Source organism: Acartia tonsa, chromosome 9 (genome assembly GCF_053477335.1).
Source record: "Acartia tonsa isolate MP-2025a chromosome 9, ASM5347733v1, whole genome shotgun sequence".
Taxonomy (NCBI): Eukaryota; Metazoa; Arthropoda; class Copepoda; order Calanoida; family Acartiidae; genus Acartia; species Acartia tonsa.
This window is the reverse complement of record NC_137268.1, coordinates 40,918,163-41,022,277: the sequence shown is the minus strand read 5'-3', so window position 1 is coordinate 41,022,277 and position 104,115 is coordinate 40,918,163. Positions and strand designations below refer to the sequence as shown.

General features: G+C 32.3%; 4 protein-coding genes and 1 long non-coding RNA gene across 8 annotated transcripts; 2 read left to right on the top strand and 3 right to left on the bottom strand.

Moving 5' to 3' along the window:
• Positions 1-2,154: 2,154 nt before the first annotated feature.
• LOC145327878 (uncharacterized) lies at positions 2,155-3,851 on the bottom strand. Its single transcript, XR_013882269.1, has 3 exons — positions 3,800-3,851; positions 2,727-2,782; positions 2,155-2,341 (listed from the first exon to the last, which is right to left on the bottom strand). It is a non-coding gene; the product is annotated as an uncharacterized LOC145327878 (long non-coding RNA).
• A 4,905-nt stretch (positions 3,852-8,756) lies between these two features.
• Positions 8,757-39,843, top strand: LOC145328948 (arrestin domain-containing protein 5-like). The gene is made up of 18 exons (XM_080172917.1): positions 8,757-8,860; positions 9,769-9,813; positions 10,209-10,272; positions 10,646-10,726; positions 11,439-11,505; positions 12,549-12,654; positions 13,091-13,135; positions 34,487-34,531; positions 34,799-34,849; positions 35,438-35,479; positions 36,188-36,259; positions 37,108-37,155; positions 37,451-37,512; positions 38,693-38,773; positions 38,961-39,030; positions 39,176-39,278; positions 39,460-39,506; positions 39,691-39,843. Exons 1-18 carry the CDS (start codon positions 8,759-8,761, stop codon positions 39,841-39,843), a joined length of 1,284 nt encoding a protein of 427 aa, XP_080029043.1. The 5' UTR covers positions 8,757-8,758.
• Positions 39,691-62,993, bottom strand: LOC145327541 (uncharacterized). The gene is made up of 6 exons (XM_080171086.1): positions 62,989-62,993; positions 62,835-62,839; positions 62,527-62,736; positions 61,491-61,656; positions 60,470-60,591; positions 39,691-40,657 (listed from the first exon to the last, which is right to left on the bottom strand). The coding sequence occupies exons 1-6, from the start codon at positions 62,991-62,993 to the stop codon at positions 40,533-40,535; spliced, it is 633 nt and encodes a 210-aa protein (XP_080027212.1). The 3' UTR covers positions 39,691-40,532.
• On the bottom strand, positions 62,699-100,984 carry LOC145328947 (uncharacterized). Of its 3 annotated transcripts, none has more exons than XM_080172913.1 (18): positions 100,900-100,984; positions 100,069-100,124; positions 93,778-93,902; positions 93,227-93,305; positions 92,742-92,799; positions 88,744-88,838; positions 87,374-87,523; positions 86,903-86,974; positions 74,652-74,751; positions 74,328-74,392; positions 68,160-68,254; positions 67,112-67,208; positions 66,358-66,590; positions 65,799-65,871; positions 64,746-64,839; positions 64,100-64,161; positions 63,410-63,682; positions 62,699-63,148 (listed from the first exon to the last, which is right to left on the bottom strand). In XM_080172913.1, the coding sequence occupies exons 1-18, from the start codon at positions 100,956-100,958 to the stop codon at positions 63,063-63,065; spliced, it is 1,872 nt and encodes a 623-aa protein (XP_080029039.1). In that variant the 5' UTR covers positions 100,959-100,984; the 3' UTR covers positions 62,699-63,062. The 3 variants fall into 3 exon arrangements, with proteins under 3 accessions (XP_080029039.1, XP_080029040.1, XP_080029042.1); XM_080172914.1 differs by having other exon boundaries at positions 62,699-63,145; XM_080172916.1 differs by having other exon boundaries at positions 63,410-63,667.
• On the top strand, positions 78,120-84,158 carry LOC145328945 (lysosomal proton-coupled steroid conjugate and bile acid symporter SLC46A3-like). 2 transcript variants are annotated; one of them, XM_080172908.1, is made up of 17 exons: positions 78,120-78,429; positions 78,822-79,052; positions 79,768-79,872; positions 80,337-80,391; positions 80,668-80,765; positions 80,848-81,005; positions 81,152-81,226; positions 81,350-81,451; positions 81,939-81,990; positions 82,170-82,220; positions 82,345-82,462; positions 82,548-82,615; positions 82,788-82,901; positions 83,027-83,123; positions 83,237-83,367; positions 83,725-83,772; positions 83,858-84,158. In XM_080172908.1, the coding sequence occupies exons 1-17, from the start codon at positions 78,308-78,310 to the stop codon at positions 83,925-83,927; spliced, it is 1,695 nt and encodes a 564-aa protein (XP_080029034.1). In that variant the 5' UTR covers positions 78,120-78,307; the 3' UTR covers positions 83,928-84,158. The 2 variants fall into 2 exon arrangements, with proteins under 2 accessions (XP_080029034.1, XP_080029035.1); XM_080172909.1 differs by having other exon boundaries at positions 78,174-78,429; positions 78,825-79,052.
• Positions 100,985-104,115: the final 3,131 nt, after the last annotated feature.

Sequence of the window (104,115 nt, the reverse complement as noted above, 5' to 3'; positions counted from 1 at the left end):
ATATCCATTCTTCCTTGTTTTTGTTACATTACCACAAAAACTTAGGAACGTATCATTCTTGTCTTTAAGCAACGTATAAATGTTTGAAATGGCCAAGTGTACACTGCACAGAGAAAGCACTGATAAGATATCACAATTTTCAATATTATGTAAACTTTTACGGTCAATTTATGGTGCGCCATAAATACCGCAGCCATTTTCACAAATTAAACAAGAAAACATTTGATTATAACAGGCAAGCAGTAAAATATATACTTACTAGCGGCTTCGCCCCTAGCCTCTAGGGGCTTGGGCCCCAAGAGGTTTGATCAAACCAAATTTTCGTATTTTAGATTTAAAATAAGAATGTAAAAAATAAATTTTTCTTTGGGGGGGGGGGGGATTTTTTTTTTGGGGGGGGTAGTCCACCCCACTATTTTAACTTAAGTTTGAAAAAGAAAAAATTTGTTTGGGGGGGTATTTTCATTTTTTAGGGGGGTTGGGAGTGTCCCATCCACAAGAAAATAGTTAAAAACCTTCCCGGGACCTGTGAGAAGCTACCCTGAAAAGGAGAACCCGATCGGTTCAGCGGTTAGCGAGATCCTTCGCTACAAACAAACAGACAGACAAACAAACACACAGACAAACATCGTTTTACTTTGTATTATAGATAATTCAGAGATCTAAAGGTATGAGACAATTGCCGTTAAATTGAGGTGTATTTCCAATGGCGATGCACAAAATTATCCCCTCTGTAGATTACACTTAAAGGTTGAAACGTGATGACACTCAACTGAATGAAACAACCAATGAAATTTCAATAAAAGTCCCAAAGTTGTTAAGCCAGGAAAGGTTAATAGGAAAACGTTGTTATGAACTTTGTGAACTACTAAACAGCTGATTGTAATAAACAGTCCATTGTCCTCTTCCTTTCTGCTTACAAATGCTTCAGAAAATTACATAGAAACACACATATACATTAATGCCTTAAAAAATCATCGTCAAATTAGATACTCTTCTGTATATAATCAAACTTGAATCTTACTGTTAAATTAATGATGGGCATGCAAAAAATCTTTGAAATCTCCTTTACAATGAAGCTTTTATAGGTCCAGGAAAGGATTATAATTATTTTTTACAAGGATATCACCACTTCAAGATAAATCACCCTTGAATGAAATACCCCCACCCCCCTATAAAAAAAATACTTTTTTCTTTTTAAAACCTAATTGAAAATTGATCATTGCTTATCTATTATTTTATCGACATTCAGCAACTTTGTTGTGATCTTTTAAAACAAAAGTTCGCCGCGAAAGGTGTAACGTCTCATAATTACGTTCCTAATCATCTAATTTAAACCGCCATCATCTATTCTCAAAGTACAAGAACAAAAATATGTATCTTGTCTTATCTTTCACAAGCGGCAATGTAAAGTAAATTTTTGGTATTTTTTTTTCTCATAAAGAAAGGGTGGAGATACCCTCTCTAAAAGTAGGTATAATCCTTCCCCAGACCTATAGGAAGATTCACGTACTAAGGAGAGGAGAACTATATCAGTTTAGATCATTTGCAATCCACTGACAAATTGATATACTGATACTTTTATAAAAGGATTAATTTAATTTCTTCGCTAATTTAAGATTTTAGATAATTTTCATTTTATCTGAAATGTAATTATCTGTTTAATAAACTGTATCTGCGACCCGAAATGGTTGTACTATTTGGTTTTGGGCTCTTTTTTCTTACCTTACCCAACCTTATCCAGAGGTCATTGGTGGGCAAAGCAAATAGTATTGTATATTGAATACTAGGCCGGAAAAAAGTCTGAAATCTGATCGGCCTGAAGCAAGAATCAGCCAGTCTAAGCCTTTTGAACCAATCCGCTCTTAGGCGCAATCAGCCTGACTTAAATACTGCCGCAATTTTTAAAAAGCTTAGGCGCGGTTATCTACTCGAAGTTGAAATCGCAGGAATAAGGTATAGCCAACAAGCGATATAAATCTAAAATAATATTTGGGTGACAGATAAAAAGGTCGTCAATTTTACGATGTGTTGCCCCATCGACAGCTGAAAATCACTTTGCGTGTATTTTTTTGTATTAATTTCGTTGTTGGTATAAGCTGTTGAACGCCGTTTCTGCTTTGAAGTAAAAACCAATCAATTTTTAAACACACATAAATTAAAATTGTTTATTTCACATAACAAATACTTGACAATTTATTAATTATTAAATCATCTAATTCTATATTTTTATCATAAGAAATTAAATCAAATGTCGTCTTCAACGTGGAAAGTATTTGCTTGTTATCATTATTGAAAATTTCCATTGCTTCGGTTAGTTTTCTCTTCCCCTCAATATTCACTAAAAATACATAATATTCCTGTGATAGTTAGGTACGATTTAGAAAGCGCAGCAACTCCATAATCATGCATATGTACGTCCGTCCGTGCGTCCATTTCTAAAAACTTTTTGAACATTTTTTTGTATGTAATTATTATCCTATTTATCTGATACGTGGAGTAGTGATTCAAGATGAAATCATATAAGCATAGCAATATTCTGTATTTAAGCAATTTTGCAACAATTTTACATTATAGTTATATACAATATTGTTTAGACTTATAAATGGATATTTAGCTTATAAATATCTGACACTCTACAAGTGTGAGTTCGTTTGTCCTTCCTTCTAATTTCAGGCTTCGCTTTTATGGATGTTGTCATCCTTGTTCATATATGATTAAATTACCTATATCATAGAAGATTATTATAAAACCACCCACTGAAAATGATGTTATTTGATGCCTGACAAAATAAAACCATAAAAAAATAATATTTGACAAGGACAATTAAGTACCATAATAAACGTCCAATTGGTTTTAGAGACATACAATCAGATTCAGAAGGAAAGGCAAATGAACAATAATTTTCAACACATAATGGGTAGGGATATCAATAAGCAGAACATTAATTTATATGTCTAATAAAAATTGTAGGAATCATCATGCAAAGATTGAAATCGCTAGAACAATTCTTACGTTTTTAAATTAATGAAAAGAGCAAACCATTACGGACGAACGGATCTCCCTTAATTATAGAAAAGCTACAATTCATGTACGTTCAACCGTTTTGCCGCTAACAGCACTTAATTGAAATTCAAGCAACAATTTACCGTGAACTGATCTAGATCCAATTATTATTACATGGTTTTCCTTTTAGTTTGAATATAATCTATTTGTTCTTTACAAATTTCATCTTCTATTGGTAGATTTTTCTCTTTTTCTTCGTTGATTTTCTTTTTCTGTTGTAGTGATTTTTGAAAATTTGTTAATGTAGATACAATACTACTGATTCTTAAAACCTTGAAAATAGTAATTAAGTCTTTATACAAAAGTAATATGATGTCTCTGTGTCTGTCTTTAAGTGTGGCAAAGAATCTTGCAACTTACAATCAAAATCTCGAATCAAATTTTACATGAAAATAGTTATTTATCGCCTCGTATTATAGACATCTTTCTATGCATATTAATAGAAATTTATTAGATTAACACCAATTTTGTTAGCCCAGAGGGGCAGAATGCATGGGATAACAAAACTGGTATTGATTTTATGTTTTTTTAATATTCGTGGAAATTTGTCTGTAATTTTATGCTGTATGGCTTAAAACCGGTTTTAATTCACTACATAATAATCGGTTTCGAATCCATGCATAAATCATATTTTTTTATGAATTAAATTTTGTAAAATTTCTCTAAAATTAAAGTTATAAAGCTCTTTTATGGAGATTTTCATCCTAATTTTTTTTAGTTCAGTTAAAATTACCAATTCCAAGTTTTCGTTTTGTTTTGGGAATATTATGCGTGTTGCAGGATCCATAAAAAACATTTTAAAATTAATACACTAACAAGGATGTTAATATCCCAAAGTAGCAAGCACAAATTATGGATGTATACACGGACAAAGTGGTTAAAGGCAGATATTCAGTTTTTCTAAATCCCATAGTGTTACGGAGAAATGACTGACGAACATACAAAATTAATTATAAAATAGCTTCGCTACTAACGAACTAAAGTAGCTGGATGTCTGTCTGTATATATGCGTGTATATAGGTTAAGTAAGATCTTAGAAAATCAGAGGACAAATATTAGTTTAATAAACTATAAGTTTTCGGCCTCTTGGGGCACCTATAAGAAGAAGGACGCTCCATTTTTAATTGTAGATTTTAAAAAATTCGGTTGTATTTTTCTAGGGCTATTTCTCCTCTTGTGAAGGAGGTGCCCTCACCTAAAATCACCCTTCCCTGGACCTACAATGCTTCATTGTAAAGAAAAGAAAAATATCGTATCTTTTACCACGGAAAGAAACACATACATAGGAGGCATCCTGTTACTTTTAGAAAAGGATTATTAATTTGGTCTGTTTTTTAATATGGAAAGTGTCATGTGTGACGTCATACAAATACGTCTAAATTCGTCTCTTTTTTAGAGGTTTCCTTTCCCACTTCTCCTATCTTTATTCCCTTTTATACATATTTTTATGACGTCACACATGACACTTTCCGAATCTCCTTTATTCGCTTACCTTTTATCATCTATAAGATTGCCGTTGTCGAAAACAAACACTTTAGGTCCCTTTGGCGTACACATTCTTTCAATATGAAGAAAACAAGAATGGCAACATCTATAAAAGCTAAGCTATAGAACCAAAATGTAAGAAAAACAAAAATGTATGTAAATGTATTGCAGATTCCGTATATACAGGATACTGTTAAGGACATAGTTACATTTCTATATCTTGAGTACAGAGATGCTTCGCTTACCATATTTTTCTTTGTTTTGAATAGAATATGTAAATGTTAAAAAAGGAAGTAAAAAATCTGCATGTTTTAAATGGACGTAAGGACATTCTTGAAATAATTAATAAAAGGAATCGTACCTAACTGGAATAATCATGCAAAGTTAAAATTTGATCAGGCAATTCTAACATGCCTAAATTTTCGTTCAGAGCAATTTGTACAGATTGACGGCTTGTCAGACAAAACTGTCAATGTAGTAAAACAGACAGACCGACAGACTGACAGACAGTGTAACATAAAAACAGATAAAGTTATATATTTAAAAATTAAAACAAAATATTAAAAGAAGATAACTAACGTATGGTAAATTAAACAAAAAAAATAGATAAGTTTTGAATTTACTTAAAATATGAATAAATAACTAAAACTGTTATTTTTTTAACTAATCGATGTAGCTTTTATTATTCATTTAAGACAAACAAATATTTGTATTCCTTATCTTTCAGTAGTTAAGAACAGTTTTAATAGTCGTCTTTCATAGAATTTTTTTTGTAACTATATATAGCACTATTAATATTTTAGGCCTGTTGGAATCGTCCATTTCATTCCTTACTTTGTATGTAATATTATGTAACAATGATTATTCCTCAGACGATTACACATATTGTCAAAACTTTTTCTATCTACACTTGACTATTTAGTAATTTGTAACAAAAAAGACCATAATATAAATGTGTGTTTTAGGTTAAAATTGTAAAAGAATACACATGCAGTTTGGTTTACATATATTCTAAATTTCAAACCTGTTCAAAAAGGTATACAATTGAATAGAATAGTTTAACTAAAGTTATTTTTATTTAGTTTTGTTTATGTCCTTATGACTTTAATATGACATTTGATAGTATACTTTGCAGTTATCTACTTAAAAAAATTTAATTATTATTCCAAAAAAAACTTTCTTTTTATTTATGAAGCATTTCTAAGTCGAACATATGTGGTAGGGTGAAGCGTTTCAACCCTACAATCGTGAGTTCGATTCAAACGAGCCCCTAGCCTTAAAGATTCTATCAATGAATAACTAACAGTAGTTACTGCTAAAGAGATATATTTTAAACTGAATACATTTACAATAGGATTACTACTTTATATACACAAATAGATGTATATACGTATGCCGCCTACCACACATACACCTTTTTGGCGAATCAAGCTTACAAATAATGATTACTGACATCCTTGTTGAAGCTACTCTATAACTATAAACTATAACTTATAAATTATTGATAGTTTTAATGAAAACAAATTAAGTAATTTTTTCATAAATAAAGAGACAAATTTTTATTGCTGTGCTTTCTATCGATACAATTATTGATACTTGTGTTTTCTATGAATGAATTTTTCCTTGGTTTTTATTAAACCCAAAAACAAATTAAATATTAATGAATCAATGGTCATTTTAGCTTTATATAGAAAGCAGTGTCTATTTAAAACTGTAAATTGATTTATAGTTTTTGTATAGACAAGATATTGATGTTTACCAATGCAAGTGTTTTACAATATTCTTTAGACCAATAAAATTTAAGATAATTGATTCTATAATTAAAGGTTGTTGCAAGATTAAGAAAGCTATTTTTTATAATAGAACTAAATTTACTGTTAGTAATTTAACGTACCTCTATATGGAGCCCTATCAAAATGGGGATAGATGACATTGATTTTTGCCTACCTATTTTATTGACGTCATCTATTTTCTAGGGGGTTTCTTTCCCCCTTCCCTTTTTCTCTATTATGGCTTTAATAGAATAGGAAAGCCAAAAGCGGTGACAACTATCCCTAAACTAATTTAACACATAGCGACAGGTTCCTGGAGCCCTGGAGGATAAGGACCTGAAGAATCATACCTGGAACATAAAACTGACCTTTATACTAATATTTACTGATAATTGATATTTCTTAAGGTATTTATCAACTTTTAATACTTTGTAGAAAACTGGCATCTAAAATATTAAAGATCATAGCCTATCATTGCAGAAATATCTTAAATACCAGCTATAATCGAAAGAGCGGAGAAATATTCGACTCTGTTTTGTTAAATAGGCGGACAGGGATATAAAGGGATAAGACTATAGCCGAAAAATTCATGGACATCCCCAGTGATGATACACAAAATTACCCCATCTGTAAATTAAAATGAGTTGTTGAAACGTTTGAACACTCAACTTGATGAACCAACAATTTACTAAAGTCCCCAAAGTTGTTGAGTCTACGAATAATTATAAAACTTATGTAATAAACAACCCATTGTCCCTTCTCACTCTGTTTTAAAGTAGTTTTAAAACAACTATACAATAAAATATTGCTATTTGATGGAAATACTAATTAAATATTAATGAAAATACCCTTGACCACCAAACACAAAGCTAGAGACTAATGCATTCAAACATTTCTTATTTAATATAATTAAAACATCAAAGTGTTCATATATTTAATTTTTTACATTGAAAATATAATATTTAGCCTCTCATTTTGCGTAAAAGGTATTGGTAGAGTGACAATGGCAAAATCTATGCAATAAATGTATAAGTATAGATGTATCTAGACAACTACCTGCCCCAAGTGGCAAAGACCCTTTTCAATGCTTTTTGTTCTAAGCTACTAGCTGATTTCAAAGACCTGATACAGATGTGGTATGCGGCAGCTCTGGACCATGCAGAAACCAAGACATTATAGTGATGCTACGCACCTAGTTAAATCCTGTTATTCTACAATTATGAAGCCACCTGAAAAGATGTCAGATAACGGTACTGATTTTATCTCTCAGTTGTCCTGCAAATGGAGGGAGGGGATAAAGGATCTAAACCTGCCCCCACACAGACTGTTGTTGTCACAAGTAATCATCAAACCTTCCCTCTTTAGTACCCAGACCTACCACTCAACCCCTCTATGCTTATCTACCTATTGTGCTGCTCCATGGGCTATCCTGCCTGCCCCAGACAGGGATAGCCATCTACCTAACCATTGCAATTATCTATGTTTTACTGTATGATTTATCTTTAACCATCTTTATTCCTAATCCATATGTATTTATATTATGGTTAACTGTATTCTTAATCCCCCCCACCCTTTCCAGGGATGGGGAATCATGATTGCCCAAACTGACTATTGTATATGTATTATAATGCTTTTATGTTATGATCATTTATTCCTATCCATGTAGTTATTGTTTGTTGTATATAGCTTTAGTATCCTTTACCCCTTCAATAAAGTGACAACTGAAATAGATGTTGATTCTTGTCTAGTGAATGCTAGAGAAGCGTAGCTTCTCTATAGTAAGGTGTCCACGTCTGTTCACACTGCCGTAGTCTTTATTCGAACTCTGGTGTCTGCCATTTACCCTAGGCGGATACCACACAGAATCAAAACAGGATTTCTAAACTTAGAAAAAGGTTATATAGCCATTTCTTTTATTTTAATCTGTATGCCTTTTTTTAGGCTCCAAACACAAAGAAACTAAAATCACTTTTTGACCTCAAAGCGGCTGTTGACAAGTATATCTTGCACCTTGCACATCTTGCTAATGAGGTAATATTTCAACAAGTAGTTAGTGCTTTTTTCAATGTTTTTTTTTCTCAGTGTTTTCCTAGATTTTTCTAAATGTTAATGCTTAAAAACATTGCATTGTAGGAAAAAAAATCGTCGAACTGAAAAAAATCCTCCGCCGAAAACATTCAATAATTTTAACTATAATATTTTTAGTGCTCCGAGTAAAATAGACAATGCACACAGATTCATTGAAGATGATTAAAGTCCCTCCACAGATTATGACTTCATACGATAGAATAACCAACAAGAGGCCAGCATAAATTTTACCATTGGTCAATTACAGTGTATACTGGCCTCTCATTGGCTACTTTATCGGATGACGTCATAAACGGTGGAGGAACTTTAATCATCTTCAGATTACTCTATTCAACTTTCAGAAAAAAATGGCAGTTTCCTACAAGGATGGGATTGATAATGTTATTATATATTGGGATGATGATGATGGTATATATACAGTTGGACAGCTCCTTACTGGCAGGATTGAGGTAGAAATCAGGGAGCTAAAGGGATAAGACAATGGCGATAAATTAAAGTACTTCCCTTATACAAAATAACCCCCTCTGTAGATTCATATTACTGGTTAAAACGTTTAAACACTCAACTTAAAGAATTAATCATAATTCAATAAAAAGTTTCCAAAGTTCTTAAGCCAACGAATAAGAAAACATTATAACAAAACTTTGGGGACCAGTTTAAAAAGAGCCCAATATTATCCTCTGCCTCCTTTTATAGAAATTGATTGCTAGTTAAGTACACACATAGGATATATAAGTTGGAAGGAATTTTAATGTCAGAGGGAGATTTGAAATCTGCATCAAATTTTAAGGATTTTTTTTTATAAAATTAGTTTTTTTGTATAATTATTTATCTAAAAGCGGAAATACAAATTATGTTCATTAATTTTGACCAATTGGACAGGTGGATTGGAAACTACCTGCGCTCTAATTGGTTGAATGATGTACGACACTTAAGCTTCTCCTATTAGAGCGAAGATAATTTTCAATCCACCAATCACAGATGTCAAAATTAATTAACTTAAATTGTATTTCCGCTTTTAGATAAAGAATTATACAAAAAAAAAAGAATTTTATAAAAAATCCTTAAAATTTGATGCAGATTTCAAATCTCCCTCTAACAATACAATTTTTTCCAAATTATATATCTTAATACACATAGACAATTAGTAAGTTCCTTATTAAAAAGTAATAGGATGTTTTCTGGTTGTCTTTGTGTGTGTAGCGAATGGTCTCGCTAACCGCTGAACTGATATAGTTCTCTTTACAACATAGCATTCCATAGGTACAGCGAATATTTCTATTTAAGTTACTCTAGGGGCTTAGCCGCTAGTATAAATACGAAGATTATATACTATACATTATTTTATTATATCTAGGTTACTGTCAATGAAACCACAGCATTTAAAGGAGTGAGGCTGAAGGTATTATTACAAAAAGAAACGCTATTTTACAGTTAGAAAGCATGTGCAAGGCAATGTCAGAATGTTTTTTTGTTTTTTATTTATTGACAAAATAATCTAGGAAATGATTTCTTTTTGTATTCTATTATTTAAATCACATTATCAAAAATTGCCTACTGAAATGTTGGGTTTTAAGTTCATAAGACCTCTACTATTTAACTCGCTTTGTCTGTTGGTCTCTATGCTATTTTTGAGATTTATTTTATGAAAATATGATGCTTCTAAATAGCTATAATGTGGCTGTTTCTACTTTTGTTTAGATATTTATTTGCACAATGTTGGAATTTTACACTTTTTCTGCTTATATTTATAAACTTTCGCTACTTTTAAATATTGTTATCCTTTTTTTTTTGTAGATTGTTGGAGTAATGAGGGTAAAATGGAGTGAAACAGAGGCTGGTAATCTTATCACTTATGAAGGTAAATTAAAGGATAGATAGATAATTGATGACTGATTAATTGGTTGATATATAAACAAACACAAAGATAGTATATATGATGAATTATAATATAAAAGTAACATGATCTCTGTGTGTCTGTCTGTTCCGAAGGATCTCGCTAACTGCTGAACCGCTGAACTGCTGAAAAACCAGTTTTTTAGCCCCGAAGTGCCGAAGGCACGGGCTAAAAAACTGGTTTTAATCTTATGATTGTACATTTTTATATTCGTAGAAAGCGGTTTATGATACGAGACATATTTTTTTTCGTATGGATGAGAACCGGTTCCTATCCACCGGATTCGAATGAATACGAGAAAATTTATCATTCTATTTTAAAACAATATCTATTATAGAATTTGAAAGAACATTGGATGAGGATCTTGAAATATTTGCTCCTGATCTTAGAGATAGAAGCAAGCGCTGGATTTTTCCAGGTGAATGATCTGTATTTGAAGCGGTAGAGAGAGGGGTTAGAAATATAGCATAAAACCTTCCCAAGACTTGAATCTGTAAATAAAATAGCCTAAAATCATAACAGGGTCTTAGTGAAACTTCTCTAGAATAGGTAACCCATTCGAACCAGTAGTAATTGAGATTTTAAATGTCAGACAAGAAAACTTACCACTTTGTATAGTAGGATTTAACAAGGATGATAACATTCATAAATAGCAAAGCACAAAAAATCACGGAATGGACAAACGGAAAAAAATGAGTTATAGGGCAGATGTTCAGCTTTTAACAAAGAAAGAAAGGAGAGAATATGCAAAAACTCCAATAAAATCACGAAACCTAAGTAATTTATAAAGTATATTCGCCCCCCCCCCCCCCCCCCGACAGCGAACAACTATTTTAGGTTAGGTTAGGTTATACGCTAGGGAGCCGAGCGCTGCGGCTAGGCAGGCAAGGGGGCAGAGCGCTGCGGCTAGGCAGGCATGGGGGCCGAGCGCTGCGGCTAGGCAGTTCTTAGTTGTTCTGGAATGAGGTGGAAGTACTCAAATTTTCAAAATTGAAAAAAAAAATTCTGAAAGGATATTACCCAATTTAATTTTTAAAAAATGCTTTCTTCTATAAGAAAATTCAGTGATGTTTTACAAGAATGAGCTTAGGTTTATTACACATTAAGTGTAAGATTTTTTTTCTTCTCAGGAGTCCACAATTACAAGTTTGAATTTAAATTGCCAGAAGACTTGCCATCTAGTCTGGATGAAAGCAAGTAAGTTAATTTTGCTTACCTTATTCCGGGGGTTTGAGGGGGGATGAGGGTTAATAACCCCCCTCTAAGGTGTTTTGACTCTAATTTTAATTGTGTGAAAATTGTAGGGCAGTTATAAAACTGTATGACTTTTCAAATTTTTCCACCACGGTAAAATTTACAGCTAGCCTGTTAAAGGCAAGTAAGATGGGCATTGAATTATCTCTTTAAAATTCATAGCAACCTATCATATAGCATCATAGCATGCAGCCTTTATAAAACTTACCGAATATTTTTGTTTCATATTGATAGCGCTCAGGGCTGAAACATTTAAAAATTAAATTATTTTTGGACATGGGACATATATTAATCATAAAGTATATTTGCTAATAAAATATGACTATAAATGCATTCTTTTGTGTGTCTTGCTGTCTGTAGCTTAAAATCTTGCTAACCGTTGAACTGATAAAAATTCTTCTTTAAATTGAAGATTTTTATAGGTCCAGTTAAACCATAATTAAAAGTGATAGTTCTGAAAGATAAATTGATATAATTACTTTAAAAGTAAATGAATAAAGTAAAAAAAAAAATATTTTATATTTTCCTAAAAGTTTGCAATATCCTAGATAAACTTGAATCCATCAAACAACATCCTCAAAACTTTTTAATGAAATTTTCTGAACTTTTCGATACAAGCCCAGAATATTAAATAGGGATAAAACTAAACTTGTTGATTGATAAATATATTTTCAATAGATATATATTTATTTATTTGACGAACCCCAAACTGTCCCACTTTGAGAAAGACGATTCCAGTGACGTCATATACGTTTCGGGAAAGAAAAAGAGAAGGGGGGGGGGGGGAAATCTCTTCAAAAGAGATGGGAGAAAAGGAAAGAGATTTTCTTCCCCCCTTTCCTAAACGTATATGACGTCACTGGAATCGTCTTTCTCAAAGTGGGACAGTTTGGGGTTCGTCTATTTATTTGGTGTATTGGGGAAATTTTTGGTTTATACTTTTGAAAAATAATAAACTGTAATGCATAATAAAATAATGTACCTAGGTATGGCAGTATAGAGTACCGAAGCAAAGCTGTAGTCCTAGTTCCAGGACGAACACCAATTGAAAGCCTAGAAGAATCTTTTATTTTGGTCTCAAAAAATCCACCAGTAAGCATTGTTTGGAAAACTTTTTTCGGGAAAATGTGATAATTTATATAACCATTATTATTCGGGAGGAAAGGGAGTGATGGATATTCTACTAATGTTTCATATCTCATATAATAAATATACATATAAGTATAGATCTTTAATCCAGATAACTACTTGGATACATTATTAGGGACCTTTTTCGTCTGCTAGCAAATTGCTTTTTACTCTTTTGTGGCAACTTGGCTTTGTTTATATATGCGACGCTATTGACTAATATTCAAAGTCTCGATTGAAAGTATGCACAGGGTCCACGGGTTGGGGACATACAGTTAATATTTGAACTGTTCCTCTATTGTTTTACTCTTACATGAATCCTTTTTAACATTTTTTTTCTGTAGAATTAAACATATAGAATATTGACTGATCTTTGAATTAATTGTTCTTGTTATTCTAGGAGGATGAAGCAAAGCTGGCAGCCATGGAAGGAAAATATGATTTGGTAAAATTATTTGTAGTATGGCTTGAAACCGATTCATATCCGTATGTATTAGAACCGGTTCTCAGCCATACTGAAAAATCATGTTTAGCATCGAGTTAAAGACAATCTTCTACGAATATTAGAAAAAAAAATCATAAACTTAATATCAGTTTTGTTAGCCCAGGCTTTCGGCCATTCGGGGCTAAAAAAAACTTGTTTTTATCTTATAATTTTCTCATTTTGATATCCGCAGAAATCTGTCTATAATAAGATGCGCTAAAATAATATTATAATCAAGTGAAATATGATCGAAAAAATAACTGTCCTTTCGTGTACAGACACAACCAATAGAAAGTATGAAAAGTTCTTTTTATTAGTAGATTATATTTGAAATTAATTATAATATTATGCGGTAATTAAATTTTATGTTACTTCTATAAAATTTAAAAGATATATTATATTCAGGTATCTAAAGTGGTAAGACAATAGCTGATAAATTGATGTACTTTCCCAATAATGTGTGTGCGAATGGGGCGTTTGTCCATATTTAGGTATGGAGACCGCTCTTCTATGAGTACTACTAAAACCTAATTTTAATGCAATACACATAGACATTCTCATCGTCGGTTCGCTTGTTTAGAATGCTTAACCCTCTATTCCCACAAGTATAATACGAATTTGGTTGAGCTGGTGGAAGCTCAACAAAAGACCCACGCGAAGTATTATGTTGCTTTAACCTAAGAATAAATGGTTGGTTTTGATATTCGATCAGAATTATATAAGTATATTAAGTATTAAGGAAGGAAAATGTTTTTATAAAGTGTATTTATATTACAAGTGCATAAGTTAAGTATGAAAATATTTACAGGATAAGTGTTAAAATTATAAGTAGAGTAGGACAGAAATGTGCCCTAAGTCCCAAGCAGTGAATTGTGCTAAGTGTCAGAGTTCTAACACAAGGCCTAAGCTCAATTCATGCTAAGTACTAAGGGGCCTAAATTTAAACTACAATGCATGCCAAACAACTAAGTCATTACCTTTTAAAGCCAGAAAGAGAAGTTGATGGTAGGGGAGTTAATAAATAACTGAATAAATTCAAGAGGTACATGCTATAACATTAGCTCTGGACCAGGATTTTAGTGTTTGTCTGTGCAATTAAATGTCTGTGTGTTAATATGTGACGTAAATCAGGCATGGTTGTAGGCATACATATTTGTACTGATTGTTTATATGATTACATTAACAATAAACATAATATCTTTAATAAACATATACTATTAGCAAATCACATACAGATTACCATGAATAGGCTAGCGTTACCCATATATGGTGTCATATAGGTAAAGATAGGCCTATGAATGCATAAATTGATACAAATAATGCCTTGGGCCTAGCTAAAGTAATTGTGTCTTGCCCCTGAGTGCTACTAGATAATTGCAGGGCACGCGTCAATCAAATATTCATAATATGCTCTATAAAGTGTTGACTTTATATCAAGCATAGATAGATAGTTGTGGATGCGAAGCATTTCTGTAAAAGTCTCATATGTACGTTCAAAGAATTTGAAAATTGAGGATCGCATCTCCAATGGGGGTAAGTTGTTAAAAAAGAAAAAAGAGAAAAAGAAAAAGTTTAGTAGTCCCAGTATATAGGCATATATAATAAACTATAAATGTATTCCAAGCTAAGTTAAATACGCTTTCCATTAAGAAAGTAAGCTTTGCGTATTTTCATAGCTGGGTATACAAGATGATAAACCTCCCAAATAGAATACATTCTTTTCTTGAGGGGTTTAGTTTTATCTAACATTGTCACATCAATAAATGTTTTTGCGTTGGTTGTTCTGGATAGTTCAGCTTCTTCTGATGATGAACTAGGTGGTGAAATGCTCTCTTTCGAAGTGTAGACTGAGGTTGGGGGTGAAGTAGATATGTAGCCAAAGGCATCCACTTGTGCTACCTCGTTGCCATTCTCGTCCAAGATGATTGAGTGATTTTCCAGGTCATAGTAGAGTTGGTTGAGGTCATTGGTAGAGAGGGATAGTGTGCTGCTGGAGCTAATGTCACTATCGGTCTCCACTCTACTATCTTCTCTGGTATTCAGGGCTGTATTTAACAAGAAATTCCTGATGGTGATGGACAGGTTCTCTGAGAATCCATCGTACTCTGGTGTGGTGATAATGTTGTTGTTCTCGTCTATAGCATCAAGGTGTTGACAAGAACACAACCGCAATCCGTCCAAGGTAGGGTGGTGGTAGGGCTCCAATACTCCATGATCATCTAGGTTATCTCCAGGCTGGTCCATGGTAGATCCTAAAAAGAGTTAGTGCGCGTGCTCCAACCGGTTCCTTGGGGTATCCTGGCTATGGTAATCTAAACAAAAGAACGTTTAACAATCTTTTATTAATCATTTTATCCCTGGGATATTATAGAAATTCTTTTCGTTACAGATAGACCTATAATGGATTGATTAGTTATCTCTATTTCTGTTAAATATAACTGTTTCCTGAATTTAAACAATATTTTATATAAAAATTTATAAGTACAATTAGTATTTACATATCGTATTAATTTCTTTGGTTACATTACTCGTATATATGTATAAGTATAAGGTTTTACTAACAATAGTTGGTAACCCTTGTTTGTATATTTTGTATATGTACATATGGTTTATACCATTGTTGGCATTAGCTGTATTTATTTTATTTTTAACACGAATAAATTTTTAAACGTTTTAAAGACTAATGTCTTACATTACATCGATTGTCAAGTATACCTTTTAGATTTAATATCTACAAAATATATCGTTCGACGTCCGTAATTAAATTTTACGTAACAATAAGTTGTCAACCCTTTGTTTATGTTTGGGCGGTCAAAAGTGATAGGGGTTGGATTTGAGCGAGGTTATAAAAAGCTGGCGGCCCAGTAATTATGCTCATTTTATCAACAATTGTCTTTGCGAGCGGAGCTTGCGTTCGAGAGTTTAATTTTACCGCTAATTCCAAGAGAATTTATATAAAAGTGATAAAATATAGTAACCTGTTTGTTTTATATAAATGTTTTTATGTTATAGATTGTTGATATGCCCATTATTGCATTCGTTAGCCTTTCGTATTCCTATTTTCGTCGTCGATAAGGCCTTTATCACTATATTTTTGATCGAAAGTGGGTTAGAAACAATATGGGTGTATCTTCAATCTATGACAATTTTGTTTTATATAATATTTGTAGTTTTGATAGGACATATCTGAATCATCAGGTAAATTGACGTACCTTGTTTTGTTTACGTTTTCTGTCTGCAAAAGTTAAGTTTGTTTATTGTAAGCAAAACTTATATTAACACAGATATGTTCCATCACTTTATTCGTTTTAACATTTGATTACAGCATCCCTTTTTGTAATCAAAATTTATTGAATCTTGACTTAAATCTTTAAAACAATCGTGCTATAGGTTTTAAAAATAAGATTTTCGTTTTACTTAATTCAGTTATAATGACGCTAATTGATAGGTTATTTACGTTACAAGTAACTCAACCATATTTATTTTAAAATAGTTGCTTACAAAAATTATATTTAGCTAGCTTTATCGTAGGTACTTTTAAAAAGTCATTTAAAATATTCAGATTTAGCTAGTACATAAGTTTTAGTTGCTTGATACATCATAATGAAAATGTTTTGATAGCTCAGCGATAGCTATTTTTAAACGTTGAATCATGTAAAATTAATTACACATTCTTTAACTTAATTGAATCTACCTTTAAATAATAAAACAAAGTTTTAATGTTTGAATGGCTTAACGATAGCTATTTTTAAGCGTTGAATCATGTAAGATTAATTACATATTCTTTAACTAAAATAAATTTTACTTTTAAATGATAAATCAAAGTTTTAATGGTTAGGTAGCTCAACCATAGTTGCTTAAAATACTGGAAAAAAAAATATTCGTGTGTACAGTCTTTTTCATAAAATTAATTTTACTATATTGCCTTTCAGAATCACTAGTCCTCTATTTTAAATTTACATCCGCTCATTATGTATATTCCGGACAGCCTGGACGCGCATCAGAATATTAAGGAAAGATTCGAGGAATCGATGAGAGCGGCTGCGGCCACTCTCGCCAATTCCTCGCATCTCGAAACCTCCTTAGACGACTCGAGTTCAGTGTACAGCGACACGTCTGGGATGCCAAGCCTTGCTGACGTTGATGACTATGGGAGTACTTTTGATACTGTAGAGTCCAAAAGGGATCAAGGGGAGATGTTTGGCAACGAGCATCTCTCACTGATGCTTAGTAGAACGATACAAATCATCTGGTCTCTCCTCAATTCGGTGATGCAGAACTCCTGCGGTGACATTGGTGACGATGTTGCCGGAGGTGATTCTGGGTCTGCCGAGTCGAGGAGAGACCAGAAGACGAGTCTGGACGCACTCAACATGGATGGCTTGTTCAACATGTTGTTGGGTTTAGGCTTGTTTTCTTGTGCTCTCTTAGTGGTCTTCTTCGGTGCTGTAGGGCTTGAGACTCTAACTCGTTTAGATAACATCTCAGACAGGTCGCTGGCTCGCTGGATAAGAGATGTATGTACGCGCCTCCGTGATATAGGCGTCCGGACCATTGAGCTTTTTGTATAGCCACCCGTTTTGTCTAATAAAGCATCATGATGTTGCAGGGTTGTTCTGTCCTATTCTCACTTCCTCAACGTTGACTTTCCGCTCTTCCATATATATCGCTCACCGTTTGTCGTCGTTTTATGTCACCAGAGAAATCCGCTCGGTTACCGCAATTAAATTGAGATACCAGTTAACATTTACTAAAATCTTAATTAGCAAACTAATATTATTTCCCTCTGGGAAGGTTGAGAGTCTGCTCGTGCCGCACGTTTCTCATTGGGGTTTTAAATGTTAGATCAAGACTTTAATGTTTTCTTTTTGTTTTAGGCTCCCTCTGCTAGTCCATCAACTCCAGCTGAAGTGAGATCCAGAGTTGGGCTGTTTGCTGTACACTGCCTGTCTGCCACTGAGGATCGAGTTACTGGAAGTAATGTGCCTGCGGGATTGGACACCCCGTCGGGAAGTCCTGGCTTCCGTCCGTTGATCTTTGATCAATCAGAGCGTCTTCATGTAAGTATCCATGCTTTAAGTTTTCTATATTAATTTTCAGAAAGAGGCTGTATATTTGTACACGTATCTAGAGGTATTTGCAACTAAAATTCTTTTATTGGTAGAATATTAATCTTAAAATGTATGGTTGCATAAGCATTTTTGAACCGTTTTAAGATTTTAATTCTATTATAAAGTGGGTCGAATCGCTACCTAATCATATAGCTTTACAGGATTTTAGGCATTCTCATTTCCTGATTTTCCTAGATTCTTTGTTGGTGTTGCGATTAAACTAATAAAATCTATTATATTTTAGGCGACCAATTCAATCCCCCTGACGCGGTTCTACACAACTATGGGGAGGTGTAATCGGGCCAGTACTGAGAGGACAGCTGAGGGGTCCAGCGACAGCTCTTCATTGAGCTCTATTATGTGCCTTAGTCGCATTGAGTCTCCATCTGCAGCTGATTTGTCGGAGGTAAGTTTGATAAGCTCTTATAATATTCTTATTTTCTTTGTTGCAAAAATTACGTAACTTAGACTAGGCTGTTTAGCTCAGTTAGCTATGCTTTTAGACAATAATTTTACTTTAACTATGGTGTAGTTCCTTCCTAATGGTCAACATTAAGAGTATGGATAAGTTATTTAATAATCTAGAAAAGATTGACTTGCAAGCATGTATGGATAAGCGTTGATACATTTCTTGTGAACGTTTATTAAGATGATTGTCTAATAATGTCCCTTTTCTTATTTTAGGATGTGGCTAGTATAGTCCCACTGGTCGACGATATCGAGGACGTTGATCTCCCGCCCATTAGATTTAATGCGGTGAGTGATGAGATCGAGTACCCTACACCACTGAGAGTTCTCAGTTTGGAACGTCTGCGCCGCTCCATGCGTACTCCAACTCCTGCCATTTTGGAAGAGATAACGTCGGCGGAGAATAGCTTCGATTCAGCAACGCGTTCCTCAGATAATAACAGGACAGAGGATTCCGGCGTTGAGGGAGTCCCTTGGCGTCGGGGTCCTACGTTCCCTAAACGTACGCCGTAAAGTGGCCCTGTTAGCTTGGTTGAATATGACATACAAATTTTAAGACAATGACCAGTTTAGACAACATGTGACTAAATTTACAGATTTTCTAATTCTTATGTAACTAGTCAAAATAGTAATCACTATGAAGTAAAGACTTTTGTTATTAGACGTTATGACTTTTTATACTGTACAAAACTAAATATTAACAACTGTAATTACAGCCTTATGTCACAGTTTATTCATTCTTGTTAGCTTTTAAGGGTTATGTATATATAGATATTTAATCGAACTCGCACCTCAGTACCTTTTCTCTAAATTTCATTTATATCCATCCCTGTGCATTAATCGTGAATTTTAATTGTGCTGTGATATAGAGAGGACTTGTAAATAGCATATATTTTTTTTTTGTAACCAATATCTAAGTAGACTGAAAGACTGACGTTAGACAAAGTTATTTAAGTACGCTTATTCAAGTATTTTTAAGAAAATTCGTGTAAAACGGTTTGTAATACGGGTAATTAGAGTAATACCATTGATTGGATGATCTCATTAAGGAAAATTTATTTAATTAATAAAGCTTAGATTAAGTAACGTTTCCTTTTAAAATTATAGAACTTAACATCCCTTTTAAATTTCAATACAATAGTCATAAAGTTTAATGTTTCGAGGTAAAATGTTCTTATGTCCCTTTAAATTTAAACCTAAGTCTTATTTCCAACAAGTAGAGTTAATGTTTTGGCTCACATTGGCTTGTTGTTAGGCTATGTGCCTTTTATATATATACAAATTCAACATTTAACGTTCAATTAATAGTATTAACGATCTCGAAGTTTTATTATGTGCCAATATACCGCTTATGTCCAAATTATATTAACTAAGATGTTAAATTGTCAGAAATCTTCTTACTATCATAATGTTTTTCAAATACTGTAAAATAAAAATTTATGTTCTGTTTTCAAAATTGATTTAATTTTATATTTTCACCAAAGAAAAATATTTGTCAAAAATTTTATACCTTTTCTAAAGATTATTTACTTTTTGTTAAAATAAATATAGAGATTTTAAGTAGCATATACACTGTTATTTACTGATTTAGTATTTGTTGTGTACAACTCCCGTTTACGTAGCTACTCTATAAGTATTACTGTCTGTTCCTTAATTTAGTTAGATACATAATTAAAGTGTTATTTTTACAAGGTGCTTAAACTAGCTTACATTCACTTGATTTATGATAACTTTTATAAATAACAAAATTTCTTGCTATGTTCTTTTTGATATCTCAGCTATGATTTATGCGATTAATTTCCTACCGTTTTTATCGCTCTTATTTAAGATAAATTTTTCAATAATTACATAGAGATATATGAGAATATAAGTATTTTACATCAATACACATATGTACAAGAGGTTTTATCATATGCAAAACTTCTATATCGTTAGGATATGTCCGTACGTCATTGTTAGAAGTCAGATCATAAGAATCAGTTTTAATCTAGTTTACTCTTCGTGGATAGTGGGGAGAGTACAATGTCCAGAAATGAGGAGGACTGTGTCTCTCAGATTCTCTATTTGGCGTGCTACTGCCCGTAATTCGTCTGTTATAGTCTGTCGGCTTCTATACTCTTGCTGTCTATACCGTATAACCAAACAGTTGTATGCGTCTCTATAAGTGTTTCTAAGTATACAACAATGCAAGTATCGTACAATACGACTAGGTTGGCTGATTCCACAACTAATTTTAAACGATAACATTTCTTTAATCATCGTAAGCAAGTTATAACAATATTCTACTAGGTTCGCGAAGGTCTCATGTAGAATTCGTTGTGATCTAGGCATAGGCTTTCGGAATCTAGTTTGCATTTTATAGATTTTGTAAAATATTCTGTTAAGACTTACGTGTTATGTGATAACTGTAGTACTTCACAAGGTTGGTGATTTCCTCACTTGTGGATATGTTATAGTAAACTGACTCAATTTCAGGATAAAATTTAAGTTATCGTTATTGTTCACTACTACTAAAATTCTGAGTGGGCGTTTCCTGTCCGAAGTTATAATTAAAGTTTTGACATATTTTTTGTATGTAGAGTGGTTATAGTTTCTAATAACTAATCAACTCATCACAATTCAAGGCATATATATATATAGGTTGCCTAATAGTACTGCTATGTTTGTATACTTTATACAATTTGTATTAAATGTTTTAAATAGTTTTTGTGTATATATCAGGGTGCGTATTTAACATTCGTAACATTCGTATGTTTGTACAATTTGTATCAATCGTTTGACTCTGTTTGACTATACAGAATCAAAACTTTCTATATGCAATTTTATGTAAGTGTTTTTGAAGGGATCGACTTTCTAGTCGACGTATATTGCATATAGTTGGTCTCCCCTGCTGAAGAGAAAAGATGTATATTTTACCACTGGATATATAACCTTGAGTGGGAAAATTTTTTATGAATATGATAACTTAGTTATCAGATTAGAATAACATATTATCATATTGTTCACAAGTTTACAGGGTAAATGGAAATGTAAATTATGGTTGTGAACTTGTGCCATTCCGAAATCTGACATGTCTATCATTTATTTTCCTAAGTCGTCGACCTCCGGTAATAAATACGGAATCTAGTGTCATGTCCTCATCGGCACTTGAGTCCTCTATGTCCGAATCAGAGTCTAATGGTTTCTTATTTTGTGACGCTTGTTTTCGTGTTTCTAAGGGTGAGTGTGCGCGTATTCCTGGTTGCGGATCCTTTGAATTAACCGGGAATATAAGCGGAAGTGTGTCATTTTTAACTAATGTGGCTATCTCTTGATTTGTGAGTTTATTATAAGGCTTTGTAATAATTCCCCTTATTTCCTCTGGGAGGGTGTCAAAATGTTCGTCAATTGGCTTGAACCTTTTGATTTCGTTGAAAGAGTATTTAAATATTTCAGTCTTCTTGTCAGAAATTCTTTCAAGCGTGCAACTGTTAGGGCTTACATCCAAAACTCTATAGGGTGAAATATGATAGATAGGAGTAAGATTTGGGTTAACACCAGGTGTAATAGTGTTATTTCTAACCAAGACAAGATCTCCTATATCAAATTGTTTGTGTATGCGGGTTTTGTTAATATACTTTAGTCTTGCCTCCCTTCCCTTTTCAATAGCTTTTGCTGAAATGTCCAAGTTTTCTTGTATACCGTCCGAGAGGTCTTGCACATAGGCTTCTGTGCGAGCTATTTCAGGGTGATATTCATCCGGTTTTATTGCTCCAAAGAACAATTTAGACAGGGAGCTGCGTGTCCCGAATAATAATTCCATGGGTGAAAATCCAGTCTTTGGTATTTTAGTGCAATTATATTGTCGGACTATTAACGGTAGTAGATATAACCATGAGGTTGTTGAGTCTTGCGCCAAAATTTTAATGATTGGCCATTTTATTACTTTGTTGCTAGCTTCCACCAGTCCTTTAGAAGGTGAAAAGTATGCAGTAGAATACAAAACTCGGATGCCAATAGAAGCAAAGAATATCAAATTTTGCTTTTCTAAAAATGATTTTGCATTGTCACACAATATTTGTCTGGGGGAGAAATTAGGATAGAAATAAAACATGAATTTGTCTATAAATTCACGGGATGTGAGTGATTTCATGGGATATGCAAGAATCATTCCTGTTAGTTGGCAGACTATAGTGAGGATATGATTATAACTACGATAGGGGGGTAAGGATTGTATATAGTCAATACTTACACATTCAAAAGGTCTTGAAATTGTACTATAGGTTCCTACTTGTTCTAGTTTTGTAGATGAATTTTGAAGTTGACAATTTAAACAAGATCTAGTGTAATTTCTAACATATTTCTTAAGGTTAGGGTGGAAGAAATTTTGCATATTCAAAAGCATTTTAATTTCTCCACTATGTACTAACAAAAGATGAGTATAGCATACTAATACTGGTAATAATATGGTTGGGAGATAAACTTTTAAATCTCCTTTAATCTTTGTAAACAGAATCGTATCTTTAAGTTCGTAGTTCTGTCTTTTATAAGTGTAGGTGTTTGATTTAGAGGTTAGACAGCGTGTGTAAATATCAGAGTATTCCTCTTTTTGGTTTGCAATTATATTTTCTATGCTAATCCTTTCTTTTAGGATTTCCAAAGGTCTTAGTACTTTGCCTATAACTCTATGTTCTGCGGCAAGAGAATTTATGGTGATTTTGGGCTTTTGTTGCTTTGGTTGTGGGGGTTGTTCATCATAACCCAAATAGTCGGGGTTATCTATAATGAATTGTGTCCATTCTTCAATAGTCCAAATTTTATATTGGGGTAAGTTATCCTCAAACCCAGATTTAACAAATTTAGGTAGGGCCACCTTTTTGATGCTTGGTAAAGTAGCCTTATATGCCCTTGTTAAGAAATCTGCCAAATTGTCTTCTCCTCTCAAGAAAGACATTGTTAGCTTCGGTATTAGAGTTAACAGAGTGGTATTCCACCTCTTCAATTTATTAACAGCTGTTAATGCTTTTAGATTGAAGAGATAGTATGCACATTTTGCGTCTGTTAACAAAGTGCATTCACAGCTTGGACCTATTAGAGTTCTAAACGAGTTTGCTGCGTAAATAATCCCTAGGATTTCAATGTCTATGATATGTAATCTTGACTCAGCAACGGTAATTTTCTTTGAGGTATATGCAATAATTTCAAACATAGACGCTAAAGATTTTAAATTAAAGCTATTGGTTGATGAAACCATTGCGGGTCTTACTATGTGTTGCTCCTTGTGTCCATATAGTAAAAATACAAAAGGGGGTTTTGTTTTGTCTGAACAGTGTTGAGTGACAGGTTTGACACCCTCTATAGTTGTGATAACTATCACAGGGCGGTACATAGCTACACTAAGCGCTTCAAATATGAGTTGTTGCGGATCTAGGTATACATATCCATGCTCTAGTTTGCGAATAAATTCTAAGAATTTATCCCTATCATTATTAAATACAAATTGAATATACTTTTGTCTCAACATCGTAGAACGTATGATTTTTGATGCTCTTTGCAGGATGGTGGTCAAAGGTGTTTGAACTTTATTTAGTTCCAAAAGCAATTGTAAAGATATCCCAAGACTATTGTGTACAGTGTCTTCAGGATAGCCCAAAGTTTTACTAGCCAAATATTCAAATTCAGGCGGTCCATCTTCAGACATACGTTTAGCATAATCCTTAATGTTTTCACCTTCAATCTGCAAAGGTAGGGGTAAAATTGGTAATCTGTTATCATAAATAACATGGTGCACAGGATCATCGAAGTTTAGCCCAGGGGGTAGGGTTTTAGCCTGTAATTCTGGTGTCACTATTTGCGCTAAGACTGCTGAATATGAGCCAGTTGAGGTGCCGGCTGCATCTGACAAAATAATCTTAGGTGCCGCTAAGTTAACTAATTTGCTAAAAATTGGTCCTGAAGCTAAAGCTTTCTTAATATCTTCGAATGCTTGTCTTTGTTCTGGAGTTGGGACAAAAGTTTTACCTAATCTAGTAGATGTAAGTGAAGTTAGAATATGTGTAGGAGCCATAATATCAAATCTTAAATGTTTATGCATACTTTGTAGTACTCCCATAAAAGATCTCATTATAGTAATATCAGTAGGCATGGGAATATTTAGAAGTTTTTGTACTCGCCTTTGATCTACACAGCAATAGTTATGCGAAATGAAGAATCCAAAGAAATTTACCCTACTTTTAAAAAGTTGTGATTTCTTTAAACTAATCTTTCCTTTATGCGTGTGTATTCTCCCCATAACTTTCTTCAAAATCTTAAAATGTATATTCAATGATTCTGATCTAGTTTTAGCTAGTTCAGTTGAGACAATGAAATCATCATAAATGTGCTGGACTTCTGGGATAGGTGAGTATACCATTTTGGCTAAATCACCGTCCATTACAACATTACCATTATCATCATAAACCAATTCCCAGTGTAATATCTTTTCCATAAAGCGTGATAGACTTTCAGGTGAAGTCTTAATGCCAGTTGGTAAGGATGCGTGTCTAAAAGCTCCTAATGGGGTTGCAAACAATGTTAGGTCTCTGCAAGAAGGTTCTAGCGTTATACTATGAAAAGCGTTAGCCATGTCACTACTACTATGCACAAATTTATCCCTTAGTGACTGAATCAAATTTTCTGCTGTGGGTAGCAGTGCAGGTTCAGACTGCAGACAAGGATTCAATTGTTGAAAATTTACAATTAAACGAGGACAGCTCCCCTGATCTGACTTTGGAATCAGATAAGCTGGGCTTGCATAGTTGTTATAGGAATCCCCATCCAAATTAGCTCTTTCAATGGTGCCGTTCTTTAACAAAAACTCTAAGATAGATTGCATTTGCATTTTCTCTACGGGTGATAAATAATATAATTTCTTATGCTGGGGTAAAGTTTGACCAGGTTTTAGTCTAATTGTATAATTGCCCAGATATTTACTCATGTTACCTCTATCAGTAGAATGTGTAGATATGATATCGGGGTAAGATTTTAGGAATATGTCTTCTATATAATGTCTTACCTCTGGTGGATAGTCTGACAGCACCACAAGATCCTCTGGTTTAACAAACTGGTCCTTAGGCACACTGTAGCCAGTAGGTTCCGTTACATAGTCCATGAGGTTATCAGATTCAGCTATATGTTTTAAGCCAAGTTCAATAACGTCATCACTATTTTCAAAAAGTTTATTCTTTTCAGGATCTGGTGTAGTTAGAATTTCATCAATATTAGAACGGTAGTCAGATAAGGCTACTCCTGGTATTGGAGTGTCATTGTTTATAGCTGTAGGATTCGGTATATATCCATCAGCTAAAGGAAAAGATCGTTCTACCAGATTGATGGCGCTGTATTTTGGTAGCTATAAGAGTTGAACTGAGTTGTTTCTGGTGTCTAGTGAGATCTGATTGACGGCTGGAGTATTAGCTTTCTCCGCGTGTTGCTCCAGGGCTTGTACAATCTCGTCTAGCTCAGTTGTCACAGATACATTGTGTAGGAATGATTGCGTAAAATCAAAGTCTGTGGTGATCTCCTTGACTACAAATTGGTTGCTTGGTTCCAAGTATCCGGTGATAACAGTGTTAGTGATTGCATGTTCAGTGACATTTGTTATCATTGCTCTTCCACTGAGTTGTCCTCGGTTGTTGACAGTCAGTTGCGTTTGTCCAGGCTGAATTTTGATTCCTCCATTTCTATCATTGGCAATGTGGTCATCGCTGAGAATGACTTTTGTTCCAGGAGCCAAGTTGAAGAAATGGTTGATGTTCATCTCTATAGTCTGAGTTTCATTAGAGTCAATTTTGTCAATTGTCCCTGTGCAGAGTTGTAATTCATAATCAGAACAGAACAGGCTATCTAGTACTCTCCCAGGATGGAACATAGAGTATAGATATGATGCTGGCGGGTGGTTGTCCGCAACGAAAGTCAACCCTAATTGGAGATCTCTAATGCCATTCATTCCGATGATCATAGGTGTGACATTCTTGTGTTCCTCAGGTACAATCATAAACGGTACTGGTCTATAGATGCCTGAGAACTGTGTGAGGCGAATCATGAGAGTTATTTCTCCAGCTACTGGGATTTTGTGTCCAGAGTAGCTGACAAGAACCATGTCACTCTTTTCCAGATGGTTCTTAACCTCAGTTTGTTGTACTCCAAATAACATACCAAAATAGCTGGTTGACATGATATTTCTGTCTGCTGCTGAGTCAAACAAAGCTGTCATGTATACATCGTAGTTTCCATTTGACATACAGCCGGAGCAGTTCAGGTACATTTTCCTGTTTTCATCCATGATAGCTGCCGAACTATCTACCGCTAAAATCTTGGGGTCATTAGGATCCATTCGAACGGTGATAGCGTTAACCCTACTTGTTCTGCCGCGCTCTTTGGATTGTCCATTGGCTTTGGCCTCAACCCATTCTTCATATGCCTGTCTAAACACACCACCAGGTCTTACTTTACCACTATGGTACAGTTCCATCATTGCTGGTCGTCCAGGGCATAGGTGTTGAGCGTGGTATAGGTCTTTGCCATACTTCTTGTGACAGCTTGGGCAATATCCGGATGTTAGTGCTGTTTGATATTGTCGTCCTTGGTCATCGCACAATAGTCTGCATCCATCTGATATTTTGTGGGAATTTTGACCACATGCACCGCAGTAGCGCTTATTGGATGTACCATAGGAGATATGATAATCTTGTTTGGTGTTCTTTTGTGGTTGTCTATCTCTATTATCCCTGTTTTCTCTGTTGTAGGTTTTAGGATAGGCTGGTTTAGCAGTAACTTCTCTAACTGTTGGCCTTTTATAATAGCTTGACGTAGCGGCAACTTTAGCAGGCTGTTTGTCTCTATTTATTCTTGTATCCCTGTCATGTGAGTAGTTGGTGTTATTTGTCTTTTTATGAAGCGACAAATCTCCATTGTAACTGGCTGATACACCATTCTGCTGTAGGTCCATATCTAGGTCTTCAGTTCTAGGATACATGGAAGCGGTCAACTCATGATATGTAGGGGATCTTCCAAGATCATGTCTGAGATTGTGATGGTTTTCAGATGCTATATTGCGGCTATTTGTTGGTAAGCTACGTTTGAGTGCCTCCACTGCAGTTATGTTGAATACATTCTGTCGTTCCTTCTTGTCTGTATAATGAACAGCGGCTCTGCTGGCAAGATTCTGAATGGTACTGACAAGCTTAGGGAATGACATGGCTTTGGTTCCCTTAAAAGCTATCAGCTTAGCTTGAGCTTCCTGTTGGCTGATGAGTATATCGTACTGTAGCAGTAAGCTATTGTAGACACTTTCAATAGATAGTCCAAGATTGAAACTCTGCTGGATAGTAGTATATGCTTCGCCAGTTGTGGTTCTAAGCATAAAGGTTTCGAATTGTGATCTTGAGAGGTTACATAATTCCTGAGCAGTGTTCATCTCTGATAGATAATCAGTAATGTAAGGTGGTTTGCCGTCTCCTTTGAAGCAATGCTTGAGAGGGAAGGTTCCATTGGCTAACTTAAGCTTTTGATCGTTGCTTAGGGTGCTCGTGCTTGCATAGCTGCTTGGTGGTTTAATTCCAGTTTGGTTGGTGAAGTTACTGAAGTGTCGTTGAGTGCGTTTGTCATTCTCCTCGTGTACAATACGCTGGGCTTCTAACTCAACTTCACGTCTTTGTTCCTCTTTGTATTCCCTCATACTCTGTGTGTAGTTGGTACAGAAGTTCCTCATCATTTCTGAGTCCACACGTATGTTGGGGTTACAAAGTCTTATTGTATCCAGGAATTGTGGGAACAGGAAATTTCCCAGAGGATCTGATAGTGTTGCTCTAACATATCGATCTCTGATCAATGCGTCTGGTGAGTCCTCGCGCATAGGTATGGATCTTACAGATTCCGTGTCTGGTTCTGGCGTCTTGGTTCTCTCACCATTCTGTTCTGGTTCCTCCTGGTTGGGCATCGGTTCCTCCCTTCGTGTATCATCTCCTGCAGAAGCTGCATCAGCTGACGGAGTTCTTCTTCCAGGCGTCGTCGAGCGTCCTCGACGTGGAGTGTTCGCCTTTTCAGCGTTGTCATCTTTCTTACTTTTATTAAATAATGGCATTACAGCTAGCTTAAAGCTTTTAAACTTTCTATGAGTTCTTTAAAGAAGCTTATGAGATGTTGTACTATTTTAGGATTTAAATAGCAAAGGTACAAGAAGAAACTAAATAATGTGCCTAAAGTTAAAACAATCAAAAATTGTTTACAATAACAAATTTTTCTTTTAAAATTGTTAAATATAGATGAGTATGTATTGTCTACTTCACCTACAGTTGTTTCTACGTCGTGAATGCTTGCGAGTGAGCTTTAAATCTTATTCTGGAGTGTGCGCTAATGCACTCTTATCCTTAATTAAGCTCAACTGTAGAAACACTTCTACTTAGATTTATTCTATATTTGCCTATAAAGCTAATGTGGGTTGTTTGGCTATACAAATTAGTTATAAAGTTAAATAGAATGTTAAGGTTTGCAGCGAAGTTAATGTGGGTATGCTAATATACTATCACAAATTAACTGTTATTTGCTTAGGCGTCGACCTTTCCTAGCAAATGTTATTGTTGAGAAAAACAGCAATTTATAATCCTTGTTGAATTCTTACTCCACTCTAAGGATATGTAGCTTACAATCAGCTTATTCCTGTAAGGCTTTATGAATATAACTTACTAAGGTTCACTCCCAAAGGATCGTCTATATTCTAATAGTATTGCAACAGTTTTGCCTGAATATCAAAGATCTCGCACCCAATACTTATAGTTGTATTAGGGTATGCCTACCAATCCTACTAAGTATTATTCGCGAATTATTATGGGGCTTCACTTGTGATTTCAATCCTTATAACTATATTATTGAGACTCAATTTAGATTGTCCTATATATATGAATATAATCAGTTTGTTTTCAAGGTTATTATGGACCGGATGTGCTCCACTTAATTAGTGAGAACACAATATTCTATGTGTCTTACTGAAGTGTGATATCCTACGCAAGGTGATCAATCTATACGCTGGAAGTTGTCAATCAAACTCTTTAAAGTAGACTACAAGGTTGGTGTTATTATTTGGTCAAATATTATTGAAAATCAAATTAGCTGAATTAGTGCACTTTTTTTTCTAAATGGTAACAATTTTAGATTATAAAGATTATGAACTATATGTACACACTTTATTTTACTTGGTTATAGTCTTTATGCTAATAATCCTAAGTAAAATTAAATTTTCTCAATGGTATAAAAAGAAAATTTTTTCTTTCTTTGTTTTAATCCGGATTTTTATAAAGACAGTAGAGTACTTCCAATATTACTTGCTACTTCTTTTAGAGACGTCCCAAGACTCCCAATATAGGCTGCTGCAACCTTTTGCTGCGTTTGGTTACTAGAACTTTGTCTCTTATAAGTGTGCTTTTTAATTACATATAGGGCTTAGGTTGTTGACTATACTTTTAAATCACTAATATTCACTATCACTAATGATTGATGGTTTATAACTCTTCTCAAGTTGTCTGTTGAATTCTGGCGGCACATGAAATAGAAATTTTAGCATTAGCAAAGCAAGTAAAAATTTAGTTTTCATGTCCTACTTATTGTTGAGTGAACCGTTTATTGTACTTATGTATATGTTTATAAGGAATATACAAACAAACAAAAAATTTTTTTTTTGTTAAGATTGAATTAAAACTTTCTAAGTCAAAATAAAATAGAATCACTCTAAGTCCAAAGTTGGAAAATTTTGACTAAGTCCAAAAAGTTTCTAATGAAATTATTCTAAGTACAAAATCAATAAATTTTGGCTTAGGAAAAAAAAATTATGAAAATATCTTAAGTGCCAAATTAATAAATTTCGACTAAGTCAAAAAAATTTTTATTGAAATTATCCCAAGTACACAGTTAGTGAATTTTGACTAAGTCCAAAGAAAATTTCCTTTCAATGAAATTATACTAAGTACAAAATTAGTGAATTTTGACTAAGTCCAAAGAAAATTTCCTTTCAATGAAATTATACTAAGTACAAAATTAATGAATTTTGACTAAGTCCAAAAAAAATTTCCTTTCAATGAAATTATACTAAGTACAAAATTAGTGAAATTATCCTGAGACAAAAGAAATAGAATCACTCTAAGTCCAGACGTGGAATATTTTGTCCGAGATGAAATTTCCTAACAGTCCATTCACAAAGCTACTTTTAGAGCTTGCCCTTAAGTCAAAAGAAATAGAATCACTCTAAGTCCACTATTGGAGTATTTTGACTTAGTGCAAATCTCGCTAAGTTAAGGATTTTAAAATCATAAAGTATTAGAGTGTTAGAATTATCCTTCACCAAAAGAAATAGAATCTCTCTAAGTCCATAATTGGAATATTTTGGCTAAGACAGAAATACTCTAAAACAAAATTTTCTCTTAAGTGTGGAAAATGAAATTTGTTAATCTAGTTGGAAAAATTGCAATTATTACAAGTCCGAATTTTGGTAAATTTCCAACCAAGTTTCCAATTTCATAAAAATTACTATAAGTCCAGAGATTCAAGATTCTCTCTGTAACAAAAGAAATAGAACGGTGCTAAGTCCAAAAGTGGAATATTTTGCTCAGAGTCTCAGGAAATCTTTGGAATTATTGCTGATTGCGTACAGTAATTTGTTTACACTTATATCATTCCAACCGATCGATGTTGAGAATATCTTTGAGACTTTGAAATATTTTGTTTAACTCAAAATTTTGGAGGCAATAGTTATTTTGATACATCCGCATATAAATCAGAATTACATTAGGAATATAAGTCCTAGGCATGTATAAGTAAGTGCAAATCTCAGAAAATCGGTTCTAACGGCACCAAAGTATTAGTACAGTTTAACTTGAGTATAAATGCTACAAGTTTGTAATAATCTTTTGGCCCTTTACTACGACTCAAGAGTACTAACTGCTTTCGGCATATTGTTTCAGAAACATGGCTCCAAAGACAATATGTATCCCAACTAACAGCGTTTCCCGTGTTCTATAAGATTTGCTCCTAAGTTTTCATTTAATAAGACAGTTCAAAATGGCCCTTTACAAATAGTATTTTGATAGCTTATAAATGAAAAGTTACTCCATGCTTGATTCTTAATAAGTTCTGGTTTAAGTATCAAAGATTCAAGTATTTCAACACTTAGAGAACTTTCGAATAAGTAAAAATCATACTAAGTCCGAAGATTTATATATATACTCCGCCACCTAGCACAACTCCTAAATTTCAAAATTCTGACTAAGTCCAAAAATCAAAATTTTGCACATAGCTCAATCATAGATTATTCCAACCCAAGTGTTTTACTAAAGAGAGGCGGACATGGAGGTGCCGGTGTGCTGGTATTCTCTAGGGCCTCTAGAGTGTCAACCAGTGCGAGTGTCCTTATAGGGCGGCGACCAATGGCCACAAATATGCTAGCATTCTCTAGGGCCTCTAGAGTGTCAGCTAGTGCAACTGCTCGTACACGAGGCTCTCAATTGCATTTGTGTCGTGCCTTTCAGTCCCTATCTCTTCAAACGCCTCATAGTCCTAACCTTGCTCTCAAATAGTTTCACAGGTTTTGGAAAATCCGATTTTGCCATAACTACAATTATTCGATTTTGGTAAAAATACCTGCCTTAGGCGGTTCGGGTACGGTAAGGAAAAAGAAAAAAAATTTATGAAGTAAAATTTTTCCAAGATACAACCGGTAAGTTGCACCATTGTGTGTGCGAATGGGGCGTTTGTCCATATTTAGGTATGGAGACCGCTCTTCTATGAGTACTACTAAAACCTAATTTTAATGCAATACACATAGACATTCTCATCGTCGGTTCGCTTGTTTAGAATGCTTAACCCTCTATTCCCACAAGTATAATACAAATTTGGTTGAGCTGGTGGAAGCTCAACAAAAGACCCACGCGAAGTATTATGTTGCTTTAACCTAAGAATAAATGGTTGGTTTTGATATTCGATCAGAATTATATAAGTATATTAAGTATTAAGGAAGGAAAATGTTTTTATAAAGTGTATTTATATTACAAGTGCATAAGTTAAGTATGAAAATATTTACAGGATAAGTGTTAAAATTATAAGTAGAGTAGGACAGAAATGTGCCCTAAGTCCCAAGCAGTGAATTGTGCTAAGTGTCAGAGTTCTAACACAAGGCCTAAGCTCAATTCATGCTAAGTACTAAGGGGCCTAAATTTAAACTACAATGCATGCCAAACAACTAAGTCATTACCTTTTAAAGCCAGAAAGAGAAGTTGATGGTAGGGGAGTTAATAAATAACTGAATAAATTCAAGAGGTACATGCTATAACATTAGCTCTGGACCAGGATTTTAGTGTTTGTCTGTGCAATTAAATGTCTGTGTGTTAATATGTGACGTAAATCAGGCATGGTTGTAGGCATACATATTTGTACTGATTGTTTATATGATTACATTAACAATAAACATAATATCTTTAATAAACATATACTATTAGCAAATCACATACAGATTACCATGAATAGGCTAGCGTTACCCATATATGGTGTCATATAGGTAAAGATAGGCCTATGAATGCATAAATTGATACAAATAATGCCTTGGGCCTAGCTAAAGTAATTGTGTCTTGCCCCTGAGTGCTACTAGATAATTGCAGGGCACGCGTCAATCAAATATTCATAATATGCTCTATAAAGTGTTGACTTTATATCAAGCATAGATAGATAGTTGTGGATGCGAAGCATTTCTGTAAAAGTCTCATATGTACGTTCAAAGAATTTGAAAATTGAGGATCGCATCTCCAATAATGATACACAAAATTACCCCTTCTGTTAATTAAAATTGGTGGTTGAAACGTTTGAACACTCCACTTAATGAACGAACCAATCAAGTCCCCCAAAGTTGGTTAAGGCAACGAATAATAAAACGGTGTTATTAAACTTTGGGGGCTAGTACTAGTACTAGTAGTACACTTTTATAAAGATATTTTAACTTTTCCTGTTTATGAAACTTTCAATTTAGCCAACACAATATATCAAAATATATAATTCAAAATAGGATTAAACTTTTCATCAAGTTGATGGATTTTGCAGTATGGATAAAGATATATAACTGTAAAATATATTTTTAAAATTTAAATTTCAAACTTTTGATTTGACCTCTTGAGTGTGAATGGTATTTATACTCACTGAATTGACTAAAACCTGCCCAGCCCAGGAAATGCACAAAGCTTTATTTTGTGGTTTGAACCTAGTCGAGCACTGCCCCTTCCCCCCCCCACTGATTTGTAAAAAGATATTCAGGGGGCTTGCAAATTTGCAAAACCGCTTAGATGCATGATACTGTTTAGGGACATACTTACATTTTTAGTACTTTATTATAGAGATGATTCACTTAAAACATTGTAGCTTTGTAGCATTTGTAGCATTGTATTAGGAATCAGTATTCCAAAAATCAGAAGAATAGGATAGATATAACATGGAAAAATTTATTGTTAAAAAAGTAAAAATCCACATGTTTTAAATAGACGTACGGACGTTCTGGTAACGAGTTGCTAAGCTACCTAAATCATACCTTAATGTTATAGGAATCTTCATGCATATTTTAAAATCCATAGGACAATTCTAACCTGTTTAAATTATCAAAAATATATAACTGTCCCGGACAGACAGTCGGTCAGACCCTAATTATAGAAAAGCTTCGCTTTTAAAAATATAATAATTCAATTAGGAAAATGTTGAGTATGGAACCCTTGGTGGAGGATTCTTTAGTAAGGTAAAGTGAAAATAACAGATTAATTCATACATGGATAAAAATCAGGGCTCGTTAGCCGTGCGTCACCCGCCTGTAAGCTTCAGACAAATTTACCTTTTACATTTCTAAAAATTAGCTAGTAGTCTAAACCTGTCCCAAATATGACAACCCCTCATTTCAAAAAAATGTTTTAAAAGCATCCAAACGGGTATACATTTGAGGCTGCCGAGCCCTGACAAAAATTGAAAGATCTTGCAATCATATCAAATTTTAACCTATCCTATTTAGAAAACAAAGATTGAAATAATTCTAAAGCTCGAGAGAAGTGTTTACAAACAGGTATTAGACAATTTTAAGAAACTTTTATTTGTTCCCCAAAGTTTTATAATAACGTTTTATTGTTCGTTGGCTAAATAACTTTGGGGACTTTAGTGAATTGTGATTGGTTGGTTCATTAAGTCCTTCCATTCAACACAACAATTTCCGTTCTTTCAATTATAGCTTGTATATAAGATAGTACTGCAACGATAGGGTATCATCTTTAAATGCCATTCAATAAAGTATTAAAAGTGCATAATCTCCTTTTTAAATATCAATTGACAGTATATAATAATAAATATAAAGTGTTTAGGTCAGTTTAAGGTTCCAAGTATGGTCCTGCAGGTCCTTATCCTTCAGGGCTTCAGGAACCTGTTTGACATGAAATGTTTGACATAAAATCTACAATTCTTAGAAGTTTTTTATATTGCCTATAAGAATGACGTCATACTTGCCTACCATTGATCAATTAAAATGTATACTGGCCTACCAGTGCTAATTTAGTCTGTGTATCGGCCTTACATTTGTCATATGTATTGTATGACGTCATTTTTTAAAATGCACTATAAAATTTTAATAATGAACTGCTATCTTTATATTTTATTTTAGGGACAAGTAATCAAAGGAAATGTTGAAATAAATTGCGAAAATGTAAGTAATAATAGGCCAAACTATTAAACTAGCCCAGGAGGTAGAGTTTCTTAAGTCTTGCATAATCCACTATATCTACTCAAGACTAAAGGAAAACTTAATTCCTAGGCTAGTTTTGGCAATTTTTTTTTCAGGTATTTAAAATGTCTATCTCAACTTACTTTATCTATTGCTAGCGGCTATGCCTCTAAAGGCATCAAGGCACGTGAAATTGGGAGGGGGGGGGGGGAGATGAAGTCGACCCACATTCTCACTTTTCAGTTTTCAAAAAAAAAGTAAAAGAATGAGGGGGAGGGGTCTATTTTTCTTAGTAGGGTTGTGGTAATGTTCCCCCCAAAACAGTCTCAGGCCCTATCAGAACCTACCCAGTAAAAGAGAACCATATTGGTTCAGCATCTAGCAATATTGGTACACACATAAAGATATCCTGTTACTTTTATAAAAAGGACCCTTTTGGACCATTTGACTTGAGCAATGTGTGTCTATTATTTAAATTTATCAACTACCTTCACATCCACATATCCAATATGATTTTCTATTTTTCTCAACTAATTTGTATTTCAACGCATGTTCATGTTACTTAATTATTTTTGACTATCTAATTTTCTTTTGCAATCTATGTTTGCGTTGGATCCTGCCTCTAGCAACATATGCTTGTGTTAATTATTTAGTATCAATGCTTTAAATAAAACTTTGCAATATGTGAAGGGTAAGCATGGAACAACTGGTTGTGCCCTACTGTTGGTTCAAGAAACTGTATTTGTCTGCAATCCTGGAGAAGTAAGTTTTTTCAAATAATCAACATTACCCCTTACTAGATTACAATTATTGGTTGAAACGTTTACATACTTAATTTAATGAACCAACCAATCATTCAATAGAAGGGACAAGGGACCAGGATTCTGACAAACAATTCGAAGGGAAAATTACTCCAGAACCCACTTCCTTTCTTTTCCCCAATTCTTATCCACTTCCCTTTAGTTACGCCATAAAACAAGTAATTAAGACAACAAAAAATATCTCAATTTTCAGCAATTGCAAATGGAATAAAATTGCTGAATCACAGCCCCTGTCTTAAATTATTGTCTTGTTTATTTATCTTCATGTTAAATGATTTATAAAACTACAGTTAACAATACCATTTTTGCTCCTAGTTTAATATTTGTTTAATATAGTTTTTTTTATTTTATAGTTGGTAAGTAAAGAGACAAGAAACATCCTCATTCAAATCTGACTGAGGTTTTCTTCAAAACAATACACAAATACAAGAATACACGTATACTTACTAATACTTACTACTAATGCGTATACTAGATACGTCTGTTGTCTACATTTTACATTTATAGAAAAATTATTAAAAATTAATGACAAAGCTTCTAATTTGAAAATTTGCATTTGCCTATTTATTTGGTTCTAATAGTACATATTAGGGTGGGTCGATTTTGAACCAAAGCAGGAACTTGCACATGATTTTTCTAGTACATATGGTGCTAAACTTATTTGCATCAACATTTTCTATTTCACAAATAAAACTTGATGGTCAAACAAGGGTGCAGTTTAGCAGAAAAGCAAACATTTTTTTTATACTTTTCTTTCAAATATTAAAAGATAAACATTTTTTCTTTTAGGGAAGTGAAATGAAGAAGAAGGAAATTTTGGTTATGGATGCAGCACAGGTTTAATTATCGTCTTTAAAAATTAACCAATATTCCAGTATGGCTTTGATACCAATTTATATCCACTGGATCAGAACCAGTTCTCAGCCATACAGAAAAAGCATGTATAGCATCAATTTTACATACAATTTTCATAAACTGGTTTTGGTTTCCAGGTCCTTCAACCCCTTAGGGCTAACAAAACTGGTTTAAATCTTATAATTTTTTTTTCAATATCCATGGAAAGCTGTCTTCTATACGATGCTTTAAATAACTATCCTGTATATTTATCCTAATTTTATGAATTTATTGCTAGGATGATACAGCTGTTAAACCTGGTGGATCAGGAACTTTTAACCTTCAAGTCAAGATTGACAAGTAAGAAGTTTTTAGATGTGTGTTTTTTTCTTGCATGAATATTTAATGCATTGCTTTACAACAATCTCAGTATTTTTAGTAGCGAAGCTACTCTATAATTTGAAATGTCCGTCTGTCTGTCTGTCCGTATATCCGTCTGTCCATCATAGTTTAGGGGAAACGTGATTTTCTCGGCTCCTATAAAAGATAAAAGGCTGAAATTTTTTGACAGCATTCCCATTATTAAGGATCACAATTAACTATAAAACATCGATGGCGGTAGGACCGCTATTTAGCAGGTTTTAGGCTATTTTTGTATTTTTCACATTTTTCTCCATATCTTTAGTGTTTATGGTCCGATTTCCAAAATTTTTTCAGTTATAGTATCAAAATTAAATTTCCTGTCGTTTCAAGAAAACAACTATGACGGTCAGACTGCCTTTAATCAGGTTTTAGGCTAATTTTGTATTTTTCACATTTTTCTCCATACCTTTGTTGTTTATGGTCCGATTTCCAAAGTTTTTCAGTTGTAGATATCAAAATTTAATTCCTGTCGTTTCAAGAAAACACCAATGGTGGTCAGACTGCCTTTTTGCAGGTTTTTGGCTATTTTTCACATTTTTCCTCGTATCTTTAGTGTTTATGTTCCGATTTTTAAAATTTTTGTAGTTAAAAATATCAAAAAAGTAAATTTTCCGTTGTTTTGAGCATCCAGTATGTAATTTACTTTGACTGTCAGTCTATTAGTCATAGTACTGAAATATAAATATTAAGAAATTAAAAACAAAAGTTGAAAAGGTTTGGCAATTTTTTTCCTAATATACATGCTTTTGACAACTAATATCTAAATTTTTATACATATTTTTTGTGCTTTGCTACTTATGGATGTTGTCATCCTTGTTTCATTTATTTATGCTTTTATTATGGATGTAGAACATATGTGGATATCAGAACAGTGAGGATATTGTTGTCAATTTACATTGCCATCTTCTCTGGCATTCATTAGTCAGATGTTTAACGAGTAGGAGGAGAGGGAATGCGATAAAGGGGGTTGAGGAAGGGGATAATTATTTAGTCCACTACAAGTTTCACTTTATTAGAGAACATTGTAATCTGGTGTAATAAGTAATAAACTACCTATTCACAGTTCTATCTATCTTTCTTACTTTTAACCTATCTCCTGATCTATTCATTTATCTAGAACCCTACCAACAACCTGGTTCCCTAACTGTGAATACATTGATTGTGGATATTTTATTCATGCCATTGCTAAAACATCAAAGTAAGCGTATTGAATAAAATTATTGTTTTCTTTATCACTTATTTTTATGTTTTTTTTAATCTTCTCACATGCTATGATACATCTTTCATACATCAGGTATGGCTATGCATATGAAAACAATTATTATGACACTTACTTTTATTCTAAATTCTTGGAATATCAAATTATGAATATTTTTGATTATTAGACTGTATGATGACATAGTAGTAAAACTGCCAATTGTTGTCATGTATGGTGATCAAGAAGAATTTGTGGAGGTACATACTAACATACAGAAAATCTAAGAGTATAACAGAGTATAATCTATATTTATTATTAGTAATATTAATATTATACTTTCTTTTTTTTGAAGAGTACAAGTAAAACTTATTCTAAAAAAAAATTGTATTTTGGGTATTGTAGGATACCCAAGTGACTGCAGTTGATGAAGATACTGCAGATGCTGAAAATGGTGGAGGAGATGTGAATGCAGTCGTTGCTGTCACTGATCTTGATGGAGAAGAAGGTTACTAGAATTATAATTCTTATAACACAAAATTGGATATTTTTAAGGAATTCATAGGATTTAAGCAATTTTAAGTCTTTAACTTCAAAATTATTTTGAATATCATAAAGAATTATCAGAAAATTTTCCTTGAACTTTTAACAAAAAAACATTTTTGATATAAACTGATATATATTTGAAGGAGAAATGCCAGAAGAAGGAACAGATGACCAAAATCTGCCAGGACAGGTTCAGTTTAATACTTACAAGACTTTGTTTTTATCACTTTTGTCTGTAAATGTGCTTTTCATGACTAACTATCCATACCTATTACAAACCTTTTCTTTTACAACACCATGTTCTTACTATTATGAATATTTCAGCATTTGAGTAAATTTTTATATGAACATTTGATATGATATTTACATTTAAGGTTGAGGACCAAGGGGGAGAAGAAGAAAATGAGGGCGAAGAGGCTGACAATGAAGAAGAGGAGAAAGAGGAGGAAGGGGAAGAAAAAGAAGAGGAGGGGGATGGAGAGGATGGTGATGGAAAGGAGGATGAAGGTGAGGAGGGTAATGAATAAGAAGAACTTGAGTGAGGGAGAAAAACATGTATAGAACAACTATGCATTTTAAAAATATATATAAATATTGACTAAAAACATTATGTTTTGTAAATTGTAATTATTTATTTATCAATTTATTCAAATATAAAATAAATATTATAAATACAAAATTATAACTTTTTTTTATTGTAATACAATAATGGCAAATAAATAAATTAAGTTATATACAATAAATCATTTTAGTTCAAATGTTTGTAAACATGAAACAATTTGCTTTTAAAACATTTTAAAATTTCAAAATGTAAACAAAAAAATTTTATTTTTTCAATTAAATACTTATTTTTTTAATAATGCCCTTTTAACTTTCTTTATAATTGTACATATGAATTTTATAACCCTATACATTTAAAAAGAAAATTAGAATCTGCTAATGCTTATTACATCTAAAAGTATAAATATTAAGACAAAAAAATATGAAAAACCTATTATTTAGTAGAAATGGAATCCATTGGAGATTGTATTGATGTGATAAAAAAAAGGAGAAAGATCATCATATAGGAGTGTTTGAAATGATTGTGATATAACTAGGCTATAGGAATATTAAAAGACTATAAGTAGCTTCTAAAAACAAAACAAAATGCATTAATGCCTTTTAAATAATTTATGACTAGAAAATATTTCAATTTATTTGTTACATAACCTAACTTCTAACCAATCATCTGAGCTAATCTTGTGAGAATATTTGACCTCCTAGGTCTCTGTGGCCTCCCCTGGAAGTTTGGGGGTGGCTGCTGGGGGCGTCGCACGCTTACTGAAGCTGGGTCAAAAAATCCTGAAATAGATTGCCATTTAGATAAATATATTTCTGATAAGTTTGAAAAAAGTTCTTTAATTTTAAACATTTGATTGTTAGCAATTCTTTATCATAGTTACAAAATCACAAAACCTTTTTTCTAAATTCAATGTTTTTTTAACCTTCACATATAAAAGTGTTTTAAACCTTATTATTTTATAAAAGTAACAGAATGTCGGTCTGTGTGTTTGTGTTGTCTGAACATATATGGTTCTACTTTACAGTGAAGCTCATAATACATCCAGGAAAGTTTCAAAACTCATTTGAGGGAGGGTATATCCACCATCCGCCCATAAAAAAATCACCCGGCCCTGGAAGACTAGTATTTTAATTTTTAATCCTATTACTTATACCCAACAACCATGGCATATTCATGATTATTGAGATCCTTGTTTGTGTTTTCAACCGAAAAATGTTATGTTTAGTTCCAAACCAATTTAAATTTACATTGTACATGGTAGTACCTCAAAAAAATAAAAACTTAAGTTTGGTTTTAAACTATTTTAAACTTACAAGGGAGTGCTACATTATTCATAGAAAATGTAATGTTTAGTTCAAACACAGTGCGTATGAAGGTGCTTTGACTTTTGTGTCAGAACCTAAATTAGAACATAGTGCATTTCATAACCCTAGGAAAATAAATGCAAAGGTTATTTATTTAAATTTTTGAACAACTTTGCTTTTATAAAGTCTGTCATAAAACTTTCTGTATATGATTTATTTAAGGCTGAATTTCCGTGACCTTAGCAAAGCAACTGATATAAAAAACATTAATTAACTCACTTCAGGAGTGGTTTTATGAAGAACTTTATGAAAGCAAACTTGTTCAAAATTTTAAATAAAATGCTACATTACATATAGAAAATGTTATGATTAGTTCCAAAGGAATTTAAAGGTAGTGCTACACTATACGTTATGTTAAATTACATAAAATTAAAATTTGAATGGTGTGCTGCAATCTATATAAAAAATAATAAGAAATAGTTTAGAACAAAAAACCTGATAAAATTCTACAAAAAATTCTTCCTTGTATGTCATGCTTGAAATAACATTTATTTTGTATTAATTATGCGGGTCAATAGTATAAATTTATGCTAATTTGACCATAATTATAATATAATTCAACCTTTATAAGCACTGTCACATTTTTATTTATAGCACAATGTAGCTTAAGATCTAAAGAACCTGGACAGGTAACAAACCTGCTGTTTATATCAAGGTTTTATTTTATTTTATTTTTACTACAAAACGAAAATCAATTAAGAGGGAATCCTAAGAAGCTATGGGCGAATCTATACTTGTTTCAATTTAAATAAGGTGATTAAATCCTGAAAATTAATACTACCTTTATTTGTAAATCGTTCCTAGACAACTAGCCATCTATCAAAGTTGATTTGATAATAGATAAAAGGTAGAGAGCGCAAAGTAAAATTCTGAATTAATGAATATTCATGCCTAAGTATATCATCATAATATTATTAAATAAATTACTTAATAAAAGATCAAATTATTATTTTAAGGTCATTTTGATAATATTTTTCCAGTACTACTCCTAATTCGATTAATTTCTACTGGATGAAAACCTGTTCTGAGCCTGATTAGCGACAGTTTTTTACGAAAAAAATCATACACTTATTTCCTATTGCAAAAATTATATTATCTAAGAAAAATTAGAAAATGTTGATGAAAATGTTTTATTGCAAACTGTCAGATTTTTGAAATATTTAACTAGTTTTGAGATAAATATAAATAATTTATTGCGGGATTTTAAAATTATTTTTAGGATCTAATTAATTTTAAATACACTTGCATAATTTTAAGTCATAAAATTGTATATTGTGAACGGGATATGACATTAATCTGTAAATTATACTATAACCCAAAGTTAAAAACCTTCTATCATTCATTGGCTCAAAACTTTGGGTACTTTTTAATAAATATTATTAATCAAACCTTTCAACATATTATCTTAAAAAGGGTACTTTTGTTTCTAATAATTTGATATAGGCATTAATTCATCTTTCATTGTCTTATTCCTTGAGATCCCTGGTCGTGCCAACCTTACTGGAATTCAACCAAAAGAGAGAATTCCAACTAAACCAAAATACAATTTTATTTTAATTATATCAAAAATATGGGGAATAGTCCCTTTCGTGACATCGCGCCTTGAGGGGCGATTTGTTGTATTTTTAAAATGGCTTTTTATAGGTTATTTTAGGTTAGGTAAGGTTATATTGGGTTAGGTGACTGCCCCACAGGGTTAGGTAATTGGCCCCGCAGGGTTAGAGCCCCCCCGCAGGGGCTAGAAATAGGAGAAAACATACTGTGAAAAATACGAAGAATCGCCCCTTAAGGCGCGATGTCACGAAAGGGACTATACCCAAAATATGTATAATAATTCTCTATTTAAATCAATACATAGTTAAATTTTTTTGGCAAAAAATTCTAAAATGAGGCTATAAATATCTTAGACATTTGTGTTTTTAAAACACGGATATGTAAAAAGAGCATTAACAAATTAACTTTATACCCACTTTATTCAAACTCTGTTTGAATATTAAGAAACTTTTACTTTTACCATAACCCTATAAATTCTATAATCCAAAGTAGTAAGGATTTTTGTCTGCAGCTTAATATCTCAATAACTATTGGAGAGATTGCGTTCTCTACTTTACATAGGTACTGTGATGGTTTTATGCTTTAGATTCGATTCTTGGGATAGTTTTAAGCTACTTTTTTCAGCTGCTTTCTGGCCTTTGATTAAAGATCTTCTGGATGCTAGGGGCGTATCCACTAGCGATTAAGTAAAATATTAAAATAAGAATTTCCCTAATTTCTAGAAATTTTATAAATGAAACGTGTACCTTAAATGACATATAATATTTAGGATTGCATAATTTAATCAGTTATATTTCTTGTTTATATTTATATCTTTGACATTTTATTTATGTATTAACTTTTCCTAAAGTGTGATGGCTTTGCTTTTAGCCTAAATAGACAACTTTTTAACCCCCTCAAAAATATTTTATATTTTAATCAATCCTAATATATAAAATAGTAAGTGTTTTTTGTATTAAGATCTCAATAACTGCTGGATCGATTGTGTTCTCTATTTAATAAAACCCTCACACAGGTCGTGTGATGTTTTTAGACTTTTTGCTTTAAGATTTAAGTCATTGGGTGGTTTTAAGCTATTCTTATAGCCCAGCTTTGTCCCTTTGAATACAAAGCCCATAGATGCTATGGGCATATCCCTTTTGCTAATGTATTTTGGCATAATGTCATTAGAATTGAGATATGTTGATAAAATATCAGCTATGACCATTTTTTTACAGAAGCTGGTCAACACAAAAATAGTGATTCAAGTGAATTGAAAAGCGGTATGTGAATGCTATTCAGACTCAGGTATAAGATATATCCAACAAGTTAAATAAACCTTAAATAATATTTGGGTGGCAAATGGAGAGGTCGTCAATTTTATTCTATGTTGCCCCCCAACGACAGCTGAAAACCACGGATAGGTTTCGTGATTTTTTACGAATTAATTTCGCTATTGGTATAGGCTTTGGAACCAATTTTAATAAAATGCATTGAAATAGTTGTTGTTTAACTAATGCTCTGTGTTCCAAAAGAATAGGCACTCTTGTTTTAGTGAAGTTATAAACATTTTTGCACGTTGAAACAAACTATTTCCTTTAAGTATTTTATTATTTGCAGACCCTTACTAATTATGTAACCTTAAGTAAAACGTCTTTGATTCATGTTTTGAATATGTCAATGTGTGGGTGTTCATTAATTTCCGCATATTAATCCATTTATTAAACCACCATTTAACCTCAGGGTTCTAAAGGGATAAGACAATTGCCGATAAATTGATGTACATCTCCAAATTAGTTGTTGAAACGTTTGGACACTGAACTTAATAAACCACTGAATAAAAAATTCAATAAAGTTCCTAACGTTTTTAGGAAAATGAATAAGAAAACGTTAATATAAAACTTTGGGGACTAGTGTAATAAACAGCCCTATGTCCCTTTTTTCCTGATTAAAACTATATAATATATTATTACAACAGCGCACGTTTTCATTTCATCTTTCCTTAGATCTTTCATTGCAGTAAAGCTTTTTTATTTGCTATCATTTTTTTCCAAATTAATTGATCATATGCAGCAGTGTATAAACACCTAATCTTTGCACTTTTGAAACCTTGTGGCACGAAATTAAAATTATTAAGGTCCTTTTTCCGCAAAATTAATTACATTAAAGTTGCTACGCTTTCTATAATTATAATTAGAAAGAAAACATAAATTCTGTTTGGATATCTATTGCTGTACTTCTTGACAAATATATCTTTTTAATTTTTAGATAAAATAAAATTATAAAATGCATAACTTTATAAAATCATTTAATTTGATAAATTTTAGCGTTTTTAATAACTATTTCAGTATGTGTGCTCTAATGGATATAAAATAAACGTGGATATTATGACAGGGGAAAATTTCATCAATTTTAGTTGCTAACATGAACAAGTGCATTGGCCAGTTCATTCATCCAGTAGGAGTGAAGGGGATGAGGTCAATTTGGTGGATGTAGGGATCGTTTTTTTTAGCCCACTACAAGTTTCGGTTCATTAGAGTACATGTTAATCTGGTGTAAGATCCAAGTAACAATAAATCCATTTGTGCTCTATATTATTTTTACGGTCTAGGATTCCTAATAATTATGTAAAAAAGCTGATTATATGCTCTTACAATGAAGGGTAAAACTTGAATAAATAAGGTTACATAAATACTAAGATATAATAGTTCAGAAAAAAACAATGGCATTAGCGTAATTGGTAACGTGTCGACTTGCTGACGGGTAGGTGTCGGGTTCTAATCTTGACTACACAGTGTCATACTAGAGACGTTACAAATGCAACCTACTGCTGTTATGTCAAGCGAGTGAAAAAATTGTATGAGTAGGGAGAATGCCTTGGCCCATAGGCGCAATGCATTACCATGCAAAGTTAGGACAAAGGTCGTGCAATCAAAGGGTTTGTTGTCTATCGGGCGAATCTTTACAAGCCTCCCAGAGGTCATTAATATTTCAGAAAACTATCAAAGAATTGTTAAACTATATATTGCGTAAATGTAATACTACGTTATAGAAACTACGTTAATAAGAAAGAAATGCGTCTGACTGAGTAGCATAACACAATATATTTTTTGAGGGATTGTATAATAACTATTTGACATTACTACAATGCCAGTTTTTATGCTAAATAATTTGATGCATTATGATTTATTTTCTTTTATTTGACCACTGAAACAGAGACATGTTTATTTTTTCCTAATATATAAAGTAGTAAGGTCTTTTTTTGTCTGTAGCAAAGGATCTCGCAAACCACTGAATCGATATGGTTCTCCTTTACAGGGTAGCTTCTCATAGATCCTGGGCTGGTTTATAATTATTTTGGGGGAGGGTAACACTACCCTCCAAAGATAAATCACTCCGAGAAGAAATGACCCCCTTCCCCCAAAAAATTTACTTTTTTCTATTTAAAACTACCATTAAAAATGGAGGGGTCGACTTCCCTCCCATCTTCTCTCGAGGGCGCATAGAGCCTCTAGGGGCGTAGCCTCTAGCTATTTATATATTTAAATTATGTGATTTTTTTTATAAAATGAAAGTTTAATATGAAATTTATGGCAAATTTATTTCATGTAGATTTCCTTAAAATAATGAGGTTCATTAAGAAAGTCGATGTTTCTTTTTGGTGGTGGGAATAGATTGGGGGGTTATTCACCTTTAGGCAAAAATGATACAATAGGCTGTATAAAATAAATTTTGAATCTACTGCAGTTCACGGTAAAATATTACTGGTAACTAATATTGCCAAAAATCTATTAATTTTAAAGGCTGCTAGCTGCTTAACGGCTGGACGTACAGATCATTCCCGCATTCCATTTTAAGCGGTATTAGAAGGCCTACAAATAATTTGAAATAGCCAAGATCCAATGATGCACAGGGAAAGCTTCACTGAAGAAAAAACGCGTAAATTAGGCCTTTTTGTGCATTTCTCTAAACTGCGAGATAATTATGCATTATTGATTTATGGCTATTCCAGATTATTTGTAGGCCTTCTTATGCTGCTTAAAACAGTGTGCGGGCATGACCTGTACGTTCAGCCGTTTGGCAGCTAGCAGCCTTTAAAATTCAGTAGATCCTAAATTTTATGTTAGAATTTTTTAAAAAAATTGGAACTGCTCTTGAATAAATTTTTCAAAGCTGGTATCAAAAATAAACTGGTAATAAAATTTTGTGTGATGATTCCTATGACCACTGAGCAACGCTTATCGCTATGTCTGTGTGTTTATCTGTTTGTTCATTTAGTAGCAAAGCTATGAATATGAATGTTGTCATCCTTGTTAAAAAGCACAGACTAATCAAAATGTATGATTAAAAATCAATAGACAACAAAAACAAACAGTTAAAATAGGGTCTGAAAAAAATCCAGCTATACAGAGATAAACAAATATATATAGAGAGTTGTGATTAAGTGACTATTAAAATGTTATAATTATCAGAGACCTAAGGAAAAAGACAATAGCCGATAAATTCAAAATTGATGTACAAAGACGATACACAAAATTACCTCTTCTTTAGATTTCAATTAGTGGTTAAAATGTTTGTACTCTCAAATTAATGAACCAACCAATTAAACTTAAAACTTTGAGGACTAGTGTAATAAACAGCCCCATGTCCTCTCCCTCTCTGGATTAATATACAGAAACAGGAAATCGCCATCCTAGAAGCCAAAGGTCATCCAGGTATAAAAAATATAATAATATAAGATAATATTATATAAGTAAATCTGCAGGCCAATTTTACGTCCAGGCAGGGACGTCCAAGTTTTTTTAAGAAAAGGTTAAAATGAGGGGTTTCAAAGGTTTGAAGGGGATAAACACCTCCCCCAACCTTAGACGTTTGTGGTTCCAGGTATGATCTTGCAGACCTTAATTCTCCGAAATAGTGCGTGATCTATAAGTCTTGCTGACTGAGGTCCTTTTTTTTATGTTTGTGGCTTTTTCTCAAAATTTGAAGCCATTTCTATATTTATTAATCCCTGATTCATTGAAAGAATTTATATTTAATCACTTTTTTTATATTACATAATTGCCTATCAATAGTAATTGATTTAATTGATTTTTAATCTCCTTTTTGTTACCTAATTCAAAGTACTTTAATTTAAAGCGATTTACGGTTTTCCTTTATTATGATTTTTTTGCGCTTTTTAATTTAAATTTTTTTATAAATGCTTTTTTGGAGGGGAGGGTGCTTAAAAACATCTCAAGTTGGCAATAAAAGAATGGCTTCGAACCCGATTGATATCTGTAGGATTAGAACCTGTTCTTAGCCATACTGAAAAATAATTTATAGCATCGTAATACATTCAATCTTTGAAGAATATTAAAATAAAAACCAGTTTTGTTAACCCGGTCCTTCGGACCATCTTGTTTTAATCTTATTTTCATTTAATTTTAATATTAGCGAAAAGCTGTCTATAATACGATGCGATAAATAACTATTAATATAAGAAACATAATACATAATATGAATGCTAAGGCTAAAAATATTAAACATCACTTTTTTTTATGAGTTTTTAATCCCAAAGTATTGTTAAAAAGGTTAAAAAAACATATATGTACTCAATAAAATAGTTTTAATCTATTTTTCTTATATATAGGTAAGTACGAATAGGCTGCCTAGCTAATGTCTCATTTTTAATATTTTGTTTAATGTTCTCTACAGAGTTCTCTGAAAATGCTTTGTATTTATTATTTATACACTGCTCCTTATGAGGAACCTACTCTATATCAAAATTGTCCGTTAAAAAATTTCAGATGATATTCATAAAAAGTTCAGTAGTGGTTCTTTCCCAAAAGTGACCTGTAAAGCACGAATATGTGGTATTCGGCAACCGTGAGCCATGCCTATGGCACCCCTGATCTAGGGTTCGGTGGAGGGTCAATGGCCCTCCCCCGAGTCCTGGGGAAGGGGTCTAGCGACCCCCTCCCTATGCTTAAAATTAATGATTGAATCTGTCATGTTTATTATGGTTAACTGTATTCTTAATTCTCCCCCACCCTTTTCAGGGATGGGGGATCATTATTGCCCAAACTGACCATTGTATATGTATTATGATGCTTTTATGTTATGATTATTTATTCCTATCCATGTAATTATTGTTTGTTGTATATAGCTTTAGTATCTTTTAAACCTTCAATAAAGTGACAACTGAAATAGATGTTGATCATTATCTAGTGAATGCTAGAGAAGCGTAGCTTCTCTATAGTAAGGTGTCCACGTCTGTCACACTGCCGTAGTCTAATTGAACTCCGGTGTCTGCCATTTATCCTCGGCGGATACCACAAATAGCCCCCTCCCCTCAAATAAATTGAATATAAATATCAGGATTTATTTTTTCCTATGCCATTGTCCAACCCATGAGAAGGGGTTTAGCCAGGCAGGGCAAACCAATATCCAGTATAACCTAACCTAATCTAAATTTTAAGAAATAACCCATGTCGCTTACTTTTAATTTTCAAGATAAGAGAGAAAAAATTGACAGTAAAGGAGAAATGAGACACGACAACTTAAAGAGAAGTTTCGCCAAAAAATGGCAAAATTGAATTGATTCTTTATTATTTTTTGTTATAACATCCTTGCATCGATATTTTTGGTTAGTTATGTCCTTGTTTTCTATTTTAGTCTAAACTTAATGTGCTTTTCTCACACTATTATTGTGTTAAACTAATGGAGAAAGATGTTTACATTCAAGGGCCAAATAAATTGTAAAAGCTTTCAACAAATTTCGTCTTTATAGCACAGCTACTCTACAACTGTTTTTTGTAGCCCTGATTCGCTTAGGTTAGGATTCAGATGCACACAGAAACTGGAAGAATCTTTTGCCAATATTAGATTGGTAAGCTTCGCGCACAGCTGAATGTATTCCATGTTATATAATTACATTACAAGCTGACCCGCAATTCTCGTGGAAGCTACTCGATTATTACATCACCTTGGCCTAGAGTTTTGGCAGGTGTTCCATATTAAGCCACCCTAATTAATGGCACTCTCATGTGAATGAGGAGCATGGACGAGGAAAAGCATGATTTAATTGCTCGATAGGTAGAATCCTAACTTTCTACAGATCTCCCTCCTTACAACCTAAAGGTATTTCAGGGAAGGTTGTGTGATTATATTCTGGCAAATTGCGACTGCATTTGTCAACCAACTCTACAACTATCATTATGGATCGTTTACAACTATTTATTTTGTTTCTGATGTAATATATAATTGTCCTTGTTTACAGTATATTATATAGAACAGTTTGTTTACATTTTATGATATAAAACAGCTAACTTATAGTTGAAATGTATAGCAACCAGTATAATGTAAAAGGTTTCTCTGAGAAAATTCATCAACAATTTGAAATTTTAGTTGTATAATTGTGTAAAAAGTAAATTTATTTAAAAGAAGGTGTATCAACTTTTTTTTTATAGCTAGCCAGTTCTTTTAGTAGGTAGTAGATGTAAAATTTTTCATAGAATTCAGATATGCAATCGGTTTTTTGTAGACCTCTTATTTTTAAAGTAATTTAAGTTTTAAAAAAAAATTTAAGTCGATTTTAAGGTACTAAAATGCAACAAAAAAAAGAAAGAAAATGGCCATTATGAACAAAATAGTAAGATCTTTAATTTGACACCTTACTTTTTCAATTCTGTCAGGTAATTATTGAAAAAATCGATTTTTTTAAACCCACAAGAATAAAAACTTTGAACTTAATTTTATTATTTCACAGGTAAAAAAATATGGGTTCATATATACCTTTAGAATCAGAAAAATATTACGAATTCATTGTAAGCAAAATTGAAAAAAAAAGTTTACAATATAGTATATAAACTACAATAAAAGGAATTATATGAAAATATCATATTATATTGTACAGGCAACGTCTTAATTCTTAAATTGAGTATAAAAATGGGAAGGGGGTAAAGAGGGGGTAGAGAGGGGGTAAAAAAGGGAAGACGATAGTGTTGCCTGAACAAAAAATACAATTGGCCATTTGTTTAATTTTTTATTTTTTTACTTTTTTTCAATTTTGCTTACAATGGATTCGTAATATTTTTCTGATTCTAAAGGTATATATGAACCCATGTTTTTTTTGTCTGTTTGAGAAAATATTTAGGTCTAAAGTTTTTATTAAACCGAGGTTAAAAAATAGATTTTTTCAATAATTACTCAACAGAATTTTAAAAGTAAGGTGTCAAATTAAAGATCTTACTATTTTTGTTCTTACTGGCCATTTTCTTCTTTTATTTTGTTGCGTTTTAGTACCTTAAAACCGACTTAATTATTTTTTTAAAAAACTTAAATTACTTAAAAAATAAGAGGTCTACAAAAAAACCGATTGCATATCTGAATTCTATGAAAAATTTTACATCTACTACTTACTAAAAGAACCGGCTAGCTATACAAAAAAAGTTGATACACCTTCTTTCACGAAAATGAATAATAACGCTATTTTACTAGAAGCCAGATACAAAAAGAAACACTGGGGATCTTGAGGGTTACGACAATTGAAGCTTAACCCTTTACAGTCGGGCCCCTTGCCGCACCTTAATCGGTCGGGGGGGGGGGGCGTTCAACGCCCCCCCTAATTATCTCAGTTCCTATTAGAGCTAGAGGGCTAATTTTTTTTGTGCAGGTCCCCTGTTTGATAATGAATTTCCGACCTTTAATAAGTCTAAGTCAATTTTCGCTTCCTTCACCCTTTTATTAAACAACCTTTGTTTTTAGGTCTTTTTTTATTTAAAAATTTCAAACGGCTGTAATTTTCTTATTTTTGAAGCTGGAAGAAAAATTTTTTCACAGAAAATGTTTATTTTTATGTAAATTTTATATTAGAAATATCAAAATATAAATTTCAGCGGCCGCAGCTGTACTCGGCAGCTGCCAGCCGCCGCAGTCGGCGGTCGGCGGGAAAACGGCGGCGGATCTTCATGAAATTTTAATACGTTAAGTAGACATGTAAGAAAAGCTTAAGTTTAAAATTTGAAGTCTCTTTGAAGTCAAAAATTGCGGCCACAGGAGCCTTTTAAAGATTTCTGGAGACCTGGAGGATCAGGACCTGCAGGATCATACCTGGAACCTGAAAGTGACTTGAACACCTGTATTTCATATAAGGATGTACTACTAGAGGATTTTTTAGTATTTTGGTATGATAAAATGCTTTGTTTTAGTCAAAAAAATATTTTTGCTCTTTACCTGGATGACCCTGCCACGTTTGCTGGCATCCTGTGCCCGCCAGGATGGAGATATTCAAAAAATTCCAACTCTCAGTTATGTGTCATACCCATACTTAAAAAGTCAAGCAGTTTGGGCTCTTTATCTTTCACACACAGAAAACGAGATAGAAAAAACCGGATGGGGGGCGTTCAACGCCCCCCCCCCCCCCCCCAACCGTTAAGGGTTAATTGATGTACATCGCTAATGATTTGCCCTCATGTAGATTAATATCATTGGTTGAAAAGTTTAATACACTACAAGTCTGGACAAACAAATAAAAAAGTACCCATAGCTTTAACGAATTAGAAACCCAGTATATTGAACTTTGGATACTAGTATAATGTACAGTCCAATGTACAAGGGGCGTCGTAGCTCAGTGGTAATAAACTGGGTTACGGTGATGAGAGTTCGAGTTCAAGTCCCCATGTGGCAACTCGAATTTCTCAATTGAATACATTCTCGCAACTTCCCCTGGTTGTGTAAGAAGGGAGATTATTGAGTGGTTTAGATACTTAATATTCATGTACATAATATCTGTACAATCCTTATCCCAAGCTCCTCTGCGGAGAGCGTCATTCATTACGGTGACTTAATTTGGGACACCTGCCATACTCGGCAAGGGTGAGGTAATAAAGAGTAGCTCCTTTGAGGCAGCGGGTCAAGGCATAGTGTACTTGAGCATGGAGCTTGATAGCTCTAGTGGTTATACAAAAGTGTCTCGTCCATCTCCATGACTACTTAGGTCCAAACACTAAGAAACAATGGCTACACACACACACAGTCCAATGTCCCCTCCAGAGAATTTACTTGATGAAAATATAAAATTGATGAATTTCCCAGTTGCCATATAAGATAATTGTTTCATTCATACTTTGAAAATTCCCAGAGCATCTACTCTATAACTTAGTTTATACATTCGTCCGTCAGTTATACGCTGTGGTTGTTGTGGAACTTATAAAGTGGCTAACAACTAAAAAATATAACACCAGACATCTTCTTATTTTACAACGTTTATTTACAGTTAGGGAATTAAAAGAGACACTCGATTGTATGTAACAGCAGATACATTATTGCACGTTCATAACTAAATATAAACATATTATAGCATTAGCATTATGAAAAAGAGATTAAATTAAAGAATGAATTATAAAATAAAAACCTTACTTGTTGGTGCCTTTAATTAAGTTTCACAAGTATTAACTTTAACCTACTGTGATGGTTGTGCCAGGTTGTGTCCCTGAAACACGCCTTAGGCCCTATATAGTCGAGAGTTCTGCTGGGTAGTTATCCCCAAGCATACTGACTATAGAAAACAACTGGCTATATCATTGAAACATACGAGCTTATATACCCGCTAATGTTTACATTAGGAACTGGTTTTTGAATGTACTTAATAAAAATGTACGTAATTATTTCAAAAACACAAAATGGTATCACTACGTTTTAAGCAATATCATAATGAAATAACGTTAAAACATAAATATAAGAATTTAAATAAATATAAAAATATTAATTAAAAATATGTTTTGTGTGCATACAAAACAACGGATAAATTATACAACACTGCGGGCCCCAAGGTAGTGGACTCATTTTGTGTTGTAATGCAATCAACCTGTAGAATATGTAGGGCTGGAAGGCAGGGTAGTGTCCCCTGACAATCTTGCAACCAGGGTAGTTTCCCCTGGCAATCCCCTGAGAATGTTGAAATTTAGGGTAGTATCCCCTAAGAACACTGAAACTTAGGGTGGTATCCCCTGACAAGAAAAATAAAGCAACTTTTGGCCTAAGATTATAATAAAAGGGAGTTTTATCCCTATAAGGAACTATATCTAGGTAATCACTGTAAAAATATGTTTCTAAGTTATTATGATTAATAAAATCATAACTAGAAAACTGAATGTTTCTAGGAATCAATTGTGGAGTATTCTGAATCACTTTTGGCATATCAAAGAACTTTTGTGCACTATTATTTGTGCTAGAAGAAACGACTTGTGCAAAGCAACAAAAAATCAAAAAAGGATACATATAATTCCTAAAATAGTGATTAGAATTGTATTTCCTAGGGACATTAGAATCAATTACATTTGTTGACTGTTGGTTCACAGATTTAAATTTCTTCTTAGGTTTGGACTTTCTAGCATTTGAAAAATTAGGTCTTATCCCATCTTGAACATTTATATTGTGAAAGTCTATGTGATTAACATTAAAATCAATCTTAGATTTGTTAACCTGATGGAGCTGAACATAGCTACCAGGTTTAAAACCAGTAAGATAATCTAACTTAGATAAAATGTCTTTTACATTCTTCTTGTGGTTAGAACACACTAAAACATTCTTAGGTTTGCTAGGACAAGATTCTTTGCAAATGGAGCAAATAAGATTAGAAGGAACACTAGACATATTGTTACAAATATTTTCTGACCCATTACATCTATCACTAAGACAGGTAATACAAAGAGAATATTTCATGACATTATCAAATCTTTCTTGTGGCATTGCCTGACAGAAAAATTTACATTTACCAATTGAATGAGAATAAGGATCAGCCAAAACTTCATGCATAAAACATTTAATCCTAATGTTAGTGTTTTTATCAACAAAGTTCTTTTGCCTTTGACTCGAAGCATAAGCTGTTTCAGACTGAACATAGTTAATTTCACTATGACCTTTTTTCCCATCTGTCAAAGATGGACACTTAGCAATAGCATATTCTAGATCACTAAGTTCAACAAAGATGTAATGTTTAACAATTTCAAACTCATCTTTATCGCAAAGCTGACCATGATTATCCCGCTCTGCCTTAGATAATTCTTTCAGAACCCTTCTTTTATGATAATCAGGTAAAATCATTGTCAAATGCTGAAGAAAACTTTGGTTATAAATTTCATTGCCTAGATCATTTACTTTATCACTATGTGCTTTAACTAGAGTTTCAAGGCCAATTAAACATTGATAATATGATCTTAAATAGAAAGTTTGTACTTCAACATCTTTTAAACTATACTTAAGTTCAGTAAGTTGAGCTTTTTTAGCATTAACTATTCTACGAGCATTGCCATATTTCGCCAAAGGATAAGATATTATGCCATTGTAATCATTATTGGCATAATAATGAGACACTTCACTTGCAATATTTGAAGATAAACAGTTTTTGAATAATGCAGCTAATTTAGTGGATTGTTTAGCTGTACAATACACTCTTTCAAACTCACTAAGAAAATCAAATATATTTGAGTCTGATTTCCAACCATCAAAAGGTTTGATTTTGATGGGTTCAGTAAATGTTTGGCTATCATCTACCAAATCAATTTTCATAAATTTAATTATGATCATAGACTCAAGAATCCAATTATCAGCTTTTACTATAGCATGAGATAATTTACAAATAATATTGGCATAACGCAACTCATCACTAGAAAGATCATTACAAAGTTTATTCATACTTTCAACCTTTTTCTCTAAATAAGGTATATCAGTCACAAGAAGAGACTTTAGCCTAGATTCTGAACATGTATTATCAATAACTTCTCTTGTTATAAGAGCAATATGATTTATATAAGATTCGGCTAATGCTACATTTGCATTAGTTACTGCATTAGTGTCATCACAAATAAAGTTCTTAGAATTTGCTTCAAAAGACAATGAAGATCTGATTTCCTTCATTTTTTCAACTAAAGTTTGGACCTTATCTAAATATTCAGCTGATAATTCTTGAAGATTTTCATCCCCATTTAAAAAAGCAAAATCTAAAACATCACTTAAATAGTTTACTTGATGTTGCATAAATTTAAATCTTTTTTCATAATCAGATTCAGTAAGCTGCATAATAAAGTTTTTATCACATTTATCAAGATATTTATCAATAAGCTGGATTTTTGCATTTAACTTAAGTTCAGCTGTTTTTAAATCATAGTAATCATGAAAATCACTTGGATTTGACAAAATACTTTGGTTGTCTCCATGTATAAAGGGAGAAACAAAATGTTTGTAAGCACTTGAATTAGGCATTTTAAAATTATGTTAATGCCTTAAATCAATAAAAAAAACTATTTAGGGATGCTTTATATTTCCCCCAATGTATTTATTTAAAGGGTTGCTTATAATTCCCCTCTAAAATTTAAATTTCATAAAAACCACTTTCAGGTTATCAACTGTGAAAATATTTTACATTTCCCTAACTGTTTAATAAAACAAAACGTTGCTCTGGCAGTTGCTATTCAACAATTTTATGAATGTTGTGGAACTTATAAAGTGGCTAACAACTAAAAAATATAACACCAGACATCTTCTTATTTTACAACGTTTATTTACAGTTAGGGAATTAAAAGAGACACTCGATTGTATGTAACAGCAGATACATTATTGCACGTTCATAAAACTAAATATAAACATATTATAGCATTAGCATTATGAAAAAGAGATTAAATTAAAGAATGAATTATAAAATAAAAACCTTACTTGTTGGTGCCTTTAATTAAGTTTCACAAGTATTAACTTTAACCTACTGTGATGGTTGTGCCAGGTTGTGTCCCTGAAACACGCCTTAGGCCCTATATAGTCGAGAGTTCTGCTGGGTAGTTATCCCCAAGCATACTGACTATAGAAAACAACTGGCTATATCATTGAAACATACGAGCTTATATACCCGCTAATGTTTACATTAGGAACTGGTTTTTGAATGTACTTAATAAAAATGTACGTAATTATTTCAAAAACACAAAATGGTATCACTACGTTTTAAGCAATATCATAATGAAATAACGTTAAAACATAAATATAAGAATTTAAATAAATATAAAAATATTAATTAAAAATATGTTTTGTGTGCATACAAAACAACGGATAAATTATACAACAGTGGTAGTGATAAAATTTAAATGTAGAATATTTTTCTATCGCATCGTATTATAGACAGCTTTACCAATATAAAAATTTATAACATAAAAACCAGTTATATAACCCCGAGGAGCCGAAAGCCCGAGCTGAAAAAAAAATAATTTAATATATGGGGGAAATTGTAATAATACGTTGCTATACATGATTTTTTAGAATGGCTGAGAACCGGTTCTAATCCACCTGATATTAATCGGTTTTAAAGCTAAACTAGAAATGCTATTTCAACAGCCAAATATTATCTCAATACAATATGAATTGAGGAGCCGGCTCCAAAAGCCAGTCGGCTCCGAAAATTAAAATCCATAGTGTATTATAAGTAAACTTTACTTAATAAATTAATAAATTTCCCGCTAATAAGCTGCTCTTGATATTTTGGTAAAATGTTTGTGGTGATATTCATGAATTATGACATAATGGATATAGAACATAGGAGGGGATGGTGTAAAGTTATAAGAGGGGGGGGGGCATTATAATAGCCAGCTGGGAGACACATTTTATCAGGGTATAAGAGAATCTCTCACTATAGCCACGTATTCAATACAACAAAGAGTCGATAAGCTGATGACGCTGTATTATTAATCTTTTCATTTAAAGTTTAGATAGAAAATTTTGTTAATACAATTTTGACAAACTTTTATTTTTAAGGATAAATTAATTACTAAACAGATTAGTTTTACACAAGTTTTGAAACATGGAAATGATAATAAGGATTACAATATCCATAAGTAGAAAAAAAATATTTTAGATGAATAGACGAAAAAAGTGCTTTTAAAGAAAATCCTCAACAATTTAAATAATTTAGTCGTCTATAAGAACATTACCTAACGTTAAACATGGGTTATATACTTGGTGCTCACAAAAAAATCAGCTGTCTATCTCTAATAGAAGATGAATAAATCATTGGAAAAAACATCATGCACTGCATTCAATTAATCAAGTTTCAGGCTAATATTTGATGTGAGGGTTTATGCCCAGCCCTTATCGAGGTTGATTTATATTGGGAAGGAAGAAGTACCCTCCTCCAAAATTGTTATAAACCTTCCCTTGGCCTACAAGAAACTACACATTTTAGGAGAAACATATCGGCCAAGTGGTTTGCTAGATCCATCAACACAAAAACGCAGACAGACATCATTTTACTTTTGTAAAAGAATGAATAAATTAAAAGTAAAACTGTATTCATTGTTTGTTTGGTATGCCCAGTTTTACTTTTTTATCAGATATAGCCACCAAATAGAGTTTTTTATTTAAATGTATGGAAAAATACCCAAGCCTTTGCTTTAAAAACAAGGATGACAACATCCATGAAAGCGGAGCTCATTTCAGACAATTGGACAAATAAAAAACACGTTTATAGTGTCAGAACACAATAATTAAAATATAAATCTATAGGCTATAACAAAATTGTAAGTAAATTTGTTGCAAAATTCCTTAATTAAATACAGGATTATGTTTAAGCAAATTCTTAAATCTTTAAGACTTGATTAATTACCTCATACGTGGAGCCAAATTAAAATATCTCATTTTCTTTCAAAACACCCAGGGTATTAGGTTAAGTAACACACATCAGACAAACAACTCTTTGATTGCATGACCTTTATCTGAGAAGTCCTAACTGTGCATGGTAATGATTTGCGCCTATTTTGGGCTAAGGCATTTCCCCTACTCTAACTAAATGTAAGAGAAATTATCATCTAAAGTTTGAAATCGATATGACAATTCTAACATGCGTAATCGCAATAGCTACGGACCGACGTAAAGACCCTAATTATAGAAAAGCTCTGCTTTAAAAAAAAAACATGTTTAAGTCAATGTGACTGCATTGATTTAAACTCTTATATAAATTATAAAATTACATATAATATAAAAATAGAAGACTCAAGTACAAACTATCAGGGCAAAGGCAATGATAAATCCTTATAATATTTACAGGGTAGCTTCTAATAGGTCCTGGGAAGGTTTATAACTATTTTGGGGGAGGGTACCACCACCTTTCCATGAGATATCACCCCTAAAAAATTACTCGCCCCCCCCCCCCCCCGAACAAAAATCTATTATTTAAAAAAATAGGGGGTGGGGGGGGGGGGGTTGACCAATAGGCTATAAGAACAATTTTAAGCGGATATTTTTGGCGTTTGATGAATTTTGTGTCTATCTATCACTGAGGTGAATTCTTAAAATAAGTTTGCCTCACTAAAATCAGTGAGGCTCGCTAAAAATCTAGAGGGGATAATTTTGACTCAATAAAAATTTAATGAGGCAAACTAATTTTAGTGAGACAAAAAGTTTTTTTTTTAAATTCACCTCTGGTGTCCATCGTGACTATCCCTGTTTTTCTGACTATATCCGTATGATCAATGTTGTTAATGTTTTAGAAATTAAGTGCATTTTCACTCTTTTTAATTTTAGTGCCAATTTTTTATATATTTTTTACGTCAGTTTGTCAGTACGGTCTTTTGTATTTAAAGCACAATAACATTGTCTAACCGCCAAGAAACGATTTTTGTTATTCTATTATATATAATATTAAGCTAATTTTTGTATGTAGCGAAGGTTCTCACTAACCGATATGGTTCTTCTTTAAAGTGAAGGTTCTAATAGGTCCTGTGAAGGTTTATAACTATTTTTGGGATGGTACTTTCACACTCCCAAGAGAAATCACCAAAAGAATACCAATAACATGACTTAATGGACTTTTCTTTCTACAAGGCATCCGGATCTTTTTAACTAAAATCAAAAGTTAGGAGAGGGGGTTCGACTTCTCCCACTACCTCCCCCAACATCTAGGGCCACTACAGCCATCTAGGGGTGTAACCGCTAAAGTTATATAGCACTCACTTTTTTGCCAGTCAAACTCTAATGAAAACATGTATTTTTTTAAGCTTTGCTTTTAATAATTATGCCATACTTGTTTTATTTGATGATTAATTTTTATTGATATTAATATTAACCTTCATTTTATGTTTATTTGCAATTTATTAAGGGTAGTCGGGAGTCAACTTTTTAAAGTTTTAAAAATGAGATGGAAGTCTAAACCTGACCAAAATATGACAATCCTGCTTTTCAAATCAAATGTAAAATCATCCAAACTGGTTTGGTCACGGCTGAAGCTCGGCTGCCGAGCACTGAATTTATCTATCAATCTATCCATCAACAGTCATCTTTTCATTTATATATCTTTCTATCTACCATTCTTCTATCAATCCTGTAAAATGGATATTAAAAAATCCTTCCCGGTAAATTAAGAAGTTTCACTGAAAAGCGTTCCCCGTAGGTTCAGCGGTTATAAAAAGTTTTTATTTCATCCATAGAAAAGTTATCTATCGCATCGTATTATATACAGCTTTCTGCGGATATTAAAATAAAGATGGTATTAAATTTATGCTTTAATATTCGTCGTGGAAATTGTCTGTAATATGAAGCTATTCATGATTTTACATTATTCCTGAGAACCGGTTCTAATCTAGCGGATATTAATAAGATTCGAAGCCACACTGGAAAAATTTTACCCTTTTTTGTAATACTAGATATTTTGTATCTATCTATATAACTAACTCTTACCTCCTATGTTGGGATCATTTTGAGCAGGTTGGAATGAGAGATTTGAATTGGTATTGCCCCTGCCAGGGATGGTTAAGGGTGATGGAGCACTGAAACTATCTATTGATGGACTTGTAAACTGAAACATGAATAAAATAAACTTGCTTCTCTATTTGTCTAATGCTTATGTATATTATTCTTTAAGTCTCTTTTTTTTTTAATTGAAGCTACTCCATTTAGAGTTTCTATCTGTCTGCATATGTATTTTTAAAAGCGAAGCTTATCTTTATAATTAGGGTCGGTCCGTCCGTCCGTCCGTCTGGGATAGAGAGCTTTTATTCGTTAATTTAGGCATGTCAGAATTGTCCTATCGATTTCAAACTTTGTATGGTGATTCCTGTAGTAGTTAGGTACGATTTAGAAAGCGTAGCAACCCTATAATCATTACCAAAATGTCCGTACGTCCATTTTAAACATGTTGATTTTTCTACTTTTTTTATCTTATTGCTGTTTTATCTTATTTTTGTATATTGATTCCTGGGACAACAAAGAACAATATTTAAGCGAAGCAACTCTATAATCAAGTCTTAAAAATGTAAGTACGTCCATGAACATTATCCTGTATCAAGCAGTTTTTCAACAAATTTACTTACAATTTTGCTTTGACTCTTATACTTTTTTATTCTGATTATTCAGTTCAGACACTATACAAGTGTCAATTTCCGTTTTTATGGATGTTGTCATCCTTGTTCTATGTATTCCTTATATATATATTTCAACTTTTATTTTCTTTCTCACTGTCCCTATAAAACCCAGGGAGGTAGAGGACACTAGGATGTTTATTACTCTAGTCCCCAATGTTTTATAATAATGTTTTCTTATTCATTGATTTCAAAATCAGTTAACCACTAATTGTAATATACAGAATAATTTTGTGTTTCATTCTTCTTTTATTCTTTATAAAAAATCTTATCACCCTCCTCATTTTTGTAATTTTTCATTTTTGTCATCAAATTTTTCCAAGTTTATTTTATTTTCCTGATTAATATTTTCTGTGGAAGGCGGATTCACTGAATTACCGGGAAAACCGCCTTGCTGGAAAACGCCGGCGTTTTGACCGTTATTAAATCCGTTATTGCTGTTTACAGGTACAATTTGGCCGTTTAATGTGTTGATGTTGTTTCTTATGGCCGGCTGAACTGAATTGCCTAAAATTAACATTTTTTGAAGCTTTACAAAGTGTCTCTAAAAATCAGCCATGTGACCTCATACAATTAACCCTTTACAGTCGGGCCCCTTGCCACCCTTCAATCGGTCGGGGGGGGGGGGGGGAGAGGGGGGCGTTCAACGCCCCCCCTTATTATTTCAGTTCCTATTAGAGCTAGAGGGCTAATTTTTATTGTGCAAGCAGAAAATGTTTATCTTTATGTAAATTTTACATTAGAAATATCAAATTATAAATTTCAACGGCCGCAGCTTTACTCAGCAGCTGCCAGCCGCCGCAGTCGGCGGTCGGTGGGAAAACGGCGGCGGATATTCATAAAATTTTTATACGTTATGTAGACATGTAAGAAAAGCTTAAGTTTAGAATTTTAAGTCTCTAAGCTAAAAATTGCGGCCACAGGAGTCTTTTAAAGATTTCTAGAGACCTGGAGGATCAGGACCTGCAGGATCATAACTGGAACCTGGAAGTGACTTGAACACCTGTATTTCATATAAGGATGTACTACTAGAGGATATTTTAGTATTTTGTTAAAATGCTTTGTTTTAGTCAAAAAAAATATTTTTGCTCTTTACCTGGATGACCCTGCCAGGTTTGCTGGCATCCTGTGCCCGCCAGGATGGAGATATTCAAAAAATTCCAACTCTTAGTTATGTGTCATACCCATACTTAAAAAGTCACGCAGTTTGGGCTCTTTACCATTCACACACAGAAATTTTAGGAAATCACCCTAAGAAAAAGATAACTCCCCTGATCTAAACTAAAATTAGAATTTGGAGAGGGGGTTTCACCTTATCTCCCTACTTTAACTGCCCATAAGGACTTCTGGGGTTGTAGCCGCTAAAAATAATCCTACCTGGAAAAACGGCAGAAAACTCCGTATTCTGATTATTCAAGGGCACATTCAGACGTGTGGTGGGGGTGGGGCGACGAATAATCGGCTGCTGGGTCGGTACATTGGGGATGTGGTCGTTCACGTCGAATAGATCGATAACCTCGGCACTGTTCACTAATAGGTTCTGAGTATCTAGGTCTACGAGGGGTAGAAGGTCAATATATTTATTTTCTAAATTATTTTAATCCAAAAATTTATTTTTGTCGAAATTCGCAGAGAGAGAGGGAACAACGGGCTGTTTATTACTTTAGTCCCCAAAACTATATTGCTCTGACTTAAGAAAGTCTTATTGGTCAAATGGATTAATCATCTAGACTTTCTATATATATTATCTCAAGGACTGGAGAATGTGATTCAGACAAGCAATTTCCCCCACAACACTCTTCCCTAATTTCTCCCCCTTCTTACCCACTTCCTTTCAGCTACATCAAAAAAGAAGTTATACGCCAACAAAATATCTAATTTTCGGTAATTTCAAATGGAATTAATTGGCTGAATCACAACTGCTGGTAATATCTAAATAATTGACAATCTCCTGTAAAACCAATGCTGACAGTGTTATCTTGGCTTCGTAATTGCTCTGCTAAAGTAAAATATTAGGATAATACTTAGTATTAATATAACATTTTGAAATAGTTAATATGATTAACAGAGAATTACGAGAAAAAAAACTTTTGTTATTTTCAGATTTAAGTTTTGGGATGGTTTTAGGCTATCCTTTTAGCGGTCTCTGCCCCTTCGAATACAGAGGTCCTATAAGCTAGGGCCATGGCCGCTAGTAACTAATTAAATTAGAAGAGTAAAACCAAAATAATTATTCATTCTTTTTTCTTTTTATAATTACCTGGTCGTGGGTTAAACTGATTTCCAGAGGGTCTTTGCTGTAGCTGATTGAACTGTCCACCATTTTGGTTTAATTGACCGCCATTTTGGTTAAATTGTCCGCCATTTTGATTAAACTGACCACCATTTTGGTTGAACTGTCCGCCATTTTGATTGAACTGTCCATTATTGGTTGGTCTGTTTGTGGATGAAGGGGTGTTGAACTTATTTATTCCTTGGTTGAAGTCTTGCACGTTTACTTGCTGAAACTCTCCGGATCCTTGAAAGTTTAGACCTGAAGGTTTCATTAAAAAAGATCATGGAATAGTTATTTATTGCATTGTATTATAAACAACTTTCCGTGGATATAAACCCGTGACTTCCATCTCAGGACTAAAAAATCTGGTTTTAATCTTATGATTGTACATTTTTATATTCGTTCAAAACTGGATATAATACTATGCTAGACATAGTTTTTTAGTATGGATGAGAACCGGTTCTAATCCACCGGATATTAATCGGTTTCGAACAGGGATAAGGAATGGTTTTAGGGGTTTTCTTTCCCACTTTTTTTCTCATCTCCCTCATTATATGACGTCACAGGAATCAAAAGTAGCGCAAAAGTGGTACAGATTGGGCTTCGTCTCGGATTTAATTTACTCATTGTGTTCATGATTATACAAAATATGTAGAAATATTTTTTAGTTATTACCTTGATTTTGAGGAGGTCTAAACTGATTTGAAGATGGTCTTGGTGAATTCACAACTGGAGGTCTAAATTACAATATAAAATTTAAAAATTTGTAGTTTTTGTTTAAAAAAAAAAATAATTGAAATGTTTTATTTTTCTGGTATTAAAAGATCTAGAAGCCCACTTTTCGATATTAGAAAAATACAAATATGAAATAAAGCTAAAAAAAGTAGTCATAAAAATTAAGGATGACAGTAAATAATTTGCCAACAGCTGAGCTGGATCTTTAAATCATTTTAATGGTGCGCTAAATCACCCCGCGCAGAATTTCAGCCAATCACAGCCGCGCATTTCGTAAAATGCTAAATCACCCCGCGCACCATTGAAATGATTTAAAGATCCAGCTCTGAGAAAAACACATATTGCTTATGTATTTTAGAATAGTGTTGTACCGATAAACAGATAAAGTGATTAATACAGTAGATGTAGATTAGTCAATAAAATTCTTACTAAAATGTAAACATTCTATCTTAGATAGCAGGAGAGAAAATTTTATTTCAACAACAGAAATAAATCTCTAGAGAATCACCGACGACAGGTAGACAAATGGACGGACAGACGAACATTCGTAATTATAGAAAAGCTTCAGTAATAAGATAATTATTACCTAGTTGTTGAAGGCAACTCAAAGAATTGTGTAGTAGTTGTTGAAAATGCGGGAATGGGTGTGGTTGGCCTTCCACCAGGTGGTGTAAACGAACCTAAATCAAATAGAATTTAACAGGGATTGGTCAATTATAGATTCCTCCTCATAATAATAAAAACTGTTAATGAAACTCCCCTAAGTTTACAATCTTGGTGTGCTATCTATGAGCTATAAAACTTAGGTTTAAATCTTGATTTGACTGTATAAAGTAATAGTGTCTAATGAAAACAGTAAAAGTGTCTGACTATGACGTCCGAAAAAATTAACAATTAACCAATGAGAAGCCAGTATTCACAATGGTAAAATATATAGCGGCCTCTCATTGGTTACTTGTTATTTTTTTCTGACGTCATAGTCAGACACTTTTACTGTTTTCGTGTCTAATCGCACAAAAAAAAATTATAAAATGTTGAGTCAACATTTAGTTCAGAATGAAGTATTCTTACTATTCTAAAGGAAAACAGAAAAACTATTATAATATTGATTAGATTTTAATAAAAAAATATGGTTTGATTCATTTATACAAATGGAAGATTCTCGTTTTCTTAAAAATGTTTTTTGAATTATATCTTCTTTCTTGGATTTTGATTCATGAAATGTTATTGAGGTAAAACAACTAATACAACTATTTTGGCAAAACAGTTTTCTAAATAAAAGCAAAAAAATTACACATTTATTAGGTCCTCTATGGTAATATTATTTATTGCAGACAATTAAACCTAATACTGATGCGCATCTGACAAAGTAGCTTAGGTACAATTTCTTATGTCTTTAATTATATTGCAATTCAGGCCAAGATTCGAATCCATCATGACCTAATAATTGTAGTGACCTGACATGTTTTAGGCTAGTTATGCTCCTTCAAAATGTATATTCCTTGTTTAGGTTGCATACTATGTTCATATTTAGTTATTGTGTAGAAATGTAAATGTAGAATTCCTATTGTTGATATAAAATGACTGGAATCTGCCTGGCTATCCAGTTTAACCCGCCTTACATAATAACTTATAATACCTATGCCAGGAATCCTCTGCCCAAAGTTATCAGGAGTATTGATCAGTACACCTCGTTGACTGCTTGTCTCAACCTTCACATCATTATCAATATTTTTTTTTGTGCTTTACCTATAAGTTCCCCAATCGAACACTGAACCCTTCCCTTTTTTTGATATTAATAATAAGTAAGTGGGGCAATTTTTGTGTTATCTACCAACCCCTGCGGAGGACCTAAAACTGAGGGGCCTAGACCTGCGATGCCTTAAACCTGAAAAGCCACACAGTAATACCAATATAACATAACTCAGCCTAACTTAACGTAATAAATGAACAAATGAAAACCTACAACATCTCTCTTATTGTCATTTAATTTATGTATTTTGTGCATAATTTGTAGCTGGCTAATATAACGACCACCCCTCCCCCCGTTTACCCCGTCCCCTCCCCTCTACTGGATAAACAAACTGACCAATAAATAATGTCCATGTTAGCAACCTAAATGGTCGACAATTATTCCCCTGTAATAATATCCACTTATATTCTATATTCATTAAAACAAAACAAATAAAAACAATTGCCTGATTATTATTTGAAACTTGTTGTGCTGGAGCCAAATTAAGGGCAGCGTTTGTCTGCTGAAAACTGCCCTGCTGCGCTACTATTCCATTCTCTACAGAGTTGAAGTTGTTGTTCTGTTGTTGGTTGAAGTTGTTGTTCTGTTGTTGTTTGAAGTTGTTGTTCTGTTGTTGGTTGAAGTTGTTGTTCTGTTGTTGGTTGAAAGAGCCACCTGCAGGGGTAAAGGATTGGATTCCTAAAAAGGATGACAACATCCATAACCAGAGAAGGACAAAACAATTGTGTATGAACAGAGAGAGAGTTATTAAACAGATATTCATTGTCATGAAAATATTTATTTGTCATTTGTTGCATCTCCGATAGACTGACTTACCAAGTAAATTTTACACTGGATGCGCATAGGTATAGGCAATCTTAACAAAAAATCCAATAGTATATTTGAAATAAAAGCAGAAAAATTCATGTTTCCCCTAACGGTTTCTTACAAATAGAATTTTCTAATTATAAAGTAGCATCGCTACTAAAAAGGAATCAATATTATAGGTATTCCTAACAAAGTCCGAAAATTGTGGCTAACTTTTTAAAATAAGGCTGAAAACATACATAAAAGCGAACACAAATTTTAATCAAAGCTAATGGCCCGACCCAAAATGTTGAATAGCTTTACTTTTAAAATTTATCTTAAATTGTATACAAAGACGTTAAGAAACTTCCGCATATTTCGTTTTAAAGATCATCTTAGAATATGCTACTTGCCTGAGAAAGGTCTGTTATTAAACTGCTGAATTTGTGATGATGTAAACGCTGTGAATGGAGCATTTGTTTGTGCTTGGACAACAGGTCTTGCAGTTACCTAGAAGCAAAATATCTTTAGTTGGTGTATACCCCCCCGGGGGGGAATTGGCATAAATGATATCTTGCCTTCTTGCTGTCATCGGGCTCGAGTCTGGTTTGCATTATGTCATACTAGAGAAGTCAAAATTTTACCTAGTACTGCTGTGTCTTAAAATTGAAAACATGGGGAAATTTACCAAGCACAGTTGGAACTTCCAGACAAAAGTCGTGTATTCAAAGTGTTGATTGTCTGTTGGATATTACTTAGTATTCTATAGTGATAAAAAAAATCAGAATTAAATGAATGTCTTTAATCCTAACATAAAAAAGCCATAAGGTGTGTTTTTCTGCTATCCATGTGTACTGAAAGATCTATACTATCTCTTTTAAAAATAATTTTTGGGTGGGGGGGAGGGGGGTGGAAGATGCCAACATCCCCCAAAGAAAGATCACTCCTAGAAAATTTGGTCTATTTCTGTTTTCAAAACTAAAATTAATTTAGAATGCTGATCTCCCCCCACAGCTTATCTTTTAATTGCTTCTGAGGCTTCTAGGGGCCTAGTGTCAGTATTTGACTCTACCTATTGCTGTATTCACCTATTATCTCATTGGGGCGGGATTCTCCTTCGATTTAAAGTTATCATCTAGAGAACCCAAGGGCATTATTCGCTTGTAAAAGAATGCAATACTCTAACGCAAACTATTGGATATTAGGTTGAGTAACATTCAACATCAGACAACCCACCCTTTGATTGCAAGACCTTTGTCTGAGAAGTCCTAACTTTGCATGGTAATGAGTTATACCTGTTTATGGGCCAAGGTATTCCCCCATAGAATAACTATTTATGTTGCGCACCTGACATAGCAGAAGTAGGAACCATTTTTAACGTTTTTAGTTATGAAGGCGGTGTCGGGTTAAGATTCAAACCTAGCGCATGCGCTACATGTTGAGCAAAGTCCCGCGGGTTACCTGTTGCTGAAACTGTTGACCACCAGAGTTAGAATTAGAATTTGCTGTGTTACCACCATTCTTGTTAATAAAGAACTCTTCGTCAGAAATATTCTCTAAAAATATAATTATAATATATGTAAAATATTAGAAGAGTTGATTCTAGCATGGCTTCGAATCTGATTAGAACCGATTCTCAGTCAAGTCATACTGAAAAATCATGTATAGCATCGTATTACAGACAATTTTTCATGCATAATAAGATTTATAAACATAAAATCATATACATTTTTCATTTTAACATCCACAGAAAGCTGTATATAATACGAAGCGATAAATAGCTATTAAGAAGCATTTAAAATCATAAAGGATAATACACAATGTATGATAAATAAATGTACAACAATTATTATATAAAAACAAGGATTTCAACATCCAGAAAAGCGAAGCTCTGAAACGGTGTGACAGACGATCATTAACTTTTGTGGAGTGTCGGAACTAAATATACAAAATAAGAATATATAAGTTTTGACAAAAATATACGTAAATTTGTTGCAAAATTTCTTAAATACAGAATTCTGTTTAAGGACATACTGACATTTTTAGGACTTGATATTGTAATTGGAATCAATAATCCAAAAATCAGATCAATCGGATGACTTTATCACAAAAAAATTGTTGATAAAAAAGCAAAAAAAAACATTTCCTAGACCTAGAAGAAGCTTCACTGTAAGGAGAACCATATCAGTTCAGCAGTTGGCGGGATCTTAAGCTAAAGACATACAGAAAAGCATCCTGTTACTTTTTTATAAGGATTACCCATGTGCTATCTTAACATTCTATTTATTTTAGATTTTGCTAAGATAAATCTAAAAAAAATATTATAAAAACAACATAAAGTTCCATATTAATTTCCTTTTTTCTGCTTATGACAGCAGTTTTATATGTATTTATATATATTTACATACTGTATAGGTTAGAAGAAACAAGTTAATAGTGTTCATGCCATAATGTCAAGATGAGCGTTTTTCATTTGCAAGTTTGCTATATAATTTACTCCGTCTGTCTGTCCGTAACGGGGGGGGGGGAGTGTAAGTTAAACAACTGTTTTTTGGTGAAGAAAGCACTTTTCAAATAGCATCTAGTATACAACTTACTGTCAGTCATGTATTTTTGCTCTGAATGCTGTCATCCTTGTTAAAAAATAGAATATCATCTAAAGCTGTATATCAACTAATAGTTTGTATTTAGCTCGAGCTTTCAATCAATTTGGATTGGTTTCGCGAAAACAAAACTGTTTCGTGACATATGTCCGAGGATAACTTAAATTAGTCAGAATAAAATATAACTAAAGTAGTATCTAAAGAAGAAGGTTTTTAGACTTTGTCTGAAGATTTTATCCTAAGAGCATCGTCTATTTAGACCAAGTAACGTCCAACAGACAACCAATCCTTCAATTCTTTTGTCTGAAAGTCCTATAGTGCATTTTGAGAAATTATTTACATCCTTTGACGATACAAGACATAAGCCATCTTAAGTTTTAGGGGCACGCCCCTAAGTAACACCAGTGCGTATTATTTTAACGTCTCTAGTATGACGCAGTGTGGTTGGGACTCGAACCCAACACCTTGCTGACAGCAAGTGGGCAAGTAACCCTTACAGATCGGGCCCCAATTCCCACCTTAACAGATCGGAGGGGGGGGGGGGGCTCAAAGAGCCCCCTCCCCCCTCTATCTCGGCTCCTGGTACAGATAAAGACGTAATTTGCTAAAATTTAAAACAGCTGTAAAGCGGCCAATTTTTCAGCTAGGATGACCAAATTTTAGGACGAACTTTTATTTTTCATAACAAAAAAATTACTTTTTCTGATCATCGCCGAAAAACGGCAAATAACGGAAACCGCCATTTTCGACGGTTACGGTGGTAAAACGGCGGTTGGCGGCGCAAATTAATTTTTTTATCTGTTTATTATTGCTCAAGGATTTACCAAAAAAAATTATAGGTCTCTAGCTGTAATAGAAGCCACGATATTCATGATATATGTCTGTAGTAAAAGCCGGACAAAAATCGGTCATAAAGTCGGTCAGGGAGCGGTAAAACGGTCATAACACCACTTTTCTCAAAATCATTGATATCTAAGTATTCACCAAAAAATTTTAGGTTTCTACCTTATACACAAAAGTCATAATGTAGAAATTAAGATTTATTTAGAATTTTTTCTATTTTTTTTGCTACCCAACCGACTTTGACCGGACACCACGACCGACACAGACCAGATATCCTAATAAAATCAACTCTTGCCGACGTATAATTACTAAACTTAAAAAGTCATGAAGTTACAGCTCTCCATCTTACCTACAAAAAAAATGAGATTGAAAAAACTAGAGGGGGGTGCTCTTTGAGCCCCCCCCCCCCCCCCCCGATCTGTAAGGGTTAATTCAGCAGCAATAAGAACTATATGCCAATTTGTGTTCTAATCTTTGATTATTTAGATTATCTTTTTTAATGTGCTTCTGGGCAGGGGTAGCCAGTCTAACCAACAATTCTACAAAAAAAATCAAGAAACCTTATTGAGTATCTAGTTGTATACATTTTTTGTCATTTAAGTGAAGAGGGGTGAGAAAGAAGGGGAGGAAAAGGGGAAGGGGATTGTTGGGAAATTTTCTTTAGAGTTGTTTGTCATAATATCATTCCCTTGATGTCCCTGGCTTCTGGGTAGGTTAAGTTAACAAACCTTTAATACAAGTTTTTGGTTTTTTACGTTGGACAGCAACTTGAGTGCACGTTTTTAATTGCAACAAAAATAGCTCACGGTTGGGCCCTCAGATGTCAAAACTTTATTTTAGTGTTTGGCCAAAATGACTTTGCAATTGTATCTGTAAGTACGTCTAATAACACCCTTTGCTATTTTTAAAATCCTAGAAAATTTTTTTTGCAAGAAAATTGCATAAATTCGCAACCTTTTTTAGAACCACTACATAACTCGAGTTTTAAAACTTTTTATATAAAATCCTTTTTACAAAAAATATCAATAATTACTTAAAATTAAACCTGAAAGAAAAAAAATCTCATTACACGTGTTAATTTGCATGTTTTAGGTCTTTTTTTGAGGAAAGTATAACTTCCACATTTTTGACAATAATTATATTTTTTTAACATTTCAAAGTAAAATATAATAAAACTTAAACGATTTTTCTTGAATTATCAGTTGAAAATTTCATCAAACATGCAATTTAAGTGATGAAAATTTAATAAAATCATTTTTTGAATGTTTAGAATTACCAATTTTCTACATTTAAAACAAAATGTTAACAAAATTTAAAAACATTTTAACATATAACTTCAAAAATCAATAACATTTTATAAAAAGATGTTTCAAAAAATAAATCATTAAAAGGTATTAAAATGCATTTCAAATTACTTAAAATTAAAACGAGAACATCTTTTTACAATGTATTCTGTGTAATAGAGTTTAAATGACATGATTAGTAAATGAAATATTTCCTAAACTCATTAAGCCTTTTTGTGACTATATTAAAAATAATTTATTTTGTTTTATAGTGTTTTTTTATTCAAATATTTGACAAAATTTTCCCTACGTCAATAAAATAAAGTCAGTTTTTTACTGTTCCCAGGTTTTTCTTTATAATTATAACAATTAAATATAATATAAATCTTCATTATCTTTTATTTGAATTATCATACACATTAAAATGTAAAGTATAAGCTAGAATAGCACTTTTTTTAACGAATATTTTAATGACATTATATCAAAATAATTCCTCTTAAATATCACACAACATATGATTGGGAAGTATAGCCATTTCTTGGAGGTATAATATTTACAAAAATACCATTAATTCTGTTTTTATCAGAAGTTAAAAAAATTGAACAATTCTAAAACAATGGTTGGCTGTCTAGATATTGAGTACACTAAGACTACGGCTCTGTTCTATTGAAATAACGTTGCAAAAAGAGGGGTTCTGAAAGTAATCTACCTAATTATTTTTAAAGAATCAACAAGTACTGTCAGTATCTTTTTTCTTGTAATCTAGCAGACAATCAAATCATAACACAATTTTCATGATAAAATATTCAGGTTTCTACTTCACATTTTAAAAAATATACTGATCAATAAAATGTTCAAAATTTTACTTTGTACTAATTGAAAAAATATGTTGTAATTCTTATTTTAAAGTTACATTTTTATCCCTGACAAAATCATAGACGACTTTTAAAGGCATCTTATCTAAACTTTTTGAAGAAAAACTTAAAAACGTTAATTAAGTATTAAAACTATTTTCTTCGATTTTTCTGAAGTTATTATCGCATTCTATGGGTTTTTTATTATCATTTACTTATATCGAAAGTGCCAAACATTGTACCCTAACTTATTCATTTAATAAAAAACCAAGCGTGAGCTGTTACCAAAATACAAATATTTTATAACTTGAAATTTTCAACAAACATTGCGTCATCTCATTTAAAATACACATTTATGGTGGAGTCAACAGAAACATATTTTGAGTAATGCATGGAAGGAGGGGACATTTGGCTGTTTGTTGGCTTAACAACTTTGGGACTTGTATGGAACTTTGATTGGTTGGTTCATTAAGTATAGTGTCCAAAAATTTCTAACACTGACTGAAATATACATAAGGGATAATTTTGTGTATGATCATTTGGAATGTACATCAATTAATTTGCTAATGTCTAATCTTTTTAGATCCCTGGAAAAAATGCAATATTTAAGACTCACATAAAGCAGGGATCTAAAGGGATAAGACATTGGTCGAAAAATTTATGTATATCTCATTTGATGAAAGTACACCTTAGGCCAAACGAATCATAAAACATCATTATAAAACTTTGAGTACTAGTTTCATAAACAAACCAATGTCCTCTTCTTCCCTGCACATGAAGCGTATTGATGATAAAAACCTTAACCCACACTGTTAAAATAATTTTTTTAGCATCAGATAATACTATATATTCATTTCATTTCTGTATAGTATCATCCCATACGTTCTAGCAAAAAACCTCATTGCAATACAAGGAAGATTCCAGGAGAATGCATATTTCATTACAACCAAATAAAACAAGGATGACAACATCCATAAAAGCGAAGCACTGAAACAGTAGGACAAATGGACATTAACACTTATATAGTGTCAGAACTAAATAATCAGAATATAAATGTATAAGAGTCGAAGCAAAGTTGTAAGTAAATTTATTGAAAAACTGCTTTATACAGGATTATGTTTATGGACATACTTACATTTTTAGGACTTGATTATAGAGTTGCTTCGCTAATAACATCATACTTTGTTGTCCCAGGAATCAATATACAAAAAATCAGATCAATCGGATGATTAGATCACATAAAAATTTGTTGTTAAAAAAGTAAAAAAACAACATGTTTGAAATGGACGTACGGACATTATGGTACAGATTATAGAGTTGCTACGCTTTCTAAATCGTACCTTATTACGAAAAGAATCACCATGCAAAATTTGAAATCGATAGGACAATTCTAACATGCCTAAATAAACGAAAAAAGCTATCCGTTACGGACGGACGGACCAACCCTAATTATAGAAAAGCTTATTCATGATTTTGTTGATTTCTTAAGCAAACAAATAATTGTGTAACCATTACCAAGACACAATTTCTTCCTTTATTTAGATGTAAAAACACTTATATAACATTACATATTTAGAAACAGAATGGAAATCCTATTTTATAAAGTAGTAAGCTTGTTGGCCTGACAGTCAAGATTTCGATAAATACTGAACTGATTCAGTTCTCCATTTTATGATATCTTCATATAGGTCTCAGAAAGGTTATTTATAGATTTGAGTCCTGGGATAGTGTCAATTTTCTGCCCATTCTTAGCCATTAAATTATAGAGCCCAGCTATTAGTAAAGAATATTAAATTTAAGACCCTCATCAATTTAGCTTTCTAATATGGTTCGTTCGTTCACCCAGTAGGAGGAAAGAGTTAATGAAAATCTGGTGCAACATCCAAGTAATAATACATCTATTAATGTAACATACATTCGCAAACTTTTGCTATTAATTAGGGAAATATTCTCACTTCTTGTCTTTCATCAACTTTTATCTACTTTTCAAAATCTAAATAGTTACTAAACTAAAAACTATTAAAATAAATTAAACATTTTTCTTACCTTTAAATTGGTCATCAGGCTGGACTGAGTTGGATTCCAAGATGTAGTTAAATGGAACCTTCAATCTGCAAAATAATTATTTGATTACCTAATAATATACCAAACAATATGGATTTAGAGAACATCTTTGATAATTTGAAGGAGTAACTTTTCATTTATCTTTTGTTCTAGATAATAAAGTAAGGGGGGAAAGGATTAATCAATTTTTGAAAACCTTCAAAACAAAACATTATCTTTCTTTCTGAGAACACACAAACCTGCAGCCATTTAAGTAAATTATGCAATATGCATATTAAAGAAAAGATTAAAATTAAACAGACTCACCCTAATTCTGTTTGTCTAAAGTTTCTGATAACATCAACCGTATCGACATCCCACAGGCCACCAGCATCATATTCGGTTTGTACATTCTCGGGTAAATGTCCTAGATAAAGAAATCTATGATTTGTCAATTAATTCCCTAACACTCTTGTGGGGGGAGGGGGGATAACGCCCACCCTCCGTAATTGTTATCGTCTTCTGGGTTTTAAAGATAGAGGGCTGTAACTAACTGACGTAAATTCGTTGATGAGAATTGAATTATTTTCCTCCCTTCTTACCCACTTTCCTTTAGTTACAAGACAAAACATTACACCCATCAAATATCCAAATTTTAAGCAATTTTATTTGGAATTGATAAGCTGAATCACAGCCTCTGATCCAGACAGACTAAAAAGGTAGACATCATATTACTTTTTATTATAATTTATAGTTATCTTTAAGAAGTAAATTATAAAATGTATAAAAACAAGGATGACAACATCCATAAAAGCGAAGCACTAAAACAGTAGGACAAACGGACATTAACACTTATATAGTGTCAGAACTGAATAATCAGAATATAAATGTATAAGAGTCGAAGCAAAGTTATAAGTAAATTTGTTGAAAAACTGCTTTATACAGGATTATGTTTATGGACATACTTACATTTTTAGGACTTGATTATAGAGTTGCTTCGCTAATAACATTATACTTTGTTGTCCCAGGAATCAATATACCAAAAATCAGATCAATCGGATGATTAGATCACATAAAAATTTGTTGTTAAAAAAGTAAAAAAATCAACATGTTTAAAATGGACGTACGGACATTTTGGTAATGATTATAGAGTTGCTACGCTTTCTAAATCGTACCTAATTACTAAAGGAATCACCATACAAAATTTGAAATCGATAGGACAATTCTAACATGCCTAAATTAACGAAAAAAGCTATCCGTTACGGACGGACGGACCGACCCTAATTATAGAAAAGCTTCGCTTTTAAAAATCATATAAAAATTTTTTTTAAATCTTGACTAAATGCAGAATTTTTTAATTACCCAAGTAACTAAGTCATGAGATTATTGTACAAACTAATAAATTTCAATAACTACATAGAATCTTTCATAAATTCTGTAATTATGTAAGTGAACTTTCCCTATGTATTTTTAGTTCATAAGTAACAAATAAAAACTTGTATGTATTTTTAAACAAACTGTTGAAAATACCAAAAAGCTTTTAAAAAAAATAAAAAAGGATGAAAACATCCATAAATAGCTAAGCCCATAAAAAAAGTGAATAAAGCATATGTCTAGTGATAAAATAGTTATATTTCTTTTTTTGCATGACTCAGGGGCGTCCAAGCTTTATTATTTTTTTTTGGGGGGGGGATAAAATGGCGCAAATTTTTTTTACTCCCACCCCAAAAAAAATTTTTACCCCGGGGTAAAATTTGCTTGGGGGGGGGGGTAATTACCCCCCCCTGAAATTTGTTGGCGGGGGTAAAAATTTTTACCCCCCCCCTCTAAAATTTACCACTGCCAACAAATTTCAGGGGGGGTAATTTAATAATGTAAAAAGGTACCTACCTAATTATGAAATTCTATTAAATATGCAGTAATGAAAATATTTGAGGGGGGGGGGTAAATACCCCCTCCTAAATGCTTGGGGGTGCATACGGCACCTCCAAGGTAGGAGTAAATTTTAAATGGGGGGGGGGGGTAATCACCACTTTACCCCCCCCCCCTTGGACGTCCTTGGCATGACCCATGGACTGGCAGACAAAGTAAGTTGTATAGTGATGTTGTTTGGAAAATAAACCTTTTTTATAAAAAACAGCAATCTATCTTCAAAAGAAGCAGAAAATATAAAACATAAGTGAAATTTGAAAATAAAGCTATGTGTCTCTTCATCTATATACACAATAATCCTGAGAACGACGACGGGAAATTTTAATTTTGATTTTGAATATTGGACCAAAAACACCAAAGATATGTCAAAATCAGAAAAAAGTGACTTCAAAGCTGTCGGAATAATAATGAATTAATAGAGTACAGCTTTCCTGAAAAGCATAACTTGAATACTTTTGTAATTTGTTATTATTTTTTTCTTAGGAAGACATAAATCCATTTTTATAAAATATGCTATTGATTATGTACAGCATTTTGAATATTAAAAAATCATTTATTTTACAAATTGTACAGTAAGATATATAAGTTGGAAAGAATTTAAATGTTAGAGGGAGATTTAAAATCTGCATCAAATTTTAAGGATTTTTTATAATATTCGTTTTTTGTATAATTTTTTATCTAAAAGCGGAAATACAATTTAAGTCTATTAATTTTTACATCTGTGATTGGTGGATGGAAAACTATCTGCGCTCTGCTTGGAGAAGCTTAAGTGTCGTACATCATTCAACCAATTAGAGCGCAGGTAGTTTCCAATCCACCTATCCTATTGGTCAAAATAAACTTAAATTGCATTTCCGCTTTTAGATAAAGAATTATACAAAAAACGAATTTTTTTTTTAAAAATCCTAAAAATTTGATGCAGATTTCAATCTCCCTCTAACATTAAAATTCCTTCCAACTTATATATCTTATTGTACAGTATACTATTGCATAATAACTAGTGTTACATGATGGAACTCAAATGTTCATTTTGATTTGTACATTTTACCCAGTGATAAAAATAGTGAAATTATGTCCAAACAAAACTGTAGATACATAAAATAATGCATGCATTACTATTATATAAAGTAGTAAGGCTTTTTGTCTGAAGCCTAAGATCTTTAAAAAACTAGTAAACCAATTAGGTTTTCTATTTTAGGTAGGCATCACATAGTTCCTGTTATGGTGTTAATCTATTTTATATTAATATTTAGGTCTCTCAATGGTTTAAAGCTATTATTGTAGATGCTCTCTGTCCCTTTAAATATCGACATCATAGATGCTAGGGGCGTAGATGCTTTTAAGAAGTAATATATAAGTATCCTAATGTTTTGAAACTAACCATTAACTTGAAATTATTCAGCACTAAGTTAAATCTATATTATTACATATTAAATTGATTATAAAGTTTCTCGGATATATAAATACCTAATTTATTAAAATATTGAAAAAAATGAATAATTTCCTGTAGAAATAGAAATGAAACTTGACATATCAATACTTTCTTCAAAGGAAATGACTATCAATAAAGCACCCTCACAATTTTCGAAATAAAATTAAACAAAGTGGGGTTGACATTTTTTTCTTATGCCTATACCTGTATCGGCCTACCCCTTCAAAGAGGGGTTTTATGTGTTTTTAAAAATTAATTGGGGAAGCATTTCGTTACTGGTTTATGAAATACTTTTGCTAATTTTTTTTGTAACTTAGTTTCTTTGTTAAAGCATATGGCGACATAGTAAAAGGTTTAAAAGATACATCACACATAAATAAGAATTGGGCGCCAGCTTTAGCAACTAAAACTCTTTCCTTCCCTTTTTGTGCAACTTCCTCCTACTAAAACAACTTTTTAATTGGGATGCAATAATCTTAGTTAGACATCAAAGCTAATGCAGTAAAAGTAGTAAAACTTTTTACAGCATACAAGTTACTAATTAGAAGTCATATAGAATTGGTAGTAAATAAAAAAAAGTGGTTTATCATATCAAATGTATTAGTGAATACTTTTTAAAATGTCTCTACCATCAACAAGCCAAATTAATAATATTGATGTCTCAGTTAAATCTAGACATATGTCTGAAGGTGCTAGTTGTATAACCGAAACAATGGAAATCTATGGGGAGAAAATTAACAGGTTCTTTTTTTTTAGTAGCGAAGCTACTCTATAATTCACTTTGTATGTCCGTCTGTCCGTCCGTCAGTCTGTAACGCTATGGGCGAAACGTGATTTTCTCGGCTCCTATTCAAGATAGACAGCTGAAATTTTTAGTGAAGATTCCTATGACATATGCCCATCTAATATATACTTTGTTTTGTCCATCTGTCTAGGTTAAGTTTAGGTTAGGCTAGGTAAATGTTAATACATTGCATCGCTGGGTTTGGAAATTGGCCACTTAGGGTAAGAGTCTCCTGCATGAAAATACAACAGAACCTGCTATTTCGTTTTCTTTCCATGATCCAATAAATTTCAATAATTGAAGAGTTTTTGAATTTATAATTTTTAAATATAATTTTGAAACTTTTTAGTAGCATTGGAAGTACAGAAAACCAAATGAAAAATTATGGAAGTTTTGCCACATCAAATAGCGAAGACATCATAACTGAACCTGTTAATGAACAATATGAATCTGCATATGATAGTATAGATGGTGATACATCTGACAGTGATAGTGATAATGAAGAAGACTCATGCTGTTTACATCAGTATTGTCATCCTTCAAAACAAAAGTTGAAAGCAGTTTTTCATCTAATTTTTGGGTGAGTAACTTTAAAAAAAAATTTATTAGATTTTTTAAAAAAATTGTAGTAAATACCTTTATTTCAACATTTAAAATGAATGAATCAATATAAAGCTTTTGCTGTCCATTATGCTATTTGATGAAGACCCTATGTTTATTACAAAAAGAGTCAAAATGTTCCATTTTATTAATTAAAATTTTGGATCAATTGCAGTTCACGGTAAAATATTCCTGGTAACAAATATTTCCAAAAATCTATGAATTTAAAGGATGCTAGCTGCCAAACGGCTGAACGTACACTGTTTTAGACGGCATACGAAGGCCTACAAATAATCTGGGATAGCCTGCAATCAATAATGCTTAATTATCTCGCAGTGCAGAGAAATACGCAAAAAATACCTATTTTACGCGTTTTTTGTTCAGTGAAGCTTTCCCTGTGCATTAATGGATCTTGGTTATTCCAGAATATGTGTAGGCCTTTATATGCCGCTTAAAATGGTGTGCGGGTATGATTTGTATGTTTAGGCGTTTAGCAGCTAGCAGCCTTTAAAAATCATACATTTTTGGAATATTTTATCGTAAACTGCAGTTGATCCAAATTTTTAGATTAGATGTTTACTTCAAAATCCTATTTACAATAATTTATGGCAGGATATTTTGAGAGCAGCTACCTATATAGAAAATATACCTTGAAACTTATTATGTGATGGCTTGTACATGTTATTAAATTTCAGAGTTGAGTTAGTGGCAGCAGTATTCAGTTTAGCATGGGGCCTCATCATTGTTATTAACACAAATCTTTTAATTGATAAAGTCTGCAGTAACACATTTAATTATAGGTAAGCATATAAATTTGATCTTATTTGTCTTATATTTCTATAAAGGGGGGAGGCGGATGTGCCACTTTTTGAAACCAAAACTAAAAGTCAAAGGAACTCAACTAAAAAAGAGTTACAGGTCTGAGATTTTGCATGGCAGTTGCTTTATAGGGTTACAATATGGAACAGTGAAGAAACGGCGGTGCAACCGCCGAAAACCGCCGAGAAATTGCAAAAATAAATTCGGCGGGAAACGGCGGTTTTCGGCGGTTGCGCCGCCATTTCTTCACAGTTCCATATTGTACCCCTATAAAGCAACTGCCATGCAAAATCTCAGACCTGTAACTCTTTTTTTAGTCGAGTTCCTTTGTTGTCTTTTAGTTTTGGTTTCAAAAAGTGGCACATCCGCCTCCCCCCTTTTAAGAAATATGTTGTAGCTGTTGCAAACTTCTAAATAACAAAGTTTACATGAATCTTCATTTTAGTGACAGTGTATGTGGAAATTTATCAAGTGTCAACAGTTCTTTGGCTGAAAATCAGGTAATATTTATAATATATTTTCCATTATGGCTTCCAAACCAAGTAATATCATCTGGAATTAGAACCGGTTCTACACCATACTGAAAAATTATGTCTTGTATCTTATTATATCCAGTTTTCTACAAATGTACAATTATAATATTCAAACCAGTTTAGTAATCTGTATTTTAGAGCTAACAAAACTAGTTTTAATCTCATATTTTTACATTTTTGTACCTGTGGAAAGCTGTTCATAATACAATGCAATAAATAATTTTTAATTTCTTTTTTCATTAGGTGCAAAAGGAGGTTACAAAGTTGAACATGTATGGAACTTTATTGAGCAGTGTCCCTGTAATGATAATAGCTTTCATCATTGGACCTTTATCAGACAGGTATAATGTACTTGCATGCTATTTAGACAAAACAAAACAAAAAATATTAACTTTGAACCATTTCCTACTTGTGTTTATTCAGATATGGAAGAAAGATAGCACTGATACCTCCATTGTTTGGTTTCATAGTTGCCATTCTTATTGTCCTAATAAATGTCAACTATTGGAGCCTTCCAGCTGAATGTATCTTATTGGTGAATATTTATGCCTGTTTTGGTGGTTTTACATCTTTTAATGTGGGTAAGGAAAGGATTTATATAACACTTCAATATTATAATGAAAAATTATCAATTTTTATTTTAGATTACTAACCTTTGAAATTCCTTTTTGTAATTTAATTATGAAGAAATTATGTTCACAAATATGCTCAATAAATTCCTTTTTAGGTGTTTATGCTTACATAGGAGATACAACAAGTGAATTATCTAGAACAACAAGATACTCATTGTTAGATGCATCAGGTCATAATTAACAATAAATGTAAACAAAATTACATGCAAATTTTCTTATGAATTACTTTCTATACTTGAAACCACTGAATTTTAAATGATCAAATTGTCATTTAAAACTTATTTTCTTTTTAGTTTCTGCAGCTATGAGTATTGGAACCTATATTTCTGGACCATTATTTTCAATGCTTGGATATCAAGGAGTTTATCTAATTTCTCTTGGTCTTTTCATTTTAGGTTAGAGCATTTTGTTTAATTTTTTTTTAATGTCTTAATATAAGGAAAATACATCAATATAGGATAAATTTATTTGAAAAGAAAGGTTTAAAGGATAACACAATTATGATAAATTACCTCTTTTGTAGATTAAAATTTTAGTTTGAAAAGTTACTTTGTGACTGAGTAAATAAAAAAAAACATAGACCCCTAAGATATAAAGTCAACCAATGCAATGGATTAAGTTTCCAAAAAGTTTGAGCTCAGTTTAATTTAAAGACAAATGTTCTAACCATCCCTGGCAAAAGATAAGATAATTGCAATTTTCTTTGAAATAAGGAAAACTACTCAAAAACATTTAAAAGCTTATCTTTAAAAGGCAAATATTAAAAAAATGTTCATTTCAGAGCTAGACTGTTTGATTAGACTCAAGACATTTTTATGCAAATGAGTAGTATCACTAAAGTATTTTATTGAAATCTAAATTTTAAAACGAATGTATTTTTAGATCTTTTGTTGGTAATTTTCTGTTTGAAAGGAACAATAACATTAAGCAATAGGTAACTAAGTTTAATATAAAGAAAATATATTTTATAGACATCATTATGATTATAGTTTTATTTCACTAGGTAGTTAATCTTACCATTGAACTTTGAAAAATTATCTTTTTTAAGATATTTACTGTAAGATATACTGTACGTTAGTGTTCATATTTAAATTGTATATTTTCTCTTTTCAGAAACATTGAACAATCCACATCTGTCAAAATCAATCCAATTTCAACATTTAGGTATTATATGAAATTTAAACTTTTTCAAATTAATTTGTATTTGGTATAGTGTATAATGACAAATTTAACATTGGAAATATTGTTTACCTTTTTGAAAATTTTAAGTAAATAATTATTTGTATAGATCTGTGTTCAAAAAAAGAACAGGAGTAGACCAAATGATTGTTGCTTTTGTTATGTTTGCTATGGTAGAATATGCTGCTATTGTCATTACTGACTTTGACTACATCTACACAAGAAAGGTAATTGATCTCCAAAGAAAAATTCACAAGAAATATTATATTTTAGTTTCAAGCTTAGTGCTGTAATGAGAAATTTATGTTATAGGTATTAGGATGGAATGAGCAAACATTTTGTAAAGCCATGAGTCTTTCTACCATTCTGAAATGTCTAAGGTAATTTCACATACTTATTTTAAGAAATAATGAGAAGAACATATATTAATCCTATGATGTTATAAGTAATTTATTACTATGGCTAAGAGCTTGTTTTATCTAGAGGATAATAATCGGTTTTGGAGCCATACTAGAAAATAACATGACTTTTAATTTAATTTTTTTCTTCTAGTTCTGTATTATTACTGCCTTTGTTGAGTTATGTTTGTGAGATGCCTGATTCATTTATTGGAATGCTTGCAACACAATCTTTGTTTGGTTCTCAAATATTTGCTGCTCTCACAAGGTATTTTCACTAAATTTCAAAAACTCTTTATCTGAAAACTTAAGAATAGGCTCAAAACAGATGAAAAATGATTTAAAGATATTTTTATTTAAAATAGCAATAATCAATATCATTTGATGTTTTAGGACAGATATGATGTTTGTGATTAGCATTATGTGGGGGGCTCTTGTCAGCATGTTTGGAGCTTCTTGCAAATCAATACTTTCAAAAATTGTCACTAAGGTAAACTTATTCTATCATTTTATAAATATGAAATTGTAAGGATATATGAAATTTTTCTAAATCATCAAATCAGTATATTTTTATAAATTATTGTATAAATTATTGTATGATAGGAGGAGTTGGGACAAATCTACAGTGTTTATGGTGGGCTTGAAAATGTTATTCCTCTGTTTATTGCCCCAATAATGACAACAGTTTACAATTCTACAGTAGACACATATCCAAGCACAGTGTATCACATAAAGTAAGTTTTTATTTTAGTAGCCTAGTAAAATTATGTGGTTAAATTTAGAAAAAGTTTAAAATAATAATGTCAAAAAAAGGGTATTGTAAGTTGAGTGTTGATTGTGAGTAGTTTTCCTTCTTTAGAGAAACTATTTGTTTTATCTTAAAACTTATCACTAATCAAGTAGGCATTCAGTACATGTTACTGTTTAACTTATAAACTTATTTTTTTTTCTTAATTAACAAAGTATATCCAGAATTAGCATCTAAGAAAGTTATTGAAAGTTTCTCTGAAATAATATTATTAATTAATGACAATTTTCATTGAATATTTTTTTGTGTTTGAAACTTTTGATGAATATTATATTATTTTTAGATCTGGAATGTCTATGTTACTGGTTGTTTGTTTTATTATTGTATCCAGGTATGTAAATAAATAATCTGTACTAAAATATTTTCATTATTGTATTTTATTCCTGAATCATAAGATATTTAAATTTAATTTTCAGGTTACAAAAGAGAGGTAAAGCTATTGAGGGAGATACTGAAAGAACTCCTTTGTTACTTCCACTTATTTAATTTTTTGTAAAATATGTCAGCTAACTGTGATATTATACTGTATGTGATAAATATTTAAATAATTTCAGTTCTTCCATATTTAACCCTTCATTTAGAATAAAATATTGTATTAGTAAATAAAAAAAAGTACATATATTAGAAAGATTATTTTTGAATTGTGCAAAACAAATGGTTTACAATTGGGAACTTATGTGGAATAATTGGGGAAGAGAATAGAATTATCAAATAATACTTTGACTTAAAATCAGGTAAGCATGAAGTTAACAATTGAACAATCTGTAATGAAACTAATATTAACTGTCATGTGGTAGTAACAAATTAACTTATATGTCAGGCCCCCTTTTGATAAAGATTTCCTATGAGGATAATTTATACCCTTTAAGTAGTGCATTCATACAGTTAGGGAGTTGAATCCATTTTTATAGAAGCAGGAATATAATCTATGATTATGGTTTGGACCCTCTAAAACTGTAATCTACCTTTCCACTTTCCCCTCTCTTGGTGAAGATATCTTCAACGCCGATACGATTTTTGAAATGTAAGATTCTACTTTCCCCTCTCTTGGTGAAGATATCTTCAACGCCGATACGATTTTTGAAATGTAAGATTCCACTTTCCCCTCTCTTGGTAAAGATATCTTCAACGCCGATACGATTTTTGAAATTTAAGATTCCACTTTTGCCTCTCTTGGTGAAGATATCTTTAACAAGAGAGACAAAAGTGGAATCTTATATTTCAAAAATCGTATCGGCGTTGAAGATATCTTCACCAAGAGAGGGGAAAGTGGAAGGGTAGATTACAGTTTTAGAGGGTCCAAACCATAATCATAGATTATATTTCTGCTTCTATAAAAATGGATTCAACTCCCTAACTGTCATAACAATCATTAACACTTTTGTATATTAGTTATTTTGATTTTTGAAGATTCAGAATTCCTATGGACTAGCGAATAAAAAATATAAATATCTCTAATGTAATAAAATGCGCATTTCACTGTACAAATTCATGTTATTTGATGCAAAATGCAAACAGAAAACATTCATATTTTTGTACCTAAGCAACCAAACAATTTTATAAACATTTTGTTATATATCAAATTTGATATTTTTTTTTATTTGCAGTTTATAAATCAGCACTCATTCAAATCACATTGAATTTACATTACAATAATGTGGAAATTATTGAGTAAATTGGTTCCTAGCTTTACATTTGTTTGCTTAATCCTAAGCCAACAAATTGTACCATATTGGGTAATGAATATATTTAAATTAGGTTATTATTTAATATTTTGTCTATATGCTGCTATCATATGGTACTATTATGAATCTATAGATCCTATAAGAAAAACAGTGCTTACCTTTCTAGCCCAAGACATGATCATAGGAATGTGTTTTGTAAGAGGTTATAAACTTTTACAGAATTTGGTTATATTTTTCTTAGAGGATCTGTTAGCCAATGGTTTTAAAAGTTATCCTAACCTTACCTGTTCATTAATGAGCATAATTAACATTGAGTTGGTCAATTTGTGCCTACTTTGGTTAATCTTTGTTTTCAAAATTCTGGCTAAGGTCAACACAACAAACTTTTTGGAAATGGACCATGATAAAGTGAGAAAGATTACAAATGTTTTAATTATCAGTGTAACAATTATAATAACCTTTTTACTAATTCCTTTCTATGGATCTTTGTGTAATAAAGAAGAAGTAGTTAATCTTCTAAAGCGTATTCCTGGTGATTATAAGATGGAGGATTTAAAATCTATTCCACCCTTACAACCTTTATTCGTGTTTCTAATAATATTGACTGTTATCATTTATTATTTAGGGGCAAACACAACTGAAATTAGAAAGAACATTTTTTCCAACATTTTCAAAAACAAAGTTAATGTTAATATCACAAAGACTAATTCCAATGAGATAGCAATAATAGATTTGGAACATGATTCTGATAGTTTAGATACAATTGACAACACAGAGGCATCTGTAACTCTACAAAGTAATGAGGACTCGGGTAGCAGAAATAATAACAACGACAATGGTAATGTCACTGTAACAAGCAATGAAAGTGAACACAATATTTTCAACAAATATGTTGTTACAATTATTGGAATCACTGCACTGATATTTTTAACCGCAGCAAAATTTTACAACGTTCAAGGTATATTTTTTTATATATTGAAAAACAGATAAATTTAAAAAATTGTGTTATTATATGCAAGTGATAAAAAATGAAACTAAACACTATTTGTAAAAATTGGTGCCTTCCCACAAACCGAGTGTCAAACACTAAAATCTAACCTACCCTGGCATCCCAACCCCATTATTCAAATTCTCAAATTAGGAAATTTTAATAACTTGTTTAATTTGTCATTTATGAAAAGAATTGATTTTTTTTATTAAGAGAACTGGTGGCTGTTGCTATTTATCAAAGAATGTTGTGTCTGTCTAATGTTGCTGTCTTGGGTTCATGGTTCCCAGCCAATAATGGCATATGCACACAGAAAATTTTGCTTATTTTTACCGACTTCATAAGTTTGTGCTTGAATTAAATTTTTAATCATTTTATATATTTATTTTAGTTTTAGTAGTGTAATGATGTACAGAAAGCTATGGAAAAATATAAATTAATAATGATGTTTTATATAGTAACTACGTTTTTTACCTTAATTTTATTTAACTTTTATGCTTTAACAACTTCAGAAAGATTCTAATGATCTTTACAAAATTCTTCTCAAAAATTTTTGAATTTTTTTTAACATATTTAATTTTTTATAAAAAAATTTTAAAATAAAGATTCTGAAGGATTGAAACTAAATATGTAATTTGAAGAATCCAAAGTTTATTAATTTTGTGTTTAGTTAAATATGACTATTGGGTCATTGATCATAATAAAAGTCATCTGGACATTTCATATTACTGAGAAGGATATGATTGGTAATTTTGCTTCATGAACCAAATTTGTATTTATTTACTAACCTGTATATTCTGGAAGTTTATCCAGTTGAGAGGATGGACTTCTCTTCAATGCTTTGCCACTTAATAATCCTTTCAACAAAGATAATTTTATAGGGGTATAGTCCCTTTCGTGGAAACTTTTCTTAAGAGACGTTTCTTCGTTCTTTTCACGGTAGCTTTTCTCCTATTTCTAGCCCCTGCGGGGGGATCTAACACTGCGGGGCAAATTGCCTAACCCTGTGGGACAATCACCTAACCTAAATTAACCTATCAAAATCTTTGGAGGGCGGTGATGCCCTCCCCCAAAATAGTTATGAAACTTCCCTGGACCTATGAGAAGCTGCCCTGTAAAGGAGATCCATATCGGTTAATCAGTGGTTAGCGAGATACTTTGGTATACACACACAGACATAGACCCTTTTGCTTTAATATAATGAATTTTGAATTTAATTAAAAGTTATTTAGTAAAGAAGTATAAAATTATCTTTCCTTCGCCACTATTTTTCTCAATATATTCAATATGAATGTTGTCAATTGGTATAGCCACTACTTCACCATCTGCAGCAGCAGTCTTGGAATTAGGTTTATGGCCAGTGTACTCAGGAAGATAGTCTTCATCATAATTATCATAGGAATCAGTATCTGAAACAGTAGTTGCATATTCAGTATGGCTTAGAAACTGATTACTATCCGCCTGATTAGAACCAGTTCTCAGCCATACTGAAATTCATGTTTATCATCGCATTACAGATAATTTTCCATGAATATTAAAAAAGTAATAGATAAAACACAAGTTTTGTTAGCCCCATGGGGCGGAAAAATTTTTCAATTGAATATTTGCGTAAAACTGTCTATAATATGGTGCGATAAATAACTTTTACTTACATATATGTTTTTGCTTTTTTTACTCGAATTTATGGTATTATCCTCTTAGAAATTTTTTTTTCAATTTTGAAAATTTGAGTACCCCCCCCCCCCTCCGACAGCGAACTAAGAACTCTGGCCGCAGCGCTCGGCCCCCATGCCTGCCTAGCCGCAGCGCTCGGTCCCTTTGCCACCTAGCCGCAGCGCTCGGCTCCCTGGCCTAAAACCTAACTTAACCTAAAATAGTTGTTCGTCGTTGTCGGGGGGGGGGGGGGGGGGGAGTAGGGGTATTCAAAATTTCAAGAGGATAACGCCGAATTTATATATCAAATATTTCTTCTGTACATTAAAATTATTTTTAGTCACGGCTAGTAACAAAATCAACCTAACAAGAAAGTGTTCAAAGTTTTCAAGCCAACAAATTAGAAATTGAGTTTATGTTACTTTGGGTACCAGTATAATTCACATCAAAGGACATTCACTATAAATCCAACTGGTACCCAAAGCAGGTTTTCATTGTTATCTTAAAAACTTTGGGTACTTTAGTTAAATCTTGATTGTTAGCAATGTCCAAACTTGTAACTTATAATTGTAATCTACAGTCATTGGGGATAAACATATATTTATCGTCCATTGTCTTATCCCTTAGGATCCCTGGAAGCCATAAAAGCATTTATTTTCTATATTACCTTTTATATTTTATGAAATAAATGTGCAAATATGTTATTTTCTTCAGAGAGAAAGGAGACCATGGACTGTTTAATACACTAGTCCCCAAACTTTTATAAATATTTTCTTATTCAATGGCTTTACAACTTTGCGGACTTGAGAAAATTTTGATTGGTTGGTTCATTTAGTGACATGTCTAAAAATTTGTAATCAATAGGTGGGTAATTTTGTGCAGTAACATTGGGTATGTAAATCAATTTATCGGCCATTGTCTTATCCCTTTAGATCCCAAATATTGTATGAAATAAATGTGCTAATATTTTGTATACCTGCTTTTCTTTTCTCCAGTTGTATTTCCAATTGTAAAGAATCATGCTCTGGAGACTCTGCCTCTAGGGACACAACTCCAGATTCCGCGTTACCACTGAAATCAAAATGTATAAATAACTAGGATGAAAACATCCGTAAAAGAGAAGCTTGACAATCAAACAGTCAAACATTTGAAGTATGAAACAATATCCCTTAATTTAAATTGTATGATGCTTAATACTTACGTCTTCAAACTTGATTAAACCTTAACAATTAGAGGGGGGGCGTTGAACGCCCCCTCCCCCCCCCCCTCCAGTTTTTATCACATTTGCTGTGTGTGAAAGATAGAGGGCTATAACTTGAGATATGATTTGTTGAAAACAGCAAAATATTTCTTTTTATGCCCCTCCCCAATACATTGAATAAAAAAGATTAACGATCATAAATTTCTGTCAATGGTATATGGGTTAAATTAAGTAATACTTTTTTCCTTTTAAAAACTCACTGTATTAATTGGAACTTTTAAGTTTTAAAAAATGTAAAAAAAATGTATGATATTAAACTCAACAGTTAAAACACGCACATGAATCACGCATATTAAAACTGTGTATATTCAGAGAGAGAGAGGGGACAATGATCTGTAACTCTCGTCCCCAAAATTTCATTTTCTTATTCGTTGGTTTAACCCTTTACAGTCGGGCCCCTTGCCGCACCTTAATCAGTCAAGGGGGGGGGGGCGTTGAACGCCCCCCCTTATTATCTCAGTTCCTTTTAGAGCTAGTGCAAGTCCCCTGTTTGATAGTGAATTTCCGACCTTTTATAAGTCTAAGTCAATTTTCGCGTCCTTCACCCTTTTATTTAACAACCTTTGTTTTTAGGTCTTTTTTTACTTAAAAATTTCAAACGGCTGTAATTTTCTTATTTTTGAAGCTAGAAGAAAATTTTTTTTCCAGAAAATGTTTATCTTTATGTAAATTTTACATTAGAAATATCAAAATATAAATTTCAGCGGCCGCAACTGTACTTGGCAGCTGCCAGCCAACGCAGTCAGCGGGAAAACGGCGGCGGATCTTCATGAAATTTTAATACGTTATGTAGACATATAAGAAAGGCTTAAGTTTGAAATTTGAAGTCTCTAAGTCAAAAATTGCGGCCACAGGAGCTTTTTAAAGATTTCTGGAGACCTGGAGGATCAGAATCTGCAGGATCATACCTGGAACCTGAAAGTGACTTGAACACCTGTATTTTATATAAGGATGTACTACTAGAGGATTTTTTAGAATTTTGCTATGATAAAATGCTTTGTTTTAGTCAAAAAAAATATTTTTGCTCTTTACCTGGATGACCCTGCCAGGTTTGCTGGCATCCTGTGCCCGCCAGGATGGAGATATTCAAAAAATTCTAACTCTCAGTTATGTGTCATACCCATACTTAAAAAGTCAAGCAGTTTGGGCTCTTTATCTTTCACACACAGAAAATGAGATAGAAAAAACCGGATGGGGGGGGGGGGGCGTCGCCCCGACCGTTAAGGGTTAATAACTTTGTGGAATTCAGTGATCTTTGATTGGTTCATTAAATTAAGTGTTCAAACATCTCAACAACTAATTTTAATCTACAGAAGGGGGCAAATGTGTGTATCATTATGGGGTTGTACATTATTTATCAGCCATTGTCTTATCCATTTAGATCCCTGGTGTATATTTAACCAGGGAAGGAGAGAATAGTGACGCTTCAATTTAATATTTAATCCGGTACATGTCATAGCAATAGCTATTCATCGTATCGTATTATAGACAGCTTTCCATGGATATTAAAATGAAAAATAATAAGATTAAAACCAGTTTTTTGAGCCCTGAGAGGCCGAAGGCACAGGCTAATAAAATGTGTATTTATTTTTTCTATTTTTATTTTTATATTCACTGAAAATTATATGTAGTTCTATGCTAAACGTGATTTTTCCAGTATGGTGGAGAAAAGGTTTTTATCCAGCGGATATTAATCGGTTTCAAAGCCACACTGAAAAAGTTTAAACACGTCGACATATTGGATCAAACCGCGTAATACATTAAGACACTAAAAATATATTTACAGAAAAAGTTCAGGCAATCAAAATTACTATCAAATTCAGAATTTTAAAAAAAATAATTAAGGATTTTTTCAGTATGGCTTCCAAACCGATTGGTAACCCCTTGGATTAGAACCGGTTCTCAGCCATACTGAAAAATTATGCATCGGGCTAAAAACTGGTTCAAATCTAATGATTTTTTTAATATCTGCGGAAAAACTGTCTATAATACGATGCGATAAATAACTAAACCACAATTTTGTTATCCTTAAATTCTTGATATTTGAATATGTAAAATTGCATTGAAAAAGCTTTTAACGGATTATTATATTTTTCCATGCGAGTCCACAACGAAACATTGACAGATATTCAAAAAAAAATAAGAATTTAAAATATATTACATTTTGTAAATATACTTTCGTATTGTATTTTAAGTAGCGGAGCTACAAATTAGGTGACTATGTCCTTCTGTCCTTCCTTCTGTCTATTTAGCTTCGGTTTTCCGTTCTTTATCATATTAGTAAAACAAATCTCCTCTAAAGTGAAAAAAAACCTCTATTTAGCTTCTTTGCTCTAAGCACTGGACGGGAAAGCACCTATCCATTGAACTATCTCTCTCTTTATCTCAAGGCTAAAGTAATGAATCTACATAGAAATATTGATTCTTAGACACAATGTGATAAGCAAAGCATCTCTATAATCAAGTCTTAAAATGTAAGTATAAGTATCCTGTATTTAGGTGAATTTTAAATTGTTGAGCCTCGATTTATAGATGAACTAGCGGATCGACCCTAGCCTTTAGGGGCTTTGCCTAAAGAAGTAATAAAAAATATTAAGTACTTTTGGTGCTGCGACCATTAATTTTACAATTATCTTAAATTAATTACCTAACAAAAAAAATGGGGGCGGGGGTTTGTTTTTGGGAGTGTTGTGGGTGTCCCACTCCCAAGAAAATTGCCTAAAACCACCACAGGATCAGTAGGTATATTCACTGAAGAGTTAAATCAAATCGGTTATGTGGTTACCGAGATCTTAATAGACGGACAGACGGACGGACGGACAGACATCAAGCTACTTTGTATTATAAGATTACGAAATTGGATCAAAACATAACATTACAAGACATCATGTTTCAATTGATTAAAATGATTAAAATATGTCTGTGCATGAGAGAAAAAGATGGATTGGAGTAATGCATATTTTATACACGAATACGTTTTGGTGCTTTAACACAAAGTGACAGTTGAACATGTTTATAAATAGTTTTTTTTCTTTCTTTGCCAAAGCTCTGCAGCGTGTCCTTAATGTGGTGCACTAATCCTGTGGGAATACCCAGCAGTATCCAATATAACCTAACCTAAAGCAATAAACAAACAAACGAAAAACTCACCATTCTTTTTTTAATATATTTCAAAATTAGGTGGTAACAAGGACAATTATGTCTATATGCAGTAACAGCAAGTCATATTTGTTTTCATATATTAGTTTAAGCTTTGTATACGTAAACAAGGATGGCAACATCCATAAGAGCAAAGCTCTAAACCGGTAGGACAAACGAACATTAACATTAATAGAGTGCCACAACTGAAAAACCAGAACATAAATGTATTAATGTCGAATCAAAATTGTAAGTAAATTTGTTGAAAACTGCTTAAATACAGAATAATGTTTAAGGACATACTTAAGTTTTTAGAACTTGATTATAGAGATGCTTCGCATATAACATTGTAATTTGTTGTCCCAGGAATTAGTATTCTAAAAATCAGATCAATCGGATAATTTTATCACATAAAAATTTGTTGTTAAAAACTTTTATTTGAAACTGCCATCCAATCTTTTGCAGAAACTTTCGTTGATATTTTAAATAAAAAGATTTAAGAATATTTTCAAAAACCCAAAGAATTTTTCATTTTAGGAAGATTTTTTGTTCATATTTTGGAAGATTTGTATTACCTTTGATATTCATTTGATATTTGTTCTTCAGCATTGTCGAAGGTAATTGCTTTTCCACCTATAATGTATTTTAAATATAATAATTCAATTTTAAATGACATAGTAGGCATAATCAAAATTTCAAAAAACCTCTAACATTGATGTGATTAAAAATGAGTATTCCTTTTATCTATCTCTTTAGCTCTCAATCTATATTTCTATTATCTACCCATATCTAGATAAATTGTGTTGCTGCCACTTGTACAACTAGCAAAAATATGGTCACTGTGTCTTTGTCAAACAGTTGTTGAGTTTTTGCCAATTTCTTTTTTTGCTGTATTTTTTGCAATAATTTTTTTATCCACTGTCAAAATTACACCTTTACTGCTATCTTAAACACATTTTTATTGTCATTTTCACACCAATTAAATTCAACGAGGCTGTCAAATTCACAGTTTTCACAACAAAAATGAATATCTATGGATGAATTTATAAATAATATTTACCTCTTTTAAGTCTTTCTCCTTCTTCACTGAAGACTTCATCTATTTCACTTGATAGAAAAATGTCGCCTTCGTTATCACTGTTTTTTTTTATATCAAGCTTATTACAATATGGTTGATAGATTAATAGACCTTACCCTTGTTTCTAACTCAGTCCTTACCATTTGAGCATGGAAATAAGAGACCTATTAATCGTTAAGACATAACAGTTCCGCCTTAATCTTGGATATAGACTTTAAAATGTTTAGAGTTCTGATGGGGCACTTAAAGACCTTACTATAGACACCTTTCTAACACATTCCTAGCCAATTTAGCAGAAAAAACAAAGACCCGGCAAGCATCAAGAACTAGACAAAGCTGCCATGTACCAATTATCTATCCATAGTAAGCTTAATTGATATTTTTTTTAAAATTATAGTTTTAATGGACATACATAATGAGATGGTTGTATGGTTGAAGATGGATATAAAGATAAATAGATAAATATATAGCCAAAAATATAAAACATACAAAAGACAGTATTTATCGAATATATAATAATAAGCTAATTTCCTAGATGGATAGTTATGCTTCACTCTTTTCTTGTACTTCTTTACTTTCTTTTTCTTGGGCAGGACGTGTCTTGGAGATACGTGGACTGTTTGTTTGTCAGACAGACTAACTACATCACTTTCTGATACTAGAATAGATATATAGATGGATATATTCGTTGTTAGATTCTTGGACAGGCTAACTACATCACTTTCTGATACTAGAATAGATAGATAGATGGATATATTGAGAGTTAGATTGATATATTTGTTGTTAGATTCTTGGACAGGCTAACTACATCACTCTCTGATACTAGAATAGATAGATAGATAAATATATTTGTTGTTAGATTCTTGGACGGACTAACTACATCACTTTCTGATACTAGAATAGATAGATAAATGGATATATTGTGAGATAGATAGATACATAAAAAGATAAATTAGATGTTTGATTTTCTGACAGGTTAACTACTAGAATAGATAGATAGATGGATTGATTGAGAGATATACATATATCTAATAGAAAGGTTAATGCATTTTTTGCTTCTCAGTTGGCTTACTATAGAAATTTCTGTTACTATAATAGATAGATGGATAGATTTTGAGATAAATATATAGAGCAAATTATAATATACATGAGATTGCCCCCCTAAAAACTTTAGAACCTCTCAGTTTACCCCTGAGTAAATGGATAAAATGATACATATCATTGATATATAGATAATGCAGTAATATGCTAGCTTCGATGATTCTTATGTTTTAATATTTTTATGATATAATAAAATTGGTAAATGGTGTTACATATTGTGTAAATATTCTCATATTATGGTTTCAGAGAAAAATGGAAAGTAAAATACACAAAAATGGTAATATTAAGGTTTTTAGGGAAGAGATTGTTTGTGTGGTACTTAACACAAAAAAATTTTCATTCCTACTTTTAAGGGTATTCCATTAATGCCTTTTCAATAAAACAGTAGTAAGGCGATTATAAATTTTCCTATTTGTTTGGATAACGAATAAGAATGTTATTATAAAACTTTGGGGACTAGTCTAAAACTAAACAAAATACGTCCAATAGTAACCTGCTCGTTTGATTGAATATATGAACATATTATTTTTCTTTTATCCGTGATTTTAATTGTGCTACTTTAAATCATATCATCTCAATTAATGGTCTTAACGTGATAAAATTGCAATTATTTACATAATATGATATTTTGTTTTAATAATGTAGCTGCAAAGTCGATAATAAGTCAGTTATTACCACTTTTATTAGATAATGCGCCAGATTTTCAGGTACTCTAATAAAGTCATTTACGAAGCTGGCTAAAAAAACGATACCACACAACCACCCCTATTACTAACTCCCATCCCCTCCTTCTGGATGTACGAGCTGACCAATAAAGAGGTCCATACAATCAATCTAATTACCACGTATATACTATATCCATTGACAAGAACAATGTACACAAAAATTATGTCAGATACTGACAGACATATAGATTGATAAACAAATGAACATAAAGCCAGACAAACATCCTATTTCTTTGTAGTATAAAATTCAAATAATGATACATAGACAGAACACTTAAATTTTTCCAGGAATTATTATGGATTGCAATTCACTGATAAATTATAATTGATCTTGATTAATTTCAATATTAAATTAAATATTTTATCAAAGCGAAGCTAACTTGTAAAAAGGGGCTTTCTGTTTTTCAATTCGGATGAAATGTATTTTTTGAAATCATAAAATAGGAAAATATCATATCATAAACAATTTTCCGTGTTTTTTTTAGTATGTCTCGAAACAGGTTCTAATTAATCGTTGCAATACTGGGCTTTGCCCCTTGCCTCTGAAGGCTTCGCCCCAATAGGTAATGGTAATTCCCCCTCTCAAAAATTACTTCAGGCAAAATTAAAAAAAAATATAATTTTTTGGTGGGGAAGGTTTTTTTGGGGGGAAGGTTAGGGGTGTCCCACCCCCAAGAAAATAGCTTAAAACCACCACAGGAGCAGTAGGTATATTCTCTGAAGAGCAGAGCCCATTCGGATTAGTGGTTACTGAGATCTTAAGCTTCGGATAAACTGACGGACAGACAGATAGACATCATTCTACTTTGTATTATAGATTACGATGTATTTTTATCAAATTCAACTATAATATATACTATTTTTCAGTTTTATAAGCTTGTAGCTGTATCATCCTTGTTTTAACAATGATTATCGTCTTTTAGGAACTGTTTATTTTATTAAATTTATTAGTAAAATCTCGTAATTTACAGTTGGTCCGCCATAACCCTCCCCCATCCAGAACAATTCTTTCTTAAAATTAAAAAAAAAATGTTTGTAGTCCATGTTTGCATTGCGGGGCTCCACATTACATAACCTTACTTAACCACCAATGGATTGATCTACTGAATTGATGATTTTTTTTTATTTGTATTGAATTTCAATTTAATACAAACTATTAGCTTATCCCTTAAGATCCCCGCACCTAATCTAATAATATATTCATAAAAAAATGTTTACCTAAAAAAATTTTGCTTGCAGTCCACTGAATTAGCCTGAGGGAATTTGCCAATTTGCATTATGTATTTAATATGGAAAATTGATTGTCGATTAGCAACGCAGCAATAATATTTTATGAAATGATCATAATTACATAAAGATTCATTATAAAAGGAGGTTTTTTTCTCACTATGAAGCATTTTTTCGTATCACATTTAATTCTCAGAAATTTTGGTGATAAGATAAATGACAATAACGCCAATAAGATGCATTGACAAGAATAATAGTTTTTTATTGCATCTTATTATGTACAGCTTTCCGGGGATATTAAAATAAAAAAATAAAACCCGTTTTGTTAGACCCGAGGGACCGAAGGTCCGGTCTGATAAAACTAATATTAGTTTTATTAGTTTTGAATATTTGAAGAAAATTGTCTGTAATACGATGCTAGACGTGATTTTTCATTACGGCTAAGGACTGATTATAAACCATTGGATATTAATCGGCTTAGAATCCATGCTGGAAATGCTTTTATTTTATTTTAATTACACTTCCAAAAAAACCTATTTAGAAACTAATCATCAGAAACAACATAGAGCTCAGCATGAAAAAACATCAATAAACAAATTACAAAAAAATTGACAAAAATATACTGTTCACATACTTAATGCCTTAGCGCAACTACTTTATAATATATACTGCATAATTAGCATTATGAGAATCTATTTAGTTTAATGACATTTATAATTAGGTTTTATGGAAAGTTATCCGCGGAAAGGAATAAAAAATCCTATTCAATTGATTATTAGGTACAGATATTATAATTAACTATCTAAAATAGTTTACGTTAGTCAGCATAGGTTCCTTCCTTACTACTTTGCAGATATCCTATTTTGCTTTGGTATTGGTATGGGATTTGGCATACTTGTCTTATAGAAAAATAAGTTTTTCAACTAATTCTTAGTTTTAATTTTATATTACTGCACTGTTGATAATAAGTTTGTTATCCTTTTGATCCTTTTACGATAGATGTCATCCTTGTTTTATAAATAATTCAGCATGATATCAACCTTATGGTAAAATATTTATATAGTTTTTCTTTATTATTGCTATGTGATTTATAATAGATGTCATCCTTGTTTAATAAATAAGTTGGCAAGATCTGAACATAATTGTAAAAATGATTATATATTTTTACAAATCTATTTCTGGTATAGCGTTTCTTTAATAACACAAACTAAATTTTGTTTTTAAAGAATCCAAAAAGATTAAAATATTTTCAATTAATATTATAAGAACAATAAAGTACAAGGCATCTCTTTAATCAAGTCCTGTATTTACCCGATTATGCAACAAATTTATAGTAATTTGTTTTATACCTTTTAGTTAATATTCTGCACATTATAAAGTTATGACACTCTACAAGTTTTCATGTTCGCTTGTTCTACCGTATGAAATTTCATTTTAGTAAAAAAGTAAAAATCTATATTGCATAAATTTTTGCATACTTGAATAAACAACTATTCTGAATATGATATTAATAGTCAGTGGTTTTTTGAATAATAATGACGAATATGGTGAAAATTTTATAAACATGCATTAAAAAAATGTACTTATCTACAAGGATGATAACAAACATTAAGCTAACTTTATAACTTAATATCTATATTAATCTATAATCATCAAAGTAGTTTTATTTATTTATCAATTTTTTTTCTCCTTTTTGTTTCATTTTTGCTAGAAAAAAGACTTTAGATTTATTATAAAGCCACTAGGAAATGCTTTTTTAAAATCATATCTTAATATATAAAAAAGTAAGCTTTTTTGTCTGTAGTGAGGGATCTCGCTGAACTGATATGGTTCTACTTTACATTGCAGCTTTTAAAAGGTTCAGAGAAGGTATTTAAATATTTTTGGGAAGGTTATATCCACTTTTCCAAAATTATCCCACCTTCACAAAAGAAATAAAACCTAAATTAATATGGGGGCGGACATTCCACCCCCAACCACACCTTAAAGGCCCCTAGAGGCTTCTAGCGGCGTAGCCGGCCGCTAGTTTGCAAAAAAAGGAAAATCCATCAAGGAAAACATAACAAATATTGTAAAAGAATATATTAAAAATGTAGATATTGCAAAAAAAAGTTTTTTTTACATTTACAACGCATTTAAAAGAATAGAATGTATTGTACTTTCTTTCTTTTTTCCAGGGCTCGGCAGTCACAGTCGCGCGGCTAACAGTAGTCTCAAAATTATTCACGCAGCAGTTCCAGCTAGTAATTAAGCCTCACTGAGTATAAAATCGGAATTTCTTGGTATTCCAGATTTCTTGACTTCAACTATCTTTGATTACATATGTATATTGTATGATTTTCTTTTCGCAATTATTGAATTTTTTTAGAAGCTCCTTCAAGGACAGGCTCAGCACTCTTAAAGCTTTAGTCAAGTGTAAATATTTGAAGAAAAAAGTAATTGATATCATATATTCATTGTTTCCAACAAAGTTAGAAAAAAGCTTTTAAAAGTTAAACAAAATAAAATGTATTGAAATGTTATTCATTTTGAGAGGCAAAACTTTTTGAATTTAGGGTATATCTGTCCGAAAGCTATGTTAGTTCAGGCATTCTTGAATCGTCTTTCTGATTATGATTCTTGTACCAAAAAGGTACAATTTTGAAAGCCTGTAACTCTATAAACATTGCAAGTAAGTCAGTATGTTGATGTTTTTAAGCATTATAAAACTACATAATTGTTTACTTGATATAACTATTCTTTCAGGTTGATTTTAAAGTATGTTTAAAATATGTTCTAATTCAAAGAAAGTAATGAAGCAATTTACATAAGTATTAACATGAATTCTAAATAATTTTTCGCGCATTTTTCGTCATCCTTGTTCTTAACTTCAAATATTAATATTTTACGTCAAATATAAGGCCACCCATTTAAATGAATTGAGCAACGGGTTTGAATGAAAGAAAAATAGAATATATTTATAAAAGTTAACAGCAAGTTTATATTGTCTCATTGCGTATTCATTAAACTAAACGAATGTTGCTAAGCAGTTGTAAGTATGTTGGTTTAGTAATCTAAACTATTTTGATCAAATAACAAACAAATAGTAGACGTACAATTAGTTATGACTAAAGAATCTTTGCAAAAAAAATGAAACAATGCAATTTTTAAAATGCAAATATGTTTCTTTTTTGTGTATTTACATATCTTTGTAAAATATGAAAAACAAATGTAAATATGTAAAATCATTCAAAAAAAAGAAATGTTTCTAAACTCTTAGGTTATAAAGAACAAAAATTAGCAAAATATTTTGTCTTTCAGAGTACAGTTTTAAAAGGGCATTTGTATTAATCATTAGAGTAAAACAAAAGGGGGAGGGGAGACTTTCAATTGGGTCTTTGAAAATCAACCAATAGCGTCGGGAATATTAACACAGCCAAGTCGCCACACTAGAGCAAAAAGCAATTTGCAAGCAGACGAGAAAGGTCCCCAACAGGGTGATCCAGGTAGTTGGTTGGTTATACATCTATAGTATAGATTTATTTATATGCCTAAAAGTGTCTATTGACCACACAATCTACCTATATACTTTTAAAAATAAATTGAATTTGATTGAATTTAAGGAGGGGTGATTTTCGTTAAAGTAATCGTGTTTTACCCTAGCTAGGCTATATTAGGTTAAATTGGTTACAGGGTTTCCCCGCATGGTTGAGGCACTGCAAGTTTAGGTCCCAAAAGATTAGGGCCTCCTGCTGGGGTAAGGCATGTATACATCTATTTCTTTGAACTCACCTTCATCAAAAAGTTGTTCTTCGGTCAGTTCTTGGATAGTTTTAGTCTCAGAACCACTAAACAAAAAATATATTTCTTAAATGAGCCATAGGTCAAAAATATATAGAGAAACTAGCGGCTACGCCCTAGCCATCCAGAGGGAGGCTCCTTATTTAAAATGGAGGCAGGAAGGAGCTAAAAAAATAGCTTAAGTCATCTCAGGTTTTGTATCTGACATAAGCAGCCAAAAACTATCACGGGACCTATTTGAAATTTACCTAAAATTTTGCACACAATCAGCTTAGAAATTATTGAGATCTTAAGCTTCAGACAAAAAAAAACTTTCAGCTTTATTATATTGGATATTTTGCTCAAGCACTAGATTTCAAATTATAAAAAATTACAGAGACTTTCTAAAACTCCCATGATTATGGTGCTATTTCAAAGAAATTTTTGCTGAGGCGAGATATTTTTTTTTATTCAAAGATTGTAAAGAAACATTTTATCCTAATTATCATTACCTCGTAAGGGCGGGATTCTCCTTCGATTTTAAGTGATCATCTAGAGAACCCAGAGCATTATCCATGTGTAATGGTATGCGATATTAGGTTTAGTAACATCCAACAGACAACCAAACCTTTGATTGCACGACCGTTGTCTGAGAGGTCGCGCACCTGAAATAGCAGCAGTAGGAACCATTTTTATGTCTTTAGTTATGACGCGGTGTTGGTCCGAGATTCGAACCTATCACCTTACTGAGAGGATGCGCTACGTGTTGAGCAACGATCGCGGGTTTGTTTCCATTACTGACAGTCAAACAACAGATAGTCAAACACATAAAAAGAATCCTACCTAACATTCCATACAGCAAAGCTGACAAAAATAGTAAGACCTAAAACAACGTTACGCATTTTGATTCACTTCTCTAGTAAGCTCTGAAATATAAATATATAGATTAATACTTACAATAATTTTTTTTTTAATGTGTTATTATCAAGCGAAGAGTGTCAGAACTAAAAAAAGCAGAACATAAATGTACAAGTATAATCAAAATAAATCAAATCAAATAAATTTGTTGCTAAATTTCCTTAATAACGAATACTGTTTAGGGACATACTTATTTTAGGACTTGATAATAGAGATGGATTTCATATAACATTTTACCTTGTTTTAGTAGGAATAATTAGAAAAATTCAAATTATTAACTATTCCAAAAATAGGATAATTATATCACAACATTAATTATTGTCAAAAATATTTAAAATCAACATATTTTAGATCGACCTTAGGTCTTTCAAATAGCGATTATAGCAGGGAGTAAGTGAGGGGACAATTGATCGAATATTTAATTTTTAGGAGTCTCAGACTTTGGGGACTGGCTTAAAGGGAATGTGCAAGAATTTAGCAGTTTCTGACTGAGTTTTGGGACTTGCGCATGAAATGCCGCTACTCGTTATGTATGTTTTGAATATTGCAGACGGGGAGAAGGGATAAAGGAAGTGGGGGCAAGGGAAATAAACACTCGTTGTGTTAGTTTGGAATGTAGCAGACGGGGAGAAGGGAGGTGGGGGCAAGGGGCAAGGGGCAAGGGAAATAAACAGAATAAAAAGGGGCAGTCATATTCTTGCTAGCAGCTGGCCGGGTCCAATAATCTTTTAATATAAAAATCACACCAAAAAATCTCAATATATTTCATCAAAAACAAGTTGTGATTTCACTTTACATGACGCTATGGAAATCTATTATTCAACTAACAATCCCTTTATAATTTCCTACAAATTTATTGGATTAAACTGGATTTCATGCCCTTTCTTTGATAACTCTTATATTGAATTAATTGCCCATTGTCCCCTCCCTTACTCCCTGGATTATAGAATTGCTAAGCTAAAACGGACCTTACTACTTCAGATGCCATGCCAAATTTTAAATCGATAGGATACTTCTAACATGCATTGATTAACGATAAGAGCTATCCGATTTGTACGGGCAGGCGTTCGTATGGACTGACCGACCTTAATTATAGAAAAGCTTTGCATCTTAAAAAGGTATAGGATAATCATAAGTAGAACAGCAACAAAAAACTTGAAAAGTTGAGTTTATACCAAAACCAGTAGCGTGCAGAGGGTTTTGCCAGGGGGTTACGAGAATCTTTAGGGTAATATTTAATAATCGGGGGGGGGGGCGGGGAGTTGGATACACCCCTCTAAAGTACCAACATTACAAATTCAACATATTCAAAGTCAAAAAGAGGTGTGTGACATTTTTTAACCTAGACACACAGCAATATCGTGAACGTTGTTTATACAGTCCAACTATATCTATAATACAAAGTAGAACGATGTCTGTCTGTCTGTCTGTCCGTCTGTCCGTCTGTCTGTCCGTCTGAAGCTTAAGATCTCAGTAACCACTGAACCGATTGGGCTCTACTCTTCAGGGAATATACCTACTGGTCCTGTGATGGTTTTAAGCTATTTTCTCGGGGGTTGGGACACCCCCAACCCCCCCAAAAAATGAAAAATACCCTCCCCCCCCAAAAAAATTTTTTTTTACTTTTTCTTTTTAAATCTAAAATACAAAAATTAGGTTGATCAAACCTCTTGGGGCAAAGCCCCTAGAGGCTAGGGGCGAAGCCGCTAGTTAACTTATAAAGTAGCTTCAGTACTAAAAAGCATTAATATCTATCTTATGGAGACTTTATCTCCAAAAATTAGATTATAAGCAAGATTAATTATTATTAGATGAATGAGGTTAATCTGTGTATCAAATTAAGTAAATAAAACAAGGATCACATCATCCAAATCTCAGAATAGTGTGTTTAAAAATTGACGTCATTCTGGTCTACCATTGCATTGGTGAATTCAATTATATACTGGCCTGCCATTGAATATTAAGTCTGTGTATTAGCCTATCATTGGTTATTTATATTGTATTACATCATTTATAGGCACTATCTAAAATCAAACAATAAAATTTTATTTCTTTCGTGTAATTTCTTGTTTCTCAAAACCATAAACAGACAGACACAAATATATCGTTAATAACCACTGAATAACAACAGTCAAAGCAAATTATGGAGTAGTTTCACAAGCAAAAAAAATATATATGATGACAAAAATACAACAAAAAAACCTTTAGCATGTTGCACATTTGACAACAGTCTATTGTAAGATGTATTATGAGATAATTAGTTTTTGACGCAAACTTATAAAACCATAGTAATATTAAGCTATCTCTTTATTAAAATACTATCGGCTGCGCCCCTGGCATCTAGGGGCTCTATATTCGAAGGAATATGGAAGGGCAGAAAAATAGCCTAAATCCATACCAAGACATTTCTTATAAAAATAAAATAGCCTAAAACCATCTCGCGACCTATAAAGCTTCACTGTAAAGGAAAACCATATCACTGGACCGTTAAGGCTCTTCTTTGCAGTGAAGCTTCTTATAAATCCTATACCGCTTGCAAAGTTACAGATAAAATTACAAACACATACATAATAAAGATGACTTAAAAAGCATTTTAGCAAACAGAAAACTAAATGCTTTATTGAATTTTCCATTTGAATAGTCTGTGTAATGAAAATTTGTATTATGTCGGAAACATAGATGTTTTTTGCACATTTTTTAGACGACGTTAATATATTGAATAACCGATTTAGTTCTTCCTACTAGGGAAGTGCTGGGGTGGTTTTAGAATATTTTTGTGCCCTCTTGATTTTTTTGTCCAAGGGATGCTTCGCTTAAATGTAGTGATGTTTATATAAACTTTATAGGCTATATTTTCACCCCCTTTCACCCCCTAAAAATACAGAGCCACATGATCCTAGGGGCACAGCCACTAGTTATTCAATAAAAGGCCTTTCATCATAGTTCAGACTTGATCCAAAATTTGAAAAGAATTAATTTTACAAATTTTACAAAACGTGGGAGAAAAATCGAAGGTCAAAATTAAAGCAAAATACATACATTGCTAAGTTATCAGTACGTTTTGTGTTTCTGTTTGTCTGCAAAGATCTCAAAAACTGCTGATCCATCATACCAAAAAATGATAATAAAAGCAACCTTTTG

What these genes read in the sequence shown, in the direction of transcription:
- LOC145328948 (XM_080172917.1), top strand. Translation starts at nt 8,759, where the DNA reads ATGGCAGTTTCCTACAAGGATGGGATTGATAATGTTATTATATATTGG. An exon ending in TGATCTTGATGGAGAAGAAG is followed by an intron (nt 39,279 to 39,459) that starts GTTACTAGAATT and finishes ATATATTTGAAG; the next exon opens with GAGAAATGCCAGAAGAAGGA. An exon ending in ACCAAAATCTGCCAGGACAG is followed by an intron (nt 39,507 to 39,690) that starts GTTCAGTTTAAT and finishes TTTACATTTAAG; the next exon opens with GTTGAGGACCAAGGGGGAGA.
- LOC145327541 (XM_080171086.1), bottom strand. An exon ending in CCTTCCACAGAAAATATTAA is followed by an intron (nt 60,592 to 61,490) that starts TCAGGAAAATAA and finishes TTTATTCATGTT; the next exon opens with TCAGTTTACAAGTCCATCAA. An exon ending in AAATGATCCCAACATAGGAG is followed by an intron (nt 40,658 to 60,469) that starts GTAAGAGTTAGT and finishes AATCTATTTCAG; the next exon opens with GATTTTTTGACCCAGCTTCA.
- LOC145328945 (XM_080172908.1), top strand. Translation starts at nt 78,308, where the DNA reads ATGTCTCTACCATCAACAAGCCAAATTAATAATATTGATGTCTCAGTT. An exon ending in GTTTTTCATCTAATTTTTGG is followed by an intron (nt 79,053 to 79,767) that starts GTGAGTAACTTT and finishes ATTAAATTTCAG; the next exon opens with AGTTGAGTTAGTGGCAGCAG. An exon ending in ACAATAACATTAAGCAATAG is followed by an intron (nt 81,991 to 82,169) that starts GTAACTAAGTTT and finishes TTCTCTTTTCAG; the next exon opens with AAACATTGAACAATCCACAT.
- LOC145328947 (XM_080172913.1), bottom strand. Translation starts at nt 100,958, where the DNA reads ATGCGTAACGTTGTTTTAGGTCTTACTATTTTTGTCAGCTTTGCTGTA. An exon ending in TTTGCTGTATGGAATGTTAG is followed by an intron (nt 100,125 to 100,899) that starts GTAGGATTCTTT and finishes TTTTTTGTTTAG; the next exon opens with TGGTTCTGAGACTAAAACTA. An exon ending in TGAAGCATAACTATCCATCT is followed by an intron (nt 93,306 to 93,777) that starts AGGAAATTAGCT and finishes ATAAAAAAAAAC; the next exon opens with AGTGATAACGAAGGCGACAT.